This window comes from Labrus mixtus, chromosome 14 (genome assembly GCF_963584025.1).
Source record: "Labrus mixtus chromosome 14, fLabMix1.1, whole genome shotgun sequence".
Classification (NCBI taxonomy): Eukaryota; Metazoa; Chordata; class Actinopteri; order Labriformes; family Labridae; genus Labrus; species Labrus mixtus.
This window is the reverse complement of record NC_083625.1, coordinates 26,751,996-26,896,174: the sequence shown is the minus strand read 5'-3', so window position 1 is coordinate 26,896,174 and position 144,179 is coordinate 26,751,996. Positions and strand designations below refer to the sequence as shown.

The following is a 144,179-nucleotide window of genomic DNA, read 5'->3' as shown; positions in this document are numbered from 1 at the left end:
TACTGAGTTATAATGAGTCTATATCAAGAAACTTTGTCCCCCCTCCAGTCACACAGCACTGTCAGACGATCTTCAAATGTACTATAGTAATAGTTTTTCCATTTCTGAAAGGGAAAAACTACTTATCAGATACATCGAAACTCTTTCTGTATGGTCGGGCCAAATCAAAGTGTGGTCTAGCGAAAATTTTATATCAAAGCAAGCTAGTTAGCTTGGTCGCTAAAAGGATGCTCATGATGGATAGGCCGGATCTTTGTAACATAACAATGAGTAAGGTCTTTTACCTGCTTTTTGTAAAGTGTCTCGAGATAACACTTGTTATGAGTTGACGCTATACAAATAAAAATTGATTGATTGATTGATTGATACGCAGGCACAAACGCACACTCACACACAACTCAGGAAGTTTCCCTGGGCAAGACTCTTAACCTCAAGTTGCTCACTCTGTATGAACTAGTCTGAATGGGATTGGTGCATTGGTAGCTCAGTCTGTAGGGACTTGGGTTGGGAACCAGAGGGTTGCCGGCTCAAGTCCCGGTGCGGACCAAAATATGGAAGTTGTTCTGGTAGCTGGACTGGTGCCAGGGCAAGGACATATCGGACATGTGGCTGCAGGAGCTGGGGATCGAACCCCTGACTATCCAGTTGAGAGACAACAGATTCCACCATCTTCTCTCGCTTGGGGCACTGATTAAATCTCAATAAAGAACTCAGGGCATGCTGGTATTTCAGAGCAGACCTTGATGAAGCAGCAAGAATGTCTATTTGTAAAGAGCATTTAGGATTTTTTTTAGAATAATGGCCAGTCTGCTTCACTATCATCTAAATTTAAAAGCATGATCTCCAACATGTAAAAAATCATTCTGATTTATTCCAGTAACTCTGGTGAAGGCATGCTCACCCAGCAGGAACAAAACTGCATTATCATAAACTCATCTCTGAGGATTATCACAACTCTTCCTCAAACAAATAGCCTGAAAAATTGAGCAACCTGATTTCTGTAATTCCATTATCTTCTCTCCTGTTTTCTTTCAGCAAACACACGACTAATCCCTGCGTACATACTGCACCTGACGAGTAAATCTAACCACCGTCTTATATCTTCCTCACCATCCTATCGCTCAGCACCTGGAGAAATCCTCGCCGTGATGGAGGAAGTTGTCCAAGCAGCTATTAGCATATGCAGAACTGTCTCCTGCTTACAAAGTAGGATCTGTGCCCTTCTGTCTCTCTCCATCGTCCCCTTTAGAGCTCATCGTCGCCACAGATGCTGCCTAATTTCCATCCCTGCTCGGTTATGTACATAATTCTGCATATTATGTACGACACAGGGGGGCTAAGCAGGGATAAACAAAAAAAAAAAATCAGGACAGGCCTGAACAGGTCTAAATTGTGTTTTTCGTATTAATACATTTATAAATTGATGCTTTGTGCAACATTTTGGAGCATTCAGGAGCTTCTTTTTACAGAACATGTCATCTACAGAGGTGTGAATGATGAGCTTCTTATAATGTTACTCTGACATGAAGTGTTCAAATTGTCATGTCACGCACAATGAAGCTTCAGTGTTTAGCCAGCTCTGCATCAGTCCTCTAACCTCTTTGAATTATTCAAAAGCATCTCCAATATTCATACTAGTTTGACCACGTTTCTTTCTCTTCGAGCTTATCAGAAAAATGCAGAGGCTTTTATGTCGGATAGAATCAGTTCCATCTGAACCAGTTTGCTTGTCTGCTTCCATCACTGCAACATCTGTTGTCCAAAACAGCAGTTAAAAACCAATGTAACCCCTCTATGGAGCATCTGAGGGGTTAGTTCTGGTTTAAATTACTGGGTCTGTTTGTTTAAGAGCAATGGTAACTCCAGGTTAAATTAGGCTTCTGGTAAAAACCTTAAAAAGCAAAGTACTCTAATGACTCTACATCTCTTGCCTGATTATTTAAATTCTCGACTTTTAGGGCACAGCTCTTGTTTAATCTAATGATTTCTGTCAGATGATCGGTAGACATGGCTCACCTAAACCATCGAAAATGCTCTCTTCCATTTTCTTGGAAAAATAACCTGTCGATTCCTTGCACCAAAACATTCTTCATTCTTCTTTACTGCCAATAGACAAGGGTAACACACTGGAGTTATGGATTGGAGGTCTAAAGTGAAATTGGGAGTTAATTAACTGATCGTGGATGCAGCAGGCCAATGCCGGATAAAACAATGATGAGGAGGCTCAGGGTGATGGTGGCTGAAAAAACCTTGGATATGATCTGAAAGTGATTGAGTTCCTGGATGGACCACTGAGCACTGCCTGATGTTATTCATCCTCCTCCGGAAGGACTGGGAGGTTTGTTAATGGGGGAGATGACGACATAGATGGAGGGATGAGGTGAGGGAGCACAGGATGGGTGGAGAAGGAGATGGAAAAGACGTGCAGTGACTCAGATCCTTCATTGTCAAGGTGCTGTCATACACACAACACATATAAATTCATAAGGCGTTCACTTGTTTTTAAAAAAAATACATTTTCTTTGTATTCACAGAGGGTGGTGAAGCTGTTTATGCAACAGCCCTGCCGATAAATCAAGGTGAATTGAAACAAAATTGAAGTGAGGCAGATAGAGCGAGAGGGCAAATATTGAGTGAGATGCAGGGAGGATAAAGGAATACAAAGGAATAACAGAGAGGCAGGAGATTAAAACAGACGAGAGGAGGGAGCGACAGGCAGAGAGGAAGATCCCTGAAAGTATCGAATGGAAGCAATCCACAGTCAGTTTGTGAAACAGTCACAAAAATACAATCTAGAATGTGTGTACATCATAACTTTTTCCTTTTTTTGTAGGTATCAGCCACAAAATCTGTAATCATGTGTCTGACCAGTTCTGAGGGCTTTCTACCAAGAAGCTTCCTCTCTGTCGCCCAGGCGATGGCTATTTGCTTGAAGCCATCAGTGATGAATTCTTTCAGCCCAAACAAAATGTATGTTTTGAAAATCATAGACATCACAATAACTTTTTCAATAAGTAGATTTTTTTCTGAAATACAATAATTTACATACAGTAAATAGGAAAAGTGTAAAGACTGCACACACTACAATCCTTGCTTTTATACTGTTGAAGAAGAAAAAAGTGTGGTGTGACAGATGTGCTCATATAAATGTGTATGCGTACAGTATGCATAGTCTTTTGAAGAACACATATTTCATAAAATGCCCTTCACCATGTCTTTCTGACACTAATATGTGTCTCTAGTCTGTCTACAAACTCCCCATTTATGAGAAAAGTCCATCGTCTCTGTCTTTTGCCTGCTCCACTTTTCAGAGACAGTGTGCTCAAACAGGCCGTTTGGAGATTTTCCCTTCATGACATCACAAAGTAGCCCCTCCCCCAGGTGGGTGACACTCCCACAGGTGTTTGTTCTGCCCTCTGAGTCTGCCTTTCCACCATAAACAATATGGCAAGGTGCAAGAAAGCCCAAGCAACATCCCCTTCCAGAGGGGCGTGGTCTAAAACAACTAATTTGCATTTAAAGGTACAGACACAGAAACAGCCTGTTCTGAGCAGACCTGAAATAGAGGGGTTTATAGACATGATCAAATACAGGATGATTTGTAACAAGAAACTTATTAAATTTCTTCATATTTAATTGTGCTAATTATTCTTTTTCACCAGGGAACCATCCAAGATATATAAAATGAACAATTATTCAAATATGCTCACTTCATTTTATGGATACCACAAGCTGAAAATTACTGGGTTTTTATCACTTTAGCAGTTTAGTTTAGCTGTAACATAAGATCTAAAATCTAAAAGAAAGTAGTGAAGTTTTCTGAAGATGTTCAGACACAAATGGATTAAAAAATCAAAGCTGTAATCATCCGTTTGCATGTTGAAGCTTTTTCTTTGAAAGTTATCAATACATTTCATCATTTATATCAGTGTGTTGATCAAAAATGAAGCGACTGAAACACAGCAGATCCATTATACATCATAGAGAGAGAGAGAAGCATTACCAGGCTGAGTGTGTAAAGAGTCACGACCCTCCCCGAGCAGAGTGATGGGTTTGTTTTGGCTGCACGCCCTCAGTGCAAGGGTTCACATCCCTCCACCTCCTGCTCTCCACCACTGTTTGTCTGGCCAGCCTCACTTGAGCGCTCCCTGGTCATCACACATTCTCTTTCTAGCCCACAACAAAGTCCCAGCCGCAGACACACACAGCCAGCTCCAGCTCCACGCTGAGAAAGGTCACATCTAATGATCCAGACGTCACGCATGGAGCTGGAACCAGCTCTGACAGGAATTACAGCATCCAGAGGTGAAGCACAGAGTCAGTCTGCATGTCTGGTGACTTTGAATTAGTGTACATCTCACAGCTCAACAGCTACAGTATATGTGATATGTCAGATACTTAGAGAGCCTACAGTCACAGTTGGATAATGGTGGGTTTTTAGAGACGACAGAGTCAACCTGAGGTTAGAAAACGTGGAGAACAATCTGGCGGTTTCCAGCGTTCTGCTTGGGCTTTGACCATGAAAATGTTTTGGCTTTGCAAATGTTCCCTCCACATCTATTAATAATTCATCTTTACCAGACAGCCATTCCCAATAAATACTGAAGGAATACGGCAACAAGAACGTAGTGGATCAGAGGAGCTGAAGTTAAATGCTCCCTCCGAGGGTTAACGAGACTTGCATTTGTCAAAATCTCTGCTCTTTTTGAAGAGGTACATAAAAAAAACTCCTTTGTTTTCATTGTTCACAAAACTGAATGGGAGCAGAATTCTCTGCAGTGGTCTCCCCTTATCAAATGCAAATAGTTCAGGTCACTAAACCAGTGAAAACACAGAGAAAAAAATGTTCATCAATTCAATTCAATCAATTTAAAATTGTCCATATTCGTATAGATTTTTAATTGTATTGCAAAAATATCATTACATCATTACATAGCTGGTGTCTGATGCATATAGCAGGGCTTCATCAGCAAGCTGTAACTAAGCTGTAGGTAAATGTAATAAACTGCTAACTATCTCTTATCTGTTTTATTGATGTGGTAAAAAATGACACTGATGTGTCTAATGTTGAAAATGTGTTGTATGTTTGACGGAGGTCGTACTAATTTACTGGTAAATAATGAGATTTATAAGCTGACAGAAGAGTTTACTGCAATGCTGATTTGACAGAAAAAAACTGCAGCCAGACAGTAGTAAACTTTTTTTTCTCTCTCTCTCTGTTTTGGAATCTCGTTAAATCTTGAATATTGTTGGAATCAAAGTATTATCATAAAATGGAAGCGTTGGATGTCTTTGAATAAAGTGGGATTATGAAAGTGTACTTTTTTCGGCGAAAGACTCTGAAATCACATTTGCAGATGTTTTAATTTAAATCCTTTTTTGTGTGACATATTGTAGTTTGTAACAGTATTCCAAAATCTTGGGAATGTAAATAATTGTTAATTTCCAAAAGCTCTCTCTCTTTTTCTCTCTCTCTCTCATTGTCATGTGTTATTCTCTGCAGACACAGGCTGGTTTCACATAGTTCTGCGCTAACAGCACCATTAGCACCAAACAACCACCACAGAGAGAAAACCCCTCTTTCAGAGCTGCTGGGTGGCAAAAAGACACCATGGTGATTGTCTCCCTTAGTTACAAGACACCCATTTTAATTCATAGTGTTTCCAGCAGTGTGCAAATAAAGCAGTTTTAATTGAATACAATTCTGGTTTGAAGTGACAAGGAGAGTGCATGCATCTCTGCTTCTGTGCAAATCAAATCAGTTTAGATGCTGTTGTTTGAGGAGGGGGGTTAAACTTTCATGGGATTTACATATTGAAATATTAAGAAGTAATTAACTAGAAAATATGCAAACACACACACACACACTCAAAGACTCACACACGCAGCGTTAATGACTCCTTGGCAGATTTACGGTGAATAGAGCAAAGGGGAGCCTACTTGACCTCCATGAAGGGACAAATGGACGCATTAGCGCCCATAAATTACAATACGTACACACAATTACACAGCAGAGCGGCAGTCTGCCAGCTCCAGCTGCCTCAATGCAAAGATGAGTGTGTATGTGTGTACATGTCCACAAGCACCACTACACCACTCTGACTAATAGCATCAGAACCAAAAGTTCTATTAAATAAAAGGATCACATGATCAGTACTCTTGAGGATCATAAAACAGACTTGACCTGAAGTTTTATTGATTACCCAGAAGTCTAATGAGGGCCTTTGCATCTTTTTGCATCCATTTATGTATATGCTTCTTGTAATGGTGCTTTTATCAGCATTTTTCCACGTCGATTCAACATCAACATCATCCTTAAATCTCTGTTTGTGGGAGTGCACCTGTTCCCTAAGGAGCAGGTGTCTTAACACCTATTGATCCATGCAAATATTCTGCAGTCAGCCAGTGATTATGAATGTATCTCCACAGTCAGAAGTAGCATCCTGATCACAAATGAATGTGTGAGAGGAGGATGTGTGGGTAGAAAGATAGAGCAGCTAATTGGGCTCTCATATCTGCTGTAGGAGTATTCAAGCAGCTTTTAAATCACAAGACACCTTTTAAGGTTCACAGTTATTACATTTCTAGTAGTTTCCCCTTTCACGTGTTACTTACGTATAAGCCTGTCTTTGTTTCTTGGAAGCAATGATGTCAATTAACTGAGGCACAGTCAGTGTCTATAAATAGGGCAATTAGAGCTGCAAAGAGAAGCTGTCGATGTCGTCATATACCCATGTATTTAACAGATGCATTTCTTTAATTTCTTCTTGTTTGAAGCTTTTAAGAAATATTTTAATAATCCTTTTCACTTCAGAAAAATCAAACCCCCATTAAATGGTAAATGGACTGGAGCTTGTGTAGCACTTGTGTCCATCATTATTAGCTGATAGTGCCTTTTCACCTCAGGTCAAACCTACCCATTCACATCTATTCACACACTGATGGCAGAGGTTGCTTTGTAAAGTGGCCGACTCTTCCACTGAGCCCCATGTTTAGCCATGTTAAATTTGCTCGTAACAATACTGCTGAATAAAGATCTGGTTATTATCAGCTCCCATACATCATTCTTAAAGCTCAAGTCCATAAATAAAATGTGCATACAGGACACAGGAAAGGTGCCGTTAAAGCTATGACGCAGAGTAAAGATTAAAAAAAAATATGAATATTGCAAAGTCAGCAGAGACATTTTTTTTGTCAAAGCTGGCTTTATGACCTGGACAGTGATATCATGGTGCTGATGCAGGATTATAGTAGAACAGTGCAAAGACAATCATGCAGCTCATTCATAGTTTGTCATGTGTGGGATAGCATTAATCTCACCAGAACGTATCCAGAAGATGTTTGAAGGTCAAATCAATAACTTTGTTTTGAACAGGTATTTCTCATAGTGAAATAACCATTTATAAACTGATAGTTCTGGGCCATTTTTGCCTTTATTGGATAGGACACGTGAAAAGAGACAGGAAATGTTGGGAGTGAAAGTGGGGGATGACATGCAGCAAACGGCCGAGGTTGGATTTTGAAACCGCGGCCACTGCAAAGAGGATTACATCCTCTGTACATGGGGCACACAACATGACTGCTACTGTATATCTGTCGCCCCTCTCTGTTGAGAAAGTCACATGTGCAGGGCTGATTGCAAAGCCCTAGATGTTCTGATAACGATGAAAATGTTCCAAGATTCAATTCTCCAAACACTTAAATCCTGAACTGATTTCTTAATGATTTGACTTTTTACCATTTGAAAAAGGAAGTCAGTCATCAAAATTGTCTGGATAACAAATGGAGAGACATCCACTGTCACCAGTTGACTGATCAAGAGCATATTAGGACACATCAAAGTCAATCAGGATGACATGATTAGATGTAAGGCCTCTCAGCTCTGAACATGTATACCATCATGAGTGCAATCCATGCATCGTTGGAGAACCTCTTAAAGTTGTAAAGGGTCATTGCATCAAAAATTGGTTACTGAAATTGTCCCAAATTCTGACGATAAGAAGGAAGAGGAGATCATCATCATGACTGTGGGAGGATTTCTGATTAACACCTTCGGACCAGAAGCTGAACCAATTATGTCAATCTCTCATGAAGAATGCAAAAAAAGGAAGAACGTGGTGCCACACCCCTTTTTGAATGGTCATATCTGGAGAGTACACAAGAACCTTGTTGTAGATAAAGACATGCGACACAGACATTGGTAGCTAAATTGGTGAGATTTAGTGTCTTGGTCGAAGAAATGCTCCCGTTTGACATTTGCCAGAGTAGTAGCTGGCATCAGGCAACGCCGACTTTCAAGTTTTACTTTTGACTTTGTCTTTTAACCTGTGTGACATAAAAGAAGAAGTAGAGTGGACCTCTCATAGATCTGATAGATAAACGTGTAAGTCCTCCCCTGCAGTCCACTACAGAGCTGTGTTTGAGTGAATTGTCCATTATTTCCCAAATTGGTTATCGGGCAGCATTGATTTTCCCATTGAGCCTCCCTCTGAGCTCCTGGTCGACCCACACATGCTGTCCGCCCACTGCCCCGCTATTGAGCTTCTCGCCTGGATACCCACGGTTTGACCACCACCCCCCCACCCCCATGTAGTGATGAATCAGCACATAATAGCCACATATATACATCTCTATTATGTCTGAAAATGTAATAGAAAATATGTAAGGTCTCAATCTGAATCTGTGCAAAGACGTTGAAGGACCTTTTGTTTGGTTTAAAAAAGAAGCATTGATTTCTGCAGCGGCTGGACACGTAGATATCATTGTTTGACTTGATTCCCTCCATGTGTGCGATCCATTTCCTTCACAGCAGTGTACAACAAAGAAAGCTTATGGACTTTATCTCATTGACCACTCATTAGCAGAACTATTACACCTCCCCTAGTCTTCATTTATTCTCCCTGAATGTATCGACATCACCCACAGATAGTCAGGAGGAGAATCAGTGTCAGGAAGCTCTGGGGGGAAAAACTTAAAGAATATGAAGGCAGATGCACACCGGTCACGTCTGTCTATCAGCAGATCTGTCCATGTTTCTCTGCAGCAGACAGATTCCTCTCAATAGATTCATTGTACTGTCTCATCGGGCTGTGCTGTATAGATCGCGCGACTCAATCTGCACTCCATTAGAGGTGGCGGATGAGAGGATGGATGACAATAAGAGAGAGAAATAGAAGTGTGAGGGTAGTGGAAGAGAAGCTATAAAGTCAGCGTTATCGACACTGCTGGAAGCCGGTTATCAAGGAGAGAGGGAGAAAATCTACCTTTCACGCCCATGTCCTCTCATCAAAAGGTAAACCTCACTCCCCTCTGTGACAAAATGCACACCAATTACTGTACCTACACACACCCACACAATGCTACACCAAGGGGGAACACAGCAAACCCTGACCGCTCGCTTTTAACCAGACATCAATGGACACAAGCATCGAAGCAGCTCGATATGTGAGAAACAAGATTAGAAAAGGAAGAAAGGTAGATAGAAAGAAAGAAAGAAAGAAAGACAAAAAGGAGGGAAAGAGATTTGGAGAGACCAGATAGAAAGACAGATTGGACAAGAGACAGAAAGATAAAAGGTACAAAAGACAGAAATACAGGAAGACAGACAGACAGTAAGACAATAAAGACAAAAGAACAGCACTAAAGAAAGAAAGATAGAAAGACTGCAGGAAGGACAAAAAGACAGGCTGAGAGAAGGAAAGTGAATGAACAAGAGAAAGAAAGAAAAAGAAAAGAGAGATGGAAGTACAACAAGGAAGACAGAACTGAAGGCATGAAGACGGACAGAGACATACAGGAAGGATGTAAAGAAAGAAAGAAGCCCAAAAAGAGTGAAGAAGACAGAAAGAGTGAATCTAAGAACATGAAAAAGTTTGAAAGGATGAATAAATTTGTCATCTTATACAATGTAGTCCATGACTTCATATGTGTGCTATCTGTGTGTTAGTGTATGTGTGTGAATGCAGCATTCATTGGTATGCACTGACATGGAGACAAAGCTAGGGTCCTCATTACAGCAGACATCAAGGTGATCTGTTGACTTAACTTTACCCTACTCACAGGCACACAGACACACACAGACACTTATATGTACGCATATGCTGCCCTGTCGTTGGAGCAGAGCACAGCAGGGACATCTCATTACAGCGTGTTAATAACCCTCTGCAGACACACAGTAAAAACTAAATTCCCTCCACAACCATAAAAACCAAACAGAGCAGAGTGTCTGTGAGTCTGAGCTCCATCCATGAAGAGGAGGAGGAGGAGGAGGAGGAGGAGAGAGAAGCCCAGTGGCAAAAGTTAAGGAGATGTGACAGCTTTGGTCTGTGGAGCCTGACAGCAGACAGCTTCATTTAACAAACAGAGCTGAAGAGCAGAGCATGTGATTGGGTGATACTGTCTCTGTGACACTTTTTACTCACACACCACAAAATGCTCTGACAGCCTTCTCATCTCACTGTGCTGCACACGCACACGGACTGTTTTCTGACAGGAGTCTTTAGATGGATTTAGACTGACACGTTTTGATTTAGGGATTTTCTCAAGGACACACATCCACGGAAACACAATTAAGAAGTTTAAAATCAAAGGATAATTCTGAGCATTTTTAAGTGTTGGAATCATTCTTAGTTTCTGTATTTTACTCTGAGGATTTGGGGGAATCAGGAAGTTGCAGGCTTTCCTACAACCCTTCGGCTTAATCCAATAATCGTTGTATTAATTATTCCCATCATGCATCTGGTCTGAGAGCACCAGATGTAACATTTAGAATGATTGTCAGTCGTTACAGATATTGTTAGCTACTTCCTGATTCTAATACCTGAGTTTACAGATCTGCAGCTACATAGTGCAAGTGCAACAAAAGATGGACAAAATGTTATTTAATAGTAGCCTCAAAACTTTGGCTTGCACACTGCGCATACCATCATTATGGTGTTTAAAACGTTGCTCTATTGTTGACAGTATTTCTCAATGTTTGTTCTTCTTCGCTGATGTAAAACAGTCGGCTGTTTCCCAGCAGCAGCCATATGAAACTAATGTAGGAAGAAAATTGCACCTTAAGAGGAAACTATAAAAGAAAAATGGATCAATCTGCTTTTAGACTATTATGGCTGGAATTGGATAAGTGCATGGATGTTTATGCACCCTGTCACTGATACAGCATTTAAGGTTTCCCGATACTGTTATCGGTATCAGAACAACTCTTAGATCTGCCTTCTGATTTTAATTGTCCATTCATCACCAGTCACCTCACATCAGATCGACTCTCATGACAACTCCTTCCACTTTCTCTTTCAAACTCCCTGCTCAGCTTGAATCAACATTTCCATCACAAAAGACCTCCGTTTGTAAGTGTTCGCACTCTTTTTTTTTTTTCAAGAAATCCTCCTGCATCACACAGCGGGAAAAGAGGGCAGAGCAAACCAGAGGATGGGGTTAAAGGAGGGAGGGGGGGTTAAGGATGAGAGGATGCAGAGGCAGATTCCCTGCTCGCTTACCGTTGAAGCCGGTGAAGTTCCCCCAGTCGAGCAGGGAGCTGTTGAAGGCGGGCAGCGAGCCGTTGAAGAACAGATCGGTGCCGTTAGATGGGTTCCTGATGGTGTCGGTGAACAGGTTCATCTGCAGCAGGGTCTTGATCAAATAGCGCAGCATCTTGCCGCATAGAGAGACCCACACTCCCCTCTTAAAGGTCTCACTGTCACTCACTTTATCTTTCAATCTGTCCTTTTCAAAGGTAGGGTTTCTCTCCAAGGATGTAGCCTATCTCCTTTTGGTTTGTTGAGAAGACTTGAAGAAATGTCCCCAAGATCCCAAGTAGATCCAAATATTTCAAAATGTTTTTCGAGATAAAAGTTCAATATGACAGAAAAAGTGATTCAAAAGAAACCAAAGTTTAAGTCTTGAGTTGGTTGCAGATGTCAGGCTGGTGTTGTGGGGGGCCCCCTCGCTGTGATCCCCTCGCCTCCTCCCCAGCATCGGATTGTTCCTTCCTCCTTGTTCCTTTTGTTCTGGGATCACATAACTTCACACGCTGTCTGCCACCACACAAAAACAGCCTCTCAGTGTAAAAGAATCCAGCAATGTGATGATGACCCCTTCGGATTTGCTGCTCTCCTCTCTCCCCTCCCCTCCCTCTGGCTCCTCCTGTGTCCCTCCCTCCCTCTCCCCCTCCTCTCTCTCTCTCTCTCTCTCTCTCTCTCTCTCTCTGTGCGTGATGGGGTCCCGGGGGTCCAGAGGAGAGAGAGAGAGCAGGTGCTGTTGGTAATAAATGTTTAATTATTAGATTAATAATCATCCCAGGAGGCTCTGAATTTAGGGGCAGGGGAGAAAAAGGGGAGAATAGACTCACTGTCACTGTCCTATCCATAAGCTACAGATCACCTCATATGCATAAATGTAAACATACAGTATGTGGAAGATAAACAAGCATGTGACAAGCAAAACTCCTGCTGTGTCATTGTGGAAGCACATTGTGAGTCAGTGTCATCACGGAGATGCTCCTTGTTCTCATTCTGCCTTCACTGCCTCACAAGCTGGAGTTCACATCAAAATGATGTGTCCATTTGTATGGTATGTACAAGTTAACATTTTTGTAGACTAAGTGATGCCATAAAGCTGTGAATGGAAACATTTTCTAGTCCAAGAAAAAGCTTGAAATGGTTTGAAGTGGTCAAAATAAGTTACTATATGAAGCCATAATATTCATTGCTCTGTATATTTGAGAAAGAGCAGAAATAAGACAAGTAGCACTATAAGAGGAACACTTTGGGACGTGTTGCTGTTGTTTTGCATTTAAAGAGAGTAGTTGACCTCTCAGTATGAGGGCCAGGTATCTTATAAATATATCTATAAAAATTGCGGAGAGGGACGTTTTATTTGGTTGACTTTTAACAGAAAAAGTTGGTATTTAAAAAGTTAAACATTTGCTTATTTTTTAACCTAATATGAGACGTAACTGCTGTTGTAAGTTTGACAGTTTTTTTTTTTCCTTAAATTTTGACTTTATTTTTGACACTTTCACTTTAATTTGCAAATTTTGACTTAATTCTCATAAGGCAAATACTTTGACCCAGTACTTCTTTGTACAAACATTAATGATAACTTCAGAATTTGAAGAACAAAGTTGAAATGTAGTGGGGGAATTTAGGACAAAGTTACAAAAAACATCTTCTACTGGGCACTTTCTCTATTTTTTATGGGGGATGCAAAAAACATTTTGAAATAAATTGACAATTGACTTTTACCACCCCGCCTTGACTGCTGAGCTACTGTGATGTAATGTGTTTCTGTTTAATAAGTGGATAACATTACTGCGTGCATGCCTGTGTGTGCGAGTGCATATGGATGAAACACATTTACCCACATGCCTTTAATCATGCTCAAGCATGTTATAGCCCTCATGCATAGTCCACATATCATCATTGACGTGCATGTGCGATCGCAGCAGTATGGTCGCATGTGGTGCTGGGACGCCCTGCTGACAGCCGCAGTGTGACTCCTATTAACAATGCCCGTCCCCCATCAGGACCCCGTCCTCCTGCTCCATCACAGAGACAAAGGGAGCCATCCTCACGACAAAGTTGCCGTGACGACCCCGTCCCGTGCCCTATTCCTGGGGCCTTTTCTGGTCCCTCCTCATTTTAGAGGGTCTTCCATTCATGGGGATTCTGTGCCAGCTACCGGCGCAAATGGTGAACAATAAGACCGAAGTATGGAAGGATGATGAGTTTTATAAGATCAATTAACACAGACTAAACTGTGTCCCGTTGTCTTTTCTGTCTGCTTGTTTCAGTAACTTTTTAAAGAAGTGGAAGCTGTGTATGTCTCATATAGACAGACATTTTATCTCTTATTAAAACCAGTAGGACTGAGGCACTTAAGCTCATCTGTTCTTCTTTAACTCGTATGCACACTCACACTCAGTAATTCCTCATCAAACCCCAAAAGAGCAGCTTTCCACCTCCACAGCCGGGTCTCTAGCAGGGAGATTAACAGCCAGAGAGAAGAACCCACTCCACATTAAGAGTCAGGAGAGTCTATAGAGGTAGACCAAACTTGGAATTCCCCTCTCCTTCTGTGATCATCATTTTAATGTTTCAATATCCCTCTCTTTACAACAACAACCTTTGAGCTAAATGCCATCCTACTGACAGTAGCAAGTTTTACTAATTAATTTGAATGCACTGCAACTTCATATCCTTATGTTGTACATTTAATGCTTTATTTGTCTTTTTTCAGCTATTCTAAAGGTATTCTAATGCCAGGCAGAAACCTTGAGGAGAACCAGACCTATTGGTGACCAGCCAGAGAGAGAGGGAGGGAGGAAGAGACAGGAGCTCAGTGTGCCAGGTCCCCCAGCAGTCTAAGCCTATAGCAGCATAACTACAGTCTAAGCTTATAGCAGCATAACTGCAGTCTAAGTTTATAGCGGCATAACTGCAGTCTAAGCTTATAGCGGAATAACTACAGTCTAAGCTTATAGCAGAATAACTACAGTCTAAGCTTATAGCGGCATAACTACAGTCTAAGCCTATAACAGAATAACTACAGTCTAAGTTTATAGCAGAATAACTACAGTCTAAGCTTATAGCAGAATAACTACAGTCTAAGCCTATAGCAGCATAACTACAGTCTAAGTTTATAGCAGAATAACTACAGTCTAAGCTTATAGCAGCATAACTGCAGTCTAAGCCTATAGCAGAATAACTACAGTCTAAGCCTATAGCAGCATAACTACAGTCTAAGCCTATAGCAGCAGCATAACTACAGTCTAATCTTATAGCAGTATAACTAGCAGCTGGTCCATACCTGAGCCAGCCCTAACTATAAGCTTTATCAAATAAAGTTTAAAGCCTACTCTTATAAGTCTATAGGGTGTCTGCCTCCTGGACCCTGACTGGTAGATAAATCCAAAAGATAGGGGGCCTGATGACGGAAGGCTCTGCCTCCCATACTACTCTTGGAGACTATATGTACCATAAATAGATCAGCATTGTTGAAGCGCAATGTTCTGGAGGTGTAAGGCACTTTGAGCCCTTTAAGAAATGGTGGTGTCTGAACGCTAAGAGCTTTTTAAGTGAGAAGAAGAATTGTAACTCATTTTACAGATTACAGGGTTCCAGTTCAAAGACGCTAATATTGGAGAAATGTGATCTATTTTCCTTGATCTAGCCAGTACACATGCTGCAGCATTCTGGAACAGCTGAAGAGACTTTGCAAAATTTAATAAACATTGTCTGCGACCATATTGGCACGGAAAGCACAGATTATTCGCAGCACTGTTGTCACCTGATGACAATATGTTGGGAGAAACTAAAGAGACAGAAAATCATAACTTGCACATGGTGATAATGTTGTTGCAATTATCCTCCACATTAAATTGCTTTTTTTTTATTTCTGTCATAAACTAGCTATAATGAGGCGACTCTGAAGTGCCTCTACAGAAATATGTGTATGATTGCACGCTCTCTGGTTTCTCTCCCCAGCCACTCGTAACTCTCAGAAAAGACTCTCCTCAGCCTTGTTATCATGACGACCGTGTTTTTGGTGAATACACAGTCACCTCTGCTGTGTAAACATGGTGCATTGGGAAAATGTGTATGTCAGGTACAAAAAAAAAGTACTTTCAATTTATTTTCTCAGAGGTGTTTTTTTTTAAAGGTCTGCTACACCTGTGCATCTATTCAAAACGATTTCAAAAGTCCTACTGATATTTTTCTTTACAGAACAACAGCCATAGTGATGTTTTTGTCGAAAAAAAAGCTGTTTTTTTAAAGTTGAATAATATTCAATTGCATAAGTCGTAATTATAATGGGACCAAATAGAAAGCAGGTACTTGCATGATGACCTTTAAGGGGCTTTTGTCATAGGCATGGGGACCTCTACTTAAAGCATGAAACCAAATTTCATGCAAATCCATCAAACAGAGGGATGATGGGTGGCCCAATGAGTGTTTGGCCCTCGCATAGAAATGTAAATTCAGTGATGGATGCAGATGGGTCATTAATGTCAACATTTTGGTGGATGGATGTCTTTGTCTCATTATGACAGTCATGAGTTATTACCCTTTTTGAATTCCAACACAGTCATACAAAAGAAACATTTTACAAATGTAAAAAAAAAAAAAAGAATAGAAGGGTGGTTCCTTGGACCAGAAGCTGAAACTTATTTTCCCTGAATGTTTAGATTTTGAACCAGACAAAAACTTGAAAATGAATACAAACAATTTAAGTGTGTTCAAGAATGCTAATGCTAAAAGGCTCTACTAAAGCACAGCTAAGTGCTAATATTAGCATGCTGATAAGGTTTTGTTTCTGTTGGTACTTATACTGTGAAGAAAGTATCAGGATTCAAGGGCCAGCTTTAATGTCAAAGGTGAAAAAACATTTTAAAGCAGTGGCTCTACATTGGTATAGCCTCAGAATCAACCATCAACTCCTTGATGAGAAATCATAACTAAACCAATCAGATGTATTTTATGGAAAATAATGCAGTTTGGACGTCAGAGGGTACAAAACATGACAGAACAAAGAGACGGAACTTAACAAAACATATTTAAAAAGCACTTTACAGACCAACTTTTGGGTCCCACCTTGTTGAGAACCACTGCTTAAGAGACAATAATTTATCTCTTTCATAATGTAAAGATGGGAAACACAGATCTAAAAGCTTTTAACAGAATCCTGCATGTAAAAGAGCTACCTCACAAAAACATTAGAACGTTTCTTTTAACGTTTGTGTGTGTCAGGTGTCGATGCAGATGTCTATGTTTCAGTGAAGCAGAGATGGTCCACAACAAGGGGCCGCTCCATGTAGTTTCTTTAAAGAACTAGAACTGTTACAGAGTAGACTGACACAAATAAATCTATCGTAACATTGAGGCTGTCAGACATAATTTAAACCAGTTGGACATTCATGAACTTTTAAGAACCAACAAAACTGCTGATAAATGGAGACACATTTGATCATTAGTTCTGTGAAAGCGCATTTCATTTACTGAGCACACAGGGACATTAATATTCCAGGAATAAAACTGCTTAAATTTTTTTGAAACTGCATCTTTAATGAAGGAGCTGAATCATATCATGCAAAAGCTATGACCGTTTTAGATTCATTAAAATTGAATCAGAGCCTCCCAGCCCATGCATGTTTCATGAATCTCACAGTTTTTGTTTTTTTGCACATTTCATCAAGAACATTTTCCTTCTAAAAACATTTTGATGCATGGGACACATTTTCCCTCTCAATGTGAAAACAGAGGTGTAAGTTGGTGCTGTTTACTGGGCATCTGTGCCTATATTTCCACGGTAACGGTGTCCTGTTTTGTGTCGTCCAAAGAGAACGATGGCCTCGTTACAGCAGCTCATTGTCACATCAGCTGCTTTGCCTGTCATGGTCATGACAGGTCGGGGGTCCTATTCCCCCGGATGAGTGTCAGCCGAGCTGAAGTGTGGTTAATGTCTGACTCTTCCTGAGCAGCGAGACGAGATTCCTGCCAGCACCTGTACTCAGACGAGCCTCGGAAAGGTAGTGATGTGCCACCAGACGCCACACGGCACCAGGGTGGAACATCTGTGCCTGGGTCTGCTCATGTGCTCTTCTGGGGGTCTGCTACTGCAGTTTGCCCCCTTGGGAACCTCTGAGCCGGGGCAAAGACAGCCGGATACTTGCCCTGCCCCTCTCTCCCAGCTGGGTGTTGGAGAGTTAATGGTGGGCAAACAGCCAGATCCAGCATCCTAACCAGGCTGCAGGTGTACCACACTCCCCCCCTCAGTCGGATACACTCACACAAACTGCCATCAGGAGAGGAGCTGGCAGTAATTGGGTGGTGTTTTTTTTTTTTTTTTGGCAATAAACATCATGTGCCCCTGACCTGGATCGGCCAGCAGTTGGCAGGGTCCGTCATTAGCGCTGGGTGCTCACCACTGCCCATATGCCAAAGTGCCATAATTGGTGCCTCAGTCCTATGCATTTAGTGTACCGGCCAGAAGGACAGGCCCCCCTGAGCAAAATGGCCACTGTCTCCCTCAGGGGTGCTGTGTCCAATCACGCCTCTCACAAAACTGGCTCTCCAGGAAACCCTGCGGACAATTTCCTCATTTCCTCCAATTGCCTCATAACTTCAAAGCCGACTTCAAAGCCGTTGGACTGCCCCGCTATCATGGCTGAAACCTCGACAGCCGTGCACCCTAGGAGAGCAAAGAGGAATCCTTGTGTGTTTTGTATCTGATTCTTGTCATTAACATAAAGCGACAGTGTTTGATGAGTTTAAAGATAGTACACATGTTATCCACTAAAAGTTTAAAAGCATAATAATTTAATGGTCTGCAGTGGTGTTTAAAACTGTGGATGGACAACTGATTAAATCTTTAAATGATTATGTCTCACACATCACATACTTTAATACTGTCAAAATACAAACATTTTAAGTTATATTCTTGCATCGTTATTTTTTAAATTTAAACTGCAATAGAGATGAGCTGTGATCTTCTAAATGGTCTTAAATCGGAGTTCTGAGATCCATTGCTTCTGTCTCCACCTGAAGAAATCCTGTTTTCCACCTTCAAAAAATAGTTTTTGTCCAAATATATCGGGAATATTTCATATATCACCAATAACTGTGATGTAATAACTGACTAACAAGTCGAGAAAGTCTTGAGATCATTAGAGGAAGTTAAAGTCAAGTTTAGCAGAGAGTAATGTGAAGTATATTTTGTATTAGTGGAGCCCCTGCTCAGTCCCAAAGTTAAACCCTTAGCTGTGAGTTCATGAGCTGCGTCAACCTAACGACTGAGGCGGGTTTTAAGCTTCTTGACAAACCGTTACATCGCATCCACTGTCAATCAGGTCAGCTACGCACCTAACTATGGATAACATGTATTGTTCATCAAATCAAAACTGAGCCGGGTAAAAAACAATTCACTCCAGTGTTGCCAGGTCCGCTTGTTATAAGCTGGTTTTTGGGCTTGTTTTCTAAAGTGCAGTTGTTTGTTTGGGCTTGATTTGCTCCCTGTATGAGCCCCTACTAATTCTCTCCCAACTCTCCACAATACAGCGAAACACCATCGTGATAGTTTATCCTTTTCCTGGATCCGTCCACAACCCTGTTTCCTTGGTTAGCCCCCCGCCCACACAAACACACACACACACACACACATGCACAACTACATCTGACAGAGCGACAGAGCGACAATGCCCGGGAATAAGTGGGGAAATATGGAAAAAAATATAATAAAGAGTGGGAGAAAGAGAGAGAAAGACACTGGATCCGACCTTAATACAGCATGCTGATAATGCTGGCACCGAAAAGCACAAAAAAACTTCCATGAGGCTTATGGACATCGATTTCACTGTTTCAAATCAAAATGAGACAAGACAAACACAAATACATATATATAGATATACTGTTATCAAGTGGCCTCTCTTTTACACTATGTGGTAGGTTAGGTAACCTGTTGGGCTTCATTTTATTTATTTGAGGAGCCAGGTCGCTTGTTTTGATCTTGTTTCCATAGAGCTGGTTGCTTGTTTCTCTCGCAAGATCTGGCAACACTGATTCACTCCCCATACAGTGTGTGCCCAAGATGACAATAACAAATCAGACATATTTCGTTTTTTGTACCAGGCTGTAAATATAGTAATTTTTGCTGTAAATCGGCTTTTTTTAATTTGGTGTATGTGACGTAAAGGGACTCTTGGACCCAGCCTCAAGCAGCCCGACGAATCCAGTATTTTGCACTTCGGCATTTTTTTTTTTTCAACACCGGAGATTGCAGCTTGGATTACCCTCATGTTTTTATTTTCTTTTTCAGAGGTCTTAAAGATGTAACTGGGAGTGATGGAACCAATATGTTTTCAGTCAGGGGATTATCCCATCTCCAGAGGCCTAGGTTACACACGGGGGCCACGAGGGGAGGAAGTTAAACAAAGCAAAGCCGCACCCCTCGGCCTGACTCTTTAAACCCTGAGCAAACTCTGGATAATTGCACAACAAAAGCACAATTAGCCACGACTCGACGGATATTAAGTAGGCAAAGATGGACCTGTCATTCAATCCCATCAGATATTTACATCTCATGAATTCTATCCACATACCTTTTCATATCAATTTCTTTCTGGTCTTATTTTCATATCATTTTATTTTCAGATGAATGCAGATACATGCAAAGTACTCATTTAAATATGCATTAAGTATTACACACGGCCCCACCTCCTCAAATAGAAGGTGGTAATTTGAGTAAGACCCAGACCACGTCCCTCCCTCGGGTTGCACTACTTCAGTCCTGAGGCGGAGCGCTGCCGCCTTCAAGAGCTTCTCAGAGACTGACCCCGGTGCACCGCGCTGCAGCCAGACTCCGATGTGACCTGCCTTAAAAAGACCTCGCTCCCTTCAATCAGATTGGTTCACGTTCTCATTATCAGCGTGTTTGGACCTGCGAAAGACGGGAGTTCATTCCAATCAGAGTCAGAGAGAGAAAATATCGCAGAGAAAGAGTGAAGGGGTCTGCATCATATTGATTGGAGCCACAAAAGATGAGTTATTTTGTCAGCCTCAGAATTTGAAGCAGGAGAAAAAACTTTTGAGCTTGATTGCTTTCCCACAGTGATGAGCGCAGCAGACGGCCATCTTCAAAGAGACCACACATGCCCAGGAGAAAATCAATGGCGAGAGCCAGTCACAGCTTAATAAGAGCTTTAAGCAGCAGGACTCACCTAGAGGGACTGAGCCACCTCTGCTTTCCTCCACGAGGTGTTATCTCCTGAATCTGAAATATAAAGACCATTTCATTTCATCTGCTAGACACTGTAAAAGTATTTGGTTTAATATCTAGTGAATCGGGCCTAAAGAGAAACTGAACACATAATTAGAATTAAATTAACTCCTGATATCACCTATATCTTTATATTAGAAAAATACAATAAATATATATATTAGGGCTGTCATCATTAACCAGTTCATTGTGATTAATTAAGATCTGAAATTAACTCATACATTTCTTTAATCAAGATTATTTTCATGCTATTTTGTCCCATTAGGCTCACCGTAGATATGCTCAGTGTCTCCCTGTAGTCTCAGTGATGAAAAAGAACGACAGTGCTGCATCTTTGAATCTCTAGTTTCACTTTAAAAAAACTCTCAGACAACTCAGCTGACGAGTCCGAAGTAATATCCACCTCATGACATCACATGCTGATCTTATTTAGTATCGGGTAGCGGTTTAAAAGTGGTTAAATTAATTAAATCTACCAGAAGGTTCCTGACGTTATTTCAAAATAAAAGCAGAGTTGAATTCATACAGCAAGTACAGTACTCTCAGCCTAAGACAGAACATAAATTCAAAATAAAAGCCCAAAATGTTTCTTTTAAAAGCGAAATAATTGAATTTTAAACATGCAATTAAAAATGTGATTAATAGTGATTAAGTCTCAAAGTTCAGTGATCAAGATTAAATTGTTTGACAGCTCTATACAGTATATACACATTTATATAATAAAACAGTTATTTAAATGGCCTGATACAATTAAAAAATATATACAGTATATTTCAGTAGGAAATTTGACATCTACTCTGTAATTCAGATTTGTCATGTCACATCGACCATTTAACTTTGTGCGCTAAAAATAGATTTGATGGTGTTTACTTAATACGTTGTAAATCGTAAGTTTTCATGGGTGTTATTCAATAAAATGTACCTCAGGAGGCATGGAGGTGTTTGTTGTTCAGTTATGTAAAGAATAAATAACAAGGGGCGCCAGATGGCCTAGCGGTTATGGCACACCCCCATCTACAGAGGAAATCGTTCTTGTCGCAGTGGTCGCTGGTACGAATCCAAACAGTCAGACTAACACGATAAAACCTTTTTTTAAATCAAGTAAACTGAGAGTAAAACTTGGTTACATCACTCGGGCAGCTGGGTTGTTATTTGCATGATACCTTTAAATTGATATAAAACAAGTAACACACCTAAAAAAAATGTATTACACCTTGTGTTGTGAAGATTTTAGTTTTTTGAAACCTTTGAAGATTATCTGTTGATAAAAATTTAAATATTTCAAACACTTGAAAATGAATACAAAAAACATTGAGTCTAAAGAGAAGAGCTTTTCAAGTTTCTGTATTCAAAGTCAGTGTATTGATCCATCAGAAAGATTTGATGAAAACCGTTTGTAATGGCACATTCTTTATTTCCAGAGCACTTTTTCTGACTAAGAGTTCTTATATTGATTGGTTGTCCAGCCATTCTTAAGGGAGTGCATAATAAAATAAACAAAATAAGCCTGCGTTCTACTTTCTACACTCATACCCACTGAGGTGTGTCTTTCCTAAAGTGCCCTCCAGGCTGCTAAAACAACTACATCACGCTCCAGCAGCTCCACCCCGCCTCTCCTCTGAGCGTGATGCCAGCTGGGGCCCCCGTCCCGCCTGCCTCTGTGATGATCCGGACACTGTAACAGGTAGACTCCCCAGGTGCTGAGACCTCCTCCCCGCTCGCTAAGCTATCACAGCTCGGCTCTACAAAGCTGAGCTTAATTAACCGAGGGGTGGGCTACTACTGGCCAATAACGAGCCGCAGTGCAAGTAATGTCAGTGCATGAAAGGATATGAAAGTGGGGGTCCGAGGGTCTTTTTTTTAAGGGGGGGGTTAAATTATGGATTTTAACCATCTGGCCGTGCAGGAGGGATGGGGAGAGGAAAATGATATGCCTGACGGATGACTTTAACAAAGATGTGGCACGAGAGAGGGGCGTGTCCGAGATCACAAGCTGAATTACGGCGAGCGTGACTGAGCCTTTGTGTGCTCTGATGGGCTGCTTATTCACAGCTGGGGCAGCCCAAATTGTTCTTTTATATTCTTTTATTCTGCTTTATTGGAGCCAGAGGGGTTCGGGGAAATGATTAACCGACAGAACAACAAGACAGAGCCATTGTCAACCTTTCCCTCTCAATTTAGTCCCCATCCATTTATATCACCACTGTCTCTGTGATGCAAATGCTCACGGGGCCCGCCTGGTTAACTGTGCCATCACTGGTGGTCAGGGCCCGGAAAATTGGCTGGAATAACAGTTAGTGTGCGCTGATCAAGAGGCTTGCTTCTGTTGTCATACAAAACTTCATCATGGGATTACTCTGCAGGAAACTTTTTGAGGGGAGAAAGAATCATGGAATCACTGATTGGAGTCAATACAGTGAAGGAAGTTATACACTTTTTTTTGGCGTCAAAAATATCAAAAACATCAGCACGATTACATGAAATATCTTGGAGGTAATATATTCTGAGATATCTCAATGATTGGATAAGATTGAACCCTGAAAAAATCCCAAATCTGGATACCCACTGGTGAAATACTCGTGCATTAATAAGATTGTTTTTTTCTGGTCTTTCACATATTTTGTGCATGATTTGCATCTTTGTTGAGGATTCAGGAAAAGTTAACACATCATTAATATCGAAGATGAGCTTGAATGTTGCATTCTTGCATTTAAAAAAAAGATCAGACTGTAAATGAATTTGATAGAGTTAGCATTTCTGACAAATCAGTAAAGGTGCTTTCAATTCTCATCCATATCTGTGTCATTTGGGTGGAATCATCAGATAATGACCTGCAGTTTAACAGACTATGTGAATCTAGTATTTTGAATTCAAAAATGGCAGAAATAAGAGCAGATATATTAGCATCATTTAAATGACCAACAGGGTACCCTGTGCACAATCAACCTACGTTCTCAGGTGCCGGTCGTGTTGCAGGAACATTCAATGAAAAATCAATAAACTACAGCACACTGAAAATGACTTTACTGTCACTTCATTGTGAGGTGAAGCTGGGGAAACTATAGGCCAACGCGTTGTTCGCACACAACAGTAAAGTCATTTTCAATGTGCAACGGTTTATTTATTTTTCATAAATAGGAGCATCTTTGATGGTTCAGATCTCCCTCTATCCGTTCAGTAAACTTTATGGAGATGTGACATAACTGTACACTATTTGATGTTTCTGGATATGGGCTCCTTATGTACAGTTATAGAAAATGCAGTTCTCTGCAGGGGGGTTCACCCTGCATTCAGATACTCTTCGGATGCCTGGAGTTGCCAGTTTGGGAAGTCCTTTGTCCGACTTCTGTGTGTTGACAATCTTGAAATTGAAAGGTGGAAACAACATGTACGCTTTAAAATAAAGTTTATTTTTCTATTGTATTGCAAAGAACACATGAGCAGAAGATATACGTGCAAAACTTGAATAAATTACAAAGTTTTAAAGGTTGTCACAGTCTTTTTTTGGTCAGCCATGTTTCTGCAGAAACATGACAATATGACAGTTTTGAACATATTTAATCAGGTACCAAATACCAAAATATTTTGTCCAAAAAACTCATTTTTATGATAATTCCAACAAGCACAGACTTCCTCATGTGAACATCCACAGTCGTCTCAGAATATATTCAGACATATGCCCACTCAACATAGAACTACAACACTCATTGCAGCCAGCCAAGTCTCCCACCATGCTCACCCGTCCTCCTCCTCCCTGTTATGCTTCTTCCATCTGCTGTCCATTTTGCAGCCCACCTCCTCTGGCCCTTGGGGGGGGGGGGGGGGGGTTGAGGGGAAGCCGGGGCCAGCTTAACAAACCCTCTCACAGGGCACCAGTCCCTCCTGCCTCTCCATAAACCAGACTAGATGGAGTTTTCATGGCAATTAGGGTGGAGAGAAGGGTGGCTCTTTTCCAGGCACCCAGTGGTCTTCCTCCTCTGCTGGTACCAACGCTGTTACATCTTTCACACTGAAACCATTAGCCCGCCGGCCCGCTGCAGCAACTAATTGTCGGCCTCTCAGGAAATGACAGTAGCTGAGATGGTCGTGGCGTCATTAAGAGGCTCCAGAGATCAGAGAGAGTCGTTTTACTGCAGGAGTTCACAACACAGAAGACAAACTTTTTTTTACAAGACAACATTAAAATGGCGTCACCGGATGTTTGTGCCACTAACCTTGCTTTAATCTTGTCTGGACAAAAGCAACCATCATCATTGTGTAGGCAAAACTAGAGCTTAGTATCAAGCTTCACGGTTGAAATGTTCCTCTGTTTTTGAGTCATTCCAACATGTTTGTTAGACATTGAACATTATGTTTTCTTTCTTTATATTCTTACTTGTACACGGCTGGCTGTGCTCAGTCTGTAGAGTCAAGGTCAGGGGTTCGATCCCCAGCTCCTGCAGCATGTCCGATGTGTCCATGGGCAGGGAACTGAACATTGCTCCTGCTGCTTCATTGGCAGTGTTGGTGTGACCTGAGGTGTAAAAGCACCTTGAATAGTCAGAAGACTAGAAAAGAACTACACAAGCTCAGCTTCATTTCCCATTTATCTATTAGACTGATTTTTACATCTCAATATAAATGATATGATATGCTGAGAATTGCTTAGGGATTTTTTGGTATCTCACAAATCCAGTTCTCATCCCTCACTGTTTTCTGTCTCAGTATTGCCTCAGTATTGAGTGTCTTATTCAAGCATCAAGGTACCCTACATGTCTGCTTTCTTTCTTTCTTTCTTTCTTTCTTTCTTTCATTCTCTCAAAAAAAAACTTGATTAAATTTAGGAAACTCATTTTGGTGTGGTCAAAAAAAAAAGTTATTCAATAATGATTGGTTTCTTGGTTTATCCTCTCTCTCTTTCTCTCTTTCCCTCCCTCTCCTGCTCTTCCAGGTTAGTGCTCTCCCTCCTCTCCACTGCAGCTGGTGATTGAGCTCACTTGATACCAATTGGTCATCAGGGTCTGCAGGATGAAGAGCAGAGGAGAGAGGAGACATCAGAGGCCAGGGTCTCATGTGGTGATGTGGTGGTGGTGGTGGTGGTGGGGGGAGGGGATTCTCCCTCTGTGATTAGAGGTGTTTCTGGACTCTGTAGTTTCTCTTATATTGTTGGTTGAAGCTTTAGGTAAAATGTAATGAAAAGAAAAACTCAAATTACCTTCAATATGAAGTGAATGACATGATAACAACAACAGGTACAACTTTGTGTTCAAAAACTATGTTTACTGAGCATTACCTGAAGTTATCTCACTTTACCAAAGACAATATTTTGAGGTAGTTTTCAGTTCTTTGCCTGTTTAAAGAAACTCAGTTTAATGTTTTACTTGGCTTTGATAGATGCAATCAACTTTTTACGCACCAGAGTTTGGATTTATCCAGCATTTTCTTTTCTTATGATAAGTTTGAGGACTTTGAAGTTGATTTGAAATTGAAATGTATCAACTGAGGAATTATAACTAAGAGTTAAGTCAAGGCATCGTCTGGCCTTGTCCTGGGTATTTTTCTTTTTGGGATTTCAGTGCCTTTGTTGTAGAGATAGGACAGGAAATCAGAGAGAGAGAGAGAGAGTGGGATGACATATGGACATAAGGAGCTGGGGTGTTTAGTTATAGTAAACGTTGTGCAAGAGGTTTACACCAGTAAAATATGCAAGATAGGTCAGTCGGAGAAGTGAAAAAAGCTAAATAAATACACCAAATACTCCTTAGTACTATATCTTTTAATTGTAATACCATCAGTTTTCTATGGTGATTCATCTTTAAGACTCACAGTAAAGGCATGTGCTACATGGATTAGAATACAAAGACACCCTGCACCCAATTAAAAAAAACGAATTAATTCACTGAGAATTTAATTGAGATCATTAGAGAATCTTGTTAAGATTTGATGCTTGATCAGCTCTCAAGCTGCAGCCTGAAACTGCAGAATCTCTTTATATGCATGTGTCAGTTCACATACACATCATCAAATTCTGCTGAAGTGCTGTCCATTGACCATGTCTCCAAATTACATTTGGAGAAAATGGCAAGGCATCCTCCAGCGTTTAAATCCGAAAAATCTGACTATTAATATTTTTCTGTTTTCTTTCAGAAAAAAGTGTCTTGGGCTGTTTTCATAACCGCCTACTATATAAGTAATACGTACTGATTTGTCTCAAAAGCAGTTTGTAGTATGTGAATAAATGTGAGAGCTGCAATATGCCAAAAATATTCAGTTGTGTACTTATTCAGGAAAAATCTACAATATATGAATCAGACAAGTCTCCCTGACCAGTCTTTTCCCACCATGCAAAGCTTCAGGTTAGAGATCAAAATGACAGAAAGCAATGGCTTTAGTAACAGGGGAAATAATCAGAATCACCAAACCACACAGAGATAACACCAATAATCTTTCTTGATTCTCAAAATCATGCAGATCAAAATTAACCTCTTGTCGGCTATTTGCAGACTGTAAGTGGATGCTACAGCAGCGCTTGTCGTCAGCTGGGCTGTTGTACTTTCACATTCCAAAATTGGAAATCAGCTGCAAAATAACCACCGATTACTGTAGATCCTGAATAAATGTTGTCTAAGCTGAATAGTCACCCGCCTATAGCCACGGCCGTTAATAGTCCTGCTCTTGTTGCTCTACTGCCTGAATGGAAACCAGCACGTGGACGGATGGCAGCTCTTAGGAGTAGAGCTTTAAAGTTGTATCAGTTGTATATTGCAGTGTCAGGTTAAAGTGACATTTCCACCAGAGCAATGTGTAACCACGTTTAGCACAGGTATGTGGATGTTAACCAGCAAGGGGGACCGAAGGCTTGTAGTGCTAGCACTGCTAACGCTAGCCACACTCAGCAAACCAATTCAACATTGTTAAACTGCTAACGCTGTGATCCTGCGTATAGCCATGTAAAAAGAAATGTACTGAGTTCTGATTCTTTTTTCTGACTTGTCGACTAGCTATACTTTACAGCAAAGCTCTGCATGGGCAAGACGAACACTTTATAGTGGTATCAAGATACAAGATGCATGTTGAAGCATGAGGTCTCTATCTAAGATGATGTACTTAGCAAGTGGGAGTGAGAACATGTTAGCACTAGAATACAAATAAATCAAGGTTTTATCTCCATGGGGACTCTGGACCCAAGTAACCCCCCTTCATCTGCTTAACCCCACACCCACACACACACACACACACACACTCATTATTTCTTGCACAATGCACTTCTCATTAAGTCAGTGAGCATTTCATTGAGATCATTAGAGAGTCGTGTTAAGATTTGATGCTTGATCAGCTCTCAAGCTGCAGCCTGAAACTGTGCAGCTTTAGAGCTGAACATGTGCATGTGTCAGGGTTAATGGTGAAGATTGTTGAATCAATTTTAATGGAAAATCAGGTATTGTGGCCTTTACCACATCAGGCTTTCAGTAAAGAGTGTATTAAATACCGTCTATTTTGACCGTCAGTCAAATTTTTCAGCATGCAGCAGCAACACAAACATCACTGAGAGTATTTTATTCCTCCAATCAAAACCAGTCCTGTCAAAAAGACAAAAACATATTGAGTCAGTATCCAGACTGACAGGTGTCTGGTGAAGTGAGTCTTCAACATGCTGCAGAAAAGGTTTCTGCTGCAATAATTCATGAACAGTGATATATTTGACTGATTATTTAAAGTAGAGGGATATTTTTTCATCAGAAGACAGGACTTACACAGGACAGGACAAATCAGCAAAGAGTCGAGACCAAGCAGCAACTTCTGGTCTTGAAAAATGAAGCCAATGCGGAAGTGCAAAATCCTGCAGTTCATTGAGTGTCCACTTGAGGCTGGCTCCAGAAACACCAGAAGTCACATTCACATGACTGGCAAGAAAACAGTTTTTACAGCTTAAATTAACATGTTTACAGCCTGGTACAAAAAAACCAAAATAGGTCTGATTAGTTATTGTCATCATGGGATTTTTGGATGGGAAAATTAGATTTTTTTTAATGAACAATTCATGTTTTCCATAGTTAGGCATGTAGCTGACCTGAATGATAGGTGGGCGCAATGTAACGGTTCGTCATAAGGCTTAAAACACGCCTCAGCTTCGGCTCTCAGTCTGTCGTTAGATTGACTTAAGTTACTTGAGTTGATTTAAGCTGAGACAGCATTTCCAGCATCGCGGCTGCTGCCGATGGGTGACATCACTCAGGCTTTGTCCATTAATATTTCAGAATCAGAATCAGAATCAGGGTTTATTGCCAAGTACATTTACACATACAAAGAATTTGACTTGGTGTATTAGTGCTAAACAATTAACAAGAAAATAAAGCAGAACTAGCAACAACTTAAATAATACAGTATGAGAAGCTATTACAATATATAAAATAGAATTCAAAAATGTAAAATGTAAAATGTAAAATGTAAAATGTAAAATATAAAAAATAAAAAACACAAAATGTACAAAAGGTGCAATGTAGGAGCTGTGCAGTGGACTATGAGAAAAAAAATCATCATTTACAGTCTATGGTCGAGATGTACCACTTTGTCCAGGGGGGGCGGCAAAATCGACATCTTTGTTGCAAAGGATTCACTTAATGCATTCACTTGGCTTTAACACCGTCCCATCTTAACTTAACAAAGGGGAAAAATCCTCCTCCAATCCTCTTCTCTTTATTTGCATTTACTTCTGTGTACTTAGATTTAATACTGTATATGCAATCAATTAAGGATCCACCTGAATATGAAGGCTACTGTTTAAGTCAGTATGAAACTTACATAATAACAGGAAAAAGTTTTGTTTGAAGAAAAGACGAGAGCTTGTCCACTCTGATACGACTGAGTGTTTCATCATGTTAAAGTCGTAACATTACACACAGCATCATACAAAGAAAGCTCATGTGTTTGTCTACCCTGAGACGTGAGTGATTACTGTTCATTGGAAGGGGCAACCCTTTAATTAGTCAGGGGTCTCTGGGGAGCCATTACCACGGGGGAATCTTGCCCCTCTTTATTAGCCCATTTCAATATTGACTAAGTAAAGAGATACGCTGGGAGGGGTGATGTTGTGTCCTCAGATGGGACACCAGCTCATGTGAATATGCATGCTGGTATGTGGGCTGTGGAGGACTTGGAGGGGGGGTGCAGGGAGGTGTGACAGGGGTGATGGACGATCAGGGTCGGGCATCATCTGGGGTCCCTCACACCAGAACAAAGGGGCTGCTGCAAGTTCCATTGGACTTCATAAAAGGACTGTGGAAATGTAGCACCAGGATGTTGAGAGGTGAGGAACATTTCTATTTAAAGAGAGTAGCTGAGAGGTCGCAGAAGTCTTAAAATAACTTCTAATTAAATAAAATAATTTGAGTTTTGATGTTGTGAAGTGGTCATGAAACTCAGCCTGAGAAACCCAAAGTTGTTCTTTTCTCATCTAAAAATTTCCAATCCATTAAAAAAATGTTAAATATTATCAGAAGTTTTAATTCAACACTATCAACAACCATTAAGTTGATCTCGTCAGCACCAAAAAGGATGAAACAGTCAGAGTTGGTGGTCTCTTGCTGTTAGGACATAGTGGAAGTGTGAAATAGTGAAGTAAGTTGGAAACAAATACGGCATAAAGATCTGAGCATGTGCATGTGTCAGGGTTAGTGGTGAACTTTAGGAGTTTGCTGCAAGTCCTGAAAACTCCTGATATTTTCAGCAAAAGCAGAATTTTTCACTCAAGACTATACCAGCAGTTTCTCCTGCCAGACCCCTGATATTCCTTCAGCAGAAAGTCAGAGTGAGCCGACGTGATTACGCAGCAGGATATTATCTAGTGAATTCACCTGGAGTGAGTGGGAGGGATTGGTGATGTTTAACCTGTGAATGGTACACGGTGCTTAGACTGTATGCACCTGACCACTATACCATCTCCATCCACGTTGTTAAAGAGCTGCACTATGTTTTCCAGTACGTTCCCTTGACACTTTTGCTGCCAGCCGGCCGTCCTGGCGATGTAAACAAACTGAAGATAGGACTCTGAAAACTCTGAAAGCACAGTCTGACAGTGGGACTCGGGTGTTACACCCATTGTAGACAGTCATGACTCACAGAGTTATTTTCAGAGGATATACTTGATTTATATTACATTTAAGTGTGAAAAATCACAAATAAAGCCTTTAACATTTTGGTGTCAATCCCTTTGGACAATGCAAACAACTGCTGCGCACGCAAGGGGCAGAAGCTGCTTATTTCTACTCCATTGCTCAGTTTTTTCTCACAGAAGACTTTGGGAAATAATCTCAAGGATCTAGAGGAAGTCTTTGTGATAGTGACCCTGCAACTCAGTCTTTGCAAATCCTTTAATTTGCGACTAAAATGTCTTTAGACGTGAGATGATTTCGAACTTTTTTCTAGTTTTCAGTCTTTTTCAAAGATTCCTGGTCTATTTAGCAAATAGCTCTTAATACAATGACTATGAATAGTTGTATAAAACTTCAGTTTCTTGCCAAAGAGGAACCTTTAGACTGAAAGCCTGACAAGCCGAACAAGACGTTTGAATCAGGGTCTCCTGGTTGAAGCAGTATCAGCACTCAGCACACCACCTTAATACAAAACTACCATAAAAAAACACATTGCAAATTCTGATCCAAAGAATTTCAAATGACTGTTTTAAATCAAGATGTGGTTGTAACCGTAACTCCCGTCAAAGTCACTCCTTTCTCTCGTACCAAAGTCACAAACGTATGAACCAAAGTGCAGACACTAATTCCTGCCAAGGGCAGACTTGATATCTTCCAATTTCATCCCCACACCTCTTTGAAAGCGTCTTTAATTAAAAGTCAGAGTGGAAAATGAACACATTTCCCTCCAAAACTCTTCGTCTCTCCCCTTCCCTCTCTCTCTCTCTGTCTCTGTCTCTCTCTCTCTCTCTCTCTCTCTCTCTGTCTTTGAGTAAATTTTCATACGCCCTCCATTGTTTTTGGACTCAGCTGCTCATTTCAAATGATGTCAAATGAAGTAGGAGCATCACAGCGGCTGACTAATTACCGGCCCTGATGCATGTATTTTAGCCGTGTTGTTTGGGAATAGAGAGATTACTGGATTGGGGGCCATATGTTGTTAAGCAGCGACCTTGGAGAGACCTGAGACACATCTCTCACTGCTAAAGTGGCTTCAGTGGTGTATCAAGCCTTTCAGAAAAGCTCCCGAATGCAATTACAGCGAGGGATTATGTCCCTTACTCCACACTGGGATAAACTCAAATTGGCCACAGTGTGTGTTTAAGTGTATGTTGTTGTGCATGTGGAAGTGGAAAAGGCTTGTTATTGGCAGCTGATCCTCCCTCAAGGCTTCTGTTTCAACTTCCTGTTCGGAGCTGCAGCAGACGAGGAAACAGAAACACACAGACGTATGTGTTTCATATTCTGTTTGGACTGATGTTTATCAGATGTGACTTCATACTGCATAGCAGATCCATACACTCTTTGCCATGTCTTCAGCTGTGCCAGAGCTGATGGAAGGCAGGGATGTGAAAACATGTGATTTTATACATCTGTCATTTATGTGTGCCTTTGGAGAGAGATAATATCTGAAATATCTGACTTAATCCAAAAACAAAAGATAAAGATAAAGATAAAGATGAACTTTATTGATCCCCCATGGGGGAAATGTTTTGGTCACAACAGCTCAAGAAACAGGAATATAATTATCAAAAATAAGAAGAAGTTAAAAATCACACATATGTTCATCAGTTAAATGTAAAAATACAATTATAGAATAATACTTTGTATGTACACTTCCACTTGTGGAAAGAGTTATTATTATTAAAATATTATTAGCTTTGTTGATATGAGTGGTGATGCTGTTAAAGAGTCTGATTAAACAGTCTGACGGCAGATGGGATAAACGACTTGCGGTAGTGCTCTGTCTTACAGGGTGGGTGTCCAGCCAAAGTTGGAGGACAAAGATATTTGATCAGTCAGTAGATATGTGCTCTAATAGTATGAGATGACAGTGTGCAGTGTTTGATGTACATCAGCAGGGGCATGTCCAGCGGGAGCTTCAGGGGTGGTGTTCATATCTTTCACATGTCGTCACACACTTATGGAACCGCCCACCTGGCCGGGAAGAAAGGCTGCTACACGCTGCAGAGAAGTTGCCGGTCTCAGTTGCTGCCTTTGTGTTTTGTAAATTTGTCAATAACGTTTTTGCTCACACAATATAACTACATTACCCAGAATGCAACTTCTCCACTGTTCAGTCTAAGACTAAGATGTGTTGCAAGTGCAGAAAAATGTTGCCGGGATGGAGTTGCATCACATTATCAGAGGAAATTGATGGGAGTTGTCTACTCTGGAGGCTTTAAAGAAAATAATTCAGATGTGCAGGAGTACTTCCAGAAACCTTGAAACAGATTAAGATGTGTGAAATCACTTTTTTGGTAAGGTCGTGAAAGGCATTGGTTTAGTCTGTCAGGATGTGTTTTATGAGGAACTTTTAATTTGTGTTGATTATGGCGGGCTCTGAGAACAAAAAAAGCCATGCCTATTGTCATAAAGTCTTGATCTACTTATTTGATTGTGAATTTGATGTGAAAAAGGCGTTGGGTCTTTCTTTAACTGAAAATAGTTTTCTGTGTTAATGACATTTCATTTCTCCTGTGTTTCCTCTGAAATGTCTTTAAACCATGGACTTCATTTTCTTAGGTGTTAGATCCAGAGACCTTGAAATACAACACAGTTAATAAAATGAGAGTCCTGAATATGCTGTATATATGTCTCTTATTATCCCTTTGTTGTTTGACAGGTCTGTGACATACGCAGCTGATTTACCTGTAAGAGAAACATCACAACACAACCTCTCTGCTCCCCTGACAAGTCCACTACTGCAGACATCCACACACCCCCCCAATGTTCCCATAATGACACATGCACAGGAATAATGAGGCAGAAAAAGGTGTGTGACTGTCAGTTTTTATGTTCATGCATCTGTGTGTGAGTGATGAGCTGACTGTGTGTGTCTGCAGCGCCCCTGCTGTGAGCCTAATTAAAAGGCACTGGGTGCAGAGGGGGCCGCTTTGGCGCCCAACCGAGTCCCTTTATACGCCGTCTTTCCTGCCTCCTCTATCCCCGGCCTTTGATTACCGCCGAGCACTAATGCCCCTCGATCGCTGCCGCACATGTGACCCTCCGAGGCTGAGAGGAGAGAGGAGGAGGATGTCAGAGAGTCTTCCTCCCGGGTTTACTGCGATGGCACAGAGGGGGGAACGCCTGTTTCTATTAAATGTTTGTCAAGTTGAAGTGAAATGGTTAATGTAATAAAACACTGCAAGCAAAACTGAAGTGTCACCTGTATATTGTTACCTGCAGCCATTCAACTTTAACTCTATTGTCTAGCATATCCCTTCAGGTTATTCATTTGGAAGCTTTAACGCTGAGTTCAGTAAGTATTCATGTGGAAACAAAACAGGTTTAAATGGAAAATATGATAAAGTTATTATTTTGAATGTCCGCAGCTTTGATCCGGATTTTGTTTATCAGAGTTTATTTAAGGCTGTTTTTTTAATCTCTCAGTTAAATTCTAGAAAGTAGTTTATTCACGTCAAACATTTTTCCTTAAATATTGGATCAAATATGAACTCAAATCAACAAGAATTCCTAATTTTTGTAATAAAAACAACAAAAACAAAGGTGGACGTTCTCCATACATAAGACCAATGGGGGAATGAACACATAAATTCTCCTGTGCCAATAAAACTATCACAGCTGTGTTATTTAAAGCATAAACTTTAGTGTCTCAGCTCATTAGATGTATTGATCAAAATTGTTGAAACGGCGGCGGCACTGAAACTCAGCTCGCCATCTGCCTGCTCACCTCTGTCTGCTGACTTTTGGTCAAAGACCTTTGACCGTGCTGGAAAATGTCACAACATCAAATGTCCCCCTGATAAAAAAAATAAAAAATCCTCTTCATTGGTGCAAACATTCACACTGGCAGGCGGAGTGTTAAAACAACTGTGTTCAAATAAATCTTCCCCCCCTGAGAAGAAAGTCACAGATTAGAGGTTGAATATTTTTAAATCCACTTTTTCTGACACTTACACCAGGCTCATTTTACAAACAGGTGTAGTTCAGGTAAGTAGTGCTGACATTAAAGTTGATTCACACCTGAGCTGTTTGGTCTGTTTGAAACAAACTCTGGGTCTTCTCAGATCATGTGTTTGGTGTGGGGTGGTGTGAATACTCAAACGAGACCAAAGAACCAAACTCTGGTCCACTTTCAGACGGGGGTCTCAGTTCGCTTCCAAAGTGCACCAGAGTTCAGTTCAGGTGAGAATACCATCCAAACCAAACAAGGGAAGTGAACCAATACGCAGTGCATTGTGGGCTGAATTTGGCCGTTTGTAAACAATGTAAAATAGAGTTGCAGAGTGCTGCTAATGCTAGCATTGCTAACAACATTAGCCTTCAGTCCTTCTTGCAGGTTAATGTCCACATGCCTGTGCTTAGTGTGCTTACACATCGCTCCGACTGAAATGCCAGTTTAACCTGACACTAAACCAACATATAACTGTATCTCCATTTTATAAATCAAAATACAGCTAATCTTCACCGCGCTGCTAAATCCCCTTCTTCCACTGTCCTGCTGTCTTCTTTTGGGTCATAGTGCAGCTTTAGGCCGGATGGCAGTAGCCACTGACCAGAGCACCTATCAAGCACATCCTCATCAGATTTCCTCCCGTTTTTTGTCGTCTCACTACTGAAGGCAGCCATGTTGCAGAATTTTGCCACTCAGTCCGACGGAGGGAGGCGTGTTCCAGTGGGGTAGTGACATCAGCGCATAGCCGCATACCCTCTATAAATCAGTTTAACATTTGCATCTAAATTTGGCTTCATGTGTTTCTCTGGTAAGATCAAGGGAAATCCTTCATTCAGTCAAATGATAATGTTGAAAACAATGGTGGCATAACCCAAGACTGTAGTTGACTGGAAATCTTTTTTGTGCAACTGACACCAGATGCTTTTTGAAGATTCATATAACACGGCCCTTAACATGAGACTCGTGTAGGCTGATTGAGGGGTTTAGTGTGGCATTGCAATTAAAAAAGGAAGAGTATTTCTATTAGTATCCTATTAAAAACAGCCAACTCTGATTTGACTGACACAATCCAGAGTCAGTTACATCCCTGACAGGCAGAGGAGAGGGTCGTCATTGAGATATCAAGGTCAGAATGATACACTTTCATCCTTTTCATTTTAGTCCCATTAAAGATGGATTTACTTCAGACTCACAGGATATCATCAGAACAGTTCTTTTACATAGTCCTTTGAGTGACCTATGTGAAATGTGAATTTTAAAGTCTGACATCATGTAATTATTGAGTAAAGACATGAGCGTCTCTGCAGGCCGCGGCGGTGACTCAGTGATTGAACCACCTTGTACACGTAGAAGCGGTGGGAGGGGCAGGGTGAGTCTCTGAGCTGCTGAAAGCGGCTGATATATTGATTTTCTGGCTTTTTATTTAATCAATCTGAGACTTCATGTCCTTCATGTGTACTCTGACAGCTTTACACAAAAGCTCTGTTTAATGATATTATAGAAAACAAGTAAAAAATAATACACAGCTGTAAGCAAGGGAAGAAGTTTACACTGACTGATGCCTGACAGCCAATGAACTTTTGTTCCTTCATATAAGGAATGATATCAAATCTTAATATTAGTTTGTTGTGCCCATCCTTCAATGTTGCATGTAAACACATTTAGGATCTGAGGTTTCCTCTTGTTGTTGAGGTTATATCTACACTAACTGTGGATTTTTACAAAGGAAAGCTGCACCACATGCCACAGGGAATACAACAGCAAAATGAAAAAAGATAAGCACTATTTGCAATAAAATATCTAGAAGTTATGCAAGGTGGTGGTGATCATGTGAAAGACACATAAATGGTCAAATGTTAATACAATCAATCTCTTAGTACAGTGGTTCCCAAAGTATGGGTCGGGACCCCCTGGGGGGTTACCAAATAAAAAAGTTTAATAATTTTAATTTACTAAAGTCTCTAGCAGTTATTTTGGGGGTCCCAAGCAGAATTTTTTGTGAACCATTAACTTAGTGTATACAAGACGAAACTCCAGTCACATTACAAATCAAAATGTTCCTGTCAATGAAGTTGACACGGACAAAACTCTGTAATTGGTAGTTTACATTAAGTATTTTTCTAATGTTTATTTCCTTCCCCTTAAATTTAAAATTGGTCTTTGTGTTGGGATGACGGCAAACTATGTCAAATTAAATATAAGTGACTTCCCTCACATATATGAAGTCACAAGCCTGTTGCGAAAATCAGAACAATAAAAAACGACAGATATTTGTGTTACAAACATACAGACTGTAGAAAACATGGACGTAGTCTCATTATCGTATAGCCTCTTGGTTTCTGAAGAGGCATTTTGAAGCCCAACAATGTCAGTCTCCATACAACCTGGAAACAGACAGGAGGTGGAGCTGAGGCGGGCCTTAAGCATCCTTGCAACAAAGTTCAACACTCCCGCCTGTCGGTCGGATCGGCCACGTCCCATTATGCAAATGTTTAAATAACTCTCAAATTAAAACAGAAGAGTTTTTTTTAATTCCCCCCTGTTACGGTTTTTACAAAAATTAGCTATAGAGGCCAATTTTTTTTTTAAGTATCTTGCTGTAAACATGTTTATTGTGTTCTGATGTCAAAATGGGAGTTTTAACATGTATGTCAATGAGGATTTCTATGCTTCTGTAGCCTGTCTCAAGTGGACACTTGAGGAACTGCAGTTTTTTGTATTTCTGCATTGGCTTTGTTTTTCATCACTTGCTGCAGGGTTCAAATGAAGAGGGTAAAAGTAAAGAGGTTACAGGGAAATAAATTATTAGGTAAAGTACAGATATCTAAAAACTATACTTACTGTAAGTATAGTTAAAAAAAAGTATATTCACTCTATCACCTGCGAGCACTTTCTGAAACAAATTCTGAAGAAACTAAATCTGTGAAATTTGAAAATTGATACGTTGTGATCTCGTCAAACTTTCCTATATGTATATATTACAATTGGAAACAGTTTAACTCTTACATATTTTTAATCCTGTTTTTTTTCCAGGGGGTGTAAAAGACAAATTAACAAAACAGGAGGCAGCTTAACGATTCTTGTGACATAAACAAAAATAAAGCGAAAGAATAAACAAATACATAAATTAATTGTTAATAATCAATAAATAGACCTGTGAAAGAAGTAATAGAAAAGATGCATGAGGAGCTTAGTGTCATTTTTGGTCAACAAAAGAAACATTATTCACATATATTATGCAATATGAGGCGGCCATCTTTTTCCTGGAATTGGCAGATGAACTTCTTGAGAAGTAGTTTATCTTCTTGTAAAATTTGAAAAATTTTCTTACTAACAATTGTGTCATCCACAGTGAACAGTGAGGGGTCCGCAGTGTAGAGGTCAGCTGCAGAGGCTAATGCTGTATTGAGCTGCGGACAGGCTGCGGGTCAGGAGGCCTGAGTGGCTCAGCTGCTACACACCTGGGCTCCAGGGGGGAAGGAGGTGGGTGGGGGATTGGATGAGCTCAGGACTCCCCTCCAACATGAAGAGACGCAGGCCTATACCTTAATGAGTCCATCTCTACGACAACGATGACCATTATCAGTTATTCATTCATTCATGTCAACTGTTTCCTTTGTCTCTTCGCTGACGCCTGACATTGAGGGAACGCGGTCGGCCTCCTTCTCTCTGACTGCAGGAACACGTAATGAAGGATCTGATTTAAGAGTGCACAACCAAAGCTCTCTCTACAATCAGATGCATCTGTTTGCAATCTGCATAACATATCAGAAATGTGCTCTCTCACAATAAAAGTCAAACAAATGAAAACAAAAGCTCCCCATTTTGATTGTGATTTATGAATATCATTTGTGATGACAATGCAAACTACATCATCACAGACCAATTACTTGCTCCTGGACTCAACATTCATGAGATGTTAATGAGCTGAGAAATGCTCCTAATTCAGAAAGCTGTCTGATATTTAGATTTAATTGGGTAATGGTGCACAGCTGCTGACCATTTTGTGGCTGCATAAAAACTTTCAGCTCCCTCTTTTGGCTGTCATGAAGGAGTACTGCACAAACATTTGCAAAAAAAACTTTTCGACTACAGACACCAAAACCTGAGAATCTTAAATCATGTTGCAGAGAACAAACAAAGGGCATGAGCCATTAACTCAAGACAACACCCACAAAAGAACAAAGACATGGATTAATTTTGCATCTTAGTTCCTGATTTTAAAAAGTTTAATCTTGATCACAAATCCACCTAATATGTGTGCCGTTTTAGGCAAAGAAACATTTGATTTGATCATCCTGATGCAGTCACAAAATTACAAAGATAACTTATCTGAAATAGTTTTTGTCCAAAACAAACATCCACTATTATTTTCAGATCCAGACCCCATAAAATCCTGAACCCCTGAAAAAAATAACCCAAAAAACAAAATAGTTTATTTTGGTATTTTAAAGACCTGGCACAAATAGTTATTGAATAGGACCCAACCCAAAGCCTAAACCTTGTGGGTCCCTGGTTCATTGCATCCCAGTAGACCAAGAAAGACCTACAGCATGCAATAAGTTATCCATTTATGTAAAAAAATATCCCAGTCATATAAAATATACATTGTTAAGGTTTGATCTGTATAAAAATAAAAAACTGTATTTTCTGAGTTGTTTTCTGAAATCCTTTCAGGCTTTTATACAACATGTTTTTTTACTCTAATCAGATTTTACTGAATGATTTCACCCTGGAGAAGCTCTCCTCTCGAGTGCTCTGCATTAGCTCTCATCTTCTTCTCAAGTGCTTGAACTTGGATTCCCTCACTCCCCCCCCCCCCCCCCCCGTTCTCCCTTCAGAGACACGGGGGCCTTGACATGACTTTGGCCCTGACCCCGAGGCCTACCTGGATGTTTTGTTTGGAGCGGGTGGAGATCAGATGTTTTTGGTCATTACACCGCCTCTCATTAGGTGTCCCATCTCGTCCAAACAAACCTAATGAGACAGTGTTTAATGTCCAGAGCCCCCCCCCTCCCTCTGGTCCCCCTGATGTAAGCAGGGTGCGTGTGTCAGGACGCGTCGGGCCAAATTACCCCACCGTCTCGTTCAGTGAAGGCACCTGGGCCCTCTTGTCGCTCAGGGGGAGGTGAGCTCAGGCAGGAGAATCCACTGGGGGGGGCTGAGGCCGGGCCCAGCTGGAGGAAGTTAAAGAGCTAAATGCTGATTGGGGTATCTGGATGAGAGACCGTTTGAGCTCCAGGATCAGGAGAGTCAGCAGGGATTTGTTGGGTTTCCTTTGTTTGAGTACATGTGGGAGAATCCAACAAAACAGTGCTGTGGAAAATTCCAGAGTTAAAGTGATCACATTCATTCAGTGTTTGATGTAAAGGTGCAATGACAGAAAATTGCTCTACCTCTTAGATTTTAATCATGTTAACAGTTTACACAGACTTCAATATAACAAGGTCTCTAATTTTGGGGGACTTGCATCGAGGTTCAAATTAGAGACCCCAACAATGTGTGCATTCTGAACGCAACAAACTGTAGTCATGTAAGAATTCATCAGAACTGTGGATGGTTCATATCACACCTTTTCTGAACATAAGATGTGTCTCAGTTTAAGGGTAGCGTCCAACCAAGCCTTCATATTCTGTGTAGACTGCTCAGGCCAATCAGAAATGAGACTGTCTGGTCTACGTTTGCGCAACCAGCTGACCCCGCCCCTTCTTTTCGTCGTACAGGAATTAGCTAACAAAACCAACATCAAGTGACTTAACCGGTTATTTGGAAGATAGTGTAAAGTTTCAAGGCCCCTCTCGTTTTTTAAGGTCAGTATTAGTAGCTACTTGATTGAGTTGAAACCAATTGCTAACTTTTAAGGATATGTTGGACTCACCAGATGGGTCCTTTATTTGTAGGCCACATCTGAAGGAGCCTTTGAAATGGGACAGCTTTCAACACCCTGCTGTGACACAAACGGTCTTCAAATGTGCCCTCCAAAGAATACAGCCCCTAAATTGGGACACAGCTGATGATTGTATATGAGAAGTGGACGTGACTTCTCCTTGTAAAAGTGAAGCCAATGTGAGAGTACCTAAAACAGGCAGTCTTTCTTCTTGGCTGCAGCGGGCGACTCAGCTGGTTGTAAAAAGGAGCCAAATTGTGAAGAAGTCTATTATAAAGGAGCCTTCTATGTTGAGTTATCAGCTCAGTCAATATTTTACAAATGACACCTGTCACTATTTTACACTACTGAAGTGAATGGAGGAATATGCTACTTTGCTATGAGCTACTTACTTTAGCCCACAGGCCAACGACTTTAGACCAGTGTCACAACTATAGCATTTCAGACTGTAGACATGCTAAGAAATGAATTTAGAATATCTTAACTTAAGAAACAAGCCATTGGACCCAACATTGTAAAGTGAAATATATTAGATTCATACATTATAATAACCACAATTGTAATACTTATGATGTTAGCCTGTTAATGGCAATTTCCATTTTATGTTAGCAACTAGCTAACGAACTACGATGTTCATTCCAATCTGTTAGAAACTGACACAGATAATAATTTACCAGCTGCCCCTGGAGGGTCGACTTGTGAACCCCGGAAGTACACTTACCGTCTCTGATATGCTTTATTCTGACCTTTTAAACAGAAATGTTTGATCAATTTATGTTCCTGTTTTAAGTGAGCGTTATCTCAAACAAGAATTCATCAGGGTCATTTTCTCTTTCAATAGATATCAAACACAGAAACTTGATCAATACCTTTTATGTTTTAATTTCATCCAGAAGAACCATGAACCCTTCACAACATTAGACACTCTAATGCCCCTATTGGTACTGAGAAAATGAACAAGAAGCCCAGATAGGGTGGTGGAATGGGTCAAACAACAAGGGATCTTCACCCATGAGAATTAAACATTGTGTTGTGTTGTTCACCACAACATGTAAGAATTAAAACACACACTGCCTCATGGTCTGAATAATACTCCAAAAGGATGTGATGAAGTGCATTCAGTGACCTAGGATGGGATCATGTTGGGTCCCTCGGGAGGAGATTCAAGTTCCTTCAGGAGGATCAGGAGGTGTCCCCAGGCCAGATGAGATGTGTAATCCTCATACCCAATGGATGTGCCCTAAAACCCTACAAAGTAAGGCACCCAGGAGGCATCCTAATGAGACGCCCAGACCACTTCAGCTGGTTCTATTTTAATGTGAAGGAGAAGCATCTCTACGCCAAGATCCCTCCAGATGTCTGTGCATCTCTAAAATCTGAGCCCATCCACCCTGTGAAGGAAACTTATTTTGGCCTCTAATATCCCAAAGAGGAGTTTTAACGATCTCCACTAAAGATCATGATCACAGAGGAGGGTTAGAACCTTACAGTCTATGGTTTGAACACAGAGCGATTGATAAATCCAAAAGTAAATAGTGGTGTGTCTCAGCAGATGAGCAGCCAGTATGAAGCAATGAATGAATTAAACTAACAAAAACCTGGTACAAAAGATGAGTAAGTTAAAGGGATAGTTCACTTTTAAGTGGGGTTGTATGAGGCACTTGTCTATCAGTGTATTAGCCACAGGAGACGCTGATTGGCTAGGCCCCTTCCATGAGAAACCGGTTGGAGTGCTGCAGGCAGAGGAAGATGTATGTGGTGTGCCGAAGTAGTGCTAAAATTTTTAAAAAGGCAAAGTAAAAGCCCTGTATTCATATTTCTTGTGCTTTTTTATAACAATTTGGACCTATGGGGCTGAAATAAAGTATAAAGTAATGTACAAACATTTTTCTGAATATAAGGTATTACATTGCAATTTATTTTTAGGTTTGTTCCCGGGAAAATTAATTCAATTACTTGGTACAAATGGCCCCGTCTGCTTCCATGCTGGATCTCCGACTACTCCTAAACCACTCATGTCAGTGTGTTAATCTTTACACAAGCTGTACACTTATTAAGTGAAACAATGCAAATGTGTTAGCATGGCTACGTATTAAAAGAAAAGGGGCAACCTGCAGTGTTATTTAAATGAAGCCATTGCAGACACTGCAATATCTCGAGTGTTCGATTGGGGCTGGCTGCAAAAACCAAGGTAGTCCAGTTAACACCCATATTAAAATGTCCATTTCTACAGCAAGAAATAAACACTGTACACACTGTACACACTGTACATGGATCATTTTTTTATATATTTTTGCAACTCATCTGTTTTGATTTAATAAATTCCTAAATTTACATAATTAGGGTTTTTGGCTGATCTGACTGACAAGCACTTTTAGCTGGTTCCCAGGAGGGTTAAGGCCCGCCCACAGTTGCCGTTTCTTTGCCTGTTTCTTTATTGGTTGAAAGTTTGGTTGAGTCAGCATTTCCAAATGTGGCCACCATCGCTTGGTTTCAAAAAGCCTCTTCAGAAACCAATAGGCGACGTCACTGAAGCTACAGTACGTCCATGTTTTATACAGTCGACGGTTAAAGAGCTTAGTTTGAGAAACAAAGAGTGCTCGACTGCTTTTTTAAATGATTTCTTAATCGTCTTCTCTCTCCTCTCTGATGTCTCTTGGTGATTCCCACAGACATCATTTCTACCCTGACTGCTATCTTATCGGGCATGCTCAAGATGACTGTCTGCTGCAATCAGTATCACGGAAGCAGCCCATGTCATGGTCATTTCACAGCTCTCTGGTAATGATCTGGTCAGAGCAGAGATGATGGAATTGAGACGACATCAGAACTGATGGAGGATGTGAGAGAAAATCTTTCTTTAAAACTGACGGCTAGTTCCCACAGATCTCACAAACAACAGAGTGAGTATACGTCTGTAAAACATAAGGAGAATAAATTGTGTTATTCTAATGTATAAACTTTTTTCAAAGCTTTTAGCTGCGTTTAAATGTAAAGAGATGAAAGCATGTGTGGCTGCAGACCAGGAAAACGTGCAGATTTATGTAAATGGATTTCTTCAAACTAAATCCCGCAGCACATTGGCTCCATAATTGAATTAGAGTGCCTGACAAAGCTGTTTAAAAGGAGTGAAAACGGCCTGCCCTGGCCACCTGGAAACTATTTGATAACGGGTAACTTTTTAAACTTTAATTATACATGCAAAGAGACGCATTGAAATGCAATGAGGCTGAGTTGAACAGCTGAAAATTGAATCTGACGAGGGTCTGTGTTTCCTAATTCCTGACACATGAATATTACATTCCTGTAGAGCATCATTAAGGCCGTGTTGGGCAGCTGCAGCTTAGAAATCATTACTCAAGACTTTGGAGTATGGACGAGAATAAGCTGCTTTATTTAATTAACTTTCAAACACTATTAGACTGTTTAAGATTTTAAAAAAGTAAGGGATAATGTGCAGCGAGCGAGGGTCATTGTAGCAGTAAAAATGTCAATGCAGGACAATCTCAGTGTTCTTTTTCAAAGCAGTACACCAAAACTGAGCTTTCAATCCTGAGTGGGACTTAAAAGGAACATGGCAACAGAAGGAATTTCTATAAATGCAAAATATTTATTTTGTATTTGTTCCAAAAAAAATTAAATTGATTATTTTATTTTAAAATAGTTGACTTTGCTGTTATAATTAACATTAAACCAGTTTGATTTATGATTTTTTTCTGTTATTTTTTGTTGATTTATTTGGTTGTCCATCTCTTTGTCCGGCCTCTGTTCTTCATCTTTATTTTATTTTATTTTGTTATTTGCTGCTGTGAACCTCTTCATACTTATATCGGTCAAATCTCTACTGATTGATTTGAGTCTCTAAACAGATCCTGCTTTCTGAGCATGGTCTTTTATTTAAAGTATGCTTTGCATACAGATAAAACATCAAGGGTCAAGTCTGACTGAGGAAGAGCATGTTGGCTCAAAATGTCACTAAATGAACTAAATAAGTCCTTTAACAGGAGTTCCCCGGTGTGAGGATCTTCTTGTTTCTTTATACAGACAATAGAATAAACCAATCAGAAACAAGTACATAGAATAAACAAATCAGAAACTAGTGCATGTCAAAGTTGTTTTAATGCATCTGTCAAATTGTTTTTCTACTTATATTGAACCAGGAGCTTTCCTTGTCATTTGTCAGGTGAAAAGAAATCATCAGATCCAAGGTGACATGCTGCATTTGAAGTTCATAAGCACGGTGTCACTTCATGTAAAGTAATGAGTTTGGAGGACTGATAGACTCAGATAAATGAAAACACTTGAGGGCATCTCCGGCTCCGTCATTAATACTGAGGATCATCTGCAGCAGATGTGACCCAATCAAAGATGAGCATGGAGATAGGAATAAATCCATCAGCCCACTGAGGAGAAGAAGGAGGGGGAGGGGGGGGATTAATCATTCAGCCTTCAGAAATACAAAGGTTGAATTTTAAACCTCCTTTCAATGCATTTTGTATGATTTTTTTTTTATCTGCAACCCAGTGGCAATAATTTAACAAACATCTTTCCCATGTTAAATCAAGCAGAAAGGAACATATTGAGTGTACTCCAGATGAAGAGAAACTTCACCACTTTGACACCGCTGTAAACTTCATCCATCTCTGTCAATTCCAATCTCTTAGCAATCACTTACATCTTCACATCATCCCTCTGATGTAGAAACCAGGATTATAGTCACAACCGCTCTCTAATTACTTAAAAAAGTCTCTTCTCAAAACTTCACATTCACGAGCCGCTCTGAAAGGTGAAGTGAGCGTCCTGAACATGTGCAAATAAAGTCCCAGCTCATTACCTTTAAGTTATGTCCGTACATGTCCCCAGAATATCACGGCCGTCTCCTGATGGTACGCAGATTAACACAGATCCGCACTATTTTGTCCCGATGTGCTTTCAGGAATATTAAAGCCCAAATGAGGCCACAGAAGACCCGACCTCAGAGATTCTGAGTGTGCCGGCAGTAAATCCAAAGGCTGACTTTTTCTTAACATCCTGAGCCTTTTCATTGAGATCTCGGCTGATAGAAGCTTTAAGAGCATGCTAATAGCATCTGGCTAAAAAATTAGTTTATTTTAAAAGGTCAGGTCTGCTGTCAGAAACATGACTTGACAGAATAGCTGTCGAGTCATGTTTAATATAGAATAGAGTAGAATAGAATAGAATGGCTAGGTACTCTGCAGATATCGTTTTATAATATCTATCGTGTTGGATCGTATGCGATTACGTTTGCCATCTTAGCCTGCCGCTCACTCACATTTTCAAGCTGTCATTTTCTGGAGCTGTCATTTTCTGGGGCTGTCACTGGGTAATCAGCTGTCTCATCAGCGGTACTCATCCAGCCAATTGCATGGCGTTCCTCCCTCATTGTCAGCCTATCATCATTCAGCTCCCCCTTTTTAAATATAATTCGTTCTCTGCCTTTAGTTCCTTGATGCCGATGTTTTGTGCACCCCTCCACCTGCACCCACTTTGGCTGGGCCCTAGAAAGTCTTCCCCCTTTCCTCCCATTATGGATGGCCTTGCTCACAGGGAAAGAGGACTATTTTTGTCTGATTTAACTAATTCTGGCTTCTTAGATTTAAAATTAGATATGCACAATTTAGAATGGGGGTGGGGTCCATAGCAGCAAGCCCGCCCCCACAAACAATCCAGAGGAACCTACAAGACATGAGAGCTCAGGAGCTTCCATGCAGATATGTGGTTAGTAACTAAAAGATTTACAGATAGGGAAGCGTCCTTTGGGTGGGACACTAAAGCCCACATTGCTCCTGCGGCTACGTAAGCGTTGTGTGAATGAGTGTGAATGTGATAAGTTAATACTGATGGATGCTTTACAACCGCTGCCATCAGTGTGTGAATGTGGTGTGAAAGGGTGAATGTGACCATCAGTGTAAAAGCACCTTGAGTAGTCAGAAGACTAGAAATGCGCTGTACAAGCTCAAGTCCAAGTCCATTGAAATATTGTGAAGCTGGTCAATGATAAAACTGTCATGATTTGGTCTTATGTAGTTTGTATTTCCTGTTTTAGTAGTTCTCGTTTCCTAGCTTAGTTTCTAGTGTTTTTATTTTGGTATTTCTTATCCCAGTGTTCTATATTCTAGTGTTCATCTACGTTGATTTCCCTGTGTGTCTTCAGTGTTTCATGATTTATTTTGTAGTTGTCCTCAGTGTTTCTTGTCTTGTATTTTCTCCCTGCCTGTGTGTTTCCCTCCAGTCTACCTACAGCTCTTGGTTGAACTTTTTCTGCTCTATGAAGCTAAATGCATTTTCATATCCTTCTTAGTTTGATTACTGTAATGGTCTTAGTCCGTGCCTCTTGGTTAGCAGTGCTTTGGAAAGCGTCCAAAAAGTGCACAACCACACATTTCTGGGGTTTCCAATGCTCGTCGTTTATTACAAACTACACATCAACCTAACAAAGTCTGGTTGTACGGCTACTATTTTATCTAACATGAGCAAAATAGTGTCCTCAAGAACCCTCATGTCGAGAGGCAAAAGGAAAGCAGGCGCTAGGTTAGAGGCATCCATCCACGGCAGAAGCATCGCTCAATCCAACTTCAAGGATAAAAACAATGCACCATGTAGTGACATCGCTTCCAAATAACTCAGCAACACAGTATGTCTTAAAGGTAGATTCCACAATTTCAACCCATAAAATACTTATCACACAATCATCCTCCATTTTCATTAACAGCAGGATTTTGTCATTTCTTAACACGAGCAGGGAGCAGGACTTGTTCAAGTTGTGTTCTGGTGACATAAAACTGTTGTTACGTTTTGATGTGAAATGTTTATAACATAATAAGTTATCAAAGTTTTAATGTGACAAATATCCTGCTGTAACAATCAAACATCATCAAACGTCTCATTGTAAAGTGATACTGATCATTTTTACTTTCCTGCATGGTAGCAATTAAATTATTTCAGTACAAACATGCACCAGACATCCAGAGGATCGATTCGGTCCAAATGTAATCAGTTCTGAATGTTCAAAGTAACTTCAGTCATGTTTGGATCCTGACAGCAGACCTGACATCTGATGGACATGAAAAGGTTAGACCGTCTGCTGTTTCCTGTCTTTGACCTTTATCAGACAGCTAGAGTGTAGATCTCATTCAGAGAAGATCTCACTGTCCCTTTGGCCAGGTCAGGACCTTCTGACCACACATACACACACACATACACACACACATACACACACACACACATGCACACACAGTCACACACCAGACAGATGGCAGAGCCGGCTGGTAGGGCCTGTAGTCCCCGAGGGAGACCAATCAAACATTGTCATGGAGAGGCTGAAGTAAACAATGACACAATCCATCAATCGGACCATCAAATGAGCAATTATACACTCCAGATCAATAAGAGGTCTCACTCAGCGCCCAGTGATGACTCTTTGACTTGTTAGACAACAAGAGAGATTCAGAGGGGGAGATCTGTGTCACATGTCATTTTATTTTGTTTTAAAAAGTGTTTATGATTTTGTGTGTGGCTGCTACCTTGGCCAGTTCTCTCTTTTGCAAAAGGGATTTTTAATCTCAATGGGACTTTTGTTTATTAATAATGTGTAATATTAAGTCCTGAAAATACACTTTCAATATCACCACACACTCAATAAATGAAGTCAACTTTGCTGATCTGGCACAATTCTGCATGCTAAATATACATGAAGTTAAAATATTTCACGCTTGCGTCTAGAAATGATTTGAAACATTTTTAAGTTTTTACCACAAAAGATGCATTTCCCAAAACAAATTTTCTACATCTAGTCCGGCTGAGCTGATGTGAGCACGCAGAAGGAAATATTAGATGGACTATATACACAAGAACAAGACAGAAAAAACATTATGACAAACAAGACAACATTCAAGCACAGCAGGAAACCAGGAGAGCGCCTGTAGTCCTCGACAACATCACAGTCAGCATGGTTCGAATTTAAAATAATAATTTAGTATAATAATAAGCCAGAGTTTTAAGACATTTCATAAAGTTATAGGTTTAAAAACAGTAATTTCATAAAACAATGTGCAGTTAGAGTTGAGGGGGTCGTTTTGGCCTTTATGAATTTAATAATTTTATTGCATTTGATACAAATTATTTTTTATAAACATTTGTTGTGGCTCTTGGCAGTCTGAATCGCCGACCTGATGGAAGCACTTTGAACTGGGAGTGCAGTGGATGAGAAGGGTCACTTGTTATGTCCTGGGCTTTCTTTATAGTGTTCAGTACATGCCTGTCACAAAGTGGCATCTTTGGTTTCCCTATGATTTTACTTGCGGTATTGACCACTCTTGTCAGTTTGCTTTTACATTTAACATCTAAATGCCCGTACCATGCGACCATGTTAAAAGACAAAATACTTTCTACCAGATTCTTGTACACCAAGTCCAAAGGTTTCCACTTTTAAAGTATGGAATTCAAGGAGAAATAATCAATGTTTTCCACTATTGTCACACAACAGAGAACAGAAAAAAATATGGAAATTTAAAGCTCAAACAGAAAAAATATAATTTTCAACAGAGTAAAAATTGATATATTTTGAATATATCTTAAAACACCTGCCCTCTTCCATGAATTGATCTCCTCTCATCACCCCTGACACGTTGGAAATTATGTGTCAGGTGTGAGCCTTTTGAACTTTGATCTTAAAATGTTCCTTTGATTTAGGCTTTATTTAATTTGGCCTTATAAAAGTTTAGCTTATCACTAAATTTCAACTTGATTCTTGTAAAAAAGTCATGCTTCTTTTTATCATTGTTCTCCAGTTGCAGGCATATAGTCTGGTTGTTTTTCTAGGATGACTTTTGTAAGTGGGGTGGGCAATCTCCACGAGGTGTGCATTCATGTCGTGTACGCCCCTGTCTCTTTAACATACAGCCTGATATCCTGATCTCAATGAGAGACGCTTATTGTGATTTTTTGTGTGTTTGTTTATTTTATTTTATTTTATTTTACCTCAAAGTCTCCCAGCATCCTCCTCAGCATCACCCCTCTGATCCACGCCGTATTTTTCTCCATGCCTCCAGTTTAAACCCCCGCACGTCACCCTCCATCCCCCTCCCCTTAGCAACAGAGCCAACATGGCGGCGTCCAGCACCGCGGATCACTCTCCAGAGATAACGACGCCGTTAAAGATCCCGAAAACCGAGGTGCCATCCCCCGAGTCCGAGGATCTGAGTGACAGCAATCAATACCACTCCAATCCCTCCACCCCGAACCGCTTCTCGCCTCTGAACGTCTGCTCGGGGTCCGCGGGCCGGACGGCGGCCTCATCCTCCTCCAACAGCTTCACGGCGTGCCGGGGGATGTCGTGGACCCCGTCCGAGACTAACGCCCTCATCGCGGTGTGGGGCAACGAGCGGCTGACGGAGGCGCGGATGCAGCAGCTGGAGGTGGCGGGCACCGTGTTCTCCGGTAAGGCCCCCGGTCCTGCCATGTATGAGCGGGTGTCCAGAGCCCTGTCAGAGCTGGGGTATGAGAGGACCCCGTCCCAGTGCCGGGAGAGGATGAAGGTAAATCAGGACACGTCTGTAGGCTACATGCATGATAGACTACATGATCATACACCTGCTGCAGCACCTCCAACTATAACAGCAGCACTGACACTGAGCTGGAGAGGCAGGGGGTGGAGGTTTAAATGAAGGTCCAGTCCAGGTACATTTTAATATGCACAGTGCCCTGATACTAACACAGGTGTCTGTCTGTTGACTTGACAACTGTGAGTTTGGCACAACAAGAAGGGTAGCATAACTTCTGTGCCCCTGTAGGCCTACATGTTTCTGGACCCTCCCCACATCCTTTATTCTAAGCATCTTTGTCATTCTCACTTCAGGAACCTGCACTCAAACCCCCTTTATTGACCCAGTGTGACATCCCCGGGCAAACCTCACTTTTCAAACAGGGATGCAGAATACCCATCTCTTATGTCGGCAATATATCATATACCATGTTTGGGTGAATACTTGATTGTGATTGGCTAAAGGGCAGTAACGGTTCTAGACCACAGAGGGGGCCAAACTGGGGCCAGTTGTTTTGTCAGAGGGGAACATTAAACGCAGGTGAAAAATGGACAAAGATAATCGCTTTAATATATATATATATGTATATATATACATATATATATATAAATATTATGCCAAATAATAGCACGCATCATTAAATACCATGATTTATATTTGTTTCAGTAACAGAATTCAATACTAGATTGTGAGTCAAATACTGTGTATGTGTTATGAGGGGGACTCTTCCTTTAAGAGGGGTGGCCACAGGGGGGACCAAGCTCAGTTTTACAGGGGCACTGGCCCCTGTTGGCCCCTGCCTAGAACCGCCCATGCTAAAGGGTGTAAATTCATACTTGACCTACAGTATGTATAATTGCCTCAGTTCTGAATTAATGTGTTGGTTACAAGGTGTAAAGCATATCTAAGTCAAACCCTGATTTTTAATTTATGCAATTTCTAACATTTAATCACAACGATGATAGACTTAATAGATTGTAACTTTTTTGAAAATAGGTCGATATTAAAAAATGCAAGATTTCCATTCAGCGGAAAGGGATTCAAGTCAAGAGTGATAAACACTTGTGATTTCCTTCGGAGAGAGTAGTCATTATGTCACTGAAAATTATACAGTGGAAGTCGGTCTGGTAGCTGCAGAGGTGCCAGTTAACTTCCTGAGCACTACCAAGGTGTCCTTGAGCAAGGCACCAAACCCCCACCAGCTCAGTAGCGCTCGCTGACACCTGTATTTTAGTGCATGTCCATAGGATTGTGCATGTGTGTATTCAGCCTTTGTGTGTGTAGAATTTCTCAACAACAGTGTAAAATTGAATTCCCCTCGTGGGGCAAATTAAGGATATCTTACATATTACTGTTGAAAACATTGTATGAAGAAATCTGTTTGTTAGTCACATTACTGAAGATCTGTCCCTCACATCCAGACTCTGCGGCGCTGCTACAGCCGGGTGAAGGAGCACGGCATCGGGAAGAGGAAGAGCAGCTACACCATCGAGCAGCTGGAGAAGGTGTTCGGTCAGGGAGGCTGGGACTCTCAGAGCTGTGCCCCTGTGCTCATCAACAGCAGCGGCCTCTACCAGGAGATGGAGTCTGACGGCAGCACTCTGGGGGACTACTCCCAGGAGGACTGGTGCAACCAGGTGCTGGACTCGGCCTTCCATGAGGGAGACATGGAGACGGGTAAGTGTGTTAGCCGGCTGTGGATGGGTGGAAGGCAAATTAATGAATAAATGGGGTGTGAACTAATATGTGTGTGTTTTTTTTTCTCTCCAGAGGAAATTCAGATGCCTAAACACAGAGCTCTGCAGATCCAAGCAGAGCTGTCAGAACAAACACAGTGAGTCAACAACGGCCAATTTACCTTTGTGTCTTTGTTAACCAAATAAGTTTGACAAATTGTTGTTGTTTTTTTTTTAAGTCTTTATATGTGATTTTTCACATTTAAATGTAATATAAATCAAGTATATCCTCTGAAAATAACTCTGTGAGTCATGACTGTCTACAATGGGTGTAACACCCGAGTCCCATGGCCTGTGATGTTTTCAGAGTTTTCAGAGTCCTATCTTCACTTTGTTTACATCGCCAGGACGGCCGGTTGACTCCTCCCCTCATGTATAAAAGTTGTTTAATTGAGGGACTAGAGAAAAGAAGAATAACATACTGTACTCACTGCTTAACTGTGTTTCTAGATCACGCTCATTTCAGGTAAATTTACATGCAGTGTGAAGATACGAGCAGAATAAAGATCGCTAGCATTAGCATGCTAATACAGCAATGCACCGCAAGTTGCTTTGGTTTCATGCTGGTGCTCAAGGGCGACATCAGCCTTATAATTACAAATGACTGCCTACACTGTCATGTGTGTGACACTTATTGAATTGTAAAGTGCAAAAACAGGGCTCTTTGTCTAAAAATGTTAAAGCCATAACATTCAAATCCTCCAGGTTACATCAGAGACGTCCCCCCCATCCTCTCCTGCCTCCTCCCTGTCCTCGACATCGGCTCTAGAGTTCTAGACCGCTATGGTCGTGGCCTATAGGGGACTACGGAGGAGAGAGGTCCTCTATTTCAAACTAAATTTGTGTTGCAAAAGTGTCATTGCTGCTTCTCGGGCCATCGCTCAAGGCTAAATAATCTAGCAAAACTTGCTAATCAGTCTATCAGTGTGTGATTGTGGCATAGATTATGATGTTATGGCTGATGGTGATGATACAAAGGAGTGAGTGGAAGTGTCTTCTGTTTAAGCTGACATGAGTTTATCACTTGCATAGATATTAAAGGGGACATGTTATGAAAAATCCACTTCCACAGTGTTTTTGAACATATATTTAGGTAACCTGAGTGTCTACTGATCCACAAAATGTGAAATAAACCCATCCAGTCCTTTGTTTGTGGTCTGTATAAGTCTTACAACACAGAGAAAAGGGCTGTGTTTCAAATTTTCTTAGTTTGTGACATCACAGTGGGATTCTGGTAAAAAAAATCCCCTCCTCTGGTATCTCCACCCATGGACTCCACCCCCAGCCTAGAACAAAACTTTTGCACAGGTCTTTCATTTTTATTCTTGCTACAGAGGAGTGATGTCTATCAGGAAAACTCGGGGGGGGGGGGGTCATTTCATTTAAAGAGACACACACACCAAAACGGAGCGTTCTGAGAGAGCTGGAGGTCACAAACCTCCTCTGGTGCTTGATTCATGTTATATTTTGACCAAAGCACAGCACAGATGTTTCATTTAGACCACAGGGGACTGTTTGAAAAGGTGGAGAAGGGGGATGATATGTCCCCTTTAATGCTAAAATATTACCTGAGGTTCCTCACCTTTAAAACGTCTTAAAATGATCTGGTGGCATTCCAGACAAAGCCAATACATGTGAAACAGGTAAAGAGTGTTTAAAGCCATCGTTTCAACAGGTTGCTTTTTCTTTGACTGACTAGTCTTTGCTAATGAATCACTCTCCAACATGTTGAATGTGTTGTATTATTATGTCATCAGTATGCATCTTGTGTTCTCTGCAGAAAAAGGGACATGATGCAGACTGTGATGCGTATCCTGGAGTCGGTGCAGCTGAAATGGGAGCACTTCCAGACGTGGACGGAGTTCTCGCGCCTCCACCTCTCCAACAAGCTGGCCATCTTCGGCGTGGGCTACAACACGCGGTGGCGCGAGGACGTGCGCTACCACTACGCCGAGATCAGCTCGCAGGTCCCGCTGGGGAAGAGGCTCCGCGAGTACTTCAACCCGGAGAAACCCGAGGGCAGAATCGTCATGACCAAAGTCCAGAAGATGAACTGGAAGAATGTTTACTACAAGTTCCTGGACATCACGATCAGCGAGGCGCGGTGTCTGGAGCTGCACATGGACGTGGACTGGATCCCCGTGTCCCATTCCAGGGCAGCGAGCAGCAGCAAGGGCTCCTACCACTACCTCCTTCCTGGGGACATCCCCAAGACGTACGGACTCTACGCTATCGGGTACGAGGAGGAGGAAGAGTTCACCGCTCAGACCTCTCCTCAGAGCGACAGTGAAGATGTCAGCTTACCTCATTGCAAGTCAGAGAACGGCGTGCAGAGTCAGGCTGATGGAGGAGGAGGAGCGGGGAGAGGGGACAGGACTGGAGCTAAAGTCACATACTGCTACCTAGGGATAGCCGAGGACAGGACCATTCAGCAGTGTCTCTTCCAGCACTTTCAGGGTTCAGTCAAACACTACGTCCCCGGGGAACCCTCCGCTGTGACCTGTTTCCTGCAGGAGAACTGCAGCGTGGGTCACGAGGGTGAAGACTCATCTCAGCGTTTCGCCATTTACATCAAATTCATCGAGGTGGAGCTGGACTTCCTCTCTGCAGGCTCCCTGTTGGAGTGCCTGGAAACTGCTGTAGGCTATTCCTTGAAATATAACAACAAAGAAACACTGTAAACGATGCTCAGTGTCTCCGATTAATCCTTCACTGAAATCATTAAGTAAGTTTTACAGCCAGCGAGGCTGAAAGTACTGTACTGCTGCATGGATGTGTGGCATATTTTTGCAGCTTTTTTTCAGCTGTGTTGAACTGATTCATCATTAGATCCTTAATGAGACTTAAATGAATGACAATGCACAATACAGTAAATGTATTTTGCAAAAATACGGGAACAGTAGCTCAAGTATTACAGAGCTGCGACCTCCAGGAAGTATATACGTATTATTTTGGGCTAATGTGCACTACAAAGGAACTTGCTGCTTTTTTAGTGTAGATCAATGTTGCCTCATCAGGGAATGTTAGGGTCGGTAAGGTGACTACTGCAGTATGCGTCTGTCTACCTCAGTAGGATGTAGCGAACAAGGCAGCGAGGGGGGGACCATAGTGTGTATTTAATTCTGAAACTGCCTTTTACTTTTGACTGTTGAGGTCTGGACCTGAATTCACAAGTCTTCAAGGAGGAACAGCTGATTTATGCCTTATGGTTTGCACATGTAACTGGACTGCAGCTAGAGATGCTTCCATGCAAACAAGGGGGATAAAGAAAAGACCAGTGTTTGTCAAAGTTAGCCAGATCATATTGGCCAGCATGGACACCTGTTAATCCAGGGGTGTCAAATGTATTTTTTTGTCAGTTGAATATCTAGACTTGGCATTTTTAACTGTACCATTGTACACAGAATTCCCCTCTTACCTCTCTCCTCTCAAACACACCTTCACATTAGCACCAGGGGAAAACTGGAACCCTGAACAAAGCAGTTTCACATTAAAGATAACAAATTCTACAGCACTTTCTTTCAGATGACACATAATGTCAGGAGGGGCTGCAAGCTGAGCTGCAGCTAGCTAATTCTTAGGAACTCATCTTGTTTTTTTGCTCAGAATTCCTTCAGTGCTTTTTTCTTTAAAACAAAAAGAGCCTGCAATGAAAATGAAGTAAAAACATTGAATGCAGCAGCATCTCCTTGATGCTCTTTGTCGAGTGCTACAGGGGCTGCCAGCTGAACTGCCACTAGTGTATTTGTAGGGGCGTATATTGCATTATAGGTTAGAGGACTCTGCCTTTCCCAAAAAAGATACCTTGTGATGGAGAAATAATTAAAAACATTGAATAAAGTAGATTCAGGTTCAAAAACAATTAGTCTTTGATGCTCATGGGCTAGGCCTCAGGGCTGCAAGCTGAGCTGCAGTAAATAAGTGCTCACAAGTTTAATGAAATCCCTTATCTGAAAAATTGTGCAAGTTAAAGAGAAGGGAATGGGACTTACCCATTCTGTCCAGCACATATGGAGAACTCTGACCTGTGACTCATGCAGGCTGATTTAAGACTTTGGTGTAGCGCTGAACTGGAAACAAAGGAAGGAAAAGTCTAATCTTTGTATTGGACAGCCTTTATTAATTTAAGTGACAGAGTTTTGAGTTGGAAACACATTTTATTTTATTTTTGACTGGAGTGAAGTATACTAATTTCCTCGAAATGCCCCAACTTCTGGGGGAAAGTTCCTGCAGTTGAAAAGGGGCTTCAGTGTGTTGATCCACCCCTTTGAAGCATCTCTAGCTGCAGCTGTGGGATTGTGGGTACTCTGACATCCCAGAAACAGTGTTGAAGTCTTAGCAGCTCCTCACTAAAAAACTGGTATTTAAATGCACCAGTATTGTAGATAACACATAATCGTGCCACTAACCTACATGCTAACAGACGTAACAATGAGCACTGCTGTATGACTTGTAAAGGTAATCCTATACGCTGCAGAGGTGACCTCATCACTGACCAACAATCAAACTCTTCAACTTGAATCCTGAGGTTATGTGCAATGTGCCAGGAAAGGACCGCGCTGTGGTGAATCACATGATGGATGAGTCCATATTGAATCTATGTACATGAAATCTACCTTATATATAAGTATAAAATATATTTAGAATATCAATGTTCTCGAGCATTCCGGCTTTTGCAAACTTGCGATGTTCATTTGTTTTGGGGTAAACCGTATATAAAGATAAATATGAAATATTTTATATTTTATTGGTTGGCACTTTGTCTTGTTTGTGATTGTTTGAGAAGTCACTGTCTCGTATGTTTACATGTTTGAAAAACAATAAATGGGAAACTCACTGACATTTGCCAAGCGGTGAAAATGTGTTTGTTTGTGTTTGTTTTTTGTTGCTCGGATTTCCTACCATGAAGTCTCATGAAAGACCTTCATGCACCATAGAGCTGTGGTTCTTAACCTTTCTGAGTCACGACCCTGCATTATAAAAGCTTTGGTGTTGGCTACCCAACCGGCCCCATATGAAGTCGATTCTCATGACATTTATAAAGCCCAGAAATGTTTATAATCCATAGTTAATGGCCTTATTTATGGCATGACTTAAAAAGAAAGACAGGGCTGACAGCAGTCACTCACACAGCAGGCATGCAGTATGTGCAGGAGCCATCACACAGCCAGCACACAGACAGCCTATAACAGCCTCCTAACAGCTCCATAAAACAGTCTTATAAGACAAACTATATCACTGGTACAAGGGCTGTAATGTTAAAACTGTCACCAAGTCAAAAATATGTGAATTATTTTTTTTAAATGTAATTTTTTCTCTTTTCCACAATCTTCTGGTGACCCCCACAAATTATCTGGTGACCCCCACGGGGGTCGGGACCCTGAAGTTGAGAATCACTGCCATAGAGTAGGAATCCTGCAAACAGAGCTGCTGACTTTCCTCTGATAGCTCCTGAAAGAAACTACACAGAAATTACACAACAAATAAGTCGTAAAGATGGTTGGACGTTGGATAGATTTCCATGGATGCTGGTAGATATTCATGTCTAGCTCATGATGAAATGTCATCACCTAAGTGATCTTCTGGATTTTCATGCAGAAAAATCCAAATGTTAAGATGCTAGCATGTAAAACCCATACTTCTGAATGTTTTCGATTTGCATTATATACATCATAGAACATAAACATATACCGTATAACTTCTAATGATAGCCCAGGCTTTGATTTACTTCAGTCTATGAAACGACTTTTCATACTTCTCATTAACTGAGCCACTGAGAGAGCACACTGATGCCCTTCTGACTCTGACAGATATATGTAAAGTATCAATCAGTGATTAAGGCACTGCAGTGCACACACACTAGGGTACCTGCAGTTTTTAAAAGAAAAGTACGCAATTTTGATCACAGGAATAATGTTTTCTTCTGTTTGTCTGTGTGTTTTATTCCTCAGCACGCAGACATAATCCAAGACATTGTTTTTATTAATCATTGTTGGAGCCATTTTTGTGTGTTTTATTTATTGGGCTGACCACTGGGTGGCACTGTAAAGCGAGGGAGCCAAAGTTTATTTAAATGATGCTGATTAGCAGCAGGTTTTGAGCACAAGGAAGGTCAATGGTTTTTAAGCGTGGCACACCGTGGTGAAAGTTGATTACTGAGGCAAGAAGCATTTTCTTTTCTTTTATCCACAAGTCTTTATTATGTCGACTAATCGAAAGGATTGGCATATCCAACTGGAAAATGTTGTGTTTGTTAGTTTGTTTTTGGACTCAAGCCAACGAGTCACACGTGCTAAACTGATAAAACAAAGAAATGTGCGTCAACTATTATATTTGTGAACTCCATGTCTCAGAAAAATCTTAGTAGTAATATCTTTGATGTCAGATTGACACAAACCTCCACTCGGGAATCAGAAACTGATTACATGTTGTGTTCAAAGGTCAAGGTCACTGTGACCTCAAATCCATCCAAGAGATCAACTTCATCCACAACTGATATGCAAGTGAAGTACATTTGTTAACGCCTGTCATAAAAATTACAACTGAATCATCTCAGCTCTATATGCAAATAAAGACACATTTTTTCATTTGAATAACTATTCAGACTGTTAGACTTAAAGAAAAGAGAGGGACAGAGCGGCAGAGAGATGTAAAAGGTTGTGTTCTGACCTCTCCTGTTTCATGTAGGTCTACTTTTGATTTGATTTAGTCTTAAGGCAAATTCATAATTTCTCATATCTGTGCCAGCCTTATATATTCATCTTTGGGAACTGCAGCTTGACTGGAAGTTGTTATTGATTGTGTTTGTTGTTGTTTTACTGTGCTTGTAATCTCCATGGCATTGGAAATGAGGGAAACCTCAATATCCTTTGAGAATAAATAAAGGTTTGATTGATTGAAGCTGAAGGAGGAAAACTACAGTAATTATACTTTGTAAAATGAAATGTTGTGGAACAACAATGCAGGAGCACATCTGTTTTGATTTCTCTTTGTAGAATAAAATGGGAGGGTGGAAATAAGATTAAAAGGGTGGAATGCTGAATCTTTGTGTGATGTAGTTGCAGTATCTGAAAGAGTGTTTACTAAGACTTAGAAGACGTAATTCCTCTATTTGGCCACAAGATGGCCACAGAGAGCTATTGCTGAAAATCCATAAATGATGAGGGGTAAAAATGACTTCCTTCACCTGTCACTTTTAAATAATATATATGTATTCAAAAGGCTTTAATTTGTAAAATAAATCAAAAGAATATAATGTGATGGATGTGAAGCTGAGTAATAACTCAAAGGAGCCTCTGAGGGAGTAAAAGGATGGGATGCCACTCATGACACTGTGTGTGTCTGAGATGTTCTGTGAGTGCAAAGAGACAAAATCACTGACCTTTCAGAGTGCAGTCCTTTGGAACAAGAATAAATATCCTGTTTTATCTAAATCTGGAGACTGTATCATAACAGGTAGAGTTAAAAAAAAAAAAAAAAACATGTTACACTGTATAAAAAAACAATTTCAAGATGTTACACATCAGACAATACACCAACATATACACTTACTGCTCTTTTATTACGATTAAAGCTCATGCAATTAAATATTCATGCAACATTTTGCTGTTCACTATTTTATTTACATAGCAGGTGCTAAATATTCCTGACTCGATGGCAGACATTACACATACACAATGAAAGTTAATATTTCATTATGCCTTTGCTGTTGTATATTTGATAAGCCTGTTTGCTTTTTTTCACAATGAATTCATGCAATTAAACGCTGGAAACACCACAGGAATCTTCCTTTAGTATATATCTGAATGTTAACAAACTGCTGAAAAGAGAAGCATTTCATACACTCAGCACAGTTAAACCTTATGGACTAAATGAAGAACTAAGTCTCTTGTGTTGTTGAAATGTTGTTTATATTGTCTTCAGTTTTCTCTCTATTGATAAATAGATGTTGTGTAAATCATAGGGCTGGGAATCTTTGGGTGTCTCACGATTCGTTTCTGATTCTTGGGGTCACGATTCAATTGAGAATCTATTTTCAATTTCAAAACAATTCTGGATTCTTGATTCAAAGTCTATTTTTGAACTAGTACATACTTCAGGATCTACTCCAGTCATCTGTGAGACTGGCTGAATTTCTTGTTGCTCTATTTGACATTCTACTGAGTTAAAGAGCTAGCATTAGCACTTAGCAGGGAGTGACTGATTACCCCCCTACCTAAGAAAAGTTAGGAATCTATTTAAAATGTCAGAAGATAAGAATCTTTTTTTTTTTCTCCACCTCTAGTAAAAAGTGTCTATAATGTAAATGTTATAACATTTGTGATGGGATGTTATATGATGAGGGTAACACATGAGTGATGTCACAGTACCAGTTAACTCCTTCTTACCTCCCACTTTCATTAACCAATGAGTGATGTCTCACTGTGAGCAGCAGTGTATTTAGCTTTTTTAAATCTGTACTTGTCCTGTTTGACTCTGAGATGAGTGGAAACGTCCTGTACACCTAAATACATCTTCCTGAAGTGATCTGTGTGCTCCAGTACTTTCTTTCTTTCTGGATCCTGCCTGAGAGAAGGAGTCCACTGAATTATATTTTGTGTAATTTTCTCTTAACAGATTTTGTTTTATCCTGATTTACCAGAGACTATAAATAAAAACATGTTTTAAATTGTACAAGATATAAATGTGATAAATCCAGATATAAAACGTACTGGGATAAATATCTAGGACACTGATGATGACAACCATAAGCCAATAATACTATGAAGGTTATGTCTACATACCCTACAGGCTATAATCTGAGATAATCTGATCAGGAAGACAATAGATTCTCACATTTTGCTCCGCATTCAGTTTTTTTTCATCTGCTTTATTCTTATAATTTATCAAAGGATTCATTCACTTCCACATTGTTTATAAGAGTCCTAAGAAATTCATTCAATCATAGAGATACAGAAATGCCGTCACACAGGTGACGCATGAATCCGATGTATTTGCAGTAAAATGAGTCTTTATTCTGCTCCAGCTGCAGAGTACAGAGCGTCTGATGAATAACAAAGCATTCACAGAAAATCCTCTGCACATCAGCGCTCAAACTTCTCTGCAGTCTGCAGGGAGAGCCGGTCTTAAGTTGTCTCGAATTGGAAAAAGCAAACACTGTGAAATACATATTCATGTGTTCCTGCACCATAAACCCTTTGTTATAAGTGCACGGGGAATGAGAATGCAGCACTGTTCATCAATGTAGAACTTTCTATGAATACAAGAAACTAGCCGCAAAAAAAAAAAAATTTAAATGTTGATGACTTGATATCATCTTGGTGTCTGAACCCACGGCACAGTGTTAACGATGACAGGAAATTATGGAAAATGTATGCACAAGCAAACATCCTTCTATGTGAGCTCAGTGTTTGAACAGTTGGAGGAGAGATGACTCTCTGCAGAGCATTTTGTACATTTCTCTATCCTGCACACTTCTCAAAGAACAGGAACGCAGACTTGCAGAGACTCTCAAGTATAATGATGCTGTGAATAATACTTAAGCAACCTAATGGTGGAGTGCAAGTGAAATCATTAAGACTGCAGGAGTCCACAGTTTTACTTTTAAAAACAGGAATTAGCTAACAGTGATGACTCTGAAATGATTAAACTTGTTTTTTTTTAAGAATACGTTTAGGGATACCAATCTCAGCTCAGGACAACGCTGGTAAAGTTGTCTCTTTGTTAGACAGTAACATGAGTATATTTTATTTCATCAATAAGAATCATCTTTTATTTGCTTGTGTTTTCACAACGTGCACAAAGCTCCTGAGAAATTCCAGAAGTTTTCGAGGGTGGCCTGCATGAGTGAACACAAATGTACAAATTCTTCACTCTTATGTTACATAGATTTTTTCCTTATCAGTTTCTTTCCACATGAAGTAAGGGTGACCTGATGTGTGAACGCAGCAAGTAAAAGTCAGAAAAATTCACAGATATAGGGTGGGTAATGAGGCTTTTGAAGAACTGCATGTTCTTTGATTCTTTGATTATATGTGTCATTGACGAAAAGGCAAAAAACTCTCATCATCATGTTGAACTCTGGGAGATCGTCTGCCATCTTGGATTCCACCACCATCTTTTTCACATCACATCTTGCCTCCTGAGAACCCCTTCTTGTCTGACAATACTTCACGCTGTAAGGGACACGTTAACAAGCAGCTCAGGAGGATTTCAAGGGCAGACTGTCCTGAAATTTTCAGGAGTGCATGTGTGAAAACAGCTGTTTGAGAGATAGTTTAAACGTTATAGATGAGACTAACCTTCTCAGGTTTATATGAATATTGATGCTCAAATTCTGCTATGCTATGTAGTTATGTGTAGTTATGATATGTGTGTGTGTGTGTGTGTGTGTGTGTGTGTGTGTGTGTGTGTGTGTGTGTGTGTGTGTGTGTGTGTATACAGTATATTGTGCTCTACTATGATGCACCTATGAGTGCTTATAGGAGCTGTTTGTTGTGATGTTTTATATGGGGAGATGAACACAGGTTTGTTGGCAAAATTGCTTTTGTAATACACTTTTATCTGTCACATAGATTCAACATTATTCTCACTATAACAGGATAACCACATGTGGATATGACAAGTTCTTTTTTCACAGCAATGAATGTTCCTAATTTTACTCCTTTAAATTGTTATGTAATTTGCTTCCTTCCTTCCTGGGCTCATGCAAATGTAGCTGCCATCCCAAACTACCCAAGCTAATGACACATTACAGGATTAGAAGGAAATATGTCACACACTGCTGATAGTTCACACTTTTTCATCTTTTCTTTTGATATAGATTTTATTAGAAAAGAAGACAAATCTTGAATGTGTAATGAGGTGTGTGAGGAATTAGCAGGAGGGGTATGTTTGTCCTCCAGGTGTCAGGTTTGCTCATCATTTTTTTTTTTTTGCAGACTTTGTTTTGGTCTGTTTGGATTAGCCATCTCGTCCAGAATCCAGTATTAGCCTCTGTGCCCCGCTCAAATTATTTCTGCAGAAAATAAAAAACAGGCCTGTTTTGACAGCTTCCCCCTGCATGCTGCTGCTTCCAGCTGGAGGGGCAGATGCAATTTCAAACAACACAACAAAAATCCCATCCCCATAAAGCTGGAACCCTGCTGCTTTGGATTGAATCACAGGAGTAACCCTCGTTCACCTCTCATAATTGAGCAGTCCTCCTGCATTAGCCTCACCCCTGTTGCTGAGGCAACTGGGCAACCTCAGAAAGTGAAATAAAGGGGCCTGAGCACCTCGGAGCGCAGGTCAGTCCATATTTCTACATCAGGGGGGGTGAGCTCACCTGGGGAATTCATGTCAAGCTGAGTCCGGTCTGCTTCTGCTTTCAGACCCACACCTCTTCACACATGAAAGAGCAGCAGCTGAAGATTTGAGAGGGAGGCTGGGGAGAAGGATGGAGCTTTGTTGTGTGGGTTTGGAAATAGGCTTATTGTTGAAAAAGCTTGAGCCGGGGTGTTTGAAAACTGGCAAGTCGCACACGAGGATGCCTGCCTAGAATTTAACGATGATTTTATTCCCCTTGCATTTATTTTAAAGGCAAAGGGAGGTTATTAGAGGTCAGCTGTGACACATTTGAACTGAGGCAGGGTTGATGGGACATTCTTTTAGGTCAGTTTAGTTCAAATTAAAAGCATTTTGACTATGATTTTTCTCACATATTCCTCTTTCATTCACAAAAGATTTGCTGTATAACTCACACTCACATGTTTTTCTTTGACTTACAATGCTAAATATGGTAAGTAGTTTTGAAGGCTGCACAGTGATGGTGTGCTGGTTAACCTCACAACAATAGGTCCGTGGCTAAAACCTTGGTTGCACGGGGGAATCTCTTTGTGTAGAGTTTGCATGCTCTCCCTGTAAATGTGTGGGTTCGCTCCGGGTACTCAGACCTCCTTCTGCACTCCAAAGACCTGACTCTTAATTGACTGTAGGTGTGAGTGTGACTGTGTGTGGTTGGCTCATTGTCAGCCCTGTGGTTGACCGGCAACCTGTCCAGGTGTACCCTGCCTCTCGTCCAATGACAGCTGGGATTGTCTGTAGCCCCCTGCATCCCCACACGTGGTAAGCAGTAATGATAACGAATGAAAGGAAGGATGGAAAATTACATTTTCCTCTTGAAAACTCAAATATAAAAAGATTGAACAGCATTTGTAAAAATCTGCACATTGACTCTAGGACTACGTTCTATACACAAACACAAACAAAGCTAGGGCGCTGGTGGCCCCATGTACAGAAGCTGTAGTCCTCAAAGTGGGCGGCCCGGAATTACCTGTGGCTCCTTCCCTGCATTTCATTCCCCACTCTCTCCCCCTGATTTCTGACTCTATCATCTGTCCTGTCTCTCTAATAAAGGCATAAGAAGCCTGCCCAAAAAAAAAAATCTGGAGAAACAAACAAAAACAAAAAACATCAGGCAAAGCTTGATAACAGCTATTTCATAATATATATATAATACATCCTTGATTTATGTTGCGTCTATCCCCAGGCTTCTAACTCTTTTTATTTATATAAAACGATATGTGACATATGTATTCATCTTTATATTATATTGAAAAATTACAGGAGAAGTATAGGCTGAATTACACTTTTCAGAGAAAAAAGAAAAACTGTTACAACCGTCCCCAATTTCCCCTTAATCTGCTCATATTCATTTTCTGGATCTCATTCAGCATTTCATCCCAAATTGATTATGTCATCATAGCCTTTTTTAGGCACCTGCACAAACCGCTGTTAACCAGCACAGGTGTACGAGTCAAGTTGTAAAAAAACGAGCGGTGATTTAGCGGATGTCATCACGTCTGGTTTCAAAATAAAAGCAGACGGTCACTCAAAGCGTTCATGAAATATGGTTGCCGTAAATAATGCGATTTATTATGAAGCCTGTAACCGGAACTCGTGCTAGAATAAGGTATTACGTGCACAAGCTCGCTCGTGGAGTCCCTCGCTCTCTCTCTCTCTCTCTCTCTCTCTCTCTCTCTCTGTCTCTCTCTCTCTCTCTCTCTCTCTCTCTCTCTCTCTCTCTCTCTCTCTCTCTCTCTCAGAAAAAAAAGGACACAGGATGTCAACTTGCGGACTTGTCGGCTTCCCGCGGCCGTCTGGGTAAAGACAGCGCAGCCGAGCGTTAACAGGAGCCGAAGAAGAGTGCCGGAGGAGCGTCAGCGTCGGAGCTGTTGATAATAATTCACACTTCACTTTGACCGCAAAGTGGGAAAAAAAGAGAGAGATTCCTGTGGCTGCGGGATCAGACGGCGTCCACATTCCCCCCTCACCTGAAGTGTCCCTTACCTTCCCCGGCTCTCTGACGGAAAACCACCTGACACACTTGAAGAGCTTTTTGCCTGAGGCGACACAGAGCTCATATATAAAGCAGGGACAAGGACATTAACACGCTGAGAAGTGGAAACATCAACCATGGAGGTCTATACCACTTCGAGGAAACTTACTTTGCTCTCTTTCACCTTCCTGTGGGGGCTCTCCCGTGAGTAAAAATACCTATTTTTTTACGCGTTTCTAGGTTTGCAATTATGATACACTAAATAACATTTAAACACTCACTTCATTTATTTAAAGTTTTCAAACCAATACAAAAAAGTTGGCTTATAATAGCCTACTCCAAGGTGACATTCATTCATTACATTCACCAATGTGAAACATTTTCATCAGCACACTCCTGCTGTTTCTCCATCTCCTGTGGGGGTTGTCAACATTAAGTGCATTCATTCCCCATATTTTGTGCCCTACTTTTAAAAATATCTCCCTCATTCCTTCATTGATAATGAAACTGAATACTCATTTCCAGCACGTCTTAATGACTAATGAGGAAATTAGAGAAAAAGCGGGTGTGTTTCTGGGGGTTCTCGTGAATGTGTGCCAGAGGATGAAGAGGTGGGAATTAAAGCTGAAACACCTGTTTGTTTTTCACAGCGTTTTGAAACAAGTGTGTTACACATGATTATGTCTTCCAGGGAAGAATAATCCCTTTATGGCTGCGGCAACATTAGCAGACAGACACTCTCTCTAGCAATGTATTTAACTCCTACTTCCACTGATAGCTCTAATGTAACAGGCAGCCTACTTTTCCTCCTGCCATCTCTCTGATTTGAAAAATTGGGGCACTGTGCAGCTGCATGTTTTTTATTTTTTATTTTAAAGTCTTTTAAGGAATGAGACGTTGCAAATGATTAATTCAGGTTAAAAAAAATCTTAACAGTCGGATCTTGAGGGGAGCATCATTTTTTTTTTTTTTTTACACATTATGATTTGTCGTGATGTTTCATAAGATAGTTAGACAGAGGTCATTCTTGAAAGAAGTTTTGCATGTTTCCTTCTAGGGCTTCCCCCTAAAAGTTTCACCTCTAGTCAGGTGAACCTCTGCACCCTTGATCTTAAAATGCATTAAGGCCAGATTAATCGAGAAGCAACAGCACGACCAATGGAAACTTTCAAAATGGGAGTAAAAAATGGCCGGCAGATTTTCTGCATGTTTATTTATTTTTTGAATCAGGAGTTCAGTTATTTGGCAAGGTCTCCACCTCTTCAAAACAACCAAACCCTCTGATTTAAAAAAATGGAAAAAACACGCAATAAAGCAGTTTCCTGTTTAAAAAAAAAAAACAGGCTTACACATTGTTGGAGAAACAGAGGCCACAGTTCAGTATGGAGTGCAGACTTCTCAGTAGACTGAACCCTCGGGGTCATTCAGTGGGCATTTCTTGGGTCCACCTCAGTAGACTGAACATTTCAGGATGGATGCTAACCTTTGTGCAACAGTTAGGTTTTGTACAGTATGGTTTGGATGCACCCTTTAAGGAAATGAATTGTATTTTAACACCCACAATGCTGTGCAAAATCAAATGTAAAACGTCACTTCAGGTGCACCTTCAAGTCAAAACAAAGGAGGATGAAAAAAAAAACAATAAGAAGGGTGGATGCTTCCGGTTCGGGTAACACGCCTTTCAAATGTTAAGTTGTTAAACTGTTTACATGCAATGTGGAGTTTTGTATTATTTTCTGAACCATCGTGGATATCACATGTAAGTTGGAGTGTCAATAACATGAGACGGGCTAATGATGTCACTTCCACTCTGAATGAATCAGACGAAGTAGGAACAAATATGGACCTACTGAACAGTAGATCCTAACAGTATACAGCACAGATGTACTGTTTACTGTCAGATTGAGTATTGGCACTTTACAATTCAGAAGCAGCCAGTAGCAAGAGGAGCCAACAGCTGAGCTGCTAGCAGCTTGTTTATAGGAGCTCAGCTTCTTTAGGCAACACTTCTTTCATGTTTATCATTTCAAAGGTTTTAGCCAGCAGCTGAAATATCCACTAACTTCTCTTGACCTGCACGATATGAGAAAATATGCAAAGTGTGATTACTGCGATCAGTTTTGCGATAAAGATATGAATTGAAAAAAATAAACAATAAACACCAATTACTCTGAGGGTAGCTGATAGCTTAGCATCAGCATTATACTCAGGCCCAATAGGGATTGGGATTCTCAGTCATTTCATTATTCTGGTACTTGTTTTTTTTTGTAATGAGTAATTGATTACTGGTAAATTATGTATATTTCACAAAAATACATCGGGCACAGACATTCCTGTTGTCCCCTATGTATTCTGTGTTGTGCCGATCATCTGTCCATCGGACAGTGGTCCTGAAATCCCAGTTCTGACCAGAGATGGTAACGTGACTCTGTGGGAGGTATCCACTAGTCTGTATAGTAACAGCCACTTTGTAGACACGTTTCAAATCAGCCCCCACTCTGCTGCGTTTCCTCATACATCCATCAGCTCTCTTAGCTGTTGTTAGCCCTCATGCTGGCATGTAAGGCCATTAGCTTGGCAACAAAGAGTACTAATTTATACTATCTAATAGGTCAAATGAACACATGAAGAGTGAGAAAGCATTGCTTGTTAACAATTTATATTTTTTATTGCAACAAATGTGTTTATTGTGAAAGCTCATAATAACGATGAAATTGCAATGACTTGTGCAGCCCCCGTAAAAACACTGAATGAAAATCTGTGTTTCTTGAGGTTAACGGAGTCGAGAGCCGAGCTGTTGCTAACTTATGTAAATAAGCCGACTAGAATGCTTTATCCTGTTTATGACAATTAAAGAGCCCATATTATGCCCTTTTTGGGGTTCATATATTTAATCTATGTACCTACTTTTGTACGTTCACAATAGATAAAGTTATAAAAAAGTCTCTGTTTTCATGTACTGCTCCTCCTTGCTCCCTCTACGCTCTGAGTCCGTCAGCTGCACTCTGCTGAGCCCCCACTGTTAGACCCCACGTGGGCCAAGTCTGCTCTGATTGGTCTGCCGATCCGCTCTGTCGTTATTGGTCAGTTGCTCAGCACGCTTCTCGGAAATTTCAGCATGAGCTGCAGGGCTTGCCACAACGAGCCAATGGGCTTAGATCAGTGATCTCACACTGACAATGAAGCCGCACTGACAAATTTTTATCGAGGGGGGCTAGAACCGAGCGTTACATGCAGCTAATGCTACAGCTAACAGGAGGACATAGGAGAAGCCGCGTTTCCGCGGACTTGTAATTTTTGCACATAGATGTGCCTAAACATGCACAGGACACTTGGAAAACACACTAAAGAGCATATAAAACCAGAAAAAGCATAATATGGGACCTTTAAAACAATAATAATGGTAAATGGACTTAAAAAAGCAGTATAAAAGTTGTCTGCTGGAAATTGTTTTAAAGTCACTCTTCAGTAAGTCAGTGTCTCCATTCATCTTGGGGGGGGCTGGGAGCTGAGCAGCTGCAAAGCTGGCTAACCCAAACCCTTCACATCCTTAAAAACATTACTAAAGTTTACCTATTATGCTGATCCCCATTTTTAAGCTAACGTATAATGTAACAATGCAGGATTCCCGTACTTAACGGGGACAAAGTTTCTGCTTATGAGGTAAATGTATGTGAGGATAAGTCTGCTATTCTGCTTGTTCTGCAAATCACGCTGTAGTTCAACGATATGAAACCAATAATTTTACGATACTGCTTCAAGCCTCGACGTCAGCTGTTAAAACCTCTGACTCAGGCACTCTTCTCCTAGCACCGGGTAGCAGCCCTCCACTGGCAGCCCTACAGTGTTCTGCCTCTGGAAGGCTTCCAGGGAGCTGGCCAATCAGAAGAAAGTGGGCATGTGGGGAGGGAGGTCTTAAAGAGACAGCAGCTGAAACAAGGCAGAGGCTGCAACAAGGCTGCAATGATGGTTTTTATGGATGACAGTACAAGATTAAAAAAAATTGTTTTTCTGAGCTGCAAATCTTGCAAAGCTTCTGTATATGTTTTACAGACTGACAACACGGAAGGTGAAAATTAGGATAATATGGGATCTTTAAAAAATAGAGAAAGACTTTGCATATGTATTTTATTAGATGGGTGCATAAAAGAGTGAGTCCATCATTGCAAACATTTAAGTGTGACTGGCAGCAGGGCTTATGAGAAACTCTGATACATGGGCGTCTTACAGGTAAAACATCCGACTCTTATAGGGGTGTGTGAAGTGAAAAAAAAAGGAACAAAGAGTCAAATCTTCTTATTAAACAGCTAAATCTGACTCGGCTCTCAAAATTGTGGTTTGGGTGCTGCGCTAGCTCCCCTTAAAGTAATATTTATGTCCATCAGACTGCATGACTCCACTTTCCCGGCATCAGATTTGGCTAAAAGTCATCCATTTAAAATAGCATACAGAGATTCCTGTTCGCCCCGTCATTCGTTTTGAATATAATTTCATCGTCCTTTTTTGGGTCCACCCAACTCCCAGCATGAACGATAAAGACATTTTTGATAAAGGCAGTCATAAATGCTTCGAACATTCAGATAACCTTATCTCTAAAGGACCCCTTCCCCTCTCTGATGGAGAAACAGGAGATATCCATTTAAGTCCGGAAGCTCCATCTGCTTCAGGTGAGTGCGTGTTCGCTCCCACAGACAGCCTGCTAGCTCCCTTTCAGCCTGTGAGACATAAAAGCAAACGGGAGCTTCACATTCTGCCTCAGTTTGCTTTTGGCTGTCCACAGACTGTGTGTGCTCTTCAGCTCTGTTGCCAAAACAATCACATGGGCTGACACAGGCAATCTCAATTCTGCTCCGGGGAGGGGCAGCACCTGAAAAAAAAAAAATGCTCCCACACAGACCACTTTATGATATTATGACACCTTTAAGGCATGTCAGGGAGTGATTGCAAGTAAAGCCCTCAAGTGACTAATCTAGACTTTTAACAGCTGTGGTGATTCAGTGTCACAGTCCAACAGGACAACAATATGACCTCAGCGTTTGACTCACCATCAATCGCCCTGCAGGTGTGTCCTGAAAACACCGAGGCCGCCCTGATACAGAGAGGAAGCGTTCATGAATAGCAGCCAGTGGCAACAGGAAAAGCCGAGCGCTCCTTGAGTCCCCGATGGAGCCGAGAGCAGGAAGTGAGCAAACATCCTCCGACAAACGAGAGTGGGTAGAGTTTGTGTTTCAGTTAGAAATTAGAGCAGGAGAGAACAGTAGCAGACCGTTCAAATCAGAAGGAACCTTACTCATCTGTATACTCAGTATTTGAGAAATATTTTGGAGAATCGACAATATTCAAGTTCAGTAAAGTGAATATATCCAGAGCTTTACTGTTGGTTGGACGAATCAGACATTTAAAGAAACCTTCTTGGGTTATAGAAAACATATTCACTGTTTTCTAAAGCTAACAGGCAAAATAATTGACATTGAATCAAGTATATGAAATGTATAAGCAGCAAATTAATCAAAAATGGCAATAAATCCAAAGGATATAAATTAATGTAACAAATGGCAGGGCTGCTGGAATCAAATTTCACTGTTTGTTACAAACCTTTGACTGTTGGTTCCTTTTCTTTTAATCAGTCCAATGTGACAAAACTCCTCAACTAGCTTACATTAGTCTCATGTTTTACATATAAGACACAACTTATCTTATCTTTTGTACATAAAAAAATTACAAGCAGATTTCTTTTGTAGCATTTTCAGTTACACTACGATGTTCTCAGTTTAAACATCAAACTGGATAAGTTTGGATTCTAGTGAGCAGCAGCTCTGCATGCAGCCCCCGAAACCCCTCAGAACAAACAATTATCTTTAAACTAAAACTGCTTTATTTATTGGTCTTACAAATTTTAATCAGCAAGACGAGAGAGATTGTTAAAGAGAGATTAAGACCTTAGGATAATATAGCTCCCTTTACAAATCTTGTGAACCATGAACACTAAAAATCAAGCTGAGCACATACAAACAAGCTAGTGGCAGCTCAGCTCACAGCCCATCATTATGTGTTGTGTCTGCTTCCATTTTTATTCAATAGGGCTGCTTCTATCCTGACAATCCAACCCTTAGTCTATTCCTTGTAATGAAAACTTAAAGGTGTTTCTAGCTGGTAATAAAACAGACTCAAATTAATACTGATGCCTCTTTAAGAGCTCTGTAAGCAAACAAGAGCATCAGTGACAAGATTTACGATTTCTGTATTACAATTTTGAATGTCTTTAATCGCTGCCAGGGGTAGGTGTCAGATGAACAGAAGAAATCTGCCTTTATTTTTACATTTTCCACAGCAAATATTCACATGAAGTGAAACATTTGATTAAAAAAGGGTGGAAGGATGAGACTCTGTCAAGAAGTCTTTCACCTGTGCAGGACAAGGTCAGCAAAGAGATAAGAGGTACCGCTTTGTCCACCTCGCTTCTATAGCAACAAAATGTGAGTCCACTTATAGCCTACGCTGTTGCTCTCACATTGCATATTGGGGTCGTCTCAGCTGATTCCTCAATTCTCGTCTTTTAGGGAGCTACCCTAATAGATATGTAATGGCATACAATAAACTCACGCCTTAAACAATAAACCAATAATTGCCTAGAGTTGAAAGTTCTAGACGTGTCCTGGTACAACGTCCAGGTAGGAATAATAAATACACACATTAGTTGAAGCCACAACAGCTCAAAAAACACAATATTATATTTTCAAGTCCACTGAACTGGAATGCTGTCCTTTCCTGCGTTTATCGTCTCTTTTGTATGAAACTTTAACTGCATAATATTCAAATGTGTGGATTAGTTTCATAAACCCATTAACATTGTATCAACAGCGTGTTTGGATCAGCTAATTTGATTACATTAGTCCAGGTTCAATGGGCAGTGTGCCTCATTAAGCTCGTTGTTCTAATTGCTTGATTGAATTTGCCCTCCTGTTTGTTCTTAAACTCAAGACTCACATGAAGTGTCGTCTTTTATCTCTCATTGTTTCGCTGATACGGGTAAATGTTTGTGAGCATCCTCCTAGTTTTATTATCAGACATTGTGTTATCTGGAAAGCCTAATTATAGATGGACAAACTAAGTTTTCATTCAGTGTGGTCATTCCTAAATCCGTCCTAGTGTATCATGAATAGATACAAATAATTTCCTTTGTCTCTGTTGTATAAACGTATTGCTTGCAATAATTGGAAAAAGACTAAACCACAAAAACCTTAAAACCTAAAACCACATCATAATCAATTAAATAATCATTATTGCAACTTCAACCAAAACACAGACAAAAATACCACCCCAGACACAACTTTTCACCCCATGGTGCGTGCCTCGCACCAGTGCACCCTCGTCAGCCTCACATACTAAAAAGCAGGAGTCCAGGAGACCACCGTGAACTTGTCATTTCCTTCTGACGGTAACAGCAGCGCGCCCAAACACAATGTTACCCAAGCTCATACATAGAGGGCAGGGGCGCAACCAGGGGTGACATTTGCCTTATTGGTCACCCCAGGTGCCACCCCAAAAGGCTATTTGCCTTGCCAGAAGTGGGACTAAAATCCGCTAATCAGGCTGTGTGGCAGACGGATAGTTCATAGTTTTCAGTGTGCAGATGCAATTTTTTTTATGTTAAAATAATTTAATACTTAAATTGTGACTTAGAACTGAGTCCTTGAAGAAACAAGCTTAGAAAATGTATATGTTGCCATTCTACAATTCATTTAGCAGGCTCTTTTATCCAAAGCGACGTACATCAGAGAGTAAGAACAACACAAGCAAGGATCTAGAAAAAAGGAACAATGTCAATAAGAGCAAACGATCAGCTTTGAGTCTGATTGGACACACAGACAGGTGTGCTGACAGGAAGTGACCAGAGGCAAAGCACAACATTGAGGGCAGTTCTTGAGAGCTCTAATCAGTATAGAAACCATCTTATAAGTCATCGTTATCAAACAAAAACCATCGTCATTACCATCATCATCATCAATAATATGGAGACCATCATCATTAAGTTAGTAGGTATTCATGAAAGAGCTGGGTCTTTAGCTTTTTCTTAAAGGTGCAGAGGGACTCTGCAGATCCAATGGAGTTTGGTAGTTCATTTCACCACCAGGGGGGTGCCATGATCTTGTGTTACTTCATAGTTGATGTGATTAGTGTGGACAGAAGAGGTAAATAGATGCTATTTATTCATATGTGTGCACACAAACTTCAGGCCACCCCTTCACATGTCAGAGCCCCAGTTGGGCCACCCCACCCCAAGAAGCCTGAACATGCCCCTGACAGAGGGTAAACATCTGCAATGCTTTAAACTACACAGTATTTGTGGAATCTGAAGCTTTACACACCAACAAACAAAAGAGGTTGAGTTTCCAAATGAAAACAATTCGTAATTTTCCGAAGTCTTCCTGTTTTGAGATCAAGTTGTTTGTTTGCATTGATGCTCATTAAGGGGAGGGGTTTAAAACTCCAGCAACTTCCAGGAATTATTCTGGGCTCCAGGGGGATTGAACTGGTATGTTTGTCAGGAGAATACTGGAATGGTTCAAGTGTATGAATTGACTTGGTCCTCTTCAGTGGAAATCCAAACAACCCCAATCCAGACTAATTATAGACGCTCCAATCCTGCTTAAAACTGTGACAGAGTGCACTGACATGAGCCACTTCTTCATTCCTCGACATTAGCGCTGTGTTTTTTTAGCCAGATGTGAATACATTTACATGAGTGCACACGATAAGCCGGACGTCCTCTATCATTGGCCACCTGCTCATAGAAACAATGTACGAGCTGTGTCTTATCTCTGTACTCGACCGTTTGTACAATCGCTCTGGACTCTCCATGCAGCATGAAGAACACGGTCATTTGTTTTCCAGGTGGGTCTCACAGTGGACTTTACTTATTTAACAAGGTCAGCCCATGTGAGCTTCAAAGGCTGCACTGGGATGTCAGAGGCGAGAGCTAGAGGAGTGAATGAGCGCATTATTTTTAGCTTCATGTATTATTTTAACACGGGGCCACTTAGGGTGCTAATCCTCCTATAACACAACATGTCTCGCAGCCTGGCACACTGACACACTCTATATATGACACATTGATTTCCTGTTTCACCTCCTATTGTTGCCCTGACAACAGCTCATCCTAAAATATATTATACATCCCACGAGGGCCGTGTATAAGGCAGCCCTGTCTTCTTACAACCAGGGCCTTATCTCTAATTGCCTATTTCTTAGAATAATACCAAATGGATAGCAAAGCCCCTTTCCACTTTGAGCCGGGATTAGAGCAGTTTGAAGGCCGCACTCCCCATGTATGTGTCCCTCGCAACTGGTGCAATTTTGATTTGAGGAAGGAGATTGAGGGATTTATCTATACGTAATGACACAGAAATACAACAGTGCTGTTTTCTCCTCCCCGGCCGAGGCAGTTTGCTGTCCAATCGTCAGTCTCTTGTAATCCCGTGTATTTACACCCACTGGCGCTCCGTACATGGCCCGGCACAACAAGAACCTGCAAGGAGATTAGTATAGGTTAAACCCTCACAGTGATGGATAAAGAGCGAGCCAAGCACACTGCAGGAGGAGTCACACACAGTTGAAAAATTACTGTAGCTTCTCCTTTTGGAAAATGTTTTTCTCCCTAACCTTGTGAAACCTACTTCTGTCGAAAATGTTGCATCACACTGTGTTGTATTTTCTAATCCTCAAGGTTCCAGTTCCTCATACTTAGCCATCCAACATTTAAGCAAGCTTCAGAAAAGTACAAACAAGGATTACTAACAAGAAGCCTACGTCATGTGGCATCTCTTTGTAGTCTGTTGTGATAACTTTGCAGATCAGTTGTTCAACATGGTTTATAGCCATTTTCTGTCTGTTTATATTTCATATTTTTTTCCATTTATTATACAGGAAAGTTTTAAAAGTAACATTCAGTTACAGTTTAGTGGGCCTGACTCAGTTTAAAAACTGGTTTCCAGCAGGTTCCTGTTCTGCGGAACATGACATGACACATAAACCACAGACATGTCACATCAAGACAAACACATTTGTAGTACCTTTGTGTCCTTTTGAAATCAATTTAGGATTTCTCAAAGTTCTGTAACGGTTTTTATATTCGCCCTTAACCCGAGCCGCTGCTTGTCAACAGGCAAGGCAGGCAACTGATTGGGGCCCCAGAAAAGTAAAGGGCCCCAGAGGGCGGACAAAATGTAAACAAATGCAGTGACACATAATGTCAAAATTAGGAAACCTCCTTAAGGGGGCCCCATCTGACAGTATTCACTCTTATTGCCCTGCTTAATGCTGGTTTGAGGGCCCCCTAATTAATTTCACTTTGGGTCCCAACAGACTGTAGTATCTCCACTGCCCTTAACTGGCACGGTTCAGACGCATGCAGTCATCCGGTGAATACGATGAAATATGCAGTCACACATGGCAGTATTCACACCCCAACCCAGGGTGGCAGTAATGCTTGTAAAGGTTTGCTAACCGCTATTGAACAACAAATGAATAAGAAGATTAACACAACACATAAAGAACAGGATTTTTCGTTAGCAGGATGGACGGTACTAACCTTAAAGTTCCTGTGAGCACGGCACGGTTTGGAGCTCGAAGAGGGAGCAGACTATGACATCACACTGCACTGTGAACACAAACATGCTCATGAATATGAGACGGCACATAATATTGTTCAGATGTTGCAATCACCAGAGCTAAGTAAAAAAAAAAAAAAAGAAGATGTCCAACAACTTTAACTTGCTGTTTTTTTCAATGCTCCTTGATGTGAAAGCAGAGAGTTGACATTACTGAAGCTAATAGAGTATAAGTCTGTGTGTGCAGGTACGCGGTAGAGGACCCAGGCTTCAAGTGTTTATCAAAAGTGCTCAAACCTCGTTAAACTCCAGTCAGTACATAAGTCAGTCCTCATGGTCCTCAACTGGCGTAAACAAGCAGTGCTTGAGCATGAACAAACACTGCAACCTCTGTTCAATAACAACATCTGGATGGGTACTCGATGCTGATGTCATTACTTGAATATAACGTTTCACTGCTCAAACACCTGCTCACACGCTCAGGTCAACTTAGTGTTACAAATTTGACCTTTTACAGTCAAAATTTGTTTTTTTTGTATGGATTTTTTGCATCACTGTGTGGCCAATTTGCTTCCTTATACAGTTGTTTTGTTTTTCCTTGTAGTTATTTTGCAACTTTAAGATTATTTGTGTTGGTATTTTGTCGTCGCTTTTTTGTGTTTCTTTTAGACATTTTGCCTGCCTTACTTAATATTATTAATCTCTGTCATAAAACGTCATCATGTAGAATTTTATCATCTGTCTTTGAGGTCATTTTCACCCTTTTTCTTCCGCGTTGATTACATTTCAGACAACACATGTTCACAGACACTTCAGAGGCTCTGACAAGAACATTTACACTTCAACCGTAATTTAATTAAAGAAAAAAAAAACTTCAATTGAGCCTGGGGTCATGTAAACACCTTGATCTAATTATCTTACCTAAATGAAAGTCACATTCACAGGATTAATGAGTGATTAAAGAATGTGGAGCAGTGAAGTATTAGCTGCATATATTAAAGTCTGCTCTGACCTCTAAAGACCATGTTCAGGCGAAACCATCTGAGACAAGTTTCTCCTCCTGCCCCACATTCACTGAGTCAACCCTATTTTTAAATATACACAAACAGTCATATTTATAGTCTGAACATGACAGAAAAGTGTGGGAAAGCAGCGGAGGAAAAACAGAACTGGGAAACTTGTTGCTTGGAGATGTTTGGCTGTCACTTTTTGAAGCAAGAAAATAGCAGTTTGTGATTTTTTTTCCTCAGAGGGCGAACACAGACAGTAAGAAGTAGTGACTTAAAGGCATTTATGACACTCATGTTGTGTTGTCCCTTTTTTTTTCATTGGCTTTTTTTTTCCTGATCTGTCCCATCTCCATCCATGCACCCAGAAGGAAGACGGCCTCCCCTCAGGGGTCATGAGAAAGGCACTGGGCGACTTTCCCAACGTCAGACTCTTAAAGTGACAGTCACACACACTTCCTCACTTCATCCCTCTCTTCCTCTTCCCCGTGTCCCTCCCTTCTTCTTCTTCTTCTCTATCAGCCCGCAGAGCACACATGTGACCGTGCTGCTGTGTGCGGCTGTTGATGTATTTCCTGATAGAAATCTCTGGTGAGCAGTAAAACGTGCTTCTGTGTATTGTTTGGCATGTGGGCCACATAAACAGAGTTATTCCCACATGATGTTTGCCTCTCTCCTTTCATAGACAATAACAATTTCCCTCGACCAGGCATTATGTGTATAAATAAATAGCAGTCGTATGGTATATTTATAGAGACATTATCATGATGGATGCAGGGTTTCAATAATGACATCTGCTGCTGAACGGCACTCACGATATACGATTGCAGCGTTAAGCCACACACCAGACTTCTAATACAGGGTTTCCTGCGTCGCTCCTGAATCCAGACACTGACAGTATTCTGGTTAATGACTATTTACAGCTCCGAGAGCAACAGCAGGCTTATCAGGTGGTTCCCAGTCAGACTGCTGTGCTGGGGTTTCTCCCTCTGTGCACAGCCTCACATCAGACTGCTGATGTAAAAAAAAGTATTTTCCCATCTGCCTCTGCTCTGAGAATAATAGTAACCACTAATGATTACTAATAATAGGTCACTGACGTAGTGCTAGGCACAGCCACTGTGCTGACTTATAGAAAGATAACAATCACAGGATACAGACACAAGTGTGAATTCCTGGCAGCTGCAATGTGGCTTTGGATTTTCAGTCGCTGCCTGTCTTCTACATGGCAAAAAAGGTCATCTGTCAAAAAAGAAGAAATGGGAAAAATATTGCAAGTATGAGAAAAGCAAAAATATTTGATGGTAGAACAGAAAAAGTTACACTTACTAATTGATATGTAGAGATTTCCTCATATCTTCAAGAATCAGATTTCTGAATTTGTGAATCAGCTACTATTAAAGGAAGAAGGTGCGACTTTTTGATCCAGTAGATGTCGCCCTCGAGCACCAGGATGAAACCAAAACAAACACCTCCACACACCTGTGGCCACTCCTCCACTATACTGAACATACAGTACAGCTCTTACATCTTTTATCCTCTTTCCACCATTGTTGTCACCCTCTCTTTTTCCCCACAGTAAACACACTGACGGAATATAAACCCGATTGATGTGATTACAGTTAGTCCACCAGAGGTCTGTGATAAGAGTCACGTCCTGGGCAACCGGTTGCTTTTCTTAGCAACGGTTTTGTTCTTCTTGACAACGGTGGGCTATTGAGGGAGAGCAGACCATTGCTGTGCGTTATTGGCCAATCAGAATAAAGTATTTAATAGCCGGGTAATAAACTCACAAACAGCACCAGAGCACAGATATGTGCTGATCAGTTTTCTCCTCAGCACAGTTTGGGGTGCATTTAAATGTTTTCTGTGTGCTTTGAGAATTAGATGTTTCTTTGGTGGTTGCTAAAGTCCCACAATCCTTTTGAGGGCTGTGTACGAGGTACCCTGTTGATCATACAGTTTTTAACAAAATGATACTTTTTCTCCAACCATTAGCAAACAGTCTAGTTAAAAGTGACTAAATTGTTCTCCTTACAATGTCACCCATGCAAAAAGTGTCCCCCCTCTCTTTGATAATTACCACAGACACCTAGGTTGAGTATAACCGGTTATTTCCTGATTACTAAACATCTGCCAATGGCCGACAGTATGTTGCCCATTGGCAGACACATACAGTAGGCTTAAACATGTATATGCTTTTTTTGAACACATTTCATTAATCACAGTTCTATTCTTGGTTTTGAAAGGGTTTTTTCGGGTTGTGGTTTGTTGATTTTTTTCCTTCTCCCAGAGAGAAGAAGCGTTGCTAAAACTGGGGGTTACTTATAAGAGCCCTCATGTTGCTGAAGGCTTCAGTGTTGAAGTCAAGACGACAAGACTGCTGTGAGTGAACGCAGCCTTGCTTCCGGTGCCGCTGACAGATGTTACAGGCAGAAGTCAGCAAACACACACATCCTTCTGACCTGTCCTTCAAAAAAAAAAAAAGTTAATAAAGCTGTGGACAGACGGGAATTGAGGGCATGGGCTTAGACAAGATAGGCTGTGTTAAATTATTCTTACTTGGAGGTACTTATGGGGGTGGGGGTGGGGGTGGGGGGGCAGTGTGTGGGGGTTAGAGGCTGATGCATTTACGACTTCAGGGACACTGACATAATCCTGGCCACTAAAGCCACTAAATATGACCCTCATGACTCACACTTATTTATACATCCAGAGCAGTTTCAGTAACAGGCGTATTACATTGTACTTCACTGGAACAGCTTTCATTGTGTTCTCTTCCTGCTCTCGGCCTGACAACAGCTGTTTGTTTTTCTCCTGAAAAAAAACAATTGAATGTTAAATGGTCAACAGACTGTACTTGTATGCAATTTTGTAATCTTTGGACCGCTCAAAGTACTTGTAACCTATATGTCACATTCACCCATTCATGCACATCAGCATTAGCTAATCCCATTCAAACACAAACACAAATTATTGGCTAAGCTTTTGGGAGCAATTTGGGATCCAGTGTCTTGCCAAAAGACACTTTTAACATGTTAATGTCGGAGCTGGGTGCAGAACTGCCAACCTTTTGATTGAAGACGTTCAACCACCGATCCACAACCACTACAGAACAATTGTTAGAAAAATACATGAATTTCCTTGTGATAGTTATTTTGGGGCTTTTTTTTGCCTTTATTGGATAGGACAGCTGAAGAGAGACAGGAAGTGTTGGAAGGAGAGAGTAGGGGATGACATGCAGCTAAAGGGCTCTGTTTGGATTCGAACCCATGGCCTCTGTGATGAGGTCCATAGCCTCAATACATGGGGCGTGCAACATATCCGATTGGCTCTTCAGCTCCCCTCTTATAGGGGTTTTAAGAGTTAACTCAAGTATGCTACTTAATTGTTTTTACATTAAACATTTGGCGTAATGGTTGCTCATCTCCACTTCTACACACAAAAAAATACACACCGCAAAAGCTCAAATCTTAGCAAGTTTAATTGTCTAATTTCTAAAAGATCTAAAAATATATAAAAGATGTCTCATTACACCTAATTGAAAGACACGTTCACCTGACAAATCAGAAACAGTGTTAACATCAGGTTTACATGGACGGGAAAGCTGGTACTCCCCTTCCGTATACAAGCTGTTTTAGTCAAGGACTAGAGGAAAGAAGAATAACAAACTCAATGCTTATTTTGATGTCATGTAAGCATTTTTAGATCACGGTAAATCTGTATAAATGTACATGCAATTTTAAGCTACAAACTCACCAAAGTGTGCTAACATTAGCCCGCTAACACAATAATGCAGGCCATAGGTTTGTCCGCCGCTTGTGGGGGACTCCTTCATGTGAACACGAGGGGAGGTGGGTTGGAGGTGTGTCGCTGGAGGATAGCGGAGGCTTCAGTACGGTTGAGGTGTGGCCAAACAGCATTTACTTTTGGTTCCATGCTGGTGCTCAAGGGCGACATCTACTGGATCAAAAAATCGCACACTCTTCCTTTAAGTTTCTTAAAAACAGATCTTTATCATAATTCAAGAAACATATACAGATTTTTCTTGTTTTAAATTAATTTAGGTGTTAAGAGATTTTGAAGGGATTTTAAAAGTCTGCTGGATGACACCGTTTCTAAATCACACAAAGTATTGTTTTCTGCATATTCATGTAGAAAAAGGCTATATTGGTACATATCTGTATCAGTAAACACATACCAATACTGATATATCTTTGACTGTCCCATAAATGTCAAATTTAATCAACACACTGACATATATCTGTAAGGCTGAAGTTCAGGGTCATATAAATAAACTGTATGTCTCACACGGGGCACCGTTTGTGGTCATATTTGTATCAGACTAACACAGTCTGTTTGCAAACACACATTCAGAGTAAAGTGAACCTGTCTATTAAAGACTCAGCAGCTGACACTTGTGTGCAAAGAAGAAAATCTTTGACATAAGCAGAAGTCTAATTACAGTGTCTCAATAAAAGCCAGATGGAGTAATAGTGTGTGAGGTGACAGTGGAAGCAGGCAGCTCTGTGGAAAAAAAAGTCATTATAGTCACACTATTAAGCCGAAGCCTGCAGGGCATCAGAGCTGTGTTGGTGTTCTCAGCGAGGCAGAACGAGTGCAGAAGGGCTGTTATAGAGAGACAGAAAGAGGCTGGTTCCTTCAGACGGCACAGAGGGGAAAATACCCCCCTGGATAACTTCACACCGGTTAATATCCTTCATCTTTAGTGTGAGGTTCAATAGGCTCCAGAAGGTATGTGGGATAAATGTTTGGATGAATTTTGTTTTGTTACTTGATACAACATCCACACCCATAAAGATCTTCTCATGAGCTAACTTTCCCAATTCAATGACCTTTCAATTTCAATTAAATTACGCCACAGCAGAAATGTCCCCATTGACACCATATTTAAAAACTCTGGTTTAGTTTTTCTTTTAAAGGAAGATTTGTGGGAACGAGTTTGGCAAGGACGTGAAGTTAAAGGACGTTCATTAATCAATAAGTGGTCCCAAACACTAGCTGAAACATGAAAACCAAAATGTATTAAATAAATATTTCAGTGTTCAGAAACCAGTTAAAGGAGACTGTTTTGTAAGTAAATTATAAAATGGCACTCAAGATTCAGCATAAATCTCTTAAGCCTCTTTTGTGGCAATCCGGCCCCTCCTTCACAATGACATTCATTTCTCCTTGAGCAGAGAATCTGGTGGTTGAACAGTGCTGGATTGTTCTTCCCATCACCAAATTTCCAGAGTAGCATTGTATTTCCGAGTCACAGAAAACAGGTGGTAAACCCCTTATTTATAGGTCATGAAGAAAGTGCTATTTCAATATTTTCATGTAAATTTCCAAATGCAGCAAAGGTTGGGTTTGGTTATAAACCGCCAGATATCATGTCCCTTATGCTGAGCGCTCTGTGCCCTGTTAGTGCTACATGTATATCTACATTGGATATGTCTGTAGTTGTGTTCCTAAACAGAGGATGAGAGTCACCATCTGCCAACATGTTAAATGACTGCGCTGTTGATACAGGTAATTTAAAGGAGCAATATGTAGCTCTAACAGCCAGTGTTTAAAATGGGTACTGCAGTCCACATTTAAAACATTGGAGAGAGCTGTCTCCCTCCACCTCCTCATAGAGTTGATGTGCACAGATGTTGCCATGTCTCGGACAAGAACGCTTCCATGTTTAATCAGCTCTGCATCAGTCTCCAAACCTTTCTGCGGTGTAACCTCTCTCTGTTTTTTTTTAATAATCTCCGATATTTATCCTATTTTTACCACATATCTGCTCGTAGAGCTTATGAGAAAAATGCAGAGGCTTTTTTAGGTCGGGTAGAATTAGTTATATCTGAACCAATACACTTGCAATCGCTTGCTTCCAACGCTGCAACACCTGTTGGTTTACCGTTTGCCTGGAAAACCGAGGGGCGTCCAAAACGAGTCGTGGGGTGCCTTAAAACCGCCTCATATTCTGGTCAAAACAAAGACAAACCTTCGGACCGGAATAAAAACTTAGGAGGACATACTGACTGCTGTGTTGTTAACAGAGAAGCCAGCACTTCAACATAGAATGTTTCCTTAATGTCTGATGGTATAGTAAGGTCATTTTATAAAGTAATTCAGTAGATAAGCACATTTAAAAACAACATTTAAAGGAAGTCACTCAAAAATGAAAAAGTGCTCTCATAGAGTCTTGCTGTCTTCAGATGATCAACCAGATAGTCCTCAGACTAAAGCAGTCGTGTCAGATATAAATGAAGCTGAAGCCTTTGATATAGGACAAGGATAAGCCAGGGTGTCCTGCAGATCCATTATCTAAAATCCTGTCCCACCAGGATGGAGAAGCGGCCAATCTATTGATCACGTCATTTCAATTTTGTGTCTCTCAGGAGAACAGGATCCTCCGTCATCTCAGCACTCACTGATATCCTGCATCTGTGGCTCTAAATGACAAAAAGTGTTTGAATTTCTCCAGTGTATTGGTTCAGCTCGCCATTGGAAAGACAGGCTTTAATGACTGCTGTGAATTATTGCCTGAGAAATTCAGCTGATCAAACGTATCTCTGAGAAGTTTTTGTTTTTCCCAAAAATGTGCACACAAAAAATGTTCAGACATCGGCAGAAATTAATTATACCTTGATTTAATTTTTAAAAAAAGAACTCAAAGATTTGTGCATAAATCTCATAAGCTGCCATTTCTTTCTTGGCGATGACTTTCCTTTCTCCTTGAAGAAAAGTTATCTCCTCAAACAGCTCCAGATTGTTGTTTTTTCTCATCAACAAATTTTCAGAGAGACTTATGATTCATGAAGCACACTTACCATACAGGAGAGAAGGGGATTTAATTGTCAGCTCTAATGAAGGAATTGTCTCACAAACGGTTGCCAAGTTAGCCAGTTAATAACTTAAAATTATTCAGGACTGTTAATTGAGAAAATACTGTAGAGCTGTTTTTGGTACGTCTGTCATTGTTTCAAACAATCAGAGGATGAGAGTCGTCATCTGCCATCATGATAAATGACTGCACAGACGATCAAGGCTGTTAGAAAGCATGGTTGAATCATAGTCATACGAAAAGGAATCACTTCTACAAAAGAGTGTTTAACTGTCTTTAGACGGTCAACCACAAACTCCTCAGACTTGAAAGTCATCTCCAGATGTCTGCTGCAGATGATGAGAAACCGTTTGTGTTTGTGATGTTCTGCAGTCCACCTGATTTCATCTGAGATGTTAACCCATGGAAGGGAGTTTTCGTATTTGTATACCTGCAGGAAGGGCTGGGCGATATGACCTCAAATCAATATCTCAATTAATTGAAAATTAGACCTCGATTCTGATTAATGAACGATTATTTTGTTTTTTTGTTTTTTGCCCTCATAGTTAACTGACATGTCTCTACTGTAAATATGCTCAACTATTAAAGCTGGGATCTTTTTTCTATTGAAATAGTGTATATCTGATTAACTATTTTGTGGTTATTTATTTAATATTTTCAACTGAAATCAAAGCATCGCTTGAAATTAAAACGACACATTTTAATTTTAAAGTAGAAATTACATGATGTCGTCTTCCCTGAAGACAAAATGTGTCCAAACGACGGACATTGCTTCCATGTTGCGGATTGATTAATTATTCGATATGGACAAGATTACGATGGTTACAAGTTCTGAATGGTTCTTAATTTTGGATTAATTGCCCAGCCGTAAATGCAGGGGTCACATTTAAGGGTCTTAATGGTTGATGAGGAGTAAGACTTTTTGGGGGCGGATTGCTCCTGTTGCCATGATCTTTACTGGCTGCACAGTTTGTTTGTGTTCTTGTGTTGTGTAGGATGCAAATTAATCCTTTAAAAGAAAAAAAGACACACAACAATGTAAAAAAAAACCTCCAGGAACTCTCCTTTTTGTCAATGGAGTCAGGTGTCTCTGAAGAGAGTGATGTAACAACTGTTTCTGCTTTCAGAAAGCATCTTGCTCTTCATTCTCTGCTGGGATCCTTTCTGTTGTGATGTCAGACAGTATTCAATCAATGTGAGCCTGTCAGTGACATAAATACACACATATTAGTGGACGTTGTTCAGGTGCATTTGCCTTTGAGAGATTACGTTGTAGCCATCACAGCCTGTTTGAGGAGATTTACTGCGGGCAATACTTACATTTTTTATACCTATAAGTCATTAAGATCCTGTAATATATCAAAAATAATAGGGGCCTCAGTTTAAAGATGCAGGAATTACCCTTTTTTTTTTGTTCTTCTGCGCCCTCCTGCACCGCAAGCCAGTTCATTAATGAAATCTGTCTCTGCTCAGTGATGGAGAGACTGAATCATTTGTAAGAACAGATGCAATGTAGCTCCACTTTCTTCCGGCTCACAAACATTTCTGTGCCTTCTATCAGCATTATTAAATCTCTTCCTCCCCCTCCTCTTCCTCCTCATCCTCTTATTTTCCTCTTTATCTAGACGTCCGAGCCTCCTCCTCCTCATCCTCCTCCTCCTCCTCCTCTTCTTCATCTCTTGTCTCCTGAGGGTTTGCAGCTCCAGCATCTCATCAGCATCAGTGTCCGGGGCCAGGAGGGTTAGAGCACGGGTGCTTTGTTGCACAAGAATGTGTGTGTGTGTGTGTGTTGTATATTCAATCAGTCGGTGTGTATACGTTCCTTCATGTTCCCTCCTCACATCAGCTCTCTCTCCTCGCTCTTCACTGGTCCTCTCCTCCCTTGGTGGTGTGTGTAATTATAAGCGCTTATCTATTTTTCTGTCACACATAACTACTCTCCGGAGAGAGCTGGGTTGATGTCATTATCTCCAATAATGGCTCAGAGGTGCACCCCCTCTCCCCCCTCACCATACTCCAACATATACAGTATAATTGCTATTTATTGAAAATATCTCCCACATCGTGTGTCCCCCTGTGCTCTCTCTCTCTCTCTCTCTTGGTGGATGCAGCCTCTCCCACAATCAGACGTGAGAGTGGATATGTTTTAATGTGCTGCTAATATTCTCAATATGCAGGAGGGGGGGGGAAGTCGGCCAACAATGTCATAATTGGATTTCTCTTTCTTCATTTTCAGTCCAAGTGACAACAGCCCTCAGAGAAAACATGTTTTCATCAGATTAAGTGCCAAAGTGCTTTAAACAAACTCTGTCACACAAATGGGAGAGTAATTGGCACAGCGAGTCTTTTCCACAACGAGGCATCCAAATTAAATGACAAAAAATGTGTCGTTTGTCCCTCCATGAGAGAAACACGTCGTGTGTGCAGATCTAACCAAGACGAGACATCTTTCATCTGTTCCTCACCGAAACCAATGATCCATATTCATCATGTCCTCATGGCCCATGGTAGAGATAATTCACTCTGTAGTGGCTAATTGTTACATCAAGGTGGTCCAGTTTGGCTGTTATTTCTCGGTTCATTACATCCTCATCGATTTTCTTAGTCTGCTTAAACTAACGGCATCATGCAGATTTGTAAAAGAGTAAAAAAAATCAAGCTTTTTTCGGTCCTGAAGACAACTCAGGAGGAGAAGAGTGTTTTAAAATGTTTGCTGAATCTAGGTCATATAAATCATTTCAGATACATCCCAGGAAGTCGGGAAATCTAAACGCTGATTGGCTGTCGTGCCACAGCGTCAAGAAAAATGTGTTCCTCAAGTTGACATTTTTGATCCAGAACAGATTGTTAGCTGCACTGTTATAGACACAAAATAAAATCACTGTGAGATTACCATTGGTGAGAGTCAGGATGTCATTAAGGTGGATTCAACTTGCTTTGGCCCTCCCTGTAACTGTTTCTCATACACCAATGTCTGCTGACACGTGACTGGGCGATACAGCTCTGACTTTTTAAAACGTTCTACAAATGGAAACCAGATCGTTCAAACAGAGGCTACATTTTTATGAAGAATTTGTAAATTGGGAATAAAGTTCCACAAACATCCTGATAACGTCCAAGCACTGTGCGCAGCTTCTTGAACTGCTGCAACAATCAATCAATCAATTCATAATTTCTTATTTATTTAATTAAAACCATAAAAAAACAGGTTTCTCAGAACACTTTACAAATTGTGCTCGTCTAACACTGCAGCTCTTTGTTATGTTATTTAAATTGAGCTCTGATTAGTGCACCACAAGCAAGCATCTAGCAACAGAAAGGAAGGGAAATAGTTCCTTTAACAAAGCCGGAAACCTCGAGCACAACCATCACGACATCACGGTGAACAGGAAGTGGATGATCTGAAAAGGGATGAATCTGCACAAAGTAAAAAGAGCTGGAGCAGATGTTGCAGACACACGTCTACAGGAACTGGAAACTACATCCTCTTGTCTGGTTGCTTTCGTTATCTTTTTTATTTTGTGGCATTGTTTATGCTCCTGCTACAGCTAGCATTTAGCATTATACTCCAACCTGACTGTTGAAGCTGTAATGTTAGCGGAGGAAACAAGAGCTCAAGTTTTCTGTTTTACATTAACAGTTATAAGAATATGTTGTCTTTCTGTTTATGTCGTTTCATTTATTGAAGTGTCGTGGTTATGGACAAGTCCATAGCCATGGCCTAAGGATACTGTTTTTGGATTTTTCTACGTCTGTTTGATTCTTATGATAGCTCTATCTCAGGAAGGTCTGGCAAAAATATCTTTGATTTTTGGCTCAAGGAATACTGACTTGAACTAAATGATGAGCTGATTTAATTTAGATGGTCAAAGGTCATTTTTTGGTCTCCCTTTCACACAAATGCATGATAGCATAATTTGATTAAGCGATGATAATTTCTGCCATGAATGTAATCTTCACTTTGATATTGAAAACACTCTTCTTGCCAATTTCCCATCCATTGCTTGGAGAGTATGATGTCCCAGGAAGGCCATGAGGGAATCACTCCAAATTTGGCACAAACTCGCTTCGGACTCCAGGATGAAATTATTAGATTATGGTTTGCGAGATCGAGGTTACTTTGACCTAACTTCCATTCACATTAATTGAATATCTCAGCAAGTCCTGGAGGGAATTCTATTACATCTGGAATACTTTAAAGTTTAATTTGTCCCATAGATGCTACAGCAATCGCCTCTCGTTCCTCACGTTATTGTTTGTTCTACTGTCATAAAAAAATTCACATGAACGATATGAACAAGATCTGATTTTGAACTCTCAAACGCTTGACAAGGGGTAAGAAGATATTTGGCATTGAACATGCTCTGGTTTGTGTTTCGTTCCAGCAGGCTTTGGTTTCCGCAGGAAAACGGTCGTTGGGGGACGCTAGGAGCAGAACCCGTCAGTAGTACTCAATCCTAGATCAAATTTGCGATCATCAGACATCGTTTAGCTTATAATAACAGACATACATATGAGATGATGCTAACATCAGATCATAATTGTCATCTCTCGACTCCAGCACTTTCCCGAAGTTGCTAGTGGGACTGTAAACGTTGATAAAAATGGAGGTCTTGACCTTAGATTTCCTCCATCGCTTATCTGTCCACACAGGAAGCCGTTGCTACCAGAGACTACATGATTGTGACAGGATTGTTGAAAGGTTCTGAGATTGATAATGACATGATCTTCAGGGAAACTGATGGAGCGTGGGGGGATCGGGGGGGTTTACTGGTATCTTTTCCCTCCTGTAATTGGTCGTGATGCATCCTCTCATCTCTCTCTGTTGCTTTGATTTTTTAGATAATTACACTTTTTAATCTTTTAGATTAACAAATATGTCCCGCCTGCAGTTACACTGTCTGTCACTCTTTGGGACACACAGATAGAAATAAACTGCAACTAGAAGCCCACAGTGATTCAGTTTGGGGCTTTATTTCTGTCACCAGCCGTAACATTCCCCTCACTCTGTAAATCCCCGCACCAGGAAACCATTGTTAAAATTCTTAGTTGTCACAATCTGAGGCTCACATAAAGACTCCACCAATTTCCTTTCAGAAAATGTCTGACACAAACTCTATTTTTTGATCCTCCTGGCCATGAACACCAATATATATAACATATATGTATATATATATATATATATATATATATATATATATATATATATATATATATATATATATCAGTGATGGAAAAACAGCACAGGACCTAAAGGAAAAGGAAAAAGTAGCTCTGACAGATGTTCTGTGCTGTGTGTGTTTTTTTTTATGTCACTGTTGCCTTTGCCGCGTCCTCTGCTGCCAGGAGAAAACACACACACATCACTCGTCTCCATCCATCTCTCCTCTCATGCCTCTGTATTCAGCAGCACTACAGTACACAGCTCTGTCGTACAGTACAGCTGCACAGAAAAAGCCCCCCATAATCTCCCCTGCACATGTGTTTGAAGAGGTGGAAGTCTCTCAACTGAATGCAAAACAGGATCTTTCAGGATTAAGTCCTCGGGTTTTTGAGGCAGTTTAGCTTATTGCTGACTCGGCTTCGGAGCTGCGGATGTGGAAAAGCTCGCCGCTCGATCCCAAAGCGACACGTTCTCTTCGTGTCACACACTGTGGCGCTCTGACAAACCTGTGCGACCGTGGGACAGAAGCACTCTCGGCTGAGGATCGTCATTGATGTTTTGATCGTTCATTAGTCACTCGTCATTATGTTCACTGATTTCCTGAGGCCAACCGTCCCTGAGAGTCCATTAACTCCACACTTTAGGAGTAATTAGGCAAAGTGCTCACTTTTTGAGCAGATATTGTCACTCAGTGGATTGTGTGCATGCGACCTGAAGGCAATTTGTTGTCTACATTAGGCAGGCAATGAACTCTTTGTGCACTATTTCTGTATTCCCAGTGAACTCAAACTTCCATTTGAAGTGATGTAAAGATGGAGGAGGATATTTAGAAATAGAGCCCGACTGATTAATCGGCCAGCCGATAATATCGGCCCATATTAGCATATCCAGTGACTATCTGTATCGGCTAACTTTATCACAGATATTCACTACTAGATTTATTCACCAGTCAAAAAGCATTTCATTTGAGTTTCATTGTATTAAACTATCTGTTCTCTGTCAATAGCAGAGTTTGCTTTATAGATTACAACAAGCATTATCACTCTCCAGAGTGTCAAGCGGTGATGCACGTACATGTGCGGTTACTTTCCAGTTGAATGACCATCTTGTCTTCCTGATTTATCTTTTCCACAAATGTTTGTTAACTGCATTTGAGGTATCAACGCAATAAATGTGTTTATCTAAATCTATCTATCTCTACAGATGAAACATAGATTTAAGAAAGATATCGGCTGATATATCGGTGTCGGATTTTGTTCTCTCCCCAATATTGATATTGGCCCCAAAAAATCTCATATCAGTCGGGCCCTATTTAGAAACTGCTGTATTTGAATCTTCTGCTTATATTGATCTATTAAAGCCACAGTCTTGATCATTGTTGCAGCTAGAAGCTAGAAGAATTCCCGGCCTTTTAGCGTCACTGTGTTATGGTTTGTTGATGATGTCGTTATATTGAATTGAATGCAGCAAAAGAACGCATGACAACGTGCTGGTGGCCGCAAAATAGTTGCAAACTGTCATAGCTTTGTGCCATCACCTTGTACGTCACCTTGAAACTTAAAACTCCTCACAGGAGCTTTAAGTTTCTTGTGGTTTAATGTGAGTTGAAGGAAGTTTGGCAGCAGGTGGTGGCGGCCTCAGGAGATCATTGTTTGCTTAATCCTGTTTTAATTGATCTGAGTAGAAGATGTGACAAGCATAACTCATAAAGATAACACAACAAGGAATGATGCATGGTACTAAAAACCAAATACAACAACTTTGGCACAATTGGTAGTTTGTAGATGATTCTATCAAAACCCATTTTGAACTCTGCTCATCTTTTTTTATTAGTTCAATGTAGTGAAAATTCATAAAGTTTATTTTGCTTCTTAAAGTAAATTAATATTTTGTTCTTACTAGATTTAGTATTGCTTTTGTCCAACAGGTTGTGCAGGCTTTTGAGCATAATTTGGTGAATTTATATAAAGTTAGTTTAGTGTCACAATTTCAACACTTTTATGAATAATTCTAGTTAATAGTGACATAATCTTGTAGCTCATGGTTGTAAAGAATCTCAAGACATTAAGCTCAGAAGAAACCCCAGGAAACATACATCACAATAGACACAAAAAGAAACACAATATATTCACCGACATTTCTCTGTCAGAGGATCTAAAGGCTAAAGGGTGAAAGGATGAAACATCTGTGGTTGTCTCGGTGCTCAGAGGGCTCCTGTCAGAAGGTGTAGCCACACTCCTATGCACATACATACTATATGTTCATACAAAGGTCTTATTAAATGTCTTCATCACGCTGTCATGTGAAATGAAAATCCTCATTTAGATGCAACATGTTTTTTGGTCTCTCGTGGAGACGCTGCTCTGCAGTCACTTTATTTTCCCTCACTCCTGTCGCACTCCCCCGTACCATTTCAACGACGCTCCCGCCAATTCCCTCAATGGGATCACTTTAATCATGATGGCAGATTCATATATCCCCACCCCCTCAGACACACACACACACACACTCACCCATCTTAACACACATCCTCTGGGAGGACAAAAGGCAGGCCTTGTGTGATCTGTAATCGCTCTCTCGAGTTCCCCCCCTGCGCTCACGCCTCCTCTGCTATCAGATCATCAGGAAAATAACTTTACAGATTCAGTGTAATAACAGTGTCGGCACGCATGTAGAACCCACAGAGGAATTCGGGTTCCTTTCTCATCTCCCCTCCTGACACCACCTGTCAGCCACAGAGACATCACACAGGAGAGACGATCAGAACTCCCCTTAACCGCCCAAACATGTCGCTCATCTGTCTTTTACCTCCTCCCTGCGTTAAAAATAGACCACAGCTGTCAAGTGCCAACCACTTTTTTTTTTCCCCCTGTCCTTCTCTCCATCTTTTACTCACTTTCTTCAGCCGTTCATAAATGCTGGCTGCAGCAGTTTTCTTGGTCATTACCAACCACCTGACGGCAGTGTGCACGGCTTCTCTTTGTGAACCTTTTCCTCCACACTGTCAGTCACTTGTAGTGTGAGCTTTCCAAGGCAGCATACACAACGCAATGAAAGTCAGCTAAAACCATTTTTAATTCAGACAAAATGACCCCACTGCATCAGTGTAAAGGCTCAATAATGCTTCTTACATGTATGAAAATAGATTTAAATCATACAATTCTCAATACCCGTTTACTGTTTTTCTAACACTAACACGTGTCCCTCCCTAGCCTGCGTCTAAAAAAACCCTAATAAAGCTAGAAGTCCATCCTCTCCATCTTTTATTTCAGCAAGAAGGATTTTTCTAGCAGTAAACTTCAGATGTGTTTATGACCCTCTGAGACGTATTTAAACTTGTTGAAAAGGAGAATAATATGTGACCTTTAAGTTTAAGCACAAAATTTAATTATTTATCCCCCAGAAAATGTCGTCAAACAGTGTAGCTAAATAAAATCTTCAGCAGATGATTCTCCAAAATATAAATGGACTATCATAAAAATATGTAATTCAACTTTATCAGGCCTATACATAATTTAATATAAAGGAAGCAGATCATTGCTTTGGTGCTTGGGGGGAAACTTTTGGAGCTGTAAAATAGTTTTCTGACAACTTAATGAAAAATGTACTACTGTGTTCTACAACACCACATTTTTTTACTTTTTTTTTATTTCCAGTCATTAGTGACATAAAAAAATGTAATCAGTGCTGAAGTAAACCTGCCAAAGAAGTGGATAAAAACGTGTGTATTACCTCTGCACGTATTGCTTTTTGTAAAAAGCAGAAAGGCCATTGATGTGAAACAAAATTTAAGCTTTAAAACAATTTAAGCTGTTTATTCTGAACTTAAACACATGCACACAAAACGGTAAAAGAAGGATACGTTGATAAATTCATAGATTATTTTTTCTTAGCCTTCCGTCAGTGTGGGTTGTTTGACTTCAAATACATTGAAAGTGTAGCTCCTCCAGATCAGACGGATTGTAATCAAAATGAGAGGGGAATGTCCGCTGCTTTCATGTGGATAGATGTGATCAAACTGTTGTCCTTCATCACACTCTTCATGTTTCTGCTTCAAAGTTTAGAACAGAAGTTATGCAATCGATTACCAGTTCAAGCAACATGCACACAGTGCGATAAGACTGGAGACGTGTTCACTTTGGTGTTCTTGTGAAGATCTCTGTGTACCCTGAATGGACATATACAAAACGTGTACACACACATAGACACACAGGCTCTAACATAGTCACACAGAATTTTAACATTGATTGTTATCTCTAAAGGATGGCTCGGTTATCTTGGCTTCAGTGTTTGATGAATGGGTTATGTAAATACTTTGGTAATGCTAATGTGTGTCTGCATGTTTCGGCTCACAAAAGTAACTTTTAAAACGGGTGTCCTTCTAACTTCCTGTTTTCCAAATGTTGTAAATGCAACCTTTGGTGTTTAAAAAAAGAAGCCAATGCAGAAGGGCAAAAAAAACACACCCTGTATTAAAATGTCTGATTTGACAGCAGAAATAAACATCCGTTTACAGCCTGGTATAACATGATTTTGGTCTGAGTGATAACATCTTTATCATCACTGATGTACAGGGGCTGTATTATTTTTTTTTTTTATGTCACCCGTTGTGATTTTATGAAGGATACGAGTTATGCCTAATTAGCGGTGTGACCGATCTGACTGCAAACAGACGCGTTGTAGCAATTTGTAAGGAGGCTTAAAAGCAGGGTTGGTAATTTTCTCCAGATCCACTTTGTAAGATTTTGGTTGAAATTGTCTTTAGGTCCTGACAGACATTAATAACTCATGTTCTCTGAAAAAGAAACAAAGTAAATCCATCATCTGTAGCAGTTTGTAAGTCTGTAAAAACTTCAACCAGTGTCTGCCACGAGGTACCAATCTGATGAACCAATCACACGCCTCCCTGTCTCCCTGCTCATTCTCTACCCATGCATGCACGAGCCCACACTCAAAACATGAGCTGAGGTCCGCTTCTGGACCAATGGCGCTTGTGCATGTAAGTGAGGGGTGTGGCTCCCTCAGCTCCAGCTCTGTTGTTTGTGTAACTGAGAGCTTGATAGAGTTTGCATTTCCAATATGGGAACCATCGTGGAGGGGATTCCAAACAGCCCTTCAGAAACCAATATGTGACCTCACTCAGACTTCGTCCATGTCTATATAAAGTCTAGTCTATGGACATAAGTCAGGGAACAATCACCCTGGAGCTGGAACGATACCTGTTGTGATTGGCTGAAATTGTATAACGTGGCTGCCCCTGAGCCACCTCGTGTGTTAACCCAAAACAGAGACAGCGCTGTGTACAAACACACAAACAGCTTGTTACATTATGTAACATTACTAACAATACATTTAGTTACATTTGTTGGGTTACAATGTGTTTACTTACTTTGTAATTCTACGTTTTTAACTTTAATTTTGATATAACACTGAGTTACATTACCTTGTGATACGCTGTGTCACATTCATTGTGTTACATTACAATGTGTTCCATCATGTTGTCTTTACGTTACATAACCTTGTGTTACCTCACGTTACATTGTGTTCCATTACATTACGTTACAGTGAGTTACGTTACTTTGTACTACTTTGCTAAACTGCTCCGTCACGTCGTGTTGTATTTCATGGTGTGTACTGTGTCATGATAGCTTGTGTTACATTTATTAAGTTGTGTTACATTACGTCATCTTATTTTTCTATCACAAAATGTTCTGTGATGTTACGTGCTACATGAAAGACTTCCTGGTTATGTTTCAGCTCAAAATCTACAAGTTAATGAGAAGAAGGTGCTTTTGATGCCAATCTTCTGTCTACCACATAAGGGCTTCTGTCTACTACAAAAAAAAGTGTATTTAAGTGTAATTACATGTTTCATGCCACTTCCAAGAAGTGGAATCCTAAAAAGTGGTGGATCATTTCACAAAATTTACACAAGACCACACAATTTGCTGGATTTGACGAGTGCACTGCTCAAAAACATCCCCACTGAGGGCATTTCCAGAGAATATGTACCTTTGCTTCTGTCTTTGTTTTAAGATGGGCTGAGCTTTCAAACAGGTTACAAATCAGTGTGGGTTCATTCCTCTGTTCCATCCTCTCATTACCAGCTGACTACACAAGAGTAGAGTGACACTGAGTGAACTGAGGTTGATTTGTCCTGGCCTAGTTTAATTTGTACTCACCGGGGTGATGTCAGCCCAAGGTTATGCACACTGAGGTGGTGCGTGACACAACCCAAAGCTTTTCAATAAATCATAAAGCCACAGAGAAGAGAGGCTGGTGGTGTGAGTTCAGGAAAAGAACTGGGAGTATATTAAATATCACAGCAGATGTGATTGGAGGAGAAGACAGTGGAGGTGAATCTCAGTAAATGCTTTAAATATGGGTCTCATGATCCAGCACATGGATTTACAGGTGGAGGTGGCCCAACCTATTCAACTGTTTCAATCAATTTAATGCTTCAGACATTATTTTAGTTAGTTATTATTAAGTTGGATTGTTTGGAGTGTTTCCTTGTATTCTAACTTCACCAGAGGGGCCCCATGTCCAAAGAAAAATAAAGACATCAAGAGAGAAGGGAAACAAAAACTTTCTGTGCCTAAGTCCTCTGTCTCATTAAAAACTCAATTAAAATATATCAGTAAATCAACTGATATTTAACTTAGCAGTGGGAGCGCTGGTGTTTGTTTGTGGTTAAGTAATGAGTGGAAAGGAAGTGCACTGTGAACTTGTATGCTGATCTTTCTTCCCGCTTTCTTTTAAATAGCAGGAATGTACTGCACCAAAGACTTTAGACCAGGTTTTAGCTGGATCATGGCACAGTCCTTTTCTGCTTCCTAAAGGTAGAAATAGACCCCCTGGGTCATCTGACTACTCACAGTGCGTGTCCTATTCACACCAGATTCACACACTGGTGGCAGAGGCTGCTTCTTAGGGTGTGCCGAACAATACTTCTCCATTAACACGCATTCACCTGCAGCTGGTGTAGCAGTGGGAGCAATGTGGGGTTTTAGTGTCTGGCACGAGGACACACAAATGTGATTGCAGTAGCTGGGGATTGAATCCGGACCACCCAGATGAGAGACATCAGACTACCACTGAGCCAGAGCCGCCCCAGTAATGGCAACCATGACCTTTATAGACTGTTCACATGTATGTCTCATATTGTAGTTATTTCACAAATAAAATCGATATATTACAACCTGAATGGTGAAAGAGGGCAAATTCAGGGCAAAGTGTGGTTTGGTAAGGAATACAAATATCAGGCTTCTCGCTGATGGTTTGTCTGTCTCCTGTAGATCACATCGAGACATCATCATACAATTAGACTTTTAAAAAAAACCTCTTATAATATTCCACATGGCAAAGAAACATGAAAATTAGAATAAACCATGTTGACTTGTTGTAAACAGGAAACAAAAATCTGTCCTGTGTAATGTTTTGCCTCCCATATATGTGACCTACCCTCACCTTACATAATGATGGTCATTATTACCATGCCGGCTGGAGGACTGGGTCACCTGGATGTAAACAGTGTGTCTTTGAGAATTGAATGATCGCTCCTCTTACAAGCCTTTTATAATCCCTGCATGGCACTTTAAAAAAAAAAATCTTATTTATTTATGACTCACTTAAGTCACTGAAAGTCTAAGCTTCAATATCTTTGCAGTTGGATTTTTCTTAAAGAAGATTTTTATTTATTTTTTTACTTTTGCAAAAAAAAAGAAGAAGAAGCTACTTTTGGACCAATTTAGAACTTAGTGTGCTTCCACTAAAGAAAGAGATATTAATTTAAGTGAATAGAAAGCGTGGTTCATTAAGAGTTTCTGGGGACCTGGTTTGCTGAAAGTGTCCAAAAGCACCTCGTTTGAGTGAAGGTGAACTCATGGCCGAGCTGTTCACGTTTTTTTTTATCTGAGTCCGATGAAAGATGTGATGAAAGTATCTCGGGGATGCTCAGACAGAAAATGAGTTAGAGTAAGAGAAAAGAGAATCCGAGAGGCTGAAAGAGGAGCCAGACGGCGCAAAGTAGATTTGGCTGAGAGTCAAAAGGTGGAGGGGAGGGCATGGCGAGATGGGGGGAGAGAGAGAGGGGGGCAGGGAGAAAGTGGAGGAGAGCGAGTACAAATGAAGAGTGCGACAGATAAAGCCAGATACTGAGCTGGAGATTTAGCTGTTTAATCGAGTCGGTGAGGATTAGAGGAGGATTATGTAGGAATTGTGACATAGCAGCAAATTAGCCCGGTAGCTTTAATCTGAGAGGCGGACAAAGCCAAAGTACTTGACCAGCGTGTGTGTTTTTGTATGTGTGTGTGTGTGTGTGTGTTTGTGTGTGTGTGTGTGTGTGTGTGTGTGTGTGTGTGTGTGTGTGTGTGTGTGTGTGTGTTTCTACGTAAGTAATGAGGTGACATAATTTATGATGTCTGTTGAAACACAGACACATGAACTTATCCACTTCTTTCCTGCTGTGCTGTATTATCATAATCACATTACTGTTTCTATTTATAGATGGCCAAACCTCTCCTCTGTTACAGTTAAAGGTAAACTGCAGATTAATAATGAAAATAACTGTATTAATCCTCTTCATTACTATGCATGAATGAGCACAAAAGTAGTAGCAGTGCATCGATGATATTTAAGATGTTCATCACAAAATACTAGAACACAAGATGCTAGTCCTTGTTGATTGTTCTTACACCTTTAACCCTGTGACGACAGATAGGGAATGATCTTTTCATAATCCCTTTTAAATAGACAAACAAAAAAAAGTGTTGTCCAGGTAATAAACAAAATGTAAATGATTTTAAGACAAGACACAACAAGCCAAAAAACTCTTGTACTTCTTGCAAATAAGAAATGCAATGCAGCATCTTTCAGATGCATTCTGACATTGCACTGTCAGGAAAAACAAATTGTCTTGTGGCTCAGCTCTCACTGAGTGAGTGTGTGCAGTTGTATGACCAAAATTTCAAACATGCCAGAAATTCATCCGATCAGTCAGGAGCATCAGATCAAGCAATTTTCAGGACACATGCCCCCGACGTGTGATCGAGTTGAAATTCATCCCAACTTCCAAAGCAGTTGTGAAACTCAGAATTGGAGTGAATATCTGCCTGAGATCGTACCGTGTATGCCTGGCTTTTCTTAACCTTTTAGTTTAAGTCGTGCAGATTGTAGCGATGGTAACACTCCCCGAATGTGAACACAGTACGCTACAACACAATGTGGACACGGGTGGACATTTCTATCACAGGGTAGAATGGGTTAAAGATGTTGTGACCTACAAAGTCACAGATGTCCCAGTTTTTATGTCTCCTGTGTATTCTCCATTTTATGTATGATCACTTACTTTCAGGGCTTTTTTTTTTTTTTTTTACTTGCATAAATGTACTTAAATTTTTTACAGTGCACGTAGGAGATTCTGCAGGAAATTCCAGAGTGAAGCAGAGTGAAGTGTGCACGTTAAACACAGTGGGACAGCACGAGTTACCTTCCAGTGAGGAGGTAAAATGAAGTGAGTCGTTCCAGTCCCCACCAAGAAGCCTGTCCTGATGAAACCTGATCAGAGCAGGTAGGCCGGGCACTGTGAAGGCAGAAACAGTCCAGTGAGTCCTTAGCACACACTGTAACCAGCACTGACATGTCACATACACACACACACGTACACTACAGTAAACACACTTTTTATCACACATACACACACACACACACACACACACACACACACACACACACACACACACACACACTGGATCAGGTTGGTGCCTGACTGACTCTGCACCTCTAAATGAGAAAAGATGGGGTGAAGGAGAGCAAAACATCTGAGTTATGATTTATTAATGCCTCAAATATGTGTGTGTGTGTGTGTGTGTGTGTGTGTGTGTGTGTGTGTGTGTGTGTAATGTAGTAGGGGGATGGGATTATAAGGGACAGGATGAAGTTTCTTACATAAGAGCTCATTTCCAGCCTACAGTAGCACCTCCAACAGTTTTTGCCGTCCTCATTTTTCTTCAGCCGCGTCCCTGAAGCCCGAGGAGCGGCGGCGACGGCGGCTGCCCCGTCAGGACTCAGAGAACCGGCTGCAGACATCGTCTCGTATTTGCACTCAACCCGGCGCATACTCTTCACCAAAGGGGCTTGTGGGTAGAGTTTGTGTCTCGAGTCCATGCCAGCATCACTTGTTTTTGCTGCCCGAGAGAAAGAAAGCTTGTATTTGTTTGCTTGCTCTTCTAACCCAGTTTTCTTCTCCTGTGGAGGCCTGAGAGGTGACAGAGAAGATTTGAGGAAAGCTGGAAGAACAATCAGAGCAGCTTTTTGTTTCCTCCGGGCTCTGAACATTCACGGTGTGTTAGAGTGAATACATGTTACATCAGATGAGGATGCGAAAGATCTCCTCAGACCACAGATACTAAACGTCCAGGTGGAGATGTTGTTGTGTGATAAGTAGTCTGGGTATCATGTCTGCAGGAGTATTTTTCTAATTGTTACTTCACACACAGTCTCACAGGACGAGATGGCACTGCATGTGGATGCAGCGACCTGATGCTCTCTATAACAGCTGAAAGGTTTAAATAAAATCATTTAATTACTGCACGATAAGCTTAAAAAGGACAAAATAAACAATTCTGACTAGAGTACGTCTTTTAAATTCATAATTTTACAAACATGTTTTAAAGAAAAGGTTTTCATTTTTTAACAGTCGAATGCCAAGTTTATTTTTCCATTTTCACCTAAACACTCACGTGTGTGTACACGTGAGTGTTTCAGTGTGTACATTTCAAAAGTCTTACAGTGGTATTGATGGATAATGTGCTTAATTGAAAGTGATAACTGTCTTTGAACACCCATCACACGTTCCTGATGACGTATCAGACCAGCAACTCAAAATTTCCGACTTCTGAGATCAAATGGAACTCACCATGAATACGTTTTGAGACCACTGTTTGAAAGTGTTTATCAATAGCATTTTTCCTCAGTCTTGTCTCTTGTCTTGGTCTCAGAATGGGCGTCTTCAGATTTTGATTAAGAGGAAAATGTCTCTTTCTAAAAGAACGAATAACTTAGATTTAAGTGACAGTAAAGTTCAGGTGAGTTCTAAGTGAGTGACACAACCACTGCACACATGATGATACTTTTACAGTGATACTTATTTATGGTCTTGACTCTGTCTGGCCCTGCCTTGGTCTTGACTGAGTGGAGCACTCTGATCTCAGGTCTTGGCCTCTGTTAGTGCAGCCTTGACTACAACATTACATCAAACTTACTAATACATATAGTTCAAATTGTGCAATGTCACTTAAACAACTACTAACCATTTGCCGTCCAGTTAAACACTTACACAACACTGAGTGAGTGAGTAGACTTACATTTTTAATTTCATCATATTGAAGCCAATTCTACAAACAGTATGACGAGAGAGTTTGAAACTTAAGATATTTAGGATTTCAAAAACATAAATTCAACATATGACAGGCTCACAGGATTAAAACGTTTTTCTTTATCTAAGCTTTTACTTCCTCTTTCTTTACTGTCATGACCGAGCCTCTCTCTGTCTGTCTTATCTCCTCTGCTGATTTGTTTGTTCAACAGTTAAACAACATGATGGGGTAATTCCTGCCACCCTTTGGGACCCTCTGGGCAGATCAAGTCCGAACAGATCACTTCTGAGGTTGGAGCAGGATATCACTATCACCACTGCCCACCACATAATTACAGCCTCGTCTCCCAGCGGACGCTCTCTGTCACTGGATGATTGTTGTCTATGAAGGGGAGGGATGGGGGGGGGGAGTAATGGAGTTTCAGGAGGGACAGAGACGTCCTGGAGAGTCGTGGGCTCTGTTCAGTGGGAGGAGAGCGTTTTGCATTATGCATGGTGGTTGTTATTTTCATCACATGGCGCTGTCAGGCGTCATTGTCGTTCCTGCGCTGTCAGCACATATTGCGTTCACAGATTGCTCTTTTGGCGTCCACTTTAACCCTCTCGCTCCATTTTCTCCCCCCATCGTCACTACACCCGAAGGCGGGTTATGGAAATGGGAGATGGAGCAGCACCGGTGGGCTCCATTAACTGTCCGAGTCTTGGTTTGAGGAGGGCTCTGAGTCGAGTTAGCCCTCGCTGTCAGGAGAATGAGAGGGGGGGGGAAGTGGCCCCGCTCAGGAGCCCCATGCATTATTTCACACAGCGAGTGACAGCACAGCACACAGGCACAAATGCCAACAGACGCAGGGGCGTCAGCAAGAGGTGTGTTTCTTATGTGTGTGTGTTTGTTTGCCGCTGTATGCCACTGTGAACACTCCTGAAGCTCACAGTATGAAGCATCCTTCACAGCCTGACTGTGATGCTGAAGAATGAGTATAAAAACATTTACGAGGCCTTGGTAGATGATGAGTGTATTTCATTGAATGTGTGTAAAAGTGGACATAGACTCTTGGTTTGTAGACTGAAGCCAACACAGAGGGTTTTTGTTTTTTTTCCTGAAAGAGGATACTTCCAGTTGTTGGAAATAAAAGTAAATCTATGTGAAAACCTATTTTTCAATGATTCATTACCTCAGTAAATATTTTGTCATCTAAGGAGATAGTTTAAGTCCTCTTCAATACAGCATAATGTTAAATAATTGATTATGAATTGCTTTGTTCTATCGTTAAATCATTAAAGGAAGAATGTATGACGATTTGATCCAGTAGATGTCACCCTTGAGCCCCAGCATTAAACCAAAACAAGCTGCTATTTGGCCACACCTCTGCTATTCTGAAGCCTTCACTCTCCTCCAGCGACACACCTCCAATCCCTCTCCCCTCGTGTTCAAATGAAGGAGTTATGAATTAGAACGAAACATAACTAAGCACCATTAAGCGCAAGCAGTGGACAAAATTGTCTTTTGCTCGAGCTGCAATCACCTGAGTCCTGCATTGTTGTGTTAGCATGCTAATGTTAGCACCCTTTGGTTATCTCATAGCTTCACATTGCACATAAATTGACCCGGAATGACTGTGATCTAAAATCACTTATATGATATCCAAATAATCAGTGAGTATGTTCTTCTTCTTTTCTCTAGTCCTTGACTAAAACAGCTTTTATACACAAGGCCGTCCTGTCCATGTAAACACGGCTCTGACGACATTACAGCCATGCTTCTCACTCATTGTAGACAGTCATGACTCAGAGAGACATTTACACAGGATAGACTTATATGGTGAAAATGGTGACTGACAAAATGCTACAGTTTAACCTACAAACCAATGGGTGATGTGGTTGTGAGTGTATTTACTTTGACTGTTCAGTCTATATAAGTTAACTACATCTGTCTGTAGATAACTGAACACACCAGATAAGATGTAAAGTTAAAGGCAGAAGATCTCTTGTTTTGGATGTCCACTAGCACACAGTAAGTCTTTCACTTGTTGGATTCACCTGTTTCAAATGAATCTGCTCAAATGTCTATAAACTCTAAAATGTCAAAGCCCTTTCTCCTAAACTCTGTTCGTTCAGATCATTCTATAAATGACCCCGATGCTCCACACAGTCCCCTCTTGCAGTGGTCTGTAAAGGCTCATTTCCTGGAAGACTAACTCGTTCATTAGCGATGAGAAAATGATGCGTCATTAGGCTGTGGCTGCTGTGGCGATTTAATCTATAATTGAGGATGAAGCAGTGATGTTGGGGTCGGTTTAATGACTTACTCAAACAGCTATTCTTTCCTCATCAGTTCACAGCCATCACTCTCACTTAAAAATGTTATTTGATGGTGATGGAGTCCTTCCTCTATAAAGCTTGACCACTTAATGTTGAAGCACTTCCTTATTCATTTATTTATGCTGGTCATTTGGTCAGCACATTTTCTCATTCTCACATTTTCTCTGGTTTGGTTGGAGCTTGGTGGCTTGATGGATCTTGTAGCTGGAAACAAGATTCAACATATTTACTTTAGGGCAAATATTTATTCAAATAAAAAAAGGAAGAAGAAGAAAGTGTCTGAAACAATTACAGAAAAATCCTGACAGAAAACCTCTGAATGACTGAAGAAGCTTTTTGAAACAAGAGGCAGATGTTACATCACGCTCTTCAAAGGCATCATTGACAAAAACAACAATTTTTACTTTGGATAACACTGGAGTGACTGGTCTGCGTCCTTTAGTTTGTATGTGTTATGTGACTTTGGTGTTTAAGGTTTGGGGCAGCTCTGGCTCAGAGGTAGAGCGGATTTGATCCCCTGCTTCTGCATTTTACAGGTGTCTTTTAGTCTTTTATCAAAATACTGAAAATGTAACTGTACGGGCTGAATCAAGTTTATGATGTTCATCTTGTCAGCATGCAATTTTTGAAGTTCAAATATTTAACAGTAATAGTTATGGTTAAAGGTTTTTAAAGGATTTGCAGTATTTACAGATTTGCTTACTTTGAAATCTGGGATATAAGTTGCACAGAATATAAGACACATTCTGTTACACCAAAAGGACCAATGTTTAAACTGTCTTCCTGCGAGTGTGTGTTCATCAGAGTCCACAACGTGCAGTTTCTTTTCACATGTTTTACTCTTTCTAGTGCCAACTGTCTCACTACGTGGAGTTTGCAATCTTACCAGCTACCAGTACCATGGTTGAGTAACGTTGATAGTTGTAAGGCGAGGACCTGCAGCCTGTAACCAGTTTGCCGGGTTACCCATCCCACCACCTCCGCTAGTCAGTTGTAGTCTTTAATTGAGGATTCTTTTAAATCAAATCAGAACTCTGCAAGATTGATTTCAATGCATGAATTTGAACTGAAGTGGGAAAAAATCTGTTAAAAAATGGCACTGTCAGCTTGGTCCATGTTGCTGTGTTTCCCAGCACCGTTAGCAATCCACAATAATTGGGGGCACATTTTGAACTGTAGCTGGATGCATGCAAAGGGTGATTGTAGTGTCTGCATCTACAACATGATGGCGCATGTCAGTGATGAATCTTTAGACCTTCCCGCTGAGAGACGACCGGCTCTATCAACTGAGCTAGAGCCGCCCACTTTTTAGATAGTTATATCTTTTGACCTGGATCTTTTAAATGCTTAAAATGTCGATAGTGGGTAGGTGACTATATTATTCCTTCCTAACTATGCTTTTAAGTTGATTTGATCTGGAGAGAGAAGTGAGTGTGGTGATTATAGGGCGACATTCTGACAAACAGCAAGTGGATGATTCTTGACCTCTCGTTCTCTCTTTTTAATAACTTTGTAAATGGACGAGATATCTATACCAGTTTTATATTTGTAGTGGTTAAACTTTTTGTTGAGTGGTGTTGTGGATTTTTGATATGAGATAGAGGCGAGGGAATTACATGTAGAGAAGTGCCAAGGATTTATTCAGAGGAAACCTACAATTACTCCTGATTCAGTCTGTGGCTGTGATGAATCAGCTCAGTTTTCAAATAGCAGCCATCAGTGTGAAAAAGAGTGAATGTGACATGTGGTGTAAAGCTCAATGATTGGTAAGGGCAGTCCATTTACCATTTAACACAGATCAATCAAAGACCCGGACATTTGCTCTTCCTTCCAGCTCCTTTGTGAATTATCTGTGTGAGGTCAGGGGGAGCTGATGTGAGAACACAGCAGGAAATATTCAGGAAGATTCACAATAATCCAGTGGGAGGGGCTGATGATATTTATTTTCTGTGACTGGTGCATGACCATAGACGTTCACCAGTATGCGTTCATCCGGTGTGATCTCTGTGCACCTCACTTTTAAGTGTGTTGTTGTTTGATGCAACACTCATTTACTGTCAGTCTTGTTTTGTGGATTTTTTTTTATTTGCCTGTACTCGATACTGCCTCCTTACCAAAACTTACTAAACCAAGGCCCAAAGAGGTGAAGACTGAAAACATGATGGATGCCACACAGGATTCAAAGATTTATACCCACAAGCTTCATTAACAATTTCCCTAAAAAAATAATTAACCAAAAATACAAAAGGGACTGGAAACCCCGGCCAAGAAGAAAGGTTTTGAGCCAATCATGCCTCAACAAGAAATCAAACTAACCATAGCAAAACAAAAGACAGACAACAGGACTACTGGTGATCACAACCGCTGACTAAAATAACCAAACCCAGAAAGCATTACTGTACGTGCATTGGGGAGGAAAAAGCTAGAGGGAGAAACAAATGATGCTGACCACATGCTGCCCAGAGTGTGTCCTCTACCTGCTCCTCTAAATCCCTGTCCTGCAGGCAGAGGGAGGAGGGAGACCAGACAACCAGGGAGCGAGACAACAATAAACAACAGCAAACATCTGCAGAGTAAACAAACAAAGCAGAAAATCACTTCACTTTTTGATTTTCAATGACATATTTTGATATTTTCTTCAATGGTTCAAATCAGTGAACTTGACTCCTTATTTTCTCGTTAGCAAATTTTCTGGAAACTCTAGCACTAGGAGTATTTCCCTAAATATGTTTCTGACCAGATGTGATCACCACTGACCTCTCCTTAACCTTTGAAAATATAGTAAGCCACACCTATGGCTTTGGTGTGATGGATGGGATAAATGTCTGATGTGGACATACAATATATCTAAGGCTGTTCTTGTCAACAAAGTTGTCTATCCAGTTCTTTTAACCAAAATTGTCCCCCCAATGTTTGATATTCACTAGACCTTGAAAACAATAAGGATGCAACTTCCAGCCCCATCTCATTTGATTTATTCAGTCTCAAACCTGCTGCTGATAAAGACGCAGGGAAATAGAAATAGAGAGCGAGAACAGAAAGTGTGAGATAAAAAGCTGAAATCACAGAGAAAGGACTAAGATTGGAGTTGTGTGTCTCAGTCGCGTCATGCAGGAAAGCTGTGCGATTGTGCTGGCTTTGGATGTGTGTATTTGTATTACTTATATGTGTGTGTGTGTGTGTGTGTTTGCGCGTCTCATCCTAGCCTACTTCCTCTTTCCCCTCCTGACATTTCACTTCCCGTCACAGCGGCCTGGCGTTCCCAGATAAGGCCTTCCAGCACATTCCTCCTTCCTGTCGTCGCTATCCCACTCCCATGCAGCACCAATTCCAGCACGCGGCGATCAATCCCACCGATAACACTTAGCTAACAGAATAAACAAATATATTCTCTTTTCTGCAGGTTGATACGACATGCACGAGGCTGCTGGTGAATAACAGCCTCTATTGTATCAGCAGGTTGTAGGAAAAACAAGCTTTTCTTTTGGGCTTGGTGAATAATGCCAAACGTAGAATTGAATGTGGCGTCCGCAGCTGCTCAGATTAATATGTTGAAGCCATTTGTTGTTAATGGCTATGTTGTGGTGCAGGTACAGCTAATTCAGCCCGTGTGACCACGCCCATCCTTCATTTCTGCAACTGTATCCCATCAGAGGGGTCTGAACTCATACAGCAGGTTTGAGTTTGACTTTGTGTCTCCTGTTTCTGCTCATGTGCAGCAGCATACAGGTGCTGTGTAACAGGAGTCCCCCCCCCCCCACATTGTCTATTGTCCTGAGGGATTGTGGGTAGGGGAGCGGGGAGCGGGGCGGCAGAGCATACAAAGGCTCGATTTATAAGAGTCTCACCTGAAAAGAGTTGAGGTCTTTCCTCGGCTGTAGCTCTGGATCAAACAGAAACGGCTTCTTCTTCTACAGAGAAGTGAAGAGAGAGAGAGAGAGAGACTGTGTGTGTGGAAGAGACTTGAATGAAGTCTGTTCCTTTAAAGAAGAGAAGCAATCATTATGTAACAGACTGCTGAAATGGATACGGGGGGTGTTCATTACCTGTAAGACATTTCAAGCTATGAAAATACTGACATGTAACTTTCCATCATTTATAATATTTCATCATAAGTGCACATAGTGGAAGACATCAACCAGGTTTGAGCATAATTAGTTTCTGTTGAGGGATGCATAAGACAAATACATATATATGAAATGTATGTATATATATATATCTATGCACATTTCTTTCCTATTTTTACTTTACAAAAACGTAAATGCTCCTTCATTAAAATAACATAAATAGAAACGTTTTTATTGTTAAAATAGGATTAAAGCACAGCACCCCCCTCACTGAGGTACATCATCAACATCAGTGTCGGTCTGTTGCACATGGAGGTTCTCTGTCATCATGGTCACTGTCATTTCAAGTTGAATCCAAAAGGCAACACGGTTGGAGTGATGACTTTTCTAAACTGACCAGCGGAAGGAGCTCGAATTATTGGCCTATGTGGAGATGCAAAAAAACCTGCAGTACCTGGAGTGTCCACTTGAGGACAATAAATCCTCATTAGGTCCCATAATAAAATGTTAATTTTTACAACAACAAAAAAATGTCTTTTTAGCCAGGTTTTAGAAAAAATGGTTTTGCTCTCTATAACTCATCTGCATGGAGGACTGAAGGCTGGCACTGTTAGCGTTAGCCACACTCGGCAAACCGCTTTACATTTAACCTCAGACAATTTGAGATACATTGTGCTCAACGTTGACTTATCTTTAGAGTCGTTGGTTAATCTAAATTTAAATTTCCTCATGTGGTTTCAGGTAAATTGACATGTGACGATAACAAAGAAAATAGCAAGGCACTAGCAGGGAGTGTGATGGTTGCCAAAGCTACTAAACATTCACTAATCAGTGTTTTACAAGCTAAATTATTTGTAAGTTGTATTCCTCTGATATCGAAGGAGCTACCAGGTATCAGTCACTACTCCCATCTCGGGACAGGAACCTGTTTCAGGAAGGAAAAGTTGTATTAGGTCATCTCCGGGAGACTTTCCAACCTGTTAATGAAAACACACTGGACATTAGTGCTGTAAAGAACAAAACACTTTTTTATGAGTATCATCCGTCTCTAGACTCGTCTTGATCACAGGCTTGGCTTTGAAAAAGGCACATTTCTGATGCTTCCTGAGAACTTCATAATGCAAAATTAATCTTTAGCTAATCAGCTAATGATGATGGAGTTTGCCAGAACTGAACTCTTTGATGTTGATTTACCCTGACAGTGATGTGCTGTTCAGTCTTGCCTCATACCTCTGATATCCTCTCAGTCAGTGATGTGGAGAAAGCCGGTCACATTTTCAGCTCTCTGTTCTGTGTGTATGTTGAAGACACAGCAAGCGGGGGGACGTCTCATCACGTCGATTCTCATGTAACGTCATGGCTCACCTGTTGTTCACTTCATCATTTCAAAACACAGGTTTTATCTCTGAATACTCTGAACTCTGTGCCAAATAATGACCATCAAAAAAAGCAATTTCAATATTAACATAACTGCACAAGGATTACTTCGACTGACATTTGTACAGTCATGTTTTTTCCCTTTTATTTTCTCTTACAGCGTCCTCTGTTTAATGTGTCTAACCTCTTTCCTGCTCTTTGTTCTGTGTTTTACAGTATTTGCAGGAAACTCTACAGGAGTTTCTCTCTGCTGCTGTTTCTTTTCTTTCCATTTCCATTTCCTTTCCTGTGAAACCCTGTTGACATCTTTGAATCTTTTGAAACATTTCAAACTAACCTTAGAGAAGTACAAAACACACTTTTAGTAAGCCTGATGCAGTGTGAACTACATCCTGATTTATGCTTCTGCATTTAGCCCTGTATCTCATAGAAGCCTACGTACATAGCATGATGTGCTACTTCTCAAAAATAAAAATACATATCGAAACGACGCTGACCCTCAGGCCCTGTGATTGGACCACTGGGTGGCATTGCATTTCCTGCATTTACAACATTTCAGGTATTGCAGCCATTTTTAGAATACTGCAGAAGGGAGAATGCTACAAGCCAGTCTGATAAATTGCTGCTACATATTTATCAGCTCCAACTCCACATAATAAGTTTGGTTCCAGTTGCCATGGTTTCCTGTATATAAACATGTAGAGAATGTGGAGGAACAGTGAACTGGCCATATAGCTAGCATAGAAATTGCACAGCCAGCTAGCATTTGTAGGCAGAGAATTGCAGAGCTACGAAGACACAATGAAAAATGTAGTGCTCAGTATGGCATAGGCTGCTACAGCGTAGCTACAGAGTAGATTCAACGCTGGAGTATAAATAAAGCTTTAGTTGAAGTGAATCCATGTAACAATTGAATGGTCCTGTTAGCAAGTTGAAGGCGCTGCTGTGCTGACCAAAATCTCTGTTTCCTATAACTCCTGAAATATTCTACTACTTTGTGCTTATAGCAAATCTAATTTATATATGTTTAGGATGTGGCTTTGTTGCTTGTTGGGCTTAAAGTCAGTTAACCTAATTGATCCTCAATTAGAGAAAGTTTAGCAGAGAGAGTAAACAAAGGGACAAACAGCATTAACATGATAATTCATATGATTCTGTTATTGTTGTTGTTTGTTAAGAAAGGACTACGGTGGATTATTGCCACTGAAAAAATGCTCCATGTATTTCATAACACACATTATGGTTGATCCCGGTCTGACCATGTATATCTCAACATCCTGACTGAAATATTTCACAGACTTGAGGGCTGCCATTTGGGTCAGACATTTAGGCCAATGTTCTGCACAGAATGAACTGGAATAACTTCAGTGACCTTTACATTTTTGATGTAGCCCAATAATGAGGTTAAAACTGAACTTTTTCCCACACATCAGCTCTCATTTTATGATGGACACTCGCACCAGACAATTTTGTCTTAAGTAGCTACTTGTTGTCATAGTCAGCATGCTAACACATCAAACTAAGATTCTCAACATAAATATCCTTTACCTATCTAATAGAAACTATCATTGCCAGTATTAGCATATCAACATTTAGCTCAAAGCTCTGCCGTGTCACAGCAAACTGTTTTAAAGGGGACATATTGTGCATATGCAAAATCCACTTTTAAAGTGTTTTTAAACATATATTTGGGTAACCTGAGTGAAATAAATCCATCCAGTCCTTTGTTTGTGGTCTGCATAAGTCTTACAATACAGAGAAAAATGCTCTGTTTCAAATTTGCTCAACTTGTGATGTCACAGTGGGATTCTGGTAAAAAAAAAAAAAAAATCCCCTCCCCTCCCCTGATATCTCCACCCATGGACTCCACCCCCAGCCTAGAGAAAAACTGTATCGCAGGTCCGCCATTTTTATTCTCGCTAGCGAAGGAGTGATGTCTACGGGGAAAACTCAGGGGGGGGTCATTTCATTTAAAGAGACACACACACCAAAATGGAGCGTTCTGAGAGAGCTGGTTTCTACAGGGTCACAAACCTCCTCTGGTGCTTGATTCATGTTATACTTTGACCAAAGCACAGCACAGATGTTTCATTTAGACCACAGGGGACTGTTTGAAAAGGTGGAGAAGGGGGATGATATGTTCTCTTTAATACTTGATGGCAGACTTTAATTGTTAAAGGGTTTGGACATTGTGTTGCCTTGCTCATTTCACTACTTTTATACCAGTGCTGATCTTTTTTTCTGTATGTTATAGATATATATTTATATTTATTTCAATATCTCATCCTGCTGTCTTCAGACACCTACCCTGCTGCAGCACCTTCAGGCCCTAATAATAACTAAATCAAATAATCAGTGTTAGAGCTAAAGTCATTTGTTTGCTTTTGTAGCTCATTTAGGAGCATTAGTATTAATTTCAGTCTGTTTGATAACCATCTAAAATCTCCTCACTGTAGCTTTAAATTAGCTTTTATCCATATTCTTAAATTATGATAAATAAAATCTCTTCATGACAGGCTGATGACCTTCTTGATGATTGATGACACTGAAGGACAGAGCAACAAGGCTGTTGGTGTAAACTGTACCCCAACAGCAGCAGCAGCTAATATTTCTCTCCCTGTGAGTTTGATTTCCATCAGTGACATGTTTACTGTCACTCACTTTTATTTATAGCAGCTGGAGAAGTTTGATCAGGTACATGTGTTAGCAGGTGGATGTCAGCGTGTCTGTATGTAACAGTCCGTCTGCTGCCTCCGCCCCTCCACCCTCCACCAGATGTGCTTGTCTCTTCTGGGATTCTTACCTTTAGAGCTGCCTTTGAACACTGATAGGATTAGCAGAGTCGAGGCTTAGCACAGAGTCCTCGCCGCTTCGCCATCTCACCCAATCAGCTGTGAGTGTAGCTGAGATGAGAGGTAGAGCCTCCATGCAGACACCTCTGTCCACACGCTTTTATGTTGTTCTCACACACACACACACACACACACACACACACACACACACACACACACACACACACACTCTCAAACACAGACACACACACACACACACACACACACACACACACACACACACACACACACACACACACACACACACATACACGCTTACCATACTAGTAGGGGACTATCGGTCTATACTTCACAAGTGGGGCCTTGTCTTTCTGGTCATTTTAAAAATACAAAAAAGTAATACCACATGTACTTGTGATGTCTTTAACCGTAATATTAATTCAAATGTGTGTGTGTGAAGTTTCTAAGAGTGGACTTGCAGGCTTGAGAGAAGTCTACATACACAAGTATAAGTACACACACACACACACACGCGCACACACACATACAATAAAGTATGCATACTAGGCATGCTCACAACAAACCAGTGTGTTTTTCTCTTTAAAATGTTATCGGACCGATGAAGCGTTAATGTCGACTGATTAATCACGACATTAACACGTAAAAGACTCGTACTATGACGTCATACATCACTGATACTACAACCATCCACAAGCAGCTTTGTAAACTTGATGAAAACACATGCCAACAATTTCACAGGCTACAGATGTGTATCATTTTATTCATCCAAGGGATCATCACCAATCAGGATCGATTAATAACAAAGTCTGCCCTCTCTCTCTCCTCCAGTGCCTGTCTGCCTGTTGCAGGAAACACACACACACATACTGTATACACACCAATCCAGAGACGTGCTGAAGTACGTCCAAACTTTGCATACATGTATTGAAATGCAATCATTCCTGTTTAATATTGATCTACCTCTGGACAACGAACGTGAGGGTGGCATGGGCCCCCCTTGGGATCTGATTGGCCACCCCTGGTGCCACACCAATATCCTAAACCATGATTGGTTATTGGCCTTGTCAGAGGTGTATTTTAACCTTTCTTGCTTATTTTGTCTTCCTGTGTATTAGTAATAAAGCTGTCAAGTTAACTTCTTTCCATAGATGGATATGTCATATAGTCCTTCAGAGTCTATGATCAGACATAATTAACATATGAAATTAGATTTTATTCATTGATAAAAGATGAAACTGCTTTAGTGTTTTTGGTGTCTTTTAAAGAGAATGTAGGCAAACTGTAGCTTCATGACAAAAATATAAATAATGTATAGCCTCTTGGTGGATATGGACAAACTTAACTTTCCTGTTGGTAACTTATTCTGTGGCTCTGTGCTCGATGTGTGTACTGTCAGTGTGAGTACACAACACAACTGACCTGGTTTTGAAGCTGAAATGTTCAAACTCTGGAACATCATTAGTAACAGTGATGAGGGCAGGTGTGTGTGTCTGTGACCATCATGAGGTTCAAGTTTCAATATTAGGTGGCGACTGCTCTGTGATGAGTGTCACCATAGCGCCTGACTTTCTGCCTGTAATAAGAGCTATAGTAGGATAATTATATCAAGCAACAACAATAATTACAGCTTAAATACAGGTCTGCTCCCCCCGGGGTTTATTCTATGTACTCATAATGGTCTGACCTGACCCCACCCCCCAGTGAGCCACACCAACGTTCATCCATATAATTACTGTAAGAGGCACAATGTCTATTATTGTAATATAATATACATGACACACGAGCCACATTTCACTTCTGAACGTAGTCCCTGGAAGAGGATCAGTGTTTTTGGCTCTTGACTTCAAACATGATAGAGTCGAGCTTTCTGTGTGTCGCCAAAATTATTTGTGACAGCCACAAAAACCCAGAGGACTAGAGTGATAACATCAGTGAGCTGTTAGCCGAGCCAGAGAGCAGCAGAGCTCGGTTTAAACGCTGATTTATTGTTTCTAAACAAGACAGCCAGTTTAAACATGGTATCAGGAATATCTGGCCACTTCCAGCTCTAAACACACTTCATATCCATGATTTACTAAAAGTAGCAATGCAGCAAATAAATAATCTGCCACACATGAAAATGACTAGACGTTTAGTGCCTTTATTGGAGATATAGAGAACAAACCATATGAGGTATTTTTGTAGGCCAACCCAGAAGTAGCATCTCCATGGGGTCTATCGAGAATTCTCCTATGGGATGTTTTCATTAGATTTTGGATCATTGCAGAAAATAATCTCTGTGGCAAACACACGTTTCTGAAGCGTTGGCGTTTTGTTCATCAGGATAATCTTCACAGATGAACACCATTTTTATGATGTTTGAAGCGTTAATGTGGCCGACAGAAGTAAAAAGCTAACTTTATGCTACAAGCTAACTACACCACGGTCGGATGATTGTGACGTCACTAGCGTTATGCTTCAGACGATCTCTGATAAACTAATCCACGTAGCTTAATAAATAGTTTACTAACATAATATTCACCTGAACCTAAAGATTAAACCTACAGGAGACATCTCCGACTAGTGAGAGAGTTCCCGACCTCTGTGTCCGGCGTGATGACGTTTAATGTCCCCGACAAACACTGTAGTCTCATTTAGCCACTTGTTAGCAACCGCCTTTTTAAAGACGCCTAAAAACTTCAAAATTCACAAGTGGGGGTATTACCTAACGTAGTTTATGTGGTCTAACAAAACACCAACATCTCTTCAGCTTGTGTTCACCACAGACCTTATTTCAGAAGTCTAACCACAAACACATTCAAAATCCCCGTTGACTTTTAGACGTTAGACCCCATGGCGCTCTAATGCTAACTTACTTCCTGGTTTTAGGACTCACTTCTGTGGCGCTCTATTGGGCAGTGGATAGAGTTGGAAATCAGGGAGAGAGAGAGAGAGAGAGAGTGGGGAATGACAGGCAGGAAAGGAGCCACAGGTTGGATTCACACCTGGGCGGCCCGCCTGGCGGACTACATCCTCCAAACACGGGGCACACACACTAACCACTGCGCCATCAGCGCTCCAAATGAGTAGACTGTTACTTTATTGTGAGCGGACAGAGTTTTGCTACCTCAGGCGAAATACTGCACGCTGCCATCTACTGGTCTGGCATGTATACTACAAAGGTTTTAGTCTTTGTTGTAGATCTGTGTGCAAGGTTGAAAACATAAATATTTTCAGTGGATAGTTTTGGTGTATGGGTGGCCTTCCATTACCTGGAATTGCTCCAAAGTTTGGCTGTGCTTACCACGTCTGTTTTGAGTGGAGGAGGATGATGACTCTCCCGCAGCAGCAGACAATGTTACATGTCTGCAGCAGCAGCCACAGTTAGGCCTTCTTTTGGGTCCTTTTTACCTTGATTGGATAGGACAGCTGAAGAGAGACAGGAGGAGAGAGAGTGGGGGATGACATGCAGCAAAGGGTCTACAGGTCAGGTTTAAATCCACAGCCGCTGCAACAAGGACTTTTGTCTTTCGACATGAGTAACGCACGACAGAACCGCTAGGCTATCAGTGCTCCAGTTGACAGAGTTCAATCAACCCTGAAGTCTGTCGAAGATGTTTCAGTAATTTAGAAATCCGATCACAATGATGTTATGCTAATTGACTGGACATTTAATTTTATTGAAAAGCTCAGGTCTTTCTGTGTGGAGTTTGCATGTTGTCCCCATGCACTGTCCTCCGGCTTCCTCCCACAGTCCAAAGACATCGTTAGGTTAACTGCTGACTCTAAATTGTCCATAGGTGTGAATGTGAGTGTGGCTGGTTGTCTGTCTCTGTATGTCAGCCCTGTGATTGACTGGCGTTCAGTCCAGGGTGTAACCCCGCCTCTCGCCCAATGAGAGCTGGTATCGGCTCCACACCCCACGACCCCCTACATAAGGGATAAGCAGTATAACTAATGGATTGGATTGGAACTTTATAATACAATCGAAGTATGTCTGTGCTCTGGTGATAGTGTGTAACAAACTATAATGGATCAGTCTGTGATTTCTTTCTCTGTATGGCGTTCCCTTATCTCCGTGTGTAAACTACGTTTGGTTGTATTTTCTGAGTTTGTTTTCCTGTTTGAGCGCTCGGTGCACCTGCTCTTAGATTAAAGACTCCTTTAGCTCTTAACTGTCACTTCTAAATGCACTACTGTTACATTATGAGATGAGAATACATCACCCTTTTAATCGCAGTTTGACGGCTTGTACGAGGCTTTGCAAGTATGCAAAAGAGAAAACACAAACTGTTCATCATCATGTTTTGTTTGAACGTCACTGACAGGGAAACAACTGCCCTCTTTAGCTTCCTCAGAAGAATCAAACAAAAGATAAATCCCCTTTAACTCGTCTTCAAGCTGCGATACAAAAAGCAGGGTTTAAAGTAGCACTATGAAGCAAAGATTTCCAAAATAAAGACCTTATGACATTTCTATTTGAGGTTTAAGTCGTCACTCCTGGTCCTCCTCCAGAGCTGACACTGAGGATAGTTGTTTTTTTTTTTTTCCCGTAAACAATTCCTCACAGTGTAGAGATTTGTTTTTTATCAGAGACGGGTGTCCCTCTGAATAATCCATCCACAAGCAGCTCTTTGATAACTTGTCATCAGTACACAGGGGGCTGTTACTGCTGTTTCCTCGCCTCCTCTTGAGGCTAACGCTCAGCAAATAGCCCCGCCACGCTGATTTATATGCTAAATCTTCAGGTGTTTTTTTTCTTCTCTCTTTTCAACTCGGATCAACTTTGGACTGAAATGAGGACAGTTTCCATCGCGCTGGAGGGATGCAGGGGGATATCAGAGACCCCCAACAGTAAAATAAACATTTCCTCCGGGGATGGTGAACTTTGCTGTCACGTCCTGCCTCAGAGAGCTCTTTTGTTTGTTTTCGATTGCCCCCCCCCCTCCCCCGCAGGATCTCTCTGGGATCGTTAATTAGGATATGAAACATCTTCTGACTGTGAGGAGGAAGGACAGGATGTTATCAGAGGAAGCTGAGGGAGCCTCGGTATGGTGTGCGTGACGTATTAGATGTAATGACTAATGAAACGCTTATCAGTGAGCTCATCACTCTGTTTGTTTGTGTCAGAGCTGCCACACATGTTAGTATGTTACAGTAGATCCTCTCCGTTTGAACTTGCTCTGCGTTTGGCGTTGTATAACCGCTCGAAGACGTAAATCTGAGGAGCAAAGATGTTAATGCCACACCTAAGTGCTGCTCCTAAAACTATAAACAATACATCCTGATTTAGAGGCTCTGGTATCTTTAGGAATATGTCTGTTTTGGCGCCCCCTGTGGACAAAGCAGGATGATTTTTTTTTCTCTGCCTGTCTCGTCCTGCACAAGTGTGTCATCCTTCTTTATTTTAAATGTCATGCATGCAATTTACAATTAGGGCTGTCAGCATAGTAAATCACAATTGTCGGGATTAATTGTAAGCTATTTTGTCCCTTTAGGTGCACCGTTGATAAGCCTCCTCAGTGTCTCCCTGTAGTCACAGTGATGGAAAAGAACGCTGCGTCTTTGAATGTCTCATTTCAGTTCACTTAAAAAAAAAACTCTCTGACAGCTCAGCTGACGAGCCAAAAAGTAATAATTTACCTCATGACATCAAACACTTTTTTACCCTCCCTTTTAGCTGTGGCATTGTGTTTATAGGGAACATCCTCAGAGTGTTGTGACCTGCTGTGGGAAAGCCACTCTTTTCTTTTAAAATCCAGCTCCTCATGCAGGCCTGTCCCACACTCCTTTATTTTTAGGCCCACTATCATTTGGGGCGGCAGTAGCTCAGTCCATAGGAACTTGGGTTGGGAATCGGAGGGTCGCACCAAATCTGGAAGTTGGTAGCTGGAGAGGAGCTTCCCGAGTACTACAGAGATGCCCTTGAGCAAGGCACCGAACGCCCAACTGCTCTGGTGCGCTCTCTGCAACAGGTCCTGTTTTGCATGTGTGTGATTTGGGCCTATGTGAGAAGCATGAAAGCATGAAATAACAGAGTGTAAACCGAATTTCCCTCAGGGATTAATAAAGTATATAAAATAAAGAAATGAACTGGATCTGCTGCCAACTTCCAATCCACCCAGTCATTCCTTAAAGGCTCACTCCAGGGACTTTTGGCATTTATTGTTATTTTATGACAATGTTGATAAGACAAAGGTCGGTGACATACATTTTTGCTCAAAATGAAAAATGTAAACTATTATTTAAATAAGTAAGTAAGATTGTTGTAACCTTATTCCCTTCATGGTTAGACGGTTAAGGTCCATAAACTTTGTATGTTTCTTAGGGCCCAGCCTCAATGAGTACTTTTCAAGGACACAACTTCATATCATTATTCACTGTTTGTGTATTTTACTGTTCAAATATCTTCTTCTTGTATCCTATGGCTGCTCGGTCTGAACGCTGTGATTTACTGAACTTCCTGATGGATAGATTGTTGACTTTTGCTCTTAGCTAGTTTTTTTCTGTTTGTCCCACGACTGGAAGGAGGAGGACGTTTTGAAGGTGGGATAGGAGCGTCCCAGCAGGGGAAGCTATAGTGAGGATCTAAAGCATGATGAGCACTGCGCTTGAGAGATGGAAATTTGAGCTGCATTCAGTAGCCGCCAATGGGAAAAAGATTTTTGTAGATACTCTCCTCATCAGCCTCATCATCCATGTGAGACTCGTTGTGTTGCCTGTTGTCATATTTGGAGTATGGCGTTGATCTCTGTTCTTGGTATTTGTCTTTACTGGTGATGAAGTGTTGTCCTCCCTGCTACCGTCTGTTCCTTTTTGCATCATCTGACCCAGTGTCCTTTACTTCCACAAGCAGAGCAGTCATCACTGTACGCAGGACGTTGACGTGGCTCATGGTCTGTACCACAGCTCTGACATGTTCGCCCTCTGCTCACAGCATGGATTTTTTCTGTGTGATAAGCCAAGTTGAAGTAGCTGCTTGCTTCCTGCTGATAGGGCTTCATATCATCGTCCCTCTGCAAGTACATCAGCGAGGGAAGAACCTTTGGGCTTGCTGTAAAGGTCATTCCTCAGGGCGTCATGAGGTGTGCTGGTAAAAAGCTCAAGCAGACACTCATGGAGCTCTTCATTAGCAGCAGGTTTGTGATAAGGTTCTGTCACAACATCATCGATACTCTCATCTGGCTCAACACAATAATGTGTATATATCTATCTCGACAGATTGAAGATATATCTGATAAAGATATCGGCCGATATATCAGATTTTTTTATCTCCCCAATATTGGTATCGGCTCCCAAAATTCCATATCAAGTCGGGCCCTAGTATACAGATGACAAAACTTTTGAGGTCAGAAGTGATTGTCCAGATAGTATCACCAACTATTATCAACTAGCGTTTCAGCGGTCATTAGTAATACAAATGAAAGCAGTCTGTGTGGAGAGCAAAGGAGGCAGAAACACATTAACTGTGATACAATACAATGATCAAAGTCAGCCGTCATCTAACGAGGATGAATTAATCTGTATAAAGAGATATCTGCATGCAAGCACATCTGTCATAACATTCTGCGACAGTTTCTCACCAACATGCTCCAGTCTTAAGTTGGGCTTTGAACAATGCAACGCCCTGAAAAGGAAACATTGGGCTTAATTCCTTTTTGGCCAGGTGGGCCAGGTTTAAAAAGGCAAGCTTACAAAAGCTTAAAGTTGCATATAATGACTCCCTGAGAATACTGTTTAAAAAACCTCCATGGACTAGTGCAAGTGAGTTATTTTGTAATGCAGGAGTTAACACTTTTCAGGCTCTTATGAGAAACTTAATGTACAAATGTATCTGCCGATTGAAGGATTCTCAGAATTCCATTATTATGCTGTTGACAAATCCCAGTCATAGTTCTGTGTGATACCAGTCATCCTTGTGGATGACACTGGTACGGTTGTCTTTTATAATATTGGTGATGTTTTGTCTGTATGTGTTTTTTGTGTTTGACTCCTGAGTCTGGCAATAAAGATGATGATGATGATGATGATGATGATGTTGGCTACACCTGAAGCCCAAAAAGTGGATTTTCACCTATAGAGGGTGAATAGGCAGCAGACAAAAGCTGATTTGTTCTAAGATTGACCTCACCCCATTCTGTGTTTCAGAAGAAGCTCTACCTGAGACTCTTCTTTTATTGGGTAAAAGCCGAATCATCAGCTGCTTTGACAGAGAAACCGGATCAAACATTCCAGCCACGGAGAGAAAGTCCCCCCCCCCCCCCCCCCCAAATCTTTGCTCATTGGCATTTCAGGTCAAATTAGCATGTTAAGCTGTTTGACATCTTTAATTAGCATCGCTACACGGTAGATAACCCCATCCACTCTCCCTCCTCCGCCCTCCAACCCCCCCCCCCCCCCCCCCCCCCCCAAAAAAAACCCATACATTATCAGTCCGTGTGTCGAAACAAGATGAATGCCCCCTCTCCCTCTCTCACTGCAGAGTCCTTATCTTTGATTTCAAGCTTCCTCTTCCTCTCTCCTTCTATGTCTTTTTCAAGGTTGTGCGAGACTCTGCTCTTAATTATGGTGAAACTCTCTTCACACACCCAATAGTTACACAGATATGAACACACCTATGAAAGCACTTACAATAAAACGGAAGCAATAAATCCTAATAAGAGAGAGAGAGCTTGTCAGAATCTTGAGATCCTTTGGGAAATTAAAAACAAAAAAAATCCATCAAGATTTTTAAGAAAAGGAAATAATGAGGACCACAAACCTTTCTCCATAACAAGGCAGGTGGATTTGTTACGCACAAACGGAGAGAACCATGCAAACATCAACAGCTGCTCTCACTAGTTCTGAGAGAAAGGAGGCGGGCCCCGAACGCGGGGTGTGCATTGCACCATGGGAGGACCAAATGGCGTCATTATGGACTGTGTCCGCTCCTTCAGTGCTGGATAAACTGCTTTCATCTCTCCCCAAAAAACCACTCCATCTTCCGCTTTTTGTGTCTTTAAAGTATCACTCCACATCCCTGAGGGTTGCTCGAATTCCTCAGCTTCCTCAGCTTTTTGTGATGAAAGCGTTTTGTCAGAAAATCGGTTGAATTAAGATGAAAGTTGAATGTTTTTTTGATCACCGTAACTAATCAGTTTTTTTTACCTCTCAGAGCTCTGTGTGTTGGCTGGCAGCAGAGAAAATAAATTATGGATCAAGTGTGACTTTGTAAAAAAAAAAACACAGCTACTCAACAGTCAGATGACAAAATGCTATACATGATATCACATTTATTTACAGAAATAATCTGCACCTGAATGGAGTGATGCATGTGTGCTGTTGTGCGCAGTGATCATAGAAGTGTTTTCACTTCACCCGTCTCCTGCAGAATCCCATCTCTCCTGGTTTTACTTAAGCTGCTGTCAACCTCCCAACATGCCACCACATCTCTTTAATGACATCCACTGACACACACACACACACACACACACACACACACACACACACACACACACACACGGTTGGTCACTGGAGACCACACACCATCTTCCCTGACACAACAGAGTCATAACATAATGTTTCCCATCGTTTGATTAAAGTGGAGAAATGATACCTCGATTCCCAGATTGAAGGCTGCTGGTTTCCGTGTCAACACATAAAATATGTGTGTGTGTGTGTGTGTGTGTGTGTGTGTGTGTGTGTGTGTGTGTGTGTGTGTCTCGTAAACACACACATCCATGTAAGGTCATTCTCCTGCAGTAAGAGGAGGAGGGGGAGTGTGTTCATGTAACCCTGGGCTGAATTCACCCTGGTCCAGTCGCTGTCACCTGTCATCTGTTGGTATCAGGCTGATTGATCTCCACAGCTGTCGGTCAAATCAAATATCATATACTGGACCTTTGCACGTTTGTTAATGTGTGTATGTTTGAGAGATATCCTCTAAATTACAGTCATATCCACCCTCCCTGTGTACAGTGTTTTTACGCTGTCTTTGTCCTGCTGCTCAGATTTAGAATAAAAGTAATGTCGCCTCACGTTCCTGAACTTGATCAAAGTAACACTGATTAACCTACAGAGGGTTCACAGCTACAGGTCAAACCAAACAGGTCATTTATCACTGATTGGTCCAGATGGCGCCTTCTTTTTTTTTTTAAAGGACACACTGACTTTTGGTGTATTATGTAGAGCATGAATTCTTAATGGATATGTGGAACATCTTGAAAACATGTAGAAAGTGGTAGCCTATGCTGCTGTACTACTGTGACATTTTCCTTGATAGTATGTACATGTAGAATATCAGTAAAAACACAAGTTAAATTGCAAATGCTTTGGGTTTAACTTGTGATAGACAGCTTTCCCAGCATGGATTTCTTATCGACCAGAGCTGATGAAGAATAGAATATAAAAATGGGTTTTAGGAGGCAACATGAGATGATTCTAAAAAGATCAACTCAGACAGCCATTTTTAGCATCTCATAAAGAAGCACAATGTTTCATATGTTGAGGGCCTGTTTTAAGGTCTGCTCTTCCGTTCAAGATTTTTCAGATTTTTCAGAAGATAATGTGCTTGTTCAAGTATTTATTTTTTCCCAATGCTTAATGGAATTGAAATAAAAACATAGATTATGTGACATAGGCGCAAGATTTGCAGTTACCAAAGCTAATGTTTTGCCAAGGGGTAACCTCCAGTGTTGAATAACGAAGCCAATGCAAAGTGCAAAATAACTGCAGTTTTGCTGGCTGCACCGTCAAAATCAGATTATTTTAGCAGAGAGTGAAAGTGGGATTTAAAAGCAGACTGTTTAACCTCTTCTGTAGTATTGAATTCAGTTTAGTAGTTTCACTTTTTTATGACATTTTTCAGTATGAGACAAAATTCAGCTCTGAAACTTAGCTATGAGTCAAAGATTTAAAATAAAAGGAAGACAAAACAGATATTAAGGAGTTTTGATTGTACCTAACTTTTGACAAAGATGCAGTAAATGGTCAGTAAGGATGTCGCTTTAGTCCACCTTCATTCTGTGATGTAACAAAGGACTGCATGGGTGATGCAATTACATCTTGTAGAAGGGAGAAGAAAAAAGAGTTATTGTTTGTGTTTGGAGCAACAAGCAGGATTACATTCTTTTTAACATAAATGTAAACGACACACGAGCGAAGGTCATGAGTCGGTATTTAAATGTGGGCGTAGTTCAACTTACAAAGTATTTAAGTCAATTGGTATCTGAGTGGGGGTTACTTCCTGTCTGACCTGGATTCCTGAACTTCACTTTAACACGGCCAACCAAGACAAACAGGCTAATCCTGGGATAATGCTCCATCACCGCGCTATCAGGATGCCCAGCTTTTTCCTGCCTATCATCAAACACACAATGCAGAGGAAATGTGTGTGTGTGTGTGTGTGCCTTTGTGAGTGTGTAGATGTTGTGATTTTTTTTCTGCACATTGTGAACTTTTTGAACCTCTTTTTCTTTTTTTTCTCCAAACGTTGTCCACTCCCCGCTTAAGCTGACTTTTGCTAAGTTAGCGCCAAGCTAATGAGCATGACTTTTTTTTTTTTTTCCTAAGAAAGCTGGAGCGGAAATGAGGTGCCATTGTCTCTGTCCGCTGATAACACAGATCACGTCGGATGGACGAGGTCGGCTTCTTTATCAGCCGTGGGTTCAATAAGAGCCTCGAGCTCGTCCAATAGACAGAAAGTCAGTGATTTCTCCTCTGCAGAATTTCCCATGGTGTCTTCATCTGATCGAAACCAGCTCCAATTAACCAAAGCTAAAGGCTCAGCAGCTATCACAAACCTACATCACACTGACGTATGAAAACTGCTGCATGAGAATATGAGAACAGAGATATAAGAATAGAGTTCAAGTGATGCAGGAAGTTGTCCGGTTCACGAGGTTCAATATCTTTCTCAGCGCTAATGAACATGTTTGTCACAGAAAACCTTGTAATGAAAGGTTTACAATATTTAGCATGCAGCATACATACTGTCATGTTGTCGTTGTGGTTGATTTTGGTCACAATAAGGACATAAGGATGCATTTATAGTGCAATCAATGTATAACTGAAGTGACTGAGTGAGAGAAAGCTTAAAGTCACAACAATGGATTGAACTGATTTCCAACTTTTGATTTAGAGAGTATATATTATTCCTGTTTTGGATGATCTCATCACAGCAGTCCATATGTTTTATTAGAATAAAGTTTTTGGTGGATGGTTATATGTCACTATTAAAAGGTTTTGACTAGGATTCATATTCTGCACATTTTAAAACCAACAAACTGGCCGATGATGAAAATGTTTCAAGCCAAAAGAGAAAACTTTTTTCAAGCTAGGCCGAGACTGATAATGCGGTCTTAGAGTTTAACTTTGTTCCTCTCTAGTCTAGTCTAGTCATCAAAACAAAAGCGCATGTAGAATGGGACTTGTGGTCACACTTTGCCTCCAGTCTGTAACAGTCTGCATAGCAGCTCTGTCAGTCTGCACCATAGACTGTTTAAAAAAGAAGGATGACATGACAGCTGCCTACAAGTGAAGCCAAAACATTTGACAAGCTCTTGTCATTGTAGTTAGTTTGTCTGCACATTCATGACCAAGTTTTCATTTACTAGATAAGTTTAGTTTTATTTGATGCTAAAGGTTGTAAAATATCATTATTGACAGCTATTTTAACAAATCTTGCTCCTGTGTCACTGTGTGCTACATGTTAATAGAGTGATCACAATGCAAAACAAAAGTAATTTAATTTTCCAATAATCAGTATTTCTTTAGACTGTACCAACCTGAAGGATCTTCAAAGTTATGTTCGCATGTGTTTTAATTAATTAATGTGTTTTTGTAAGACGAACAGGCAGGACAATAATTCTGCCGCTCCACCTGCTGATTTCTATCGCAAAGACTCTGACTACCAATGACATCACCGGCGTAAAATGTCAGCGCCCGTACTGAGGTCCTTTGGCTTCACTTTTTGTTCAACGTGAGATTGAGACGCATTGCTCCCCTGACAAATATGTCTGCATACCGTATACAAACAATCTGGATAAACCCCCTTCTCTGTGACATTATGTTTTTTTTTATAACTAATACATTTGTCAAAGTCCAGAGCATAAAAACCTGAAAATCAAATCAGATATTAAGAAAAAGGTTTTGCATAAAAGCTGAGCTTGTAACATGGCTTAAACAATTTAGGGTTAAATTATTGTGGCCAAATGAATACTACACAAACAAAAACACAACATGCAAACACAGTAGGAACGTCAATAGTCTTATCTCTGTATACTACAGGATCATCAGCGTAGAGGATGAATTCAGGCCTCAACTTTGTAACTTGAGACTCGACTGTGCTGTCAAGGTAAACATTAAGAGATGTGCGTCACAGGTAGATAGAGAGTCTGCTTCATATACATGAATACAAACCCCTGCTTCAACACACACACACACACACACACACACACACACACACACACACACACACACACACACACACACACACACACACAGTCTTCTGCAGTCACAAACACACCCCCACACACACCGCTGACCCTCTTGGCCTCATCCTTTCTCTACTCCCCCAATTAAGCAGACGCTCCCCCCCTCCTCTCTTCCTCTCTGTCGGTGTATCAAGCTGATGAGCGGCTGGTGGTTTTACACTCGAGGACAGAGACGACACATTCTTCTCTTCAACAGTCCCACCGCTGTGACTCTCCTTTAATTACACTGGAAGGAACAGAAAACCGCACAGTTATCAGATGACGAGCTCCGCCTCCGTCTCTCACCCCGAGCCCCCTCTGTGAGAATGAAGCTGTGTGTGTGTTTGTGTGTTTGTGTGTGTGTGTGTGTGTGTGTGTGTGTGTGTGTGTGTGTGTGTGTGTGTGTGTGTGTGTGTGTGTGTGTTTAACTGCTCTTGAATTTCTACCTCTGTGAGGGACACATTTCCTCGTGAACAGTAAGACTCAAACATCAAGTGAGCACTTTTCAAGTCTTTCTTTACTGTTATTCCTCTATGCCTAACGTCTATGTAGACCCTCTATTAAACCCTATATGGTGCACCAGTGTGTATGGTGCAAGGTAAAGCTCAAAATCAAGACTATAGAGGCTGAAGCAGGATTCTTTTCTAAACCAGCTACTGAGAAAGCTCCTGAAATGCACATGACGAGGAAACAAATTATATATATGTACGGTTCCGTATATTCAAAACTGTAAAGTGATCGTGGGCAACATGTGAACTTTCAGTGGGGGGTCTTTGGATATGCAAAATGTTATTAAAACGGTTTGAGATGCTGTTCTGTACATGAAAGTATTAATAATTCTGAACATTCAAATTGATTAATAAAAGATGAATTTGCACAGCAGAAAGTCAAACTTCATATAGAAAGATTTTCTCCCTGCAGTCCAAACTAAAACTGACTTCCAGCGTCCCTGATGGTTTGTTAATTTGACCATAAGCTAAGCATAACAGTGTGTTTAATCCAATGAGTGTGAACTATTTCTGGAGGCACTACTTTGTGAAAACTGTTTTTCAATAGAACATATACGGAAATACGGAAGAAATGCTTGGGGTGATTGAGCAGTGATGTCATCATGTAGCTGGTCCAGCTTTGTGCAATCTGTCCTCACACTTAAAATCCAATCACTGTCTGCAGCACGTGGAGCAGAGCGTCACAGCCACGCAGACGGTGGTTTGCACTATTGTTGGACAGAGTTTAATAAAATAAAACATTCTTCAACAAAGTGAATCGTTGAGAAGCTTTTGGTACCTTCTTAGAGTCACGGGGATGACTCTCACGTGTCGTCATGAGACAATAAAGGATAGATTGTTGGGACCATAATTCAATATTTGCTGATAAAACAATCTTGAAAATATGATTTGATTAAAGTTCCTATACAGTGGGTTTGAGACATGCAGGTTTAAGATAATAAGAGCATTACAAAGATGGTTAACCCTAACATGATTTCATGCCATGGGAATTTTGAAAATAAAGCAATATAATGGAAATGTATTTATGGATTGATGTTTTTACTCTACGTCAATGATAATGATTAATTGCATCAATTCTTCGATCAAGATTGATGGATCATTACACTGTAAGGCAAAATGGTCTTCATTGGTAGAAAAGCCAAATGGAAGGTCTATTTTCATTTTGGCTCCAAAATTAATTTAATTGGCAACCAAAGCATTAGTCTGTTGTCTTCCTTCTAAATTGGTAGCCATTAGAGGTGGGGGAAAATCGAGATTCTTATCTTCTGGGATTTTAAATAGATTCATTACTTCATTTTTTTTTGGCTAATCAGTCACTCCCTGCTCAGTGCTAAGGCTAGTTCTTTAACTCAGTAGAATGCCAAATGCAGCAGCAAGAAATTCAGCCAGTCTCACAGACGACTGGAGTAGATCCTGAAGTATGTACGAATTCAAAAACAAACTTTTAATCATGAGTCGTTATGAATCGAATATAGATTCTGAATCGAATCGTGACCCAAATAATTGAAATCGAATCGTGACACACCCAAAGATGCCCAGCCCTAGTAGTAAGTCAAAGATTGCTACTATTTGGAAGAAAAGGTGGGTCATTATTGCACCTGAACCCCATTATAGATTATCCAAACCTTGTTCTTTGTCAGACCATGGTTGTGTTTTCAAAAGTCGTCCTTCAGTTTGCTCTTTAACTCCAGAACAATCTGACAGAAAGACATTTTTAGGCTTGAACTCCAGAAACTCTTTGCACTGACTGATATACAGCACAGGTTTTTTTAGCTGCAGACTGCGACATCATCTGTGTGTCCGTCTTCCCCTCCTGTCACTTTTCTCTTATCTATAATTCATCATTAAATGCTTTTGTTCTGTCTGTGTTTAACTGTGCCGCTAATGTCGCTCTTAACAAAAAAAAAGACTGTGAATCACAGCGGAACTAACCCACTCTGCAACACCAGCCTGAGAATCTCATCTCTTCTGTCTCACTGAACAACTGCTAAACTCCTTGAAACAAGGACAATAAACCAAGTCGCTCCACTAAGTGGTTTCAATGAGAAATGTCATATGTCCCAAAAAAATCTTTATTTTTAGTCGAGTGCAAAATGAGCACCATGCATTCAATCAACAACCTTTTTGATATTTGCCCTAAATGATGACTTTCCTCTTCTACTGTTCATTGAATAATTCCCTTGAGCAGTCTTTGTTGGTCAGTTTGTACTTAATGTGTGCTGTTAAATATTCATACACTGTATGCATACATATTAAAGGGTTAAAAGAAAAGAGGTGAAAGTGAAATCATCTCTTTCTGTAGCTGTTGAAGTGTGATGTGTGGTGTTACACTAAATAATTCAGTGCTGAGATTTCTGTTAATGTGAATCCTTAACTACAGAATAAAAACATAAAAGGAGTAGTGTACATTTATATTCTGCGAGTGGCTGCAAAGGGGAAAGTGTTGCATTTAAAATCCTGGACTTGATGAGGCTCGTTGGTCTCTCGCTTTGCAAGAGGTCCCGGTTCATATCCCAGAGGAGCGCCAGAGTGGCCATGTAATAAGTCTCAAGAGTACATTCAGCATTTGTGAATTTCTCCACTGTAGGATGAATAAAGGTTAAACTAGTGGTTAAAACACATAACCACATAACATGTATCTAAGATTGAATATATAACTATCTGGATACTGTTTGTAGCAGAGGTTGCGCTAGACTTTCTTGTTGTCTGTCATTTTGACGGACAGGGTCGTAATATTTCCTTCATAATCTATAATGATCTGTCATTTTCATTTCTTCTTTTATGATAATGAGACATTGCCATTTATTTATTAACTATTTATTTTAGCATTGGATTATAGAAAGAAGTCCATCACACGTTACGTTTAATTTGAGGGCGCACTACCACTAGCAAAGATGTTCCGTGCTTAAGCACGATTGTCCCCCCTCCCCATTCCGCAGCCGGCCAGAGCCCACACCGCTCCAGGACTAACCGGGCCTGAGCACGGTCATTTCTTGTACATAACCTTGCAATACAGCACATGTACGGCTTTACGTAATTATGAGGCATGCTTGGTTTGAAAGACAAGCGGACTCTGGAAAAAATAAATAAAGGGACATGCTGTCGTGTCCACGTCCGCACATCTGATATAATGCTTGACCTCCGTATTAAAATATGAATTTGAAAAATGTATTGTCACATTGTAAACTGCGGACCACAGGAAGAATAGCTTCTCGTTGTCTACTTAGGGTGAACATTTATAAAATGTATATTCAGTCGACTAATATGCACATCCCTAGTTTCCACTTCCAACTTCTCAAACACAGCAGAGCTTATGTTCAAAGTGATTCACTTAACATGTGCAATGTGTGGATGTATCATAACAGCTGTCCTAAAAACCTTTGTAACTTCATTTTGAAAAGTGCTCTATATATAAAGGTTAGATGTGTAGTTGTGATTGTGCCGCCCTAATTTATAGACAACATAGACACTATATTATAGACTATAATCTATATTGCCTCAGGATAATGTCAGCTTTGTGGTGTATTGGCAAATACTTCTTTATGTAGACATTCACTTTACTACTTTCAACAAATACTCAACGTATTTGGTTGAACTCCACACAGGAACTCACACATACTTTAACCTACTTTTGATGACAGAAGAGCCACCGATCAGAAGTCAGATCTGGTGAAGTTGGGATAAGCCGTTCCCATGAGTATAGCCCTGGAGGTTTATCTCACACAGAGAGAGGACAGTGTCATGTCTCCACCCGGCCTCCAGAGAGAGGACGAGGATGGGGACATCTTTGAACACTGAGCTACTTCTCCCCGCTGATCATCAGATGATATCATCGTTCCCCTCCTCTCCCCCTTTCATCACTCTGTTCCTCATCCTGTCAGCCTCTCGGCTCTTTACGCTCAATCTTTAATGGGACTGGATAAGAGGTAGATTTCTCTACAGCTCCTTCTTGAAATATAGAAAATAGTTGAAATTATTAAATCGTAGAGCATTTTCTCCTCCCCACACTCGCTTTAGCAGTTTACTCAAAGTAGCTGATAACACTCTCTGAGGAAGTGACCCTCCCACCCCGCCCGTCTTTTTCAGCTTGAAACACGCTAGTTAAGGTCACGCCCATCAAAGGTCGCTTGTATTCTGATTCATCTGCAGCGAGCTCTGCACAAGTAAACAGGCTCAATCTGAAGTGTTTCCTGTAATTAGGAGATTTGCAAATACACAAACACAAACACACACACACACACAACAAACTGTTCATCAAGGGGAAAAACTGTCTCTGTTGTGCCTCCATGGTGCTCAGAGAACCGCCAACCAACTCGTGTGTACTAAACACACACTTGGCTCTGAGGTTCAACACTCAACCAGCGAGTCACGTGTCGGCATCATCTCGTTTTTTTTCCACACTGATTTATTAGCTCATGTCCTATCAGTGCATGTGCACTCCTGGTGCTTCTGAAAATGGCCCTTTACTTAACATTTTTTAGGCGTGTAAATGACTTGTAGGTTCAAATTTTTTCTGGAGCTACCTGACAAAAAAACAATTTTATCCCGCAGATCATCACAGGTGCTCGTCTACTGCTGCTCCAATTATTTCAGGGTTTTCTTCACAAATGTTTTTGGCACTTTTTTATTATTATTGTATTGTGTGTTTTTTTTGGGCTGGTAATTTAAAACTCTAAGGTAACACATTTACCAGAAAACCTTCACTGATTGAATCAGCAATAGACCGAACACCACTTTGTCCTGTGAGGTAAAATTGCTCTTTTTGTCAACAGAGTTTGGTGGCTTTGATGAAATCCATTGAACAGCTTTGTCTCTTATATATAAGGGAGGCACCTCAATTGCTCGGGCACTCTTTCATGTGCACTCCCCTCGCTCTGACATTTCTCTATTTGTGCATGTCCGTAGGATCCTGTTTGAGCCTGTGCGTGTACTTTGGCCTATATGTGTCCAGCATGTCTCAACAACCAAATGAAAACAATTGAACATCCCCTCCCCCTTCTTATATGTCACATATGTGCACATGCAAGACACAGGCACATTTCTACCTTTTGCATGCAAAAGACAATCAAGTATTTTCTATTCTCTGTCCTACTCTAATATGTTTTGAACATATTTAGCCATTTGCAGGCATAAATGGAGACCGTGTAAAAGAAATAGCTGTATATATTCAGACGATCGCTTCTCTTTTTCTGATGCAGAATTTATGCTAATGTTGATATAGTGTAACATCTTAAACAAATAAAATCCTATTAACGTGCCATGGTTCACACATGTTAGGAAACCCCTGCTTGATGCCTGCTATCATGCTTCCAGATATCCTCATCTAAACACCATAAAGTCCTTCACATGTGCACACTCGTCTACAGAATGAATAAAACCTGAATAAGAAGTTGTCCGTGTCGCCATGAAACACCTTGTTAAATCAGACTTAGTGAAATACCCCCATTATCTGCAGTGAGAGCCATCCAGACCTCATTACTCTCTCTTTTCTCTTCACACTGCACGCTCTCTCTCTCCATCTGCCCCTCCATCAGTCACCACGGAGTATTTAAAGACAGTCTCCATGAAGCCTGCAGAGCTGATCTCAGACCTGCCACAGAGGGAAGATTAAGCATCAACCGCCAAATTAAGAGTAAAGAGCCCCCGTGCCCTTGTTCATTTTTTCTATTCATTCCTCCATTTTCCATCTTTCCATTCATCCATTCATCTTTTCCCCCCCGGTGGTGTGCATCCTCGTCTGAGTCAGGGGAGGATTTCTGTCAGGAAATCTTAAAGCAGCACTTGGCAACATTCTTATGAGGGGGAAAAATGTGCCAGAGTGATCAGCCACACTAATGAGGGGATGAAGATTTGGCCCATTTTTCCAAATAAAATGTGTCTGTCTGGAGTCGTGTATGCACGTTAGAGAACAAAAAAAAACACCTGGAGATGAAATACAGGATTTGATTTAACAAAATAGTGAGTAAGCGAAATACTAATGCAGAACTCATCAGAAACAAGACACTCTCCTTATTCCTTCAGACCACACTAAGAAACTTAAAGGAATAGTTTAGCATTTTGGAAAGTATTTCTTCCCAAGTGGAAAAACTGATGCAAAGCTATCCGTCCTCTGTACTAAGATACAGCCAGGATGACTTTCCTCTGATTGTTTCGAGTCACCCATTGGTTTCTGAAAAGACGTTATAAGGGCTAACAATGGTCTTTGTGTTCTCAGCTTGTTTCCCCTGCTCTGAAGAGGCCGAAATACAGTTTATATCAAAGACTGTATAAGACATGGACATGCTGCCTGGTTTAAAAAGTGGGACTTTTGTGAAGTCATGTGTAGTACCTGAATTATTTTTCCTATGGCCAGCAGGGGGGCAGTCTGATATATGTAGAAGTCTTTGTGAAAAGGACCCTTCTTCCCACTTGATTTAACATTTTACTAACAAGATAATGGTTTCAGTTACTCCTCTAAGGTCTGCGTCAACAAAGCATTGTGTTCCAATCAGAGTTAAATAGATATTAAAGCAGGTTAGGCATATTGTCTGTCAATCTCTTCTCCACTTAAAACCACCAAACAAACCAGATAGACACTAAACCTTTAACATGAATCTGAAAAATGATCGTCTACATCTATAGTGTATGCTTACAATTTAAAAGAAATCTCTGAAAATAAAGCACTTCACTGTAACAGGAAGTGGACATAAAAACTCAAATAATCAAAATCTTTTAATCTTTTTTTTAAAGCGACTGTGAGGAGTCTTTAAGGTGAATATTCAACAGATGGAAGTTAACACTGATAGCTCCATATCAGCGATAAAATTGAACCAGACAATCAGGAATATTACATGTTTTTTAATGATAAATCACAACTTGTACAGGACAAGATTAATAAAAACACTGAGATGTACTATTTTGTCCAGAGGGGGCGCCAAAAAAGACGAACAAAAGTTTCTCACAATTGCCCCACACACACACACACACACACACACACACACCAGTTTCTATCTTTCTACCACTTATTTCCCACCTGCTCACCATTTTCACTATCACCACTTTATATTCTGTCTCACAGGAGAGAACAGATTTTGAAAAAAAAGCAAAACTCTCTCAAACACGTTTTCTTTGTGACTTTGAAGCAGCACTTGCACACTTTGTAAGATGGTGGCCCTAAAGTGACAGAAAGCCTGAGGCTAACTATTTGAATTCTGAGGACTTCAATACCCAAAAAGTCATGTACCGTGACATCAGACGAGCGAGTTTGGTTCTTTGTAGTGAGGAGCTGTAGCAGAGGAAGTGAGGAGGTTTCTCCGATTATTCCGGACAAGAAAACACTGCACGCTCTCAGACTGGGCTTTACATTGGATTGCATCACTTCCTGTGCATGGAGGGATGTTCTTGTTAGTGACAAGTGTGACACCAAACAGGGGTACTAATTAGTAGATGAGTCTTGTTTTCCCTGCTGCACAACAGTCATTAAACACAGAGTGCATGGTCAATGTGTGTGGCTCTGATCTCTATGCTTTGATGAAGATTTGTGACATTTCCGTCTCTTTGCGTTTTTACATAAAGCTTGTGTCAATCACACAAACAAACAAACACACACACACACACACACACACACACACACACACACACACACACACACACACACACACACACACACACACACACACACACAGATGTGTAATCAATTTTTCAGAATGTGCCCGACACCTGCCACATCTCTACATCGTCTGCTTTCTGATGAACACAAAAGCGGCAGGTGACACTGATTTAAATTGACCTGGGTGCACTTTTCCTTAATGGTGGATTTGTTAAAAAAGAATAAGAAGGTGAATGGAGGTTTGGAAGATTAAAGATGGGGCAGCACAAGAGAAGACGAGGGAGGAGGCTATGTGAGGTGACACTGATGGAGAGGGAAACCTGCTTTTAGGATGTCACAATCCTTTTCTTTTGGACATCTGGTCGAGTCGAAGGCAGAGAATCACATGTTCTTTTCCTCTGTTATTGACACTGTTTTCATATTTTAAACTAAAAGACGTCAACATAAATGGAACATGTTTTTTTTAAATTCCCAGCACTGAGTAAGAATGATAAAAAATGCCAGTTGTTTCCAGATTTTTTACCTTTTTTTGTTTTCTAAAGTGTTTTATTATTATTTTCTTTATTAATCATAAAAGCTCTTTAGATTAAAAAAGAGACATCATTGTCTTCAGGCTCGGCAAAATTGATATAAATTAGGTCCACCTTATCTAAAGGTTTGACTATGATGTATTAATCTTGTCTATCTGAGAGGTGAATCCTCTGAGAAAGAGAAGAGCAGGTCGAGAAGTATGTGAAAAGAGCAGAGTGGATCAAATACAAACAGAAACAACCATCTTTATTTGGTGTCTCTTTTTCCTCCTGTATTTGTTTTCTGTTTTCCTTTCTCAGTCTTAGTCATCTTAAAGGGAAGGCGTACACTTTTGTTGACTCACAACCAGAGTGAAATAATTTCCCACCAAATGAGAAAGTCAAACCTTTATTTACAGTAAACATGACGGAGGCAGAGTCAGCCTGTGAGCGTTCACACAGTGTCAGACTGACATGTTCTCTCAGCTGAACTTTTACTGACCTGTGATATGTTAGATACTGTTCAAAAGGGAAATCAACTAAAACATTTCTTTTATTAACAGAAAAAAAAAACATGTAGTAGGGACATTTAATCTTTGTGACTGTGAAAAGCAGATGTGTTTTATTCTCTGCTGCCCCCCTCTGGCCATAGTTGCGCACTACATTCAATTCTGTATTATGTATCAACAAAATGTTTAAGTTTGTATCCAGATTTATAACAACCTCTTCTTAGATGTCTGTTTGGATAAACAAGTCTATTTTTTTTGTTTATATAGTCTTAATTAATTTATAGTCCAACCTGGAATCCAGATGTTGATGTATTAAGTAGAAGTTTTACAGTTTTTTTCCACTTATTACCTTACAATGTACAAGTGAGAAACACTAAAACATCATAAGGATGATACCTCTGTAACTTCTCGTCCTACATCATGTCGTATGCTTGCAGGCTTTGTGTGCTGTTATGTTTGCAGGTCATAAGTACCCAGCCTGCACAGAGTTATATGCATATACGTAGCATAAATGGGTAAACGTACATACTTGTGTAATTAGAGTCTAGCAGCTTCCAAATATTTAATTTAGCTTTGTATTCTAGAGAAATCAAGAACGCTTCAGTTGTTTTCTGGAGATCTCTACTTATGTATCTCGTTATCTTGGGATTACAATGCTGGTTTTCTCGTAGTTCGGAGGTTAATTTGATTTTTCATCTCGATGTATCTATCTTGTAATCTCGTGATAACAATGCTGGAGATCTTGTAAAAAACAGCTGATATGTACTCATTATGAAACATGGAGTCAAATCAAATGGATCAATGTCTGCTTAAGGCTTCCGTAGCCTGCAGTGTACCCTGATGACCTTTGACTCATCAAGTGTGATGGAAATCTGACACTCAGACTCGGGTTTACAAAACTCTGTCATTAGATTCAGAATCAGTCGACTTTTCATCAAGTTGTGCAGAATGCTGATACATTGTCTTTCTCTTCTTCTTCTTCTTCTTCTTCTTCCTTTGTGTAGGCGTATGGGCTCAGATCACGATGCCTGAGACCAGTATGGATGTGATCAAAGGTCAGATGGTGGTGCTGAGGGCGTCCTACAGTCCTGTGTCGAGCGGAGACCTGAGCACCAACACCATCCTCTGGAACTTTGTCACCGACAACACACAGCTGGTAAGAAAAACCTGGGAGACTGCATAACCAATAGAAAAAAAATGAAGTGATTGACATCTTGTTCCATTTTACAAACAGTATCTACAGTGGAGCCATGAACTTTCTGTACTGATCCTACTGTGGGTATGATATCTGGGATTACAGCTTCAAAGGGTGTTTGTCTGATTTTATACTGTTAATCTCTACCTTTGTAAACCCTGAGAAAATAATCCAAGACAAAAAAGGCTTAAAGCTTTTCATACAAGCACTGTCTTATTTCTGCATTGCTCTGATACACACTTAGCATAGAATGATGTAATGTATGGAGTCAAGGAGGTGCCATGTAACAGGATTCCTTTTTTTTATATACACCTATTTCCATTTTTGTTTTCTCATTCCTTCACAGTGTGTTTTGATGCAACATAGGAAAAAAAAAACATTTATCCTGATTAGATGATTTGTGGTAAAATGTGAAATGAAGCTGAGGGGTTTGTGAGTAAAAAGCCCAGCTCTGTAAATCTCTCTGTTTTTTTTTGTTTTTTTTACACTTTATCTAGAAACGTGGTCATGACTCAGTTTACGTATCTGTTCAGCTCAGATTATTGAGCTGTACAGATGGACTACCTAAAAGAGGATCACAATCAAACAGAAAACAGGAAAAGAGAACGCAGAGAGCTGGGAAAGACACCGTTGATTAAAAGTCGAGTTTTTTTTTTTTTGCCATCCGGTGCGTCACTGTGCTGTACTGTCATTTGTAGCCAAAAAAGATGAATAAAGAAGAACAAACTGCCACTGCCTCAAACACACACCAAGATCCAACACTCTCTGCAGAGCTGTGTGTGTGTGTGTGTGTGTGTGTGTGTGTGTGTGTGTGTGTGTGCGTTCCTGTAACACACACACACACACATCCACTTGGTATTCAGTCCAGAAGCTAATTTGACGTAATCTTTCCTGACAAACTAACTACTTTTTTTAAGGGAAAGAAAAACTGTCTGAGTGTTTTTTCCAACTTAAATTACTTTCTGAAGTCTATTCTACAGGATGTGTTCAATCATTGAAGAGTCAGACTTCTCCTCAGTCACTTCCTGTTCGTTCTCAGTCCAAACTGACAAATCAGACAGCTGTTCAGTGGCCCTATGCCTCATTACATGACTCTTCAGAAAACTTTCTAGTGTCATTTATGGACAATGTATTGTAGTTTTTCTTCTGTTTTTGAAGTCATGTGAGGCAGTTAAATAGCCCCAAAAAAGCTTTAAATTGTACAAATATGTTAGGTTAATTACTTACAAAGGTTACAGCTTTTGTAACATTAAGTAAATAAGGTTCATTAGTTTTTTAACTAAGGACCATTACATGGATACAGATGTGAGACTGGACTTTGGTATGGGAAGTGTTCTGATTTGTATTTTTGTAGTACATTGATAGTCTGAGTTTATAGGACCTATCATGTACGTATCTGCAGGATTTGGAGTATGCAGGAAAAAAATGTTCAGAGCAAACACTCTTATGACATCTGGGCTCCGGTCCCTGGTAATCTGATGCCATTTACGTATCATTTTAAACAGATACCTGTGTGCAAGTGCAGCTAAAAATCTTTTCTAGATCAAAAAGTTCAACTTGATCCACAATTCAGTTTGACACTGTTTCGTGAAATCCATTCAGAGTTTTGATTTCCTGACTTCCTGGAATGCATCAGAAATTATCGATCAGACCTTCATTCAACAAAAATCTTAAAAGTAGTTTTCTTCTACTTTTGTGGACAGACCTGACATAGCATGTTAACAATGAGACCTCCTAGCTCACCAAAGCTTAATCATGAAGTCCCACAAGGTTCTGTCCTTGGAACGATTATTTTTTTTTCCCTCAACCCAAACATGAAACTAGATTGGCAACAAGAAGAGCCAACCCATCACTGAGGTCAAAAGTGGCCGATGGTCGATGGTTCGATCCCCAGCTGGGCAACATGTCCAATGTGTCCTTTGGCAAAACACTTAACCCCAAATTGCTTCGGTGGCAGTATATGAATGGGATAAGTTACTTCTGATGGATGATACTACATAGCTACATAGCTACATACTACATAGCGACCACTACCATCAGGGTGTGAATGGGACTTTGCACTTTGAGTAGTCGGAAGACTAGAAAAGTGCGATATGAGCTCAAGTCCATTTACCATTTACCATTGACTGCCCATCATACACAGAACACAGGGACAATATAACACTCCTGCCTTCATTTTTGCCTCCAACTGGCATTATTTCTCCTCATCCAATTCCACTGACTTGTTTTGCTCGATCACGCCATGAACCCTCTACTAACTGTAATATGTATTTCTGTTTATCTGAGGATGTTGTGTGTATGCTGTATTTTTCTGGTGTTGGGTTTAACACAGTAGAGTTTAGTCAAGTTTTCCCTGTTCCTTTTATTTTCTTCATTGAGTCACTTATTGACTGCGTTCTATTTTAACTATTCAAATATTCAAATAGAGAATGTAAAATCAAACCCATTGTAATGTTTTTTTTCTCCCTGAAGAGTTTTTGCCTTTAGTAAGTCCATCATTAAACTGGTAACAAGGATTTTTTAACCCGAGGTTAAAGAAAAAGAGCCACAAAGAGGATTACTTTCTCTCAGTAGATTTGATCAGTATAGTAGAAGTTATGTTGCATGTAGTGGACTCTGTCATGCATTCTCCAAATGTTTGACAGATTCAAAATAATTATTATTTTATGTGCAATAGATGTAAGGATGGAAAATCTATCTGACTCTCTGATCTGAAATATCTGCAGCACGCAATCATATCGTCATGGATGTCAGTAAACTGGTTCCTTATTTTGCTCTCTGGCATCATTCACTTCCTATATGTTTCTGAGGTTCACTCTCTTAACTCTTCCAGATCATCTCCTACACCAAAGACTCCATCAGCGTGGGCAGCGCACAGTTTAGAGGCCGTGTTGGTTTTACAGCCAACATGCCATCACGTGATGTGTCGCTGTACATCAACAACACACAGGAGTCCGACTCAGGACGCTACCTCTGCCAGGTCATCGTCCCTGATAATCCTTTCCCCCCTGTCGAACTCACTCTGGATGTGAAGGGTGAGAAAGACTTGTTTCTAGGACTAATACAGAAATGTACTGCACTGTTAGTCTGTATATCAGAATGTAACAAACGTCTTTTTCTCTCAGTGCCTCCTGCTGTTCCCAAGTGCTCTATGTCAGGGAAGGCGGTGCTGAAGGGAAACGTGACTCTGACCTGTAACTCGAGCTCTGGAAAGCCAATTCCTTTGTACAAATGGAGGAAAACCAGTCCCACCTCAGAGGTCTTCTTCTCTCCCATGCTCAGTGAGTGGAGCCTGCGCACTAACCAATCACTATTATTAACTTAGAGGTCAGATTTATGTCCTATCTCTTGCTGCTGGAGAACCCTGGGCCGCCCCCTTTGAGGACTATACAGTAAACAAGGCGTGCTATATGGCTTAAAGGTTGTTGGTAAACATATATGGAAATATGGATATATCTGTGATAGTCATGTATGAGATTTAAAGGCTGTATTTTGATCTAGTATCTTCAATGTAGAAATATGTTGAAAGGTGTATATTCCAGCTGCAGTTGTTTCGTTCTACCTTGAGAATAAACTGATTAATTTGAATTGAAGTGTTTTGAAATTAATAAGTATTTTCTGTCATTAACAAAAAATAGACACTGTGTTTTTTTCCCTGCCTAAAGTCCTCAATCATAACAATAAGGGATGAATTAGCATCTGAATTTTCCACTTATATACGTATATGTTCATCTGTGTCTAAATACCAAGAAGCAACATCCAGGGCTGAAAAAATGAAGCCAATGCGTAGTTGCAAAAAAAAGCTGCAAATTCCCTTAATTAATTAATACTCATTGAGTGGAGTGTATACATGATGCATGACCTTATTCCTCTGTATTTGATGCTGTTTCAGATGAGAAGATGGGCACACTGAGGTTGAGCAACCTGAGCAGCAACATGTCAGGGAAATACGTGTGCACGGCCAGCAACTCAGCCGGGTCAGAGAGCTGCTTCATTAACCTGGACATCACTTCCTGTACGTAGCACACAGCAGCACAATAACACTTTGTATGCTTACAATTAGTGAATGAGGTTGTTTGTTGTGAAGATTGTTTGCAGGTTTTAAGAAATGACAAACTCATTGAAGACATTTGTGTAACAGAAAAATGATTGAGGGGAATATATGTACATTATTTGGCTAATTTGTGCTTTGATGAACGTAATGACATTTTGTCCCATGTTGCTTCCTGTAGCCAACAATGTTGGGATGATTGTTGGGGCTGTAGTGGGCTCAATAGCTGGCATCATCTTCCTCCTCCTCCTCGGCTGGTTCTTCTTCCTGATGAAGAGGCGCAGAGACAACGAAGACGACATGGCCAACGAGATCAAGTGAGTTCATATCAGTTACCATATGGTCCAATGGACTATCACAGAATGTATTCCTGCAGTGTGTGTACCACTCAAATAAATTAGGGATAACAAAATGATGTCATTGTTTCTTATATGGGCAAATGGGTGTTGCCAAATTTGCAGATATTCTCTCAACTTCAAGTGATGTTGAAGTTGATTGAAGCCAAAAATATTTAGAGCCCCCCCTGCGGACTGATTGCAGTATAGTTCATAAACCCCGCCTTCTCCATGTTAACAGATGGGACATGGGTCAATCTATGAAGTGAAAATACACTTCAAATAAATTCAGATTCTGTCGTGGTAGTTTTTGATAGTTTGTATAATGCTGATTTATGTCCAAGTGTTCATTTTTCGGAGTAGTTTTGTTTGAATTAGTTCTTTGAAATGAAAAAAGACCAAATGTAGCATCATGATTGACAGCTCTGTTGACAAATGGGCTCCTGTAGAGTAGCGTAGAGGAGGAAATGTGGAAGAAAAAGCGAGAAAACAAAGTAATGATAAGTTTAAAAACTTTATTGAGTGTCTTCTTCAACAAACACAACAATCTGTTCTGCTGTGGACTTTACCAGCCTGAGGGATCTGACGTTTTTTCTATAAATTAAACGTGACCTTCAGTTAGGGGAAAAGGGTCCAACCAGTCATCCTCTCTACGCTTGTCTTGGTTCCATTGCGGGGGTACATTGGCTTCACTTTTGTATAATGGAAGGAGATGGAGACACATTGTTCGTCTTAATATAAAGTCAAAGGTAACAGCTGCAGGATATATATCAATGATAAAATATATTGTGATTAATAGCACAACTACAAAAGAGTGTTTTAGTACCCCTTAGGTCCTGAATTTATTATCGGTCTTCTGCTGGATCAAGTGGACACTCTAAAGTCTTTGTTTGTCCTGCAGGGAGGACGCTCAGGCCCCGAAGCGTGTGTCCTGGGCAAAGAGCGGCATGGGCTCCGACATCATCTCAAAGAACGGCACCTTGTCCTCCATCGCCTCCAGCCCCCACCACAAAGAGCCCCCCCACCACCACCACCACCACCACAACAACCACCACCACCTGCAGCAGTACCCGCAGCGCCCCCCCTCCGACACCGCCTCCATCATCACCGCCACGGGCAGCACGGCCGGCTACAGACCGTCCCGCCACCACGGAGCCTCCACCCCCACCCACTACAGCTACAACAACAACACCACCCTGCCCCGCGATCAGCCCGTCCCCTCCGAGGCCACCACCAACGGGAGCTCCCTGCCCAGACCGGAACGCTACGCACAGCTGCCTCAGGCTCAGGCGCTGCCACTGACCTACAGCCAGCCTCAGCTGCAGCTACAGACCACGCCTATACCCCCGCCGCTGCCCACCTCCACCGTCACCGCCTCCAACATCGCCCGCATGGGAGGGGTGCCCATCATGGTGCCTGCACAGAACCAAGCCGGATCTCTTGTCTAACGCAAAATACAGACAAGTACTGTCCCTTTAAGACATCGCATATGGTCTTCTGATTTTTTTTGTAAAGGGAACGCTTCAACTTCTATTTAGCAAAATTACATTAAAAAAAAAAAAAAATCACTTTATTGACGCTTTCATGGCAAGACCACAGACACAGACTGTTTCCTTACTTCAAGTATACTCAAGCCTTTTATATTCTGTATGCACTGTATACATTACAAACGGTGTATGGATATAGTTTTCATACATTTGCCCTCTTTTTCTACTTTATCAAAGCATTTCTAATGTTTTTTTTTATTACGTATCTTTTAAACGCTGTATTCTATATTTCTTCCTGCCATACTAATTCAAAATGGATGATCATTTGGAGGCTTTCAAACATCTGTAAGCCCCACAGATGAATAGACAGATTGATGTTCTCCATCCATCATATTTACTTTAAAAAGAACTACCTTAAAGAGTTCAATGTAAAGCACATTGTTTCAGTACTGTTCAGAGCAGAACATGTAGCTCAGAAGGAAACGAGTGAGGCCTGGTTTTTTAGTGAATTGAAAACCTATTGCTGAGTGTTTTTCTGCAGCAGACTTGTGGAGAGAAAGATAAGACTACAATATACATATGATCAAGTATCCTAATCCTTTTCTTGGCTTTACTTCTGTCAGTGGTTCAGTTTTATAAAATGCTCTTAGACTCACAGATTAGCGAAAGCTTCTTATGATATTGAGCACTATTCAGAGCTGCAGTTTGGTGACTTTGCTAAGTCCGCACTTGAGTTGTTATAATTTTTAAGTTGCCTGCAGAATAGAAATTGTAAATAGGATATTTATTTTTGGGTTAATTTTGCTCCGCACAGAAGCCTGTATGGGACATATTAATACGTTTTTATGTTTTAACTGCAACACTGGATACTGAACCAAAGATATACAGGAAGTCACGCTTTATTATTTTAGTAGTAAACATGATATGTTCCACTTTTGATTGACATTGACCAGAAATATTAACAGGACCCTGAAAAACTTCCACAACTCTCAAGTTGCTGTGTTTTTAATATGCCTTGGTATTGATCTTCTACCATTTTCTATTATGATTACAGGGGGAGATACACAGTTTCCCCTGAGTATTTCATGGACTGTATTTAAAAAGTGGATGTAGCCACAGAGATCTAGAGTTGTTCTCCATCTCCATCTTGGTTTCCATGGAGACAGAAGTGACCGAGAGGGTTGAGCTGTAGAGAGGAGAGGAGCTGGGACATGCTGACTTTTAGGTACAGCTGGATGGGGTTTCATGGTCAAGTTGTAATTTACAATAAGTGTTCTAGTAACTAGAGTGCTCATTTTTGCCTGCCAAAATCAGCCTTTACAGAAAAATGAACTTTAAAAAAATGATCATTCAGTGTTTCCCCGACGCAGAGTGTCTTTTATTTCAAATACTGAATAAAACATTTTCCAGGGTTGGAACGATAGAAACTTGGTAACATCAAGGAGGTCACGCTCCGAAGCAAACCCTAGAAATATTGTTGCATATTTTGTTTAACCCCTGTCAGAGTTTTTAGCTGGATATGAAACAGACTCAACTTAATATTGTTGCCTCTTTAAAACCTACAAAAGCAAACAAGACAAAAAGAGAGAGCATTACTTTACTGTAGGTGTTCTTAATGTCTGTGCATCACAGGAGGAGATCAACAACACTCTGCAGAAACAGCTTGTTTTACATTTCCCATGGAAAAGATTCTCAATAAATGAGACTCTTGACCTTTGAAAGAAATCAGGATCAGATTTCTGTTTGAAATATATATCAACACTTCTTACAAATGTACAGGACAAAATCATAAGACTTTGACCCATGTCTCATCTGTTAACATGGAGGAGGCGGAGCTTATCACCCGTACTGCAGCCAGTCAACATAGTGGGCTTCAAATATTCTGCCTTCACTTTTGGGGAGCTGTCATGTTGTTCATATATTTTTGTATGGTTTATTTGTGGGCTTGTAAGCCTTTATTTAGAGATAAGACAGTGGATAGAGTCAGAGAGAGAGAGAGAGAGTGGGGAATGACATGCAGGAAAGTAGCCACAGGTCAGATTTGAACCCAGACTGCCCGCTTGGAGGACTACAGAATTCCGTAAATGGGGCGCGTGCATTACCACTATTGGTGCTCCATGTCATTCATCTTTTAATACAGTCTGTGTTGGACATCTAGAGGCCACACCCCTTTTTGTTATATACAGTCTATGAATGCAAATTTAAAACAACGTACAGGAAATGGTAAAACATCGATGTCGGCTCAATACGACTTAACAGATTCATTTTGTACTTCTCTAACTTCTGGCTCTAAAAGTAAATATCTTGGCTTAGTTAAACAAAATGATTCATGTATTACACCGCCATGACGTTGAGATTAGCACCAAAGTTATATACTGCTCTATACATAAAGAAATGTAAAGGAAAAAGGGAAATCAATTTTTGATTGTGTATTTCTTCTTTCTGTTCACACACGTCTGCTATGTAAAATTTGGATTTGGAAAATAGAATTTAAAAATGTATTTATTGGAAGTGATCATGCTATCTATCCTGCTGTAATGTCGTTACACTGGAGCATTATGTCTAATGTTTTGCATTTTTTAAATTATGCACAGAAAGTCAGAATAACAACAAAGAAATCTGAGAAATGTGTTGATATTGACGGGAAACATAAGAGCATTGTATGCAGATTATTCCTCAAAGAAAACACAAACCTGACAGACAACATGCGAGACGGGGGTAGTTTTATGTAGTTTTATCTTGAAGCCGTGTCGTTGTGTTGAGATGTTTTGAATACAACAGAGCAGGATGAGTGAAGTTAAAGTGATGACGAGCTCAAGTCTTTACAACCACAGCTCACAGAGCATCTGTTTGAAAACGTGTACATTATGAACATTCAAATGTATTCAAGACAAGCCTTTATTTTTCTACAGTCATGTTTAAGAGCACAGGATATTATACGTAGCCGATGTTTCTTACTCGCTGTCCGTGAGTTATAAACTATGATGGATTGTAAAACCACTTTGGACAAACTGGTGGCCGAACTCCTGCGCGTGTTACAGTATAGGACGTAGCTGTGGACATTAATGTGCAGTTTATCCTCCATATTTGTGTTCATGGAAAATGCTTTGTATGAATATTTTCAAATAAAAGAGATATTGTAAGTTGTGTTTGTGTTATTTTTACACATTAGGTTTAAAACATGACCATTTTTTCTCTCTGTTCTTGTCAAAAAGCGTTTTTCCGGCGTAAGAAATGCCTCCTGAGTGCCCTGCTATTTTTTAAAATAAAGCTTTCATATAATTCTGCAGGATAGTTTTCACCATAAATGAAGTCATACACTGATTTCCCACTGACCTGTGTCATTCTCCACAGTTTCCTGACAACACATCTTCCTTATTGGAGCTCTTAAGATTTCTAGTCTTTCTGCTCTGTCGTTGCCAGTTCTGCCCTGCCTGCACCAAAACTGCACTCTTGCTTTCAGCATCACCATCACCTCAGCATCCACCTGCAGGCTGCAACTGGGGGTTCAGGATATGATCTCATCACTCCCTCTAATTCCTCCATGTAAACAAATGAGTGAGGAATGATGAAGTGTGGGCCTAGATTCAAAACAGAAACTATGTTTTGCTGCTGTTATAAACCAAT

At 40.7% G+C, this 144,179-nt stretch overlaps 3 protein-coding genes across 6 annotated transcripts in view; 2 read left to right on the top strand and 1 right to left on the bottom strand.

Annotated features, from left to right (window-relative positions):
- robo3 (roundabout, axon guidance receptor, homolog 3 (Drosophila)) overlaps positions 1-12,065 on the bottom strand; it is a 194,282-nt gene extending 182,217 nt beyond the window's left edge. For all 4 annotated transcript variants that reach the window (XM_061056027.1, XM_061056028.1, XM_061056029.1 and 1 more), the window contains exon 1: positions 11,499-12,065. In XM_061056027.1, the coding sequence (XP_060912010.1) occupies positions 11,499-11,652 (154 nt within the window). In that variant the 5' untranslated portion in view covers positions 11,653-12,065. The remainder of the gene's footprint in view (positions 1-11,498) is intronic.
- A 37,797-nt stretch (positions 12,066-49,862) lies between these two features.
- Positions 49,863-56,200, top strand: LOC132988562 (myb/SANT-like DNA-binding domain-containing protein 2). Its single transcript, XM_061056021.1, has 4 exons — positions 49,863-50,304; positions 51,732-51,987; positions 52,081-52,144; positions 53,827-56,200. Exons 1-4 carry the CDS (start codon positions 49,873-49,875, stop codon positions 54,725-54,727), a joined length of 1,653 nt encoding a protein of 550 aa, XP_060912004.1. The 5' UTR covers positions 49,863-49,872; the 3' UTR covers positions 54,728-56,200.
- Positions 56,201-65,032: 8,832 nt separating this feature from the next.
- On the top strand, positions 65,033-143,695 carry esama (endothelial cell adhesion molecule a). Its single transcript, XM_061056032.1, has 7 exons — positions 65,033-65,568; positions 134,489-134,640; positions 137,513-137,714; positions 137,805-137,960; positions 138,572-138,694; positions 138,912-139,047; positions 139,967-143,695. Exons 1-7 carry the CDS (start codon positions 65,502-65,504, stop codon positions 140,511-140,513), a joined length of 1,383 nt encoding a protein of 460 aa, XP_060912015.1. The 5' UTR covers positions 65,033-65,501; the 3' UTR covers positions 140,514-143,695.
- Positions 143,696-144,179: the final 484 nt, after the last annotated feature.

Coding starts and splice junctions, on each gene's coding strand:
- LOC132988562 (XM_061056021.1), top strand. CDS start 49,873: ATGGCGGCGTCCAGCACCGCGGATCACTCTCCAGAGATAACGACGCCG. Junction 50,305..51,731: donor AGTGCCGGGAGAGGATGAAG/GTAAATCAGGAC, acceptor CCTCACATCCAG/ACTCTGCGGCGCTGCTACAG. Junction 52,145..53,826: donor GAGCTGTCAGAACAAACACA/GTGAGTCAACAA, acceptor TGTTCTCTGCAG/AAAAAGGGACATGATGCAGA.
- esama (XM_061056032.1), top strand. CDS start 65,502: ATGGAGGTCTATACCACTTCGAGGAAACTTACTTTGCTCTCTTTCACC. Junction 137,961..138,571: donor CTTCTTCTCTCCCATGCTCA/GTGAGTGGAGCC, acceptor ATGCTGTTTCAG/ATGAGAAGATGGGCACACTG. Junction 139,048..139,966: donor GACATGGCCAACGAGATCAA/GTGAGTTCATAT, acceptor TTTGTCCTGCAG/GGAGGACGCTCAGGCCCCGA.